At 44.6% G+C, this 144,179-nt stretch overlaps 1 protein-coding gene across 1 annotated transcript; it reads left to right on the plus strand.

Annotated features, from left to right (window-relative positions):
* The first annotated feature begins 67,609 nt into the window (after positions 1-67,609).
* NFE2L3 (NFE2 like bZIP transcription factor 3) lies at positions 67,610-104,765 on the plus strand. The gene is made up of 5 exons (XM_075586812.1): positions 67,610-68,498; positions 89,795-89,971; positions 91,081-91,161; positions 95,254-95,361; positions 100,628-104,765. Exons 1-5 carry the CDS (start codon positions 67,971-67,973, stop codon positions 101,864-101,866), a joined length of 2,133 nt encoding a protein of 710 aa, XP_075442927.1. The 5' UTR covers positions 67,610-67,970; the 3' UTR covers positions 101,867-104,765.
* The last annotated feature ends 39,414 nt before the right edge of the window (positions 104,766-144,179 follow it).

A 144,179-nucleotide genomic window follows, 5' to 3' on the forward strand; every position in this document is an offset into this window, starting at 1 on the left:
GCTACCCAGATGTCCATATCCTTCTCATACATACAATGCTGCTACCAGAAAGAAGAAATCCTGTACTGCGAAGAGTAGATCCACAAAGCTCTGTCAAATCCGGGCAATGAACATCATGTTACTTAAATAGCTAACCGACTAATACTTCCCTGACTTTAAAGCAGCAGTCCAAGCTGCCGTTTAAAAAAATATATATATATTCTATTCAATGTGTGCATCAATACAATCTACATAGTGACGTGATTAGCTAAGTTGCCGATCGATCCATTCTCCTGTGATCGATCAGCGAAGATTCGGCTCGGTGGTTCACTAAATGGCTGTTAGTGCGGCAGAAGAGGACCCAAGATGCAAAGTTCTGTAGGGAAGATCATGTGACCAGGCAGTCACTAGATACAATTGGTGCACTGCTAGAGAGAGGGCAGGGCTCAAAAAGGGTGTGTCAGAGCCTGTTTCAGAAGAGGGAGGGGATGTGACTTTATAAATGGTTGCTATAGGAACAAAAAATGTTTGTTACATTATAATACATTAAAAATGTCTTTAGAAATTGTTTTTTTAAATGCTACAAGTTTTTTCTCCTAGTACAGGACTGATTTATTTAAAAAAACACATAGGATATTGCTTGAACTGTAGCTTTAACAGAGATACACAAGACTAAATATATGCAATAACAACGGCCCTTGAGCCCCTCGTTTGCATAATGCTAATGAGATGTTAGCCAGCTAATGTCGGGAAAAGACACACCAGCGCCAGCTGGCAGTAGCGCTGGCTCACGTTAGCCATATGATCACTGCACCCCTGAGAAAGCTCAGTGAAACGCGTAGGGTGGGCCCTTGTCACGGGAGACTCCTGTGGCGGGTAGGATCTCGGTGGCCGGAACAGCAGGGAGCGAAGTAGGGGTCACAAGCAGAGATCAGAGGCAGGCGGCAGATAGCGAAGTCAGGTAACAAGCAGAGGTCGGCAACGAGGAGACTGGAACAGGACAGGCGAGCAGGGACAGGTCTGGGAGCAGGGACTGAGAACGGGAACAAACAGGGACAAGCCAGATTACCAGCAAGGGCCTTACTGCGAACCGACTCAAATACAGGTACAGGAACAGATCAGGATCAGAGGCATGTGCATAGGAGTCTGACTTGAAACAGAGGCAAGGGAGGAACAGGAAAGGGAGGTTTATATAGGCAGGCTGGGAGGTGGAGCACAGGTGCAGAGGTGTCAGGTATCAGAGTCTGGAATGTTCCTTAGTTTAGCAGCAGCAATCCCGGTGGACAAGTATAGGTACTGCAGGCTAGAACAAGACATTGAGAGTTGCAGCAGTCCCGGTGGCCAAGCATGGGTACAGCAGGCTAGAGAATATGACATTACTCCTCCCTCCCAAGAGCGTTCTCCGGACGATCCTCCAGGCTCTTCTCTGAGGCCTTGATGAAAAGTGGACTCAAGGTGACCCACCTCTGGTGGTTTGTCAGCGGGCAGAGGGTACTCCACAGGTACATTGGGTGCTGCAGGGAACCTCCGAATGGGTGCACTCAACCCAAAAGCAGGGGCAGAGACATCAGGAACGTGGGCATCAAGGACGGGTGCAGCCTTTCCACATGAGTCAATGGGGACACAGAGTTCGCTCTCCATGGTCTCCTCTTGCGACTGCTGTTTCATGGCATCACCGAATGAAAGACCAGCTATTTGAGTTTTCAGCTCTTGAAGCTGTCCTTCTGCACTTCTTTTCCCACTCAAAGCAGTTGTCAGTTCAGCTTCTTTGGAGTTGAGTCGCGACTCCATATCTCCCAGCTGACTTAGAACAAGGCTTAAATGTATTTCGTTTTCTTTATTTCTGACCTGTAGCTGCCGGTACTCCTCCCAGACCTTGTCCAGCTCCAGCTGCAGCCGGGCCTTCTCATGGGCTGTGTAATTCAACACTTTGCAGGCCTCAGCCATCTTGACCTGATAGCGCAGTGTCAGGCCAACCACTTGACGGACGGACACCTCCTCCCTCTCTTTTTTGGCAAGCTGTGTCTTGAGCTCAGCGATCAGCAGCGCTGTGAGATGCTGTGATGTGTGTTCAGCTGTCAGCTTTAGCTCTTCCTTTTTTAGGTATTGTTGCAATTTCCACTCCTCAGTGAGAGATCCCTGGTTAAGTGCATACTGCAATTCTCTTCTCAGGACTTTCATCTCTTCACTGAGATCATTTTGAACTCGCTTCCATGCATCCCTCATCACGTCTTGGAGCTCTGCAAATTCCTTTGCTATGATCTCAGCAGCTTTGTCTTTCTCTTGGGTGTACTGGCTGTTAGGGATGGAGCAGTGTCTCTGCTCCTTTAAGTCTTGCTTCAGTGTCTGGACCGCCTTGTGCTCCCTCTCATACAGGGTTACCTGGGCTCTAAGCTCCTCCTCCAGAGAGGCTCTGGTTATGCTCAGTGTGGCCTTCAGCTCCTCATGCTGCTCTTTGGGGACACACTGGGTACTCAGATACTCTTGCAGCATTTTTACCTTGTAGGCAGTCTGGAAACTTTCTTCCTGCAGAACTCGCTGCTTTTCCTCAGCATTCACCCATTTCTCTTTCGTGTCCTGCAGATGTGTATGCAGTTCTTGCAGCTGACTCTGTAGCATATTTTCTGCTTGTGTGCGCTGCTCCAGAGAGACACGTTCTTCTTGCAGCACTCTCTCTGCATCCTGCAGTGCTGTCTGCACGTCTATTTTTTCCCGGGCCAACTGTTTCTTCTCCTCTCCTAATTCATGGAGTTTCTTATCTCCTTCACTGACTTGGACATAGAGAATCTTGCACTCTTGGGTTACAGTTTCAAAACTGATATTTAACCCTTCTAAGATTTCTCTCAATGAACATAGTTCTGTATTGAAGTGGCAACTCTTCTACTTAGAGGCTTCCAGCTCTGTAGTAAGCCTGTGAACCTCTTTCTGAGATGCTTCCAGTGCTGCGTCAACTTGAACCATGAAAGGCTGGTACTGGGCAGAATCAGCGAAGGCCTTCTCCAGCTTCCTTGACAAGATCACGCTGTCATTCTCCAACTGATATTTTTCTTTTTCCCAGTCACCCTCTGCTTTTTCCAGTGCTAATTGCATCCTTGACTTTTCTTCAATCAATAGTCTCTTCTCCTCTTCTGATTCATGGAGTCTTTTATCTCCTTCACTGGCTTGGACAGAGAAGTTCTTACTCATTTGGTTTATAGTTTCAAACCTACTATTTAACTCTTCGGAGGCGTCTCATAGAACGTATCTCTGTTTTCAAGTAGCATCTCTCCTCCCGAACGACTTCCATCTCTTTTTTGAAGTAGCAAATCTCCTCCTGGGAGACTTTAAGCTCTGTATTAAGCCTGTCAATTTCCTTCATAGAGATTTCCAGGAATTCGTTACTTTTAGAAGCGAGGCGCTGATCCTCAGCAGCATCAGCATATGCCCTCTCCAGCTCACCTGACATGACATCCAGGTCACTCTCCAACTGGTGCTTTTCTTTTTCCTGGAGAACACACTTAGCAATTACTGAGGATAGACAGTGCAGCCTTGGCTTCTTGCGCTTTATCTAAATGTCCATGAAGACAATCAATCTCTTTTCGTGCAGATTGAAGTGTCTGAGTTAGGGCATCTTTTCCTGGATTAAATACATTGTTCTTTTCTTCCACTATTCTTGGGATAAGTCTGTGAGTTGCCTTAAACTGCAGCATATCTCTTTCATCAAATTCAGACTCTGGGGTTAAAGGTTCATCCTTAATTTCAACTTCCACAGTAATACCTCCCTTCTTTTTCCTCTTCTTCCTTGCTTTGAGAAGTTCTGAAGAATCAGTGGTACTGTGTTGACATTTACTGCGCAAGACTGTTTTTTGCGTGGGATCCATAATTTCAGACATGGGGAAACTACACTTCCCAAGAAACCAGTAAAGAGAAAAAAAGTCTTAAATAGAAATGTGAGTCTGAAAATCTGCAGTGGCCCACACACAATGCAGAGACAATTCTTGTCCAGGTAATGAAAGTCTGAAAATGGCAAAAACAGGTACTGCAGAGAGGGTTTATTTTTTTTATTTTTTTGTAAAAGGGAATTCTTCTCAGGGAGAAAGTGGCACAAAAAAAAACCCTGCAGAAACCTTTGCAGCAACAAAATCTTCAGGGTCCCAACTGGGATTTCAAAAAACAAAAAAAAGTACTTATCTTCCTCCAAGCGGATGGGTCTGCTGAAGCAGGAAGACAGAGAATCTGTTCCAGCGAGATCCAGAAGTGGCCTCTGTTTTCTGTCACGGGAGACTCCTGTGGCGGGTAGGATCTCGGTGGCCGGAACAGCAGGGAGCAAAGTAGGGGTCACAAGCAGAGATCAGAGGCAGGCGGCAGATAGCGAAGTCAGGTAACAAGCAGGGGTCCGAGGCAGGCGGCAGGTAGCGAAGTCAGGTAACAAGCAGAGGTCGGCAACGAGGAGACTGGAACAGGACAGGTGAGCAGGGACAGGTCTGGGAGCAGGGACTGAGAACGGGAACAAACAGGGACAAGCCAGATTACCAGCAAGGACCTTACTGCGAACAGACTCAAATACAGGTGCAGGAACAGATCAGGATCAGAGGCATGTGCATAGGAGTCTGACTTGAAACAGAGGCAAGGGAGGAACAGGAAAGGGAGGTTTATATAGGCAGGCTGGGAGGTGCAGTACAGGTGCAGAGGTGTCAGGTATCAGTGTCTGGAATGTTCCTTAGTTTAACAGCAGCAATCCCGGTGGACAAGTATAGGTACTGCAGGCTAGAACAAGACATTGAGAGTTGCAGCAGTCCCGGTGGCCAAGCATGGGTACAGCAGGCTAGAGAATATGACAGCCCTAAATCTATAAGTGCTGCCGTCCCCCGCATCCTCTGCACCTTGGAAGCCGCATTGGAGGTCTCCACTCAACAGACAGCTGACGTGTGCATCATAGACCGGGGAATCCGGAAGCGCAAGCTACTAGCAAAGAGACCGCATCCCCTGTATCCTGGAAGCTGGCCCGTCTCTCCTACCTGTCACATCAGTCTTAAGCAGTCTGGGTAGTGACAGGTTAATCTGTGGGCTTTTGACCCCCCTCCTGCTCCCTTTTGAGTGACAGCCTATCTGGTATAGGTACAGACCTTGAGCCTGCCCTTCTGGTTCCTCTGAAGGGAAGAGCCAAAGGTTAGTGAATTAGTCTGCTTCCACCCTCTCTAGAGAGTGGATGTGAGAGCTGCTCCTCCCAGGTTGGGAGTGAGAGAGACCAGCCAGCCTCATGGCTGGTTGGGCCTATACCATATGATGGCTCCAGACTCAAGAGCATGCATCATCCAGAAGCCTGGAATCTTCTGAGACCCTGTACTTGCTGTTATAACATCTATGCAGTGATGCAATAAAGTCCCTGTTCTATCATATACCTGTCTGGACTGAGTCAGTGAGGAGGTGTATGAGAGATACACAAAGCTAAATATATGCAATAACAATGGCCCTTGAGACCCTCATTTGCATAATGTTAATGAGGTGTTAACCAGTTAATGTCGGGAAAAGACACCCCAGCGCAAGCTGGCTGTAGCGCTGGCTCATGTTAGCCATATGCTAAGAAAGATGCCAGGTATATATTGCAGTGCAATATATACCTGGCATCTGCCTTCTCAATAAAAATAATAATAATTAACCCCTTGGAAGCCACAGTGGCCATGAGGACACCAATGTAACAATGGGGTTAATAGGGATATCCTAACTCTCCTACTACCCATTGTATGTCATAGTGGTACAATCGCTATTCACATACAAGGAGTAACTACCCCCTAATTCCCCCCTCCCCTCACCCCCCCCCCCTGGTGGCCTAACCTCCTTCCCTGGGTCACCTATACTGTACCCATAACGCACCCCCACTAACCCCACCACCTGAACAGCCCTAACCCCCCTCTACAGTTCTAGCCAGTAGCCCTACTAGCCCGGTTGTACCACTATGACATACAATGGGTAGTTAGGGTATTTCTATTAACGTCTTGGCTACCTTGGTGGCCATAATGCATAATGCATGCCTTCCTGGTCACGATGGCTTGCAAGGGGTTAATAGACAGGTATTGGCAACATTTTTTTGCTTAGTCCAGAGTATTCACTTTGTCTTCCTATATTGCAAAGGCAATATAGGAAGCCAAAGTGGCTCACTTCAATACCCTGGACAAGGCCAAAAAAAGTCTGCTACCCGGCGTTAGCAGGGCCGTCTTAACATATGGGCACGCTGGGCAGTTGCCCGGGGGCCCCACAGCATGGGGGGGGCCCACGCGCCCGGCCCATGCGTAATGTTGCCAGGTGTCTGTTTTTTCAATCGGAGGTAATACATTTTTGTGGTGCAGCGCAAGCGTGAGGGCAGGCAGGGCAGAGAGTAGTACTGAGACGGTGGCCAGGCAGGAGCACTCGTGTGTGTGTGTGTCTCTGTGTGCTGCCTGTCCCTGATTGGGGGAGCGGAGAGCCAATCAAAGGACAGCTGGGGCGGAACCCACACCCCGCAGCTCAGAGACGTCTGTGTCCTTCCTGGCAATAAGGTAAGGACACCTATTGGAGGATGGGGGGGCAGGGTGAGATGGTGACAGGGTGGGGGTGGGCAGGGTGAGATGGTGACAGGATGAGGGGGCAGGGTAAGATGGTAAAAGGATGGGTTGGCAGGGTGAGATGGTGACAGGATGGGGGGGCAGGGTGAGATGGTGACAGGATGAGGGGGGCAGGGTGAGATGGTGACAGGATGGGGGGGCAGGGTGAAATGGTGACAGGATGGGGGGGAAGGGTGAGATGGTGAGAGGATCGGGGGCAGGGTGAGATGGTGACAGGATGGGGGGGGCAGGGTGAGATGGTGGGGGGGGGCAGGATGAAATGATGGGGGGACCAGGGTGAGAGGATGATGGGGGGGTAGGGTGAGATGATGGAGGGGGGGATAAGATGGTGATGGGGGCCAGCCTGGGGAGATGAGATCATGATGATGGGAGATATCTTAAATGTATTGGGGAGGTGGGGTATATTTTAAATGTATTGGGGAGGTGGGGTATATTTTAAATGTATTGGGGAGGTGTGGGTATATTTTAAATGTATTGGGGAGGTGGGGGTATATTTTAAATGTATTGAGGAGGTGGGGGTATATTTTAAATGTATTGAGGAGGTGGGGGTATATTTTAAATGTATTGAGGAGGTGGGGGTATATTTTAAATGTATTGGGGAGGTGGGGGTATATTTTAAATGTATTGAGGAGGTGGGGGTATATTTTAAACGTATTGAAGAGGTGGGGGTATATTTTAAATGTATTGAGGAGGTGGGGGTATATTTTAAACGTATTGAGGAGGTGGGGTTATATTTTAAACGTATTGGGGAGGTGGGGGTATATTTTAAATGTATTGAGGAGGTGGGGGTATATTTTAAATGTATTGGGGAGGTGCGGGTATATTTTAAATGTATTGGGGAGGTGGGGGTATATTTTAAATGTATTGAGGAGGTGGGGGTATATTTTAAATGTATTGAGGAGGTGGGGGTATATTTTAAATGTATTGGGGAGGTGGGGGTATATTTTAAATGTATTGGGGAGGTGGGGGTATATTTTAAATGTATTGAGGAGGTGGGGGTATATTTTAAATGTATTGAGGAGGTGGGGGTATATTGTAAATGTATTGGGGAGGTGGGGGTATATTTTAAATGTATTGGGGAGGTGGGGGTATATTTTAAATGTATTGGGGAGGTGGGGGTATATTTTAAATGTATTGGGGAGGTGGGGGTATATTTTAAATGTATTGGGGAGGTGGGGTTATTTTTTTTAATGTATTTGGGGGAGTTGAGGGTATTTTTTAAATGTATTTGGGGAAGGTGAGGGTATTTTTAAATGTATTCGGGGGTCATGGGGGTGTTTTTTTAAATGTATTTGGGGGCGTGGGGGTATTTTTTATATGCATTTGGGGGCGTGTGGGTGTATTTTTTATATGCATTTGTGGGGCGTGGGTGTGTTTTTTATATTGTTTGGGGGGTGGGGGGGTCGTGGGTGTCCAGTATTTTTGGACAAGCCACCGGCAACCCAACCCATGCGTGCCCACCAATGCTAAAAAATCTCCATTCTAAGTCTAGCTCCGCTCGCTCTCCCCCACCCGGAAGTGGAACCCCGGCTCCGCTCGCTCTCCCCCACCCGGAAGTGGAACCCCGGCTCCGCTCGCTCTCCCCCCGCCCGGCACCCCGGCTCACGTCACAACCGCTCGCAGCCTAGCAGTGCAGCATTTCCGGTGCCTGCTGCTGCTAGTGAGCGCGTGGGAGGCAGGGCCCCGTGTGCTGCTCTGCCCGGGGGCCCCTAATGTTGTTAAGATGGCCCTGGGCGTTAGGTGCTAGAAGCCGGACATAACTATGACATAAAATAACATAGCATTAAGGCCTGCGTTCACGTTAAAGGACTGCTGTAGGTATGCGTTCAGGTGGTCCACACCTCTTTTGCATATCATTATTACTAACATCTGTTAAAGTTAACAGCAGGCCGTCTTAGCACTTAGACAGCACTTTAGACTACGGCCCCAGTGCCTGCGCTGCACTCGCGTCTGCCAGGCTGGCGGCGCGTGCAGCTCAGTTCCCCGGTCTGCAGTGAGCTGCAGGGGAAAAGACAGGGAGTGGGGTGGGGGGGGGAGGGTGTGACGCTAATAGTTTTTTTTTTTTTTAAATGTCAAAAATTGTACAATTATCAAATATTCAAAAATGTAAAAACATTAAAATTGAGAAAATAATGTAAATCGGGTAAATGTCCCCCAAAAATTCAAAGAAAATGTGAAAAATTAATTGTAAATAAAAAAACAGCGTGGCATGACAAAGCATGGTGAAAATGTCAACAAATAAAGTTGGTGCTGCGGCGCAATTTTTTTTTTACCCTGTTCAAAATATTCACAAATTGTCAAATTTAAAAAAAAAAAAAAAAAACTTTAAAATGTTAATACATTTGCTTATTGGATCTCTAATGTGGACTACTGGAATTCACCAGAGCTAGATTTATTATTGGACTTGAAAGATATTATTGCACCTATTGAATTTCATTGTATTTGTTGGCTGCGATAGTGCTTCTGTAGTTTATTGCTAGTCTGCCAGTGATTTAACTTTATGTAATCATTTTGACATATGCCTGGTTGCACCTTCTGCATGTAGGTTTATTATCTGGCTAGGCTAGAATTATAGCATATAATAATACTGCATTTTCAGGCCATTCACTTCAGATTGAGTGTAGAAGGCATGCTAAACCCATTGATTTCTGTGGGATTACTGTAATACTTTTAGAGTGGCTTCATAAATTAGTCCCAAACATTTACTGAGAGTATTTTGGGTAATACTTAGTTTTCTGCTGCATGGACCCGCAAATATTTGGAAGCTAGAATATGTAATAGATAATTAAATATTTATGGTCAAATATTCAACTGCTGTGCCTTCAGTGTTGAAAAGAATAGACGTTGTTTTTTCCCCGCCATTAACTTGGTAGAAAGCCAAAAAATGTTGGCAGTAAATGTAAGTAAATAATAACTGCAGAGAAAGTACAGCAGGTTTACTCTGTATTGAGGCTTGTATGAAATTCAGCCAGAATCAGTAGCCAGGTACAAACACACTACTTACTGCAATCACATATATTTCCATCAATGTATTTCTAGTTTAAGCACTGTCCCAGCTGTTTCTTATGCGAATATGTAAGTGTAGCGCACTTTCCCCCGCCCCCTGGGAGATATGACGGCTACCGTGTATGTGGTGCGTTACCTGGGCTCACAGGAGGCCTGGGTCTCCGCTGCTGGGAGCCTGGGGTTTGCCTGATCCGTCGGATGACAGCGCCTCCACCTGCACGGGATCCTACTATGTGGGATAACCCCGTCACAGGACCCCATCCAATAAAACACACACCGGTAAAAGTAAGTTTTACTGCACGCATACGAAGAACAATAGTAACAGTCCCACCAACTAGTCCACACACGGCCGTACTCTCCAACACAATGTCCACACCTGGTAACACAGTCCCCAAAGTAACTAGGGGCCCTTGGGCCTCCAACCACCCTGGTGTCCACAAGTAGCCACCCAATTTTGTGTGCTGTATGTTTTAAGGCTGAATAAATAAGCCTTGTCAAGAGACCCCGCGTGTTTCGTTGCATGTACGCTGCAACAATCCTGTGAGCCAGCAGGTATCCAGCACTACACACACTGTAATAGGCGGATTTCCCAGAGTGTAGGGGAAACACCGTTACATAATACAAAACAGTGTAAAGGGCGCTCCTAATTTAAAAGAAGTGATTAGTGATATATTATTATAAGTGTATAATATTGGTGAATAAAAGTGATAACAAAAATACTAATGTGATAAATAATGTGAAATAAGTGGTTTCAAATTAAAAAATATGCAGCTCAGAACCCCTTTTCACAACTTCCTCCCAAATTCTTCCATATGTAGAAATCTTCCGAAAGCTTGGTGAGTTCAGGTACTGAGAAAGGAGAAATAAAGATACAATAGGCAAATACTATATCTCCAATGATAATATGATGAGTAATCTGATGTAGGAATTACACTCACATGCTTTTATTATCAGACAAGTTTATATCCATTGCGGCAAGGAACAGGTTAAATATATTATCCTCCAACGGTTCAAGGTATCTCAGAATAAAAGAAAGAATACGATAGTGTAGATAATAAGAATAAAGGTTGATTTATAAATAAAACAGAGTATGCTCTTACACTCTCCAAGAATTAAAACAGCAGATAAGACAAAAATTCGGAGAAGAGAAGACGGGGAGAGACTGTCTCAGCGATCTCACCGCCATCCGGCAGGTGATTTCCAGGTATAGGAACCTCTGTCAGACCCGCATATCTTTCTCCCTCTCCACAGAACGTTTCCAAAGATTGCAACTCAACGCATTTCGCCTTCAGCTTTGTCAGGAGTTGTAATCTGTAATGTATTCTATGTACACACAATTCCAGCAATCTCTAACCCCAGAACCCACTATCTATATATATATAAAATGTATTTATGTTAAAAGGAGTGCTACTGACCGTGGCCAAATGTATATAACAAAAGACAAAAATTACCAATGCTACATCCAATGTGACAAAATACATAATTAAATACTTCAATGTTCGTATTCTCATGAATAAGGGTCATTTAGTTAAACCCTTTGGCCAAAGCGTTAAGCCTGCAGCCACTTCACGGCATGATCAGATGCAGGTCCTAACACTACATGTGCAAATTCTCAGTTACCTCTGTTGGAGGGAGAATGACCTCAGTGGGTCTGTCCTCCACAGGAACATTTTCAACTGGTAACAGTTGTTTGGAGGTGAGTGGACCCTTCTCCCAGGGTTTAAGCTCACCCCACTTTTTAAGCAGCAGGGGTTTTCATGTTCCTGTGCAGGACAGGTCTATTGAGACCATTTTCCCTCTAACAGAGGTAAATGAGAATGTTCACAGGTAGTGTTAGGACCTGCATTCTGGTCATGCCGTGACGTGGCAGCAGGCTTATAATGCTTTGGCCAAAGGGTTTAACTAAATGATTCTTACTCATGAGAATACTAACATTACTTGTATGTCACTCTGATTAGACATTTAATCTGCACGCATTTAATTGGAGAATATATGTTAATAGGATTTCCATCACAGAAACAGCCTATTAAGGGTATTTAAGGCAACATAGAATAGATACAAAAAAAGACAAAAATGCCCAATGCTACATCCAATGTGACAAAATACATAGCTAAATACTTCAATGTTAGTATTCTCGCAGCTCCCCTGCTCCCCAAGCAGTAGCTCGGCGGTCACTGTTTGCAATACTCTCCCTCCTCCTGTTGGTGTCGGGATCCAACTTCCATCCATCCGAACGGAGGAAGGAGCTGGAGGAGGGAGCTAGAGAGTCCCCGGACAGGCGCAGGACTGCTCCTCACCCCATGGTAAGATTGTTGTGGGGAGTTGGGGGGAGGTGTGTCTGTGTGTATGTTGGGGTGAGTGAGTGTTGAAGTGAGTGAGAGGGCGGAAGAGAGAAAGGGGTGGCTCTTATCTTCTCCAGGGTGGCATCTCCTCCTGCAGCATCACATTGTCATGGTGATCCGATGTCAAATGACGCTGTGACATCACATGGCAATGCGTTGCCATGACAATGCAACATCTCATGATGCTGCAATGCTGCAGGAGGAGGGCAACTATTGAGGTTATCGTCCACGCCAGTAAGTACCTACAATTCGCTCCTGGTTCATGCTCATTTTAGTACCTTTGGCGAGGTGACAGGCAACTGAGAGGCGAGTTTACTGTAAACCCATTTCACACACGTCCAAATGGGCATATAATGCTATTTTTGCCAGAAATTAAATTTAACATTGTTAGTTTGGTCATTTGTAAACTTGCCGTTACTCACATCCAGACCCTGAAATAGGGCTTTTACAGGGTCTGCATGGGTGTAGCACCACAGCTAGGCATGAGTTAACTAACATGGCATTATTTCCTTCTCCTCTCTTTCTCAGCTTCAGTTAAACACTAATTGCAGGGTCTGGATCAGAGTAACGTTAAAATTTTCTTAATGTCACGTTATTGGAAGATAACACAGCGTTATGCTACAATAACATGACTAATGAGATTAAGAACTTCCATTGTTTTTGCATACTATAGGTTTTGAAGATACCATGAAACTCAGGGAACAACGCGTCTATTCTTCTTTTAGGCAACGTCACATTATGAGCCCTGACTTAACAGAGCTTTGTGGATCTAGGCCAATGTGTGTGATTCTCACATCTCTCCTCATGATCCCCTAGGGGGGAACCCACTACAAGACATCCGTTGGAAAAGTATAGGTTTCCTGTTTTCTTCCGTTTGATTTTATCATACAGTGTGCATTTTGTAATCGCTTTGTAAAAATACTATAACTCTTTTCATTATATTAAATCTAAAATGTAATAAGTACTGCCTTTAAAATCTAATTGAACTTGTTTACCTTTGAAGGGTGCCCTCATTTTCAGACACATGTTACCTACCCCTTGCATGTTAAAAGGGAGTTTGTTTAATTTGTGCATTTTTCAGGGTGTATGACCTTAAATTAAATTTGGTGCTGGAAGCGTAACTCAGGTGTTGTGTGAACGATCTTTGCGGTGCTCATGCTCATTTTTAGTGCTTTGTGGGGAGTTAAGACACAACAGGCGAGTTTACTGTTAATCACACGCACACACACACATTTATGTGACAGACATTTTCAAGAAACATTTCACACGTCTTTTCTCCTCTTTGGATCAGTAATAATGAGCCACAGTCTTCACATTGGATGAGCCACAGTCTTCGCAGGGGATGAGCCACAGTCTTCACAGGGGATAAGCCACAGTCTAAACATTGGATGAGCCACAGTCTAAACATTGGATGAGCCACAGTCTTCACATTGGATGAGCCACAGTCTTCACATTGGATGAGCCACAGTCTTCACATTGGATGAGCCACAGTCTTCACAATGTAGGATTTTATATTTTACAAAGGCTATTGGAAGGTACACAACAGGTGGAACATTGAAAAAGTGGAGCATGATCTTGTCTTAGAGCTAATGCACTTTTTAATTACAAATATTGAGGCTTATTCAATAAAGTCTATAGGCTGCAAAACGAGGACCATATTAATACAAAAGAAAACAGCACCAGAGTTCTTGAAAGGCAAGGAATGTAATGGGAAGCAAAAAAATGGATAAACATAGACACTATTCTGTCAAAATATAAAATATGTTATATTTTGACAGTTGTACAGTATGTAGTAATTTTCAGATCTGTAAGCTCTCATGCATCTTTTCAGCATTAGAATTGTAACAAGCATACTGTATGTCCTGCAGCTAAACCGGCTAGCTCAATAAATGTTTGCATTGTGGGTGTCTACACTTTCTGTGCTTTGATTCAATATTTTCTAATTTGCTAGAGTAAATAATCCGGCCCATTGTAAATTTCTCTCGTATTTCCTTCTCTGTATATGTTTGGGAATTCCTGCTTTGATATGTCACAGAAATGGTTTTTTTTTTTTACAGTTTTGATTTGTAGTGTGTTATAAGGTAACTATTGACACACACATAATGACCGTGCCAGATTTTGTGTATAAACTTAGGTGATTCTCCATTCACAACACTGGGTGACAAAGACTTCTAAATAGGCCTACATTTGAAAAAAAATATATAGCAAAACAATATAGCAATATAGCTCCTCTCAGTGGTATTCCACTAGAGGTACAGACAGAGTGCACCTATCGTCATGAGAATTGCTGGTTATGTTTATTGACATTGTCAACACTTTGTTGGTTTCATTTAATTTCCAGACTTCTTGCCTCCGCAACAGTTGTTGATTAACCTTTATTATTGGTTATTTATCTGTAGGGGTTAGAAAATTAGTGCTCTTCAGAATTCTTCTCTTGTATATGGGAGGCAAAGTGAAATGCACTGGTTTGTTTATTTCAATGAACTACAGTAGTTTACCAATGTTGCTTACATGATGCTTTATAATGTATCAGTTCCTTTTCCTCTTCTTTCCTGAAAGAAGGAGTAATTGCTCTTAGTTAAATACCTACATTTTGGAGAATTTGTCCTCTGTTTAGACTGTAGTTTTACTAATTCTTATTATACTTAGGCATGTTCTTTGAAACAGACTCATAATTACATACTATAAACTTGGCTACAAAGGATTATGGGCCCAATTCCCACTTTAAATGGATAACATTAATAGCAATATTTCATCCTCCCTCACCTTACTACAAAGTTGCTGTGCAAATCAGAGCAGCAGAACTGTGCTGACATTATTTCACCACAAAGGTAGCTGCATGGATCCCTCTTCCATAGCAAGTCTACGGTCCTGATACTGGAGATTTAGAGGTCGACTTTCACCAACAAAAAAAAAGACGGGCACATGATACAGCGTCCAATCAGATTGGAGCTGTACCATCTGACCTGAAAATGTGACGTCACAGGCCCTATATAAGGCCTTGACATCTCATATTACCTCAAGAAGCCGATGTGAAAACATCGTGTTGTGGATTTACCATGGGGCGATGGATTGACAGATGAAGATAGAAGATCACAGAAAAGATAGAAATAATTACAGACGAAAAAAGAAGAAGGTGATACAAGATCAAAGAAAGAAGAATTTTGATACCTGTTCCGGATCTTCAAGGTGGATGGCGCTGGATTGACTTTGATGACGTCGCGGTACGAGAGCTTCCTGATACCCCTGGATTTGGAGTGCCAACGCTTCTAAACATAAGATAAATAGCTAATGTATGTTATTTTATTTTTACAGGTTTTTTTAATTGTATTTCTTTCTTTTAATGTTATTCATTGCCCATTTAATGCTAATGTATTAATCTGTGGCCCTTTAGAGTACAGATTCATACAGTGATAGCCAATGCATTTTTTGGCAAATATTCGTTTTCTATTGAGTGTTATTTTTTCTATTTGTTTATTTTTTGGATTACATTGTTTGTAATTTTGATGGCTTGTTTTTATTTATTTGTCCGATTGTTTAGCTTTTTTAATTATTTATTTTGTTGGCTCATGGTTTGAATTGATGTGTTGGCTACTGGTTTTATTAATTAATTGATTTGTTGGCTACTGGTTACAAGTAATTAATTGTTTTGTTGGTTAGTGCTTTTATTTTATTGGTTGGCTAGTGCTTGTATTTATTTCATTTGTTGGCTAGTGTTTTTATATATTGAATGGTGGTGTTTAGCTGCTTGTGTATATGTTTTATTAATGTGTATTTGTGGCCTTCATGCGTTTTTATTAGGGTGTACATTGACTGCTATAGTGGCCTATCATGCCCATATTATATGGGTATGATATACCACTATGCCAATCAATGGGTAGAGGGTGGGTAGCGGGGGAAGCGGGGTTCTGGGGTGGGTAGTGGGGGAAGGTGGGTTAACCCCTTAATTATTATAGCGGTTATTAACCGGTAAGGTGATTAAGGGATTAGGGGCCATTAGATTGTATTTTTTATTGTATTCTTTCTGGCAACGGAGGACAAGGCCCTGCAGTATGCTGACGAGGACACCCTTCATGATGGCAGGGTAAGTAGAAAGGTTTATTTACTTTATTTATACTGGCTGGCTAATGTTTTATTTAATAATGGGGCAAATGAGCTATTATCCATATCTGGATAATAGTTATTTTGCCCATTACTGTACTGTATGTGTTGGGGGGGGCTATAGCTCAAGAAGCAGGGTGTCCCTGAGGCAGAAATCAAAGAGGTTCAGCTCAGGAGACCCCCATCTCCCGCACACTATTAATAAAAAATTACATTAAAGCAGCTTCATTTCCATAGCAGATAGCCGCTACGGTAACAAATTTGTTTAATTTTGAAATTTGGGTTTTTAATTTAGTGTAGATGAGCAGGGGGTCTCCTTTACATGACGTCACCAAAAAAAAAAGGCACATGGTTTTCACTGGCCAATCAGAGCCGTGGGAACCATTTGCGAAAATGAGACGTCATAGGCCTAAAAAAGCCTATGCAGCCTCATTTTATGGCAAGAAACCGAGGAGGAAGGACCTCCTCCTCCAATAGGAGGACAAGGGTGTGCCTGTGGAAGATACAGATGAAGAAGAAGATACAGATGAAGACCCCAGAAGACCCCGAAAGTGACAAAAATGAATTACAATTTACAGAAGAAAAGAAAGAAGAAAAGGACTTTGGATTTTTTTTACCTGTGGTCCGTTGGTGTTCCGGATTGGTTCGAGAGCATGCGGTAACCAAGGGAATCTGAGGGTGAAGACATCTAAAGGTAAGGAAAAATATTGAATGTATGTTATTTTTATTTTACAGGTTTTTTAAATGTTATTTTTATTGTGATTGTATTTTTTTTAATAACCATTCATTGTCACTGTATGTATGTATATACATACATATATACAGGGACAAGCAATGGTTGTTTTGACAAATGATTGCTTTTGTGTATTTTACATGTATATTGGTAATTTGTTTTTTATTTATTATGCTCTTTATTTAGTGTTTGTATTTAGTATGCTGGCATTTTTGGTGGTGTTTTAAATTGTTTATTTCTGGCTTTTGATTGGTGTTTGCTTTTTAATGTTGGATTATTTTGTGACTTTTGTTTTAGAAAAATGCAGTTTATTTGGATATTCATTTTATTTATTCATAGTTTTGTTTTGATGTTTTAATTGTTTATTCTGGTTTATTTTGGATTAGATTAATTGATTGGTGTTACTTTTGTTGTGTTTACTTCTTAATTTGTTTTTATTTTGTGATTGTTTGGAATGCATAGGAGATTGTTTGTAATTGGTTTTTTTAAGTTGACCATTGACTGGCATAATGTTAAATCATGCTCATATTATATGGAAAAAACAAAAAGACAGGGCGCACAACGAACATAGTAAAGCACAATATAAAAGATCGTTTTACTAAAAAATTAAAGGTTCTGCGTACATCAATGAAATTAAAATCAAGCAGTGGGTTAGTGGGGTTACCACACGGAAGAATACGGAGGTTTCTGAGCCTCATAACGGGACTTTAACACGGGACTCTTCGCCGGTCCCCAACATCTGGTTACCCTGACCTAAAGTCTCACGGAAGCTACTGCCTTGGATGTCGTTTGCCGGTATCCTGTGCCTCACATTCATTCCAGTGGAAAGCTGTGACCCTATTCTTCCGTGTGGTAACCCCACTAACCCACTGCTTGATTTTAATTTCATTGATCTACGCAGAACCTTTAATTTTTTAGTAAAACTATCTTTTATATTGTGCTTCACTATGTGCGTTGTGCGCCCTGTCTTTTTGTTTTTTCTATAGCCCTATGGGTGTCGAGCCACCCCTCAAGAAAGGCTGCAGACGCCACATTAGTGTTTTCACCTACGAGGTCAATTTATTGTTTATTTAAACTTCTCACTTTGCACTGTTTCCATACACACTGTTTGATCATGTTTTAGCTGCACACTCTCACCCTTTTGTCCATTTCATATTATATGGACATGATGTACCCACTGTGAAATTCAATTGTTTTATATCCATTTGTTATGTATTTAGTTGGCTATGTGCTGTGTTTTATTTGGCAATGTTATGTGTTTTATTTGGGCCTGTTTTTTAATTCCTTCACCATATCTTGCTATAGTGGGAAATCATGCCCATATTATATGAGCATGATGTACCCACTGTACCAATGAATGGGTGAAGGTTGTGTATAGTGGGTCCGCAGTGGGTGGTTAGGCCTCCCGGGTGGGTAGCGGGACAGGGTGGGTTAACCCCTTAATTACTATAGCGGTTATTAACCACTACGGTGATTAAGGGGCTAGGGTACATTAGATTGTATTTATTATGTATTCTTGCTGACATCGGAGGACATGGCCCTGCAGTAAGCTGACGAGGACGCCCTTCACATTGCCAGGGGTAAGTAGAACTGTTTTTATTTACTTTATTTATGCTGCATGGCTAATGCTGTGTTTAATAATGGGCAAATAATCTTTTATCCATATCTGGATAATAGTTATTTTGCCCATTACTATACGGTATGTGTTTGGTGAGGGAGGGGGGGAGGTGTATTTATTGAAATGTAGGCCATGTTTTGTTCTTTTACATACAGGATTGGTACCACTGGCCAGCGGGGACCACCCGAGGACCCCCGGACACCCACGGGTACCACCCGAGGACCCCTGGCCGCCCATGGGGACCACTTGAGGACCCACGGACACATGCGGGGAGGAACCGGGGGCCCCCAGACCCCCATGGGAACCACTTGGGGGCCCCCAGACCCCAGTGGGGACAACCCGGGGACCCCTAGACATTCACCGGGACCACCTGGAGGCTCACAGAGCCTAGCAGGGACCATCCGAGGGCCCCCAGACACCCGTGGGTACCCCCCGGGGTGCACTGTGCAGCCTGCGGACACCCGCGGGGACCACCCGGGGACTCCCGCTGGCATGTGGTATTAATCCTGTGTGTAAAATTAAAAAGAATGGTTTTGTGTGTGGGCACAGGGGGTGGGTGGGTTATGTCTTGGTGTTTATTAGCTATTGTAATGTTAATTGGGGGCCTAAGAGGTGGGTAGTGGACCTCTTGTGAGTATTTTGTTTTATTGTGGATAGGGGTGGTGGGTGAAGGGGGTAGTAACCCCAAGGATGGGTGTTTAGGCCTACCGGGTGGGTAGTGGGAGGGGTTAACCCCTTCATTACCTTAGCGGTATTAACCGCTAAGGTAATGAAGGGGTTAACTCCACTAGCAAACCCTTTGCCACCCCCCCCACAAGGCCTTAATACCCACCGAGGGCTAAACACCACCTTCACCCACCCCCGCTACCCACAATATTCATGGCACTGATGGTTAACCCTTTCATTGCCGTAGCAGTTAGCCGCTAAGGTAAAGAAGTTGTTTGTAAATGCATTTTTCAACACACGACAGAGAAGCCCAATGCTACATCCAATATGACAAAAATACACAGTAAAATACTTATATATTCTCTTGAAAAGGGGTCATTTAGTTGAACCCTTTGGCCAAAGCTTGTAAGCTTGCGAGTCACGATAAGGCAGACCCTGTTCGCAAGTCCTGACACTACCAGATAAAATACTAATATACCTCTATTAGGATTAAAATTCTCATTTACCTCTATTAGGAGGGAGAAAGACCACATTGGATCTATATCCAGTAGAATGAAAGGACCTACTCACTTGGGAAGTGGGGAGGGACGGGCTTAAAACCTGGGAAGGAGGAACCCCCAACAGGTGAAACAGCTGAGAATAGGTTAACAGAACACAAAACCCCAGCAAGCTCTTTTTGGGAACCCCTGAGCCCCCACAAAATATATATGTATATAAGTGTCAAAAAGGAGAGCTATTGAGCGTGGCATATGTATACAACAAACGACAGAGAAGCCCAATGCTACATCCAATATGCCAAAAATACACAGTAAAATACTTATATATTCTCTTGAAAAAGGGTCATTTAGTTTAACCCTTTGGCCAAAGCATTATAAGCTTGCGAGCCACGACAAGGCAGACCCTGTTCGCAAGTCCTAACACTACCAGATAAAATACTAATGTATATCTCTATTAGGATTAAAATTCTCATTTACCTCTATTAGGAGGGAGAAAGACCACCATTGGCTCTATATCCTGTACAATTAAAGGACCTACTCACTTGGGAAGTGGGGAGGGGCTGGCTTAAAACCTGGGCCCCCACAAAATATATATGTATATAAGTGTCAAAAAGGAGAGCTTTTGAGTGTGGCATATGTATACAACAATCGACAGAGAAGCCCAATGCTACATCCAATATGACAAAAATACACAGTAAAATACTTATATATTCTCTTGAAAAAGGGTCATTTAGTTTAACCCTTTGGCCAAAGCATTGTAAGCTTGCGAGCATTTTTCATGCATCTGATTCATGCTGGGGGTCTCCGTTGCTAATATTACTGGGTATCAGCTCCGGAGACCCCCGACATCAATCTGATGCAGGAAAAATGCATCTTTTTTTCTAAGTCCCATCTCGCTGCTCATCACAGCTTCTCACCACCCTCCCACCAACTTTTCCTGGCGTTTGGATTTGGGGAGAAAATTGCTATTCTAGAGCCGCGATAGGCCTCGATAACCTACTCGCGGCTACTAGAATTGCACGAGTTTATGAACATTCCAAAAAGCGGCGATAAGTGGCTTATCGCCGCTCACTCTGCGATTCAGTCATTTATCGCCCACTTATCGATACTTACTGCATAGCAGTAGGCATTTTGGGCGATAAGTGCTTGATAAGGGGCTTATGAACACTTACTGCATAGGCCCCATAGTCTTCTCCACACTGCATGTTACGCAACGTGTCTATCAGTAACCACAAGCTGTCTATCAGCTAGCAGATAGTAGCTGGAACACATCTTGTGGCGCTAGAAGATGCAGCACTAAACAAAACTTCCCCTATTTGTTTTCAATATCCACTTGTGGATCATCCATTAACAGAGACCCAAAAGATAAAAATACAATTCTACTTGTAAGTATATGTAGCCGTGACCCCTGATTCACCCCTAAGAACGGGAGGTTGCGCTTGCAAAGAATAGTCGCAAAAGCCCGCGAAGGAGGAGAGTGCAATTGGCGGGAGAGAGAGCAGTCCCTTGACCCAGCAGCCCTGCAGGGAGGGTCAGGTGAGCGAGTCTAGCCTATGAGTGGAGGAGTTGCCAGAGATATAGGCAGTGGTTGCGCGCACGTGGAGTCAGAGCTGATTGGAGAGGAGAGGAGACGGAGAGACTGTGAGGGGAGGTTGACCCACCACAGCGCAGGCCAGGTGCCCCCGGCCCAGCTAGCCCTGAGTCCCCTTAGAGACAAGCTGAGCTAGGGATCGCCTTAGTCAGGTTCCTGTCCCCCTAGTACTGTTGGTTTTGACCGGTACTATTCTGTCGAGAGGAAGGTCTGGGATCAGACCCCTTTGAATTTGCCAGAGTCCAGGTGGGAGCACCCCGGACCCTAGAGAGAGAGAGAGAGAGATAGAGCGGTGTCGACGCCCAGAGACCCTTTGTGAAGATCGTGGCAGTTCCGAGCCCCGGAGGGTTCGGCAGGTATTTCATCAAGTGCACCAACTATATCTTTCATTCAACCGATACATAGTGGCTGCGCAGTCACCCATACACACACATAGGGCCTCCTGTGAGCGGGAGGACTAAGCAGTACGGATTGGACACGGGGTGGGATCACCCGGTGGCGGGTGTGGGGATTATTGTTGGCGTCCACCGAGGCGCAAGTTGTGGTGCGTCCGCCGTGGCGCCAGGAGATGGTGACGTGCGCCGTGGCGTGTTGTATACTGTGTACCCGTATACCGGAAAGTTATGGCCTTTAATGTACCGTAAGTTTAATCTGCCAGTAAACGAGATTGGTTTAGAACTTGATTGTGTACGTGTAATTCTTGCATATACGTCCTGCGAAGACTTACTCCCCCTTTGGCGGGATCTGTCGCAGGTGGAGGCGCTGCACCCATTAGAGATATCGCGCGCACCCCAGGCTCTCCGTGGCAGAGACTTAGGCCCTAGTGAGCCAGCAGGTAACACAGCACATAGTAGCAGCTTGCTAGTGATAGGAAGCAGGGCTACATATATTTATCTTACTACCACCGACACTGCAAAGCTCTTTCTGTACATGTTTACCATTCAGGGGTTTTAGGGCCCCTATGTCATATGCTGTGAAGGCATCTTGCCCTTGTTCAGAAAGATTTTAGTGCCATACAAATGTGGATATTTTAGAAATAATCTTTAACATTTTCTGTAAAAATGTTGCCACTTCAACCCGGATTGTAAAAAAATAAATGTTTATTCTAACACCCAGGCATGTTTGCTCTCTGGAGAATCCTAGCTCCCCTCCGCCCCCCAATTACTTCTTCATTTTTAGGTGATTCTGATCTCAAAGCACCACTTCTATGTACTTGACTACACATGATGTAAGCAGTGAACCCTTTCACCCTTATACCATTATAACGCCTGTTCGTGTCTGGTCTGACCCACCCAATCTCACATTGGCCCCTGTGGTCTATCCAGCCCCGTTACATGTCTGTGTATGGTGGTGCACCTGTAGGCAACAGGACTCCTGAGTCTCCCGCATGATGGTATTCGGGGATGTCAAACCAGACAGGTAGCTGAGGTAGTGTGTGCGAGTCCTACTTACATCCAGTGCAGCGCCTCCACCTCATCAGGATCTCTGCGTCCGCAGGAAGATGGCTCTGATGAGGAACTCCTCTGTGGTGCCTTCCTCTGTGGAGTAACTTCACACTCACACATGGGGGTTGTTGTGAACCAGGGCATCTTTATTGGCATGATGTAAGGCAAGCTGCCCCTCACAGCTAGCAGCTCAGCCGCTCATCTCTCTGCAGCACTCCATTAGGAAGGTCCCTTCTCCTCTAATAGAGTTGCTCTCTACCTCTCCTCTCAAAGAGATTCTCCAGCTTGTCTCTGTCTGCTCTGAGCTGCACTGACTCACAGCTAGCATGAGACCACTGCAACACTGTTGCAGACCTCCACATGCCTCTCCTGAACAGAGGCAGAACAACAACAGGAAATGACCTACTAACTTTAGGCAGTTCTGTGTCTTATATCACCCCTGTAGACGGACGTTCACAGAGGTACACAATTTGGAGATGTTTATAATGTGAAATTATAATAAGGCTTGATTGTGCCTTTTCCTTTTCATCAGGAAATCCATCCAAACACAGGAGGGGAACAAAGCTTCTATTCACTTGGAAGTATTTCTAGTGAAACACTATGCAATAATTCACATCTCCCTTAGTCAAGCATTTCTCGCAGCCCAAAACATATAGCATGAAATAAGCAGATATAAGCAGTCTCTTAAGAATAAAAGTCTTATCTGTTTCTTGGAGGGAAAATCTTCTCACATCCTGGTTCAGCATCAGGTGTAGTAGTTTTCCCTGTGTCTTGAAATCAGCTGTGCTGGGCAGAGCTCAAGACTGGTCAGCTCCAGAGATATGGGTTTCTTTTGGTCAGTCTCTCCTGGGACTCAAGAACCTCTGCTCTGTCTCTCCAAAGGTCAGCTCTCAGTCAGAGCTAAGGAGGAGTCACTTCCTGTCTGAACAGACTGGTTTTTGTAAACAATCTAATCAGGCAGGTGGTATTTAGTAATTAACTACCACACTGCTAGATTAAAGGCACATTACTGAACAGGGATAAGTCCCCTGTTACAACCCCCCAGAGGACAAACACGCTCTGTGTCACTAAGGGTGGACATAAAGCATGTTGTCACTTCCTTTGGGACATATGACCCCTCACCAGGGTTTGAGGGCAAACCTACATGATTGTTGCTGGCAATCCTGCATACTTACCAGGTTTACTGCCAGCATGAGAAAGAGATATGTACACCACTTTTATACAAGGCTACATTCTCCCCCTGGTGGAAACCCCAACGTCCTCGCTTGGTACCTAAATTTGCAGAACCTTCCTTCAGGTAGCACTGCAAAACATAACAACACATTATTACAGTACATATATTTTCATAACACAATAACAGATACATCCTAACGTAGATGTGTAACAACTAGGATTACTCCCTGCTGGAGTATTCATTACTGGTACTACCATACCCTCTTACGGTGGCCTGCGCACAGCATGGTGCACTGGGTTTAGAGCAGCAATGTTGTAACACTCTAGGTGACATACTGGACACCCACAATCAGCCCATAACTCTGGCCTGGATGCTAGTGGACTGAGAGGATCATGCCCATACATTTCCCTAAGGCCTCTCCTGGAGATGTAGACTATCCCCTCTTGACTACACCACTTCTCGTCTAACCCACCAGGATCCCAATTTTCTTCCCCTGATCCTTCCTCCTCATCAGTGCCATATCCCCTATCCTCATCAAGGGAACCAATTTCGAACTTAATGTCTTCCCCCCATGGATGATGAAAATAAAGTAACAACTTTTGACTATTCCTGACAACTCTTGTCGACACTGGAGGCACATAGGGGGTTCCCCGGGCAATAACATTACCCAAATCCCCAGATGAAACTACTGATGTCCCTGTGGACCTAGAAGCGGACACAAGGCTCTTAGGCTTACACCTTACACTAACAGTACTGTTGTTTTCATAAGTGCTGGATGACATTCTTGGCATAGCCATTTCCCTCCCCGATCCCTCATCAGAGGTAAAACAGTCACCCCAGTCCAGATTTTCCCCAGTCCATTCTTCAGAAGTGGCTCGGGACTCCCCAGACAACCCTTGGCTAGACTGGAACCCATAGGAAAAAGTGACAGGAGCAGGGGCTTTAACTATGGCCGGGGGTTGGGCATAGGGAAACACTGCCGGCATACGCGGGGCTACGACCCGCAACTTCTCGCTACCTTGCCCGGTACCATCGGACTGGCACTCCGGTTCACTCGCCTCCTTATTCCCAGGATTCCGCAGGGCCTGCCAGCTCTTCTCGGACCCAGGCGACCTGGTACAGCTGCTTGGCCGCGAGGACGCGGCCATCTTCCTTCCGGTTCCGCTGTGCCCACCGGAAATGATGTCATGGATCTCGCGGGACTCGCCGCCATCATGCGTTGGGTTCCCAACCGGAACCTCTTCTTCCAGAACGACATCCGCCACCGGAAGTGATGGTTCTGCTTCTCGCGTTGGCTTCCCAACCGGAACCTCTTCCTCCAAAACGACATCCGCCGCCGTTGCCACCACTGGCGCCTGTGGGGAGTTAGGAGGTTCCTCACCATTCCACTGGCTTGCGATGGGTTCCTCTTCACCTGGGACATGGTCAGGTAGGTACAAGTCCACTCGCACCACTGGACAGCTACCTTCTAAGGAGGACACCTCCGCCAGGAAGCGATGCTGAGTGGAGCCATTCGCCCTGGTGGCCAGATTTAAGGAGCTATCGTGCTCCGCGGTCACTTGGAGGCTCACATCCAACACCCCTGGGGCAGTCAACTCACCCTTGTTGTTAGCAGGTACTGATCCCAAGCCTGGGACCGATGGAACCTCTGTGGTAGGCCGGACTGGCCGTTGTAGGGCACACGGGCCCATATCAGGATCCGTAGCAGATGAGATAATTGTCTCTTTATCTCCAGCTTCACTTGTGTGGTCCGCCGGTAGGCGCATCACCACCGTCGTTGGGGTTGCATATTCCTCGTCCGAGGAGCCGAACTCCGACTCGGGGAGTGGCACTCCCGCAGGGGACCGACGGTGAGGTTCTAGGTTCTCACCGCGGTGGTAGGCCCCTTTTCCTCCATGCTCTTTCTTTATCAGGTTCTGTGAAGCAGAGTCGGCATTGACCGATCCAGGATTGCAGTCGATCGCCTCTTCCTCAGTAGGCTGCAGCAGCTTGGGAAGCAAGAACTGTGCCCCGCAGCAGGCACACAGAGGTCCCCAGGTCAATTCACCCAATGGGCAGTCACACTGGGTACGGACACAGTGAAGGCACACTTCCTCACCCACCTGTATCCTCCGGATCTTCATAGGTAGCTGGAATTGGTTAATGTCCATACCCTCATATGTGATCACGCCCTTTTGTAAGCACGGGCAAAAAAGAAAGGATATATTCACTTCTGGCGCTAGCCATGTCCTAAACAACTGAGGGTGTGTGTCGCTGCACTTCGCACTTTTCTTATGTTGAACCGAAGTGGCTGATGGCTGCTCCATGCGCCCTCTCCCCCTGGTGGACTCTAGAGGAGGGGCACTTCTTCTGCGAGTCTTCCACCGCTCTAGGTCATCCTGCCTTCCATGTCTCAAGATATAATGCATCAATTCCACGTATTTGGGCGGGGGGACAGGAACGGGGGCACCTCGCATCTTGATAGCTGTCATCCAACGGCAGAGAACCTTTCAGTACTTGCTGGTACCGATGTCGATCCCCTTCCGCCGCTGCCCCAATCTTTTTGGCCAGGAGTTGTCCTTGAACCCTGCCTACGAACTCGGTCAAATACTCCTCTTCATCTTGCCGAAGGGCTTTGAATTTGGCCATCCACTCATCCTCGTCCTCTTCACACGCAAAGGACTGAGTGTGCATTTTTACTAACTCCAACGCCGTCGCCATCTTGCTTTTCTCTGTGATAATTTCTGTTATCGCACATGGAGCTCCTCTCTGCGGGGCAGCTGCCACAACGATGCAATAAAATGCCTTGTGCACCACCTTGTGTACCTAATGTAGATCTGACTCGTGTTTGCACTACCTCAGGCTAGGCTCACTCTTTCTGTGTCTGCTGTATCTCCTTCCTCCCAGTCTGTGCTCCCTGCGTCACTGGTCTGGAATGGGCTAGAGTACTCTGGTTCGTCCATGCAATACTTTGGCGTCTACCTACTGTTGGCTAGTCTAGCGCAGACCCTCTCCAGGATTCCTGCTCTAAGTTACCAGTTTATCCCTTTAGGCGTCTTACCACTAGCACTATCTCAAAGGACTCGGACAGCTATAGCCCGGCTCCAGACCTAAGAATCCCAGGGCGTCTATGCGTTCCACGTCTTCCGCGGCCTCCCCTTGACTACCCCTGGCTCCTTCCTACGCAGCACAAAGTGGCAGCAGACACTCTTCCCGTTCCTGCTGTGCCTAGCAAAAGCCTGTCCTGTTGACAGGTATCTCAGCAGCATCTCCAACTGTAACGTCTGTTCGTGTCTGGTCTGACCCACCCAATCTCACATTGACCCCTGTGGTCTATCCAGCCCCGTTACATGTCTGTGTATGGTGGTGCACCTGTAGGCAACAGGACTCCTGAGTCTTCCGCATGATGGTATTTGGGGATGTCAAGCCAGACAGGTAGCTGAGGTAGTGTGTGCGAGTCCTACTTACATCCAGTGCAGCGCCTCCACCTCATCAGGATCTCTGCGTCCGCAGGAAGCTGGCTCTGATGAGGAACTCCTCTGTGGTGCCTTCCTCTGTGGAGTAACTTCACACTCACACATGGGGGTTGTTGTGAACCAGGGCATCTTTATTGGCATGATGTAAGGCAAGCTGCCCCTCACAGCTAGCAGCTCAGCCGCTCATCTCTCTGCAGCACTCCATTAGGAAGGTCCCTTCTCCTCTAATAGAGTTGCTCTCCACCTCTCCTCTCAAAGAGATTCTCCAGCTTGTCTCTGTCTGCTCTGAGCTGCACTGACTCACAGCTAGCATGAGACCACTGCAACACTGTTGCAGACCTCCACATGCCTCTCCTGAACAGAGGCAGAACAACAACAGGAAATGACCTACTAACTTTAGGCAGTGCTGTGTCTTATATCACCCCCCAGAGGACAAACACGCTCTGTGTCACTAAGGGTGGACATAAAGCATGTTGTCACTTCCTTTGGGACATATGACCCCTCACCAGGGTTTGAGGGCAAACATACATGATTGTTGCTGGCAATCCTGCATACTTACCAGGTTTACTGCCAGCATGAGAAAGAGATATGTACACCACTTTTACACATGGCTACACCATCTTGATATGTCTCCAAAGATTGTTATAGCTCTAATTTAACAAAGCCAGTAACATTTACTGCTACAGTATGTGTTGATATTATTAGGCCCTGGAGAATATCCATGTGCACAATATGGGCCTTGTCCACATGGTAGCACTGCAGGAATCAGGAATGTATTGTCGACTTTCGGTAATAGCAATTGTTTGAATTAGATTCTGTCTCCTTTGCGAATCTACAGCGCATCTGTCATGATGCCAAGGTTAGCTACCAAAACGTAAGTGTATGATAGCTAGTATTACAAGAAGATCCTGTTTTTAAATATCTATCAAGATATCTGTACATTGTGTTATGGCGGTTCGAGTTTTGAGGTCATACATTTTTAATTTCCTGTAACTTTGCCTTGTTTACAGCATGTTATAATCAATAATAATGTGTGTTTAATGTACACAGTGAAGTAAAAAGCAGAAAACACGATTAGTTCCGGCACTGTAGAGATTACAATATACAGTAGTTTTAGAACTTGATGCAGAGTAATTTGCTCAAGGTATCTAGAATCTTGTACTGTCTCACATAGGGTCTCCCACTTCAGATACCAGTGTCTTCCCTACTGTACCATTCTGTTTGTCAAGATTTTCTTCACCCATGGAATTAACAGTAGCATTTTATTCCAATACTTGAATTCTATAGGAAGGTGGTCCCAACTATAGATGGACTAATTTTTTCTTTGAAAAATTTTCTATCACTAAAAAGCCACTTGTCGGGTTAGTAATCTGAACCTGAAAACTGAATCAGATTCAGAATCAGAAAAACTGAATTATAATAGGGGGAGGAGGAGCCAAGGAGGAGTATATTTACATTTGAGTATGTTTATTACATTTAATGTAACCATGCATTGTTATCATACCTCTGTGCCCAGGACATACTTGAAAACGAGTGGTAACTGTCAATGTATTACTTAAGTAATAATCCCTGAAGAACAGACCAATAATGCCCTGGCTGGAAGGGTTGAAGGCCCGAGGCGAAGCCGAGGGACTTTAACCCAGCCAGGGCATTATTGGCCAGTAATGCCCTGTTCTGAGGGGATTATTACTATCATAGGCAAAATGTAGGCTTATTTTTAATTATTCATAAAAAGATACATTTTTGCAGTCATATTGATTTTTATCAGCATGATTATCTACATTCTTATGCTTTTACTGCAAGTTTATTAAAAGTAAATTGTACATGTACATATACACACACACACACACACACACACACACTCTGCAACCCCCCCTATATATACAAATACACACTCTGCAGCCCCCCCTACACACTGTGTACACTGTGTACAGTCCCCCCATCTCTACACCCACAAAACACACACAACACACAGCAGCCCCCCCTCTACACCCACAAAACACACTGCAGACACAAGCACTAACAAAACAGACTGCTGCCCCCTCTACATCCATAAAACACACACCAGCAGCCCCCCTCTACACCCACTGCAGCCCCCATGTAAACCCACACACTGCAGACACACACACACGCAAAACACTCTGCACCCCTCCTCCACCCACAAAACACACACTGCAGCCACCCCTCTGCACCTACAAAACGCACACTGCAGAGACACACAAATCAACAAAACAGACTCTGCCACCTCTACATCCACAAAACACACATCAGCAGCCCCCCCCCTTTACCCACTGCAGCCCACTATAAATCCACACTGCAGACACACACCAACAAAACACACTGCACCCCTCCTCCACCCACAAAACACACACTGAAGCCACACACACTGCAGCCCCCCTTTACAAGAACAAAACACACACAGCAGAAACACACCAACAAGACTCTACAGCCCCCTCTACACCCACAAAACACACCAACATAAGACACACACTAAGGCCTGGGACATAGTTGTTTGCCGAGTGCGGAGGCGCGCTGAGGCTCAGGGAAAGCGGTGCTTTCCTTGGCCTTACACAGCGCGCCGTCCGTGGGCGTGTCGGGGGCGGGTCTGGGGGCGGGCCAGTGACGCCCTCATTGGGCGAACCGCTCACGTAACCAGCCCTGCGCTCCGGCAAGCAGGAAAATCTGAAGGCTCGGTGAGACACTGTGACGATTTAGGGGATTCCTTCCCCTTCTTTTCCCTCTGTCCCATCTCCTGCCAATCCCTCTACCCTTCCCCACTCTCGTTCCGTCTACCTCTCTCCCACTACCTCAGCGCATGCCCCGCAGGTCTCGCGAGCCCGCGCGGTCCCCGAGCCCCTGCAGTGACGCTCCCCGCTCCCTGACTCCCCCTATGCCCACGGCCAGTACCTCACCTTCCCTGGCTGCTTTCTCTGATCCTCTGCCTTCCTCCAGCGGGGTGCCCGCGGCGCTCCGCGCGCCTGGTGACGCGGCCTGTGCGCGCCCTCCCTCAGCTCGCAGAGGGCGCGCGCACACGCTCCTCCTCTGGGCTTTGTCGCCCTTCTGCTCCCTCCTCTCAGTCCCTGCAGGCCATCTCCCTGTCACAGCCTGTGCGTGCGCACCCTCAACTTACAGAGGGCGCGCGCACACGCTCCTCTTATCTGGCCTGTCACATTCCTGACACCCATCCTTCGTCATCCGGATACCTCCCTCCCTTTTAATTTGGAGGTCGACGCCTCGGACGTAGGAGCTGGCGCAGTCCTTTCCCAGAGGACTTCTCCCCAAGAGAAACTTCATTCCTGTGGTTTTTTTTCACGGAAATTTTCATCTGCCGAAAGGAATGATGATGTCGGTAATCGTGAACTTTTGGCCATAAAACAGTGCGGAAGCCAGATTGTAGAGGGTCTAGGAGAGAATAGGTGTTGAGAAAATGGAGCAAGCGAGAGAATACAAGACGTTCAAGGAGTTTAGAGGCAAAAGGCAGGAGGGAGACAGGTCGATAGTTAGAAAGACAGGTAGGGTCAAGCTTGCTGTTTTTGAGTAATGGAATGGCTGTTGCATGTTTGAAGGAGGATGGAAAGGTTCCAGAGCAGAGGGAGGAGTTAAAAATGTGTGTGAGCGTAGGGATTATAGTAGGAGCAAGAGGTTTTAGGAGATGGGAGGGAATGGGGTCAAGAGGGCAAGTGGTAGATGGAGAAGAGGCGATCAACAGCGACACATCCTCCTCTGAGACAGTGGAAAGAGAGTCAAGGAAGGCAGGAGGAGAGTTAGGAAGAGGTGTAGGATGGGAAGAAGAAACAGAGGGGATGTTCTGACGTATGGATTCCACCTTTTCCTTAAAATAGTCAGCAAAGTCCTGAGCGGAGATGGAGGAAGGAGAGGCAGCTGAGGGTGGTTTGAGTAGAGTATCAAAGACAGAGAACAGTCGGCGTGGGTTAGACTTGTGCATGTTGATTAGTGCAGAAAAGTAGGCTTGTTTAGCTTGCGAGAGGGCAGAGTTGAAACAGGATAGCATAAATTTGTAGTGAAGGAAGTCTGAAAGAGTGTGAGACTTCCTCCAGAGGCGTTCAGAGGAACGAGTGGAGGAACGCAGCATGCGTGTGTGGGAATTTAGCCAGGGTCTAGGGTTAGAAGGGCGAGTGCGGCAGAGAGAAAGTGGGGCATGTAGATCAACAGAGGAGGACAAGACAGAGTTGTAGTTCCTGACCAGGTTGTCAGGGTCTGTAGCAGAGATGAGAGAGGAGAGGGAGGAGCGTAAAGTGGACTCAAAGTCAGGTAAGTGAATAGAGCGCAGGTTTCTGCAGAACCGGGGTGTAGATGGAGGTGGAGAAGGGGAGAAGCGAGATAGAGAAAATGAGATGAGATGATGGTCAGAGAGAGGAAAAGGGGAAATGGAGAAATCGGAGAGAGAGAAGTTCTTAGTGAAAACCAGGTCTAAGTAGTGGCCATCCTTGTGGGTGCTGGCTGCAGTCCACTGTTGAAGGCCAAAAGAAGAGGTTAGAGAAAGAAAGCGGGAAGCCCAAGGGAGAGAGGGGTCATCAATGTGGCAATTGAAGTCCCCAAGGAGAAGAACAGGGGAGTCTGAGGAGAGGAAGAAAGAGAGCCAGGATTCAAAGTGAGAGAGAAAGGCAGAAGGGGGATGAGTAGAGGTAGGTGGGCGATAGATGACCGCCACATGAACAGGGAGAGGAGAGAAAATCTGGACAGTGTGAGCCTCAAAGGAGGGAAAAGCAAGAGGGAGGAATAGGAAGGGTTCGGTAACGACAGAGAGAGGAGAGCAGGAGCCCCACGCCTCCACCCCTGCCATCAGTGCGCGGAGTGTGGGAGAAGGAAAGGTCACCGTAGGAGAGGGCAGCTTCCAGAGCAGAGTAAGACTGAGTGAGCCAGGTCTCAGTTATAGCAAAGAGAAGCAGGGACTGAGAGAGAAAGAAGTCATGCACAGAGAGGAACTTGTTAGAGAGGGAGCGAGCATTCCAAAGGGCACAGGAGAAAGGGAGAGAGGAGGGAGGGTGGCAGGGGATGGGTATGAGGTTGGAGGGGTTGACACCAGAAGGAGTAGAGGTTGCAGTTGGCAGGCGAGGACGAGCGCATGTAGGAATAAGACAGGGACCAGGATTGGGAGAGATATCCCCAGAAGCAAGGAGGAGAAGCATGGATAGAAAGAGAATGTGTGAGGATGATTTGTAACGGTGTTTTTTAGTGCAGGTGATATAGCTGTGTGGTGTCAGAGGACGCAGGTAAGAAAGGAGTTCATGTGAACAGAGAAGTGGTGAAGGAAGGAGAGATGGAGATATATGAATGGAGTTAGAGACATACTGAGGCTGGTAAAAAGAAGTGCATAATTTGAGAAGAAGTGAAGTCACAGCAAATATAAATGGTAAAGGCAGCATCACAGCAGTAATGATGCAGTCTAGTATTGATGATATCCTCCTTTCCAGCATAGTTCAAATGCAGGAATCAGGGCCAGATGGGGTGTCCACTTCTTCCTCACTTCTTTTGAACTTCCTTTTAAACTTCAGTTGTTCAGTAGTCATGCCACTTATAATGGGCCACTTGGATATGGGCTGCAGAATATCACAACATATCGCATTATGGGGACTATGCACTAAGCAGTAATAACTGCTTTTAAGAGCGATAAGTGGCTTTTTAAGACCGATACAGCCTGCCTCGCGATTCACTTCCTTTTAAACTTCAGTTGTTCAGTAGTCATGCCACTTATAATGGGCCACTTGGATATGGGCTGCAGGCAGACTAGCTGTTCTGACTGGGTTTATATAGGCCTAAAAAGTCACCTGACAGTCTGCTTAATTAGCACATCTGAGGCACATTCAAACAAATGGTTTTCTACACAGGGTGTTCCCTGCCTAGGTGGCAACACTTAATTTGATTAGGGGTAGATAGTGTTATAAGGGTTCATTTATGCGTTACAGTAAACAGTTTCCATCATATGCGTGTTGCTATTGTTCTTGCCCAGGGGAATCTTACACGATGGGGATCCTGGGTAAGTGGAGGCGCTGCCAATAAGATAATTGTTACCCCAGGCTTCTAGCTAGCGGAGGCTCAGATCTCCTGGAGCCACAGGTGTGTATATGCAGTACCCGTAGACACTCTAGAGCGTAAGAAAGAGGGCTACAGGGACATTACATATCTTATTATTTTTAGGTAACAACATCTGATTTCTATCCATTTTGCTTACTCTATCTAACTCATCTTCGAATATTTTGGGGGAATAACACCTTTCTATAAATCTCAATAATAACTTTTCTGCTTGTACTATAAAATCCTCTTCTTTACTACAATTTTTCTTTAGTCTAATAAACTGACTTCCCAGAATATTATTTATCCATGTCTGTAAGAGATGTGTGCAAAGGTACGCAATGGAGACTGGTTTTAAGGTGAAATTAAATAAGGCTTTATTGCGCCTGTTGCTTTAAACACAGCAAACATGTGAAAATCCACAAACAAAATCTGCTCCACGTTGGAGTATATTTACACTTGTAGTCCAGCGATTCACCAGCCCAAATCATAGAGACATTTATATATATATATATATAGACAGACATAGATAATCAGTCTTATAAGAAAAGTCTTATCTGTCTCGTAGTTGTAGGGGGAAGGCTTCTCTCTTTCCTGGGTTGCTGCCTTTTCCTCAGGCTTGATCAGCATTCAGGTGTAGAAGTCTTGTGAGCTCCAGACATCTGTGATCCCTCTGTCAGTCTCATCTGTGAGACTCAGGAACCTCTGCTCTGTCTGTTTCCTTGGTCAGCCCAGTTGTGGACTAAGGAATCCCTCTTCCTGTCTCAAAGGCAGGCTTTTCTAACCAACCTCAAATCAGCCAGGTGGTGTTGGTTAATTGACTACCAGCAGTTAACCACCACACTGCTGGATTAGAGGCACCTTTTTGAACAGGGACAAATCCCCTGTTACAATGTCCTTTTGCATTACTCCTTGAAATGGGTTTTACTTATCACTCTACCTTCTTCAGTAGCTCTCAGATCCAAGTCTAAGAAATGAATTTCTGCTGGATCTTGAATAGATGTAAATGATACATTTTTTACAATATTGTTTGCATATTTCAAAAAGCGATCCACAGAGTCTGCATCACCGTCCCATACACACTAAATGTCATCTATATAACGACGCCATATTATAATGTTGTTATTATATGGATTATTATTCCATATATGATGGAACTCCCATTCTCCCATGTACAGGTTTGCGAAACTGGGGGAAACCCGGGTGCCCATTGCAATTCCGCAAACCTGCAGGAAGAATTCGGTGAGGAATAGGAAATAGTTATGTTTCAGTATGAAATAGATTGAATTTAAAATGAACTCTTTATTTAATTGATGTAATTCGGGATCTCCTTTTAGAAAAAAATCCACATCTTCCAGTCCCTCTTTGTGTGGAATACTCGTACAGAGTGACTGCACATCACATTTCAGCATTCTATAGGAACTTTTCCACTCAAATCCTTGAAAAAGATTTAAACAGATGTTGAATCTTTCAGATAAGAAGGGAGTTTACCAACATACACTTGCAAAAAGGAATCGATATATTGGGAAAGATTGGCAGTTAATGATTGTATACCTGATATTATAGGTCTACCGGGAGGATTAATGACAGATTTATGTATTTTTGGAAGGTGATAGAATATAGGAATTCTGGGACAATCGAAATAGAGAAAAGCAAATTCATCCGTATCCAAGAACATATTCGTAACATAAAAAATGGATATCTAAAACATAATTTGTCTCGACATTATGCAGTACACCATAATAAAGACCCCTCCTCCATGACCTTCAAGGGCATTAAATTTGTCCCTCGCAATAGAAGGGGCGGGGACAGGATCAAAGAATTATCTGTACAAGAGACCTTTTGGATTCATAAAATTGACTCCCTGTATCCTAAGGGTCTCAATGAAGACATAGACATATGGGCTCTATATTGACATGGTCTGTGGTTTTTTCTGTGCTTTGTTCTAAATGCAGAGATTTATTCATTATATATTTATTATATATTCTCTATATATTTTTAGGTCTATGTTTTATTATGTTTTAACATATGTTCCTTTCTCTCTATTCCAGATTAATATATTTGCATTTTATATGTTCTATTTCTTGTGTATTTTAATATTACATTTTTTGTGCCGTAAGTTCGGCTTGTCAAATGCAAGTAGCCTGCACCTGTTTGAGTTCCCATTCACAAGCCATGATTGGAGGAGTGTAATTGATACTCTGACCAGTCCCTGCAGAGTAGGGGTTCTTAAATAAGTCCAGTACCTTAGAACATTATTCCCTGATAAAGAAGCATTTTGAGCTTTGAAACGCGTTGGAATGTGGTTTCCCATATACACATTTGTGTTATACATTTTTTGACCCTTGAGACTTTCGAATCTGCTGTTTGGTGGTTTCAATACACCATATGGTGACGCTGCTCTTTGACGCGATCTAGTAACGTAGCTGATCAGTCGACGGAGACGCACGGAGGTACTGTGTACTGTGCACGAGCGCCGAGAACTTCCCCACTAGGAACGGCTGATTACAAAACGCAGCAGTCATCGATCTAACTGGGACGTTACCTTTACCAATACCCTGTCTTAATACCTGGACTGCGAGTACGGACGTTTGGGCTACATCTCAACCATCTGAGGTGCCTGGATATGACCATGAGGAGTATGCTGACCAACTGAGGGTGTCCATCGACCAGTAGATGGTGCCGTGCCGAGTATCCAGTCCCGTTTGGTGTTTGGGTAACTTATCCCATGAATGTGAATTTTTTCTCTCATTGATATACGCAGATTACTTATCTACCACTGTGTTTTTTAATATATCTCATTTGATACACTATGAGCATCGTGCGCTGTTTTTTTGTGTTTTCTCTTCTTTGTGTGCTGGCTGGCTAAGTGAAGTACCCACTCAGCACACAAAGGAGTAATTCAAACACATTACATTATATATGTGTAGCCTTGTTACCCAGGCTATAGCCTTCCACTGGCCTCAAGATGTGTCCTGATAGGAACAGGCAGTGTTGGTGTTAAACTCCTGCACAGGACCTAGTCTGAAGTTGCAGCCTGGATGGGTACTATGTTGCCATATCAAGGGGCAGGCCTAAACTGGCAGTTGGAGTGTCATACCTGGGAAGGTTACTGACTGGGTCTCATGTGATGGAGGCGCTGCACCCTTGGAGGAAAAGCTTGCCCTGTTGCTACTCCCACACAACATCAGCGGAGACATCCGGCCTTCTGTAATACACAGGTGAGCTGACAGCATCAGAGAAACACCAATGTAGTGGCCAAATCTCCCGTGGGAGGGGGGAACAGGTGCTACATATGCATAGCGGAAAAAACTTCTACAAGAGACCACAGTATCACACAAGTCAGCCATTTTGGCCACAATAAGATGGTCTCTTTAAGCCAGAAACTTGGCATCCATTTTGACAGGTAAAGCAGGGGCGATGCGACGAGAGCGTTCACAGAACGGAGTGGCGTCACTCAGTCTAATGGCATGTTGAGCGCTGCGACTGCACCCCACATCCATCTCACTCGTGAAGAACACAGTCCGTCGTTTATTCAACTTGGTTGTCAGCCGCTCTTTCCACTCAGTTGGCAATGTCGACTCGCCGAAGTTGAAGTCCAGATCGACTAACCGCTCACCCACTGCAGCAGCGTTCACCTGGGGCATTGTTTCCACAGGGCTAACCGATATATGCAACCCAGACTTTGTCCTGCATCAAGGTCCATCGGGAATGGGGAGATGTTCTGCACATATACGTAGGTTCGTAGAGGGATTTTAGTCGTCCACTCTCTCACTTTGGGTAGTACCCTATACCCTCACTGAACCTCTTTCTCCGGAGTACTCTCCAGAGAGAAAAGCTGATCGTTCTCATCTCACTCGGGATAACAGCACCAGACTACCATGCGTTGCACTCCCCCTGGTAAAATGGTCGTCAGTCCGCGTTGACGATTGTAGAGATCCCCGTGACGCACTAAGGCATATACCCGGTTGCACTCCTCTCGTAGGACGGGATCTAGGAGCGAATTGGCCAGCGGCAACTCGTTGGTCTCTTTCAGGTGTGCTCTGATTACAGCTTGTACTATATCAGTATTTGTTCCCAAGATGATCGGATACTTGCGCTGGTCTTGGGGCTCCGGGCATACCATTGCCGCTACATGCATGGGGTGTTTCTTGCTGGTGTTCAGTTGGAGTATTTCCAGTTGGACCCTTACAATCCCATCGATTGCGTAGTCTTGATTACTTAACCCCCTTACCTTCATATGTTCGGCCGACCTCAGGGGGCAGTGTCTAAGGTGCTGGTCATAGAACTTGCGGTAACTTGCGCACACAATATACAGTTAGGTCCGGAAATAATTGGACACTGATACAAGTTTTGTTATTTCGTCTGTGTACCAAAATAAATTCAAGTTACAGTTAAATAATGAATATGGGCTTAAGTGCATTCTATCAGCTTTAATTTGAGGGTATTCACATCCAAATTGGAGAAAGGGTTTAGGAATTACATCTCTTTAATATGTAGCCCCCTCTTTTTCAAGGGACCAAAAGTAATTGGACAGTTGACTCAAAAGCTGTTTCATGGACAGGTGTGGGCTATTCCTTCGTTATTTCATCATTAATTAAGCAGATAAAAGGTCTGGAGTTGATTCCAGGTGTGGCATTCGCATTTGGAAGCTGTTGCTGTGAACCCACAACATGTGGTCAAAGGAGCTCTCAATGCAAGTGAAACAGGGCATCCTTAGGCGGCAAAAAAAAATAAAATCCACCAGAGAGATAGCAGGAACATTAGGAGTGGCCAAATCAATAGTTTGGTACATTATAAGAAAAAAAATATCGCACTGAGCTCTACAACACAAAAAGGCCTGTACGTCCACGGAAGACAACAGTGGTGGATGATCGTAGGATCCTTTCCATGGTAAAGAAAAACCCCTTCACAACATCCAGCCAAGTGAAGAACACTCTCCAGGAGGTAGGCATATCATTATCGAAGTCTACCATAAAGAGAAGACTTCACGAGAGCAAATACAGAGGGTTCACCGCAAGGTGCAAACCATTCATAAGCCTCAAGAATAGAAAGGCCAGATTAGACTTTGCCAAACAATATCTAAAAAAGCCAGCCCAGTTCTGGAACAGCATTCTTGGGACAGATTAAACTAAGATCAACCTGTACCAGAATGATGGGAAGAAAAAAGTATGGAGAAGGCTTGGAACAGCTCATGATCCGAAGCATACCACATCATCTGAAAAACACGGTGGAGGCAGTGTGATGGCATGGGCATGCATGGCTTACAATGGCACTGGGTCCCTAGTGTTTATTGATGATGACAGAAGCAGACGGATGAATTCTGAAGTGCATAGGGATATATTGTCTGCTCAGATTCAACCAATTTCAGCGAAGTTGATTGGACGGTGCTTCACTTTACAGATGGACAATGACCCAAAACATACTGCAAAAGCAACCCAGGAGTTTTTTAAGGCAAAGAAGTGGAATATTCTGCAATGGCCGAGTCAATCACCTGATCTCAACCCGATCGAGCATGCATTTCACTTGGTGAAGACAAAACTTAAGGCAGAAAGACCCACGAACAAAGAACAACTGAAGACAGCTGCAGTAAAGGCCTGGCAAAGCATCACAAAGGTTGGTGTCCCAGCATTTGGTGATGTCCATGCGTTCCAGACTTCAAGCAGTCATTGCCTGCAAAGGATTCTCGACAAAGTATTAAAAATGAACATTTTATTTATGATTGTGTTAAGTTATCCAATTACATTTCAGCCCCTGAAATAAGGGGACTGTGTATGAAAATGGTTGCAATTCCTAAACGTTTCATACAATATTTTTGTTCAACCCCTAGAATTAAAGCTGAAAGTCTGCACTTCTATTGCATCTCGGTTGTTTCATTTCAAATCCATTGTGGTGGATACAGAGCCAAAATTATGAAAATTGTGTCAGTGTCCAATCATTTCCGGACCTAACTGTATGTTGCAACCGTTTACTATAACTACTAATAACTTTGGTATCCTGTACCACACAGTATAATGCATATAACCATATACATACAGTGCACCGGGTGCACACATCAAATTAGGTAGTCCCTCCTCCAAAGTACCTGGGTGCTGGGCACCAATTCCCTGATGTCCCTTATGTCCAAAACCACCCAATGTGTGTTGGAGATAGCGCTATCCCTTGACGTGTTGGTGCACTCTTTATAGATACCTGCCCGGGCTCCAGCCACGGGTGCCGCTATACAACTGGGTTTGGATCCGCCTGATCCGACGTGATGTCCTCCTACGCGTGGGGTGAATTCCGGCGTGGATAATATCACCGCAGCTCCGCACCGTCTGTAACTTGGCAGGGATCCGTCTGCAGCTGGCAGGCCGCAGTCACTGCTTGGCGTGGCCTCCGTGAAGATAGTCTATATATATGAGTCTCTGTGAAGATAGACTTTATATATAGAGGGGTCTGAGCCCAGGCCCAGGAATCAAGCTGCGCACCACTGAGTGATTCCTTACTCAACCCAAACAGCTAAAGGGGCAGGACCACTAACCTAGGGCCTGTCCCTGAAGCAACCACAAACTGGGGCAATGGTAACAATTATCTGGGGCCTAGGGGGTTAACTGGCCAAGTGCAAGGAGCTACTGCTCCCCTGCACCCTACCTTACCCAGCTCCCTGCTCCAACTGCCGTTCTCAGAGCCCGCGAAATGTATCAATCCCTCTGTGCAGGGAGATACTACTGCCTTATTGGCTCCCTGCCATCACGTGGGTCGTTCCTGTAGTCCCTTCCAAGAGCCTGTCCCTGGTAGGCTAGGGTTCGCGCGCTATCACTGCGCATGCGCAATGTCTCTGGCTGGCCGCCGCATGTATTATGGCACTGCACATGCGCGAACTTGTGCAAGATGGCGGCGCACTGCTCGGGAGCTGCCGGGGACCTCCGGAGCACCGGAGTGCTCCCTGTTCGGCACCCACCCTCCAGAAGTGTCGCGGGTCTGTCGAGTGACCCCCGGCAGCGGAGGTAACAAGGGGGAGATCGCGGGACAGAGGGGACCTGGCTACATCATCAACAGCACCAGGGACACCCTACAGGTAATAAACAGTCAGAGTGCAGGGTCACAGCTTGGGTTAGGTGTTCAGCCCCAATAAGTGACCTTAATTGGTGCTCTAGGTGGCAAAACTATCACGCCAGCCAGCTTAATGGTTTCAGGAAAATGATAAAAAGAAAGGCACCGAGTGTACTGTCGGGCCTGTAGTTAAGTCCCCAGAAGGGATTGAGCAAGCTGGAGGTGCCGACTTTGTGGTTGGGTTGGGCTGGCACTGCCCAAGACAGGTAAAAAAAATCTGGGTATCAACTGTGTGGTTGAGCCTAGGCAGCCACAAGGGGGGACTGAGAGTGAAGCATTCCTGAGCAGGATGGGGGATGCTAGCCAGAATAGGGCTGTTAAGGTTCTCCCCCATACAGCTTGCAGGACACACGTGTTCATCTGCACACATGGACTAGCGGCTGACTGACAGTTTCGTTACATCATGTTGTTAAACTACAATAAAGCTGTGACCTAGTTTTACTTCCACTAAAAACTGTGTTTACTCCATTCTTCAGATGGGGTTAAAATCGAAGGGTAGGCACGTTGAGCCTTAAATTTAACATCCAGTGAGATAACTTGATCGCTACATGTATGCATACCAGAAAGAGAGCGGATTGCAATTAAATCCACTCCACATACCTCATGAAACTAAACAGAGAGGCAGCAAGGATAATTACTCATTTGTTTTACTTTGCTCAAATGTAAAACAGCACTATCCTTCTATATTTCGTAATAGTAATAATAAGAAAAACATTAAAGTTGCCCATTGCTTGTATAAAATCAGCACTTGGTATACGAAATGAAAATGGTATTGTAAATAATGAAAACTGATTTTTTTTTTTAGAATTGTAAGCATGGTATCTTGATACGAGAAAAAGGAAAGCGCTGGAAGCGCTACTGCTTAAAAACAAAATGTGTGATGACCACTAGTGACTAAATATAATCAATAAGTGTACAGAGTACTTATACATATGTAATACACTTTCTCCCCCCCCCCCCACCACCTCTCTGGGAGATGTACTACTGGTTACTGCTGTTTGTGGTGCGGTCATACCTGTGAGGGTCCAGGAGAGCTGAGTGATCCGCGATGGTGTGGGGAACAGGACAGGCTTTTGATGATCTTTATGTTCCACTCATGGAGTCAGCGCCTCCAGCTCCAGGATTTCCAGAGTCAGTCCCCCACTAGTGCAAATTCCATCCATACCCCTACCCAATAGACTGAGAGCTCAGGCAGGGGTATATAAAAAGGGATGATTTATTGGTAGCAGCCACTGCTAGCAGTACAGCGAATGTATGAGGATTGATCTGGGTCCCCAGACCATTGGATGATGCTTTGGCTCTCTGGTAGACTTGAGGCCTATAATCTCTCTTGCTCAGTCAGTCCATAAGGGACTGACTGCATGTCTCACTCCCAGCCGGGAGGAGCAGCACACACCTAATTTAGCACTTTCTCTCTGATGCACCAGAAGGGGAGAGCACAAGGTCTGCACCCTGATTGGTTATACACAGACCATTCTGGCACCACCTCTTCTGTCACACAGAAAGTCAGCATGAGGGGGGGGTCAATGCCCCAAGGATAGCCTGCCACGGCCTGTAGCTATCAGGACTTACATGACAGGAGGCAGAGAGGCAGTCTGGACCAGCCATGGCTACACTCTCCCCTGGGTGGAAAATTACATGTCCTAACTGGAACGAATTTGATGCACCATCCATCACTCTGGAGCCTGCAAGGCAATCAGATTACACATATTATGGTACAACATAACCTGCTTTAAACGATTATGGCAAAAAAAAAAAAAAAAACTCTATGTAGGTGTAACAGGGGACTTATCCCTGTTCATAAAACTTGCCTCTAATCCAGCAGTGTGCTGGTTAATTGACCAGCACCTGGCTGATTGGAGGTTTGTGAGAGAAAAAGCTCCTCCTGTGACAGGAAGGAGAGATTCCTTAGTCCACAACTGGGCTGACCAAGGAAACAGACAGAGCAGAGGTTCCTGAGTCTCACAGATGAGACAGACAGAGGGATCACAGATGTCTGGAGCTCACAAGACTTCTACACCTGAATGCTGATATAGCCTGAGGAAAAGGCAGCAACCCAGGAAAGAGAGAAGCCTTCCCCCTACAACTACGAGACAGATAAGACTTTTCTTATAAGACTGATTATCTATGTCTATCTATATATATACAAATGTTAGAATGATTTGGGCTGGTGAATCGCTGGACTACAAGTGTAAATATACTCCAACGTGGAGCAGATTTTGTTTGTGGATTTTCATATGTTTGCTGTGTTTAAAGCAACAGGCGCAATAAAGCCTTATTTTAATTTCACCTTAAAACAGTCTCCATTGCGTACATATGCACATGTCCTCTTATAGTAGGAAGCCAAGTTGGAACATAACAGAGCATTACATCAATTTTGAGGAGGTGGAAAAAGACATTCTAATTAACAATTAAAAGTTGGAATATTTTCAACAAGGAAGATACGCTATTTTATCACTGGAACAAAAAATGAGTAATAATGTGATGAATTTTCTCCCAATCAGATTTCGTAATCAACCTTTTTCAACAACATCAAAAGTAGGAACAGGAGCAGCTCAGTGGTAAGAACACTATATTTTCCAACAGTGCTCCCAAATCCTAGTGGCAGATCTCTCTGTCACTATTATCAGGTTAATTTACCATCCTCTGCCTTGGGCACAGGAAATCAGTTTCTAAGATCGTCAGTGCAGGGTTTTGTGCACTGAAGGACTTAAACATATACTCAGGAAGAAGAATGCAGTAGAAGTGACTAGAACAGTCTCATAAATGGGAGCACTGCAGTAGTCAAAAACATACAGATCTATTTATTTAGATACATCATATATACAAATACAATAACAACCAAATCACCACAAAGAGGCCAAAAGATACTACGAAACAGAAAAATACACAGTTAAAATAATGTAAAAAACATATAGAAAGTGATGGGCACGAGTTTTATTGTTACGCTCCATAGTGCAATAGATTTAATACAATTAAACAGAAAGATGACAATTGTTCACTCACAAGATGTCACATGTAAATGCGCAGTCTCAGCAAACTAAGTGTTGTTAACGTGATCTAGATAGTAGAAAAGGAGGTGATCTAGATAAGGGATGTAGAAATCTCCAGTCCCAAGCATAGAATACATTCAGGAAGGTCCACTTGAGTGACTACCGTAACGCTGATGCAGCAGTCAGATCCACAGCTGATGAGGGGGGAGTTGACAACAAAGCCCCACTCCCCACCTCCTGTGAAGGATCCACTCTGCCCCTGCTCGTCTGGGATGTAAATAGACTAGTGCAGTCTGAGCTCGCACAGTCAAAGCTGTGCATAGAAGTCACAGTGTGACCAAGAGAAACCGTCTTCTGCGTTGTAGCGTTATGATGTAGCCCTACACATTTCGCCACACCTAGAACGTGACTTCATCAGGAATAACCATGTTCCCTCTGTTGAAGTCACGTTCTTGTTACAAAATGCGTAGGAGTACGTCATCACACTTCTACGCGGAGGACTTTTTCTGAAGGATTGCAGGTGTGCTAATATTTATGCACAAGAAACATTGAACTGACAACCAGAAAGTGGAAATGGTCTGCTTTTAAAGCAACAATACTGCTTTCCCCCTTTTTCTTATTATTGTTTTATGCAAAACATGTGACAATGTATAATTCTACATTCTTACCTAAGATGGCAATCGGTTGGTGTTCCTGTTATTAGTCTGTAAAAATCCTGATTGTGTGCCTAACAAAATGGCCGGCTTTCAGATGTAATCAATCTTTCTGTCAGCGTAACTCAGATGCTACAATGTATTCTTATATTTCTATGGTAACATTATTTATTGTTACAGATTGCAGCTCAAACTGCTGGGAATATTGGCAGCAAATTATCACAAACAGGAAAGTGTTGCAAAGATCTTGCACTGCTTGAGAAGTGTGCTAAAACCTGGTATAGAAATCAAAGGATGCTTTAAAAACGGATTAAAATGGCATTAAGAGTTGAATAATAATAATAATAATAAGTCATTTTCATCTAATACTACAGAACTGATTTATGTTAAAAAAAAACAAACAAAAGCAAAAGTATGCTGTGACAGGGTAATTTCTCAGCATCTAGGTTAGTTCAATGCAAGAGCTACTTCCCTCAAAGGCAGTGTTGTGGATTCTAATCCTGTTGTGTCTGACACTGGTACCCCCTTCACAATGAGGGTATTTCAACTGATTGGTTTTAAGGATATATTTTAAGATGTGTGAGACTCATTTAAATATACTTAGTATTAACATTAGCATATCTCCCATGGTACCTCAGGTATATTAATTTCTCAGCACAGGAATCTCTCCCTAATTTATTTTGAGAGATATTTGATGGGACATACTGGAGATACCTCTTAGGTTAGGAAGTTTGTTTTTCTTTGTACTCGCTTTATTTTAAGTTGAGTTCTTTCTTTATTTGATTTGGTAGGCCTATTTTAAAAAAACGAGTGCTGAGGTGCAGCTATTTGCTGGGGAGAGAGGAATTAACAAGGGAGGGGGGAAAAAAGACCTGCAGGTTTCCTCACTTAGCAGTTAATTCGTTCTTAAAGGTCTTAAAGGGGCAGCTCCTCTCTGCACCTCTCTCCCCAGGCATTACCTCTTTCCCTGATAAAAAGGCTTATATTATCATGAGAGAAGGGATGGTAGAGCATGGGTGGCTGAACCCAGGCCCATGAGCCTCAGACCCACTTACTCCAGGAGCACCCACCATGATCACAGCCCTCAACCTAGTACATCTAGTGCCCTAGCCACACCATCCCCAGCCCCTGCTGATAGCTTAACTCCTGCAGTCCCAGCTACATCATGGGTGCAGGTGGTAGCTGCAAGCACTGGCCCCAGCAACAGCAATGCTGGGGTCCCACCTAGCCTAAGCAGGAAACATGGGGTGAGGTGCCCTATAGCAGCTAGCAAGAGCATTAAGACTTATGTGAGGGCTGTGGCTGAAGTAGTTGGCAGTGGTGGTATCCAGCTGTCTGCCACTCATATCCTGGTGCAGGGGGACATTCCTGTAGGGGGGGCCTACACCCCCATTGAACCCCTGGAAGGGTTGGGCACAATACTTTCAAATGTGCCCCCTTCCTCCCGGACTGTCTCATGTGCCCGCACTTTCAAGCCCTGGGAGACATCAAGTCTATCATAACAAAAATACAGTTGAGTTGCAGGGATCGGGCGCTGAGGCACATACTTTCATTTACAGTAGGTGGCAGGAACAAGTGCTGCAACCAGGGACTACAGAGTTTGTAGAGGGGTTCTTTGCGGTTCCCTACAAGGGCATCGTATACAGTGTGTATTATGGCACGGAGGAGGTTAGATGCTATCTGTCTCAGGCCCCCCTGAGGCCATAGGAGAGGTTGCTGCCCCTGCTCTAGCAGTGATTTCTGAACTCCCCCCCCCAAAAAAAAAAAAAAAGGACTAAGGACGAGGACGGTGAACATTACTATGTTCACCCTCTAAAGACTCCTAAGCAGATCAAGGCGTCTGTTCAGCACAGGGTGATCTTGTCCAGCCCACTGGTTAAGATCAGCCAGACTGGGACGGACCCCACACCAGATCCCCAAGGGGCTGAGGACATAAGGTCAGGGGATCTGGAAGTAGTGTGAGAGGAAAGGAAGGTACACCAGGTTTCTGGGGTAGAGGGCCAGAGTGCTATACAGCATGTGGCCCTGCCCCTGGATGTTGATGTGCTCTCCACTATCCCTCTCAACTGGAAAATAGTCCCCAGGGACTTGTGTTTTGGTACATCTACCGCACTGGACACAGCTCTCCTCTGGGACTCAAGGGTCATTCAAGATCCCCCTCCGGCTGTGTCACAGTAGGAGGTGGATGAAATAGGGCTGACCCCCGTGATTACTCTGTGAGTAGGATGAAGGGTGTGAGTATGAGGGATGGAGCGGGGAAGCGACTATGAGAGGGGGTGTTGTGGCAAGAGCCCCAAATTAAATCAGGGAGGCATCTGTAGTGGGCCCTCTCTGTGGGGTGCTAACAGAACTCCTTAAGAACTGTTGGATGTATGCCAACGGGGCATGTGTTAGGACATGCAAATCAACACACCAAAGAATATTTGTGGAATATGCTTTGAGCTATTATAAAAGTATACCCTTTATTGGTATTAAATGTGTGCAATGCTGTTCCAGGTAATTTTGAAAGCATGCATGCCTATGGATTAAGACATTTGTGCGACAGCAGCAAGTTTGTGAAACGTTTAAAGGAAATTCACCCCCCCAAACTGGATATTCTTACAGGAGGGACATTATAATAGATTTGGCTTGAAAAAGGGCTGAGTTTGGACTGAAACATTGCAACATTTGCCCAAAAATATTTTTCTCTCCTATTTGGGTGAATAGGCGCTCTGAGGTGATTTAGGTGCATTTTGTGCCACATTGGGATTTTTTTCTTTTCAGAAGATCCTGTTAAACCTTTTTGTTTGTTCACCACTGCAATTGCTGCCCATTACCTTAGGGACGGCAACTAATTAGTGTAAGGGGTTAACAGCCTTAATGAGTTAACCGTGTGGGATCAGTCTGGTATTGCCCATTCCCCTCATGTGATGGAAGATGTTTGGTGACCAGTGATGTCACCATAGGGAGATGGAAGGGTATATTATAGCTCCACCCAATGTTTTAGAAGCCTGTTCCTTGGAGTTTCAGTTAGAGGGCCTCACCGTGAGTCATGTATGTTTAGGTGTATAGTTATGTGTATTAAGGCTGTCCTGTCACCGCTCACAGCTGCCACCAGTCTAAGTTCCTTCAAAATTAAAGCTGTCTCACATTTTAATCTGGTCTGTATCTGTTACATACGCCTATAACATATATGATCTCTTACTGTGCATGCAATGTCTTGTATATAATGTATAAACTTGCTCACTTAATGTAACTATGTATTTTTAACCATGTATCTGTCATCATAACTCTGTGCCCAGGACATACTTGAAAACGAGAGGTAACTCTCAAAGTATTACTTCCTGGTAAAACATTTTATAAATAAATAAGATAAATAAATACATGTAATGGTTTAAGTTAAGGAACGTGCCCTATTTAGTTAGTTCCCATAGTAATGGCACAAGATTGTTCTCATGCAGGAAGAGGAGTAAGCATGTGCTCAGTAGCAGTTCACAGAGTAGTTATGGAGCATATTCGGATTGACCCCACCTGAAGGTCCTTAGTAAACTCCTGATCCGATAAGTATGGATGAAGAATGCCATACACAGTAACGGGATAATAATCCCAGACAGTAGTGTGTGCCTCCCAACATGGGTCCAGCTGAGATAGGGCATTATAGACGCTATGCAGGAGATTGCCAATCTAACCATTACTAAGTGAAAAAAGCATAAGTACCAACCCAACATAGGAGTGGGAGCTACCAGGAGAAGAAGCAGAGTAACCATATTGTTTGCCACCAATTAATGTCTGAAGTGAAGTCTGTCTTTTGTATGGTGAGTATTAATGGATGTGACTAAAGCTCTTGTTTATATTATAAAAGTTCCTGGCGCCCATCATTATTCTAACTGCATATCCACGCCCAGCCTGCGCTGACCCAGCACCCTGAGCAGGTATGAGAGACTGAGTAATGCCGTGTATCTAGTCCATCTGATGTAAACTCCTTTAGAGCCGGGCAATGAGGGTTGCATGTGTATCACTGTATGACTTAAATTACACTACAAGCATTAAGGACAAATAAAATACTTCTCCACTGCCAAATACGTGGCCAGAACCTGTATATCTTCACGCAGCATGTAATTCCTGAATCCAAAAGTGAAATGCAAGTTTGATACAATTTTAACTAAAATGATAGGATTTATGGCCAGGAGTCACTAAGCTCCAGTGTGGGGTATCACACCCCCATCCTGCGTTACCTGACATTGATTTGAATGGCAGTTAAAGCCGGATCAGGCTGCAATAATAATAATAATAGCATGTTCTTGTATAGTGCTGCAAGTAATACATAGCGCTTTACAGAGACATTTTGCACAGGGCCGTCTTAACATATGGGCACGCTTGGCAGTTGCCCTGGGACCCCACAGCATAGGGGGGCCCCACGCGCCCGGCCCATGCGTAGTGTTGCTAGGTGTCCAGTTTTTAAATCGTAGGTAATACATTTTTGTGGTGGCGGAGGGCAGCGCAAGCGAGAGGCCAGGCAGTGCAGAGAGTAGTACTGAGACGGTGGCCGGGCAGGAGCACTCGTGTGTATGTCTCTGTGTGCAGCCTGTCTCTGATTGGAGGGGCTGAGAGCCAATCAGAGGACAGCTGGGGCGGAGCCCACACCCCGGCAGCCCAGAGAAGTCTGTGTCCTTCCTCGCAATAAGGTAAGGACACAGATTGGAGGGGCAGGGTGAGATGGTGACAGGATAAGGTAAGGACACAGATGGGGGGCCAGGGTGAGATAAGATGGTGATTGGGGCCAGCCTGGGGAGATGAGATCATTTTGATGGGGATATTTTAAATGTATTTGAGGTCGTGGGAGTATTTTTTATATGTGTTCGGGGGGGACGGGGACGTGGGTGTCCAGTATTTTTGGACAAGCCACCTGGCAACCCTACCCATGTGTGCCCACCAATGCTAAAAATCTCCATTCTAAGTCTAGCTAGGAGGGCTCACTCTCCCCCCGCCGCGGTACCTGGCACCCCGGCTCGCTCTCCCCCTGCCCGGCACCCACTCGCGTCACAACCGCTTGCAGCCTAGCAGTGCAGCACTTCCGGTCACAAGGAGCCAATACCGGGAATTGAACCAGACTCCCCTGCAACGATCTCAGTGCCAGTTAGTGGCATTACTCACTGAGCCACTCCTTCTCCCACATCTATAACCCACATCTTAGCCTTTTGAATCTACACTTACAGTATGTATCAAGCTCTATTTCGGGTTCTCTGTTTGGCATCAAGTCTAAATTAGAAAAGCATAATGAATGTGCTAAAAAAATAAATGTGTTGAAAATAAGAGGTGTAGTTCTTTCACGATTGTACTCTGCTCCTGGAGATTGGTATGATCTCCCACCATAGTGTGGATTTTAGTGTGCTAAATCCACTTTTTACTCCGTGAGCAAGCTCATTTTTTTAGCTCATGACACAAAAATAATATTGGAGTGGGATTACTTACAAATTAAATAAGCACGATTAATTCTGACTAATTAATTAGAACCTTCATGTATTAGGAAGCTGATTATATTCTCATTTGAAGAGAACAGGTCTGCACTTCCCACAAAATTATGTCATTTACCTGGAATCTGTTTCCTAACCCCAGGTTTGCTAAAGATACTAAAATATATTTGTGATCATACTTGGCCTCTCACTTCTATCATGATACACTTGATTCACGTGAAAATGTTAGATGACCTCCCTCTCCTAATGGTATTGTTGAGGGGGAGAGGTGTAAGTGATGGAGGAGAGTTTAAAGAGGGGAATGGTGAAAAGGTGAGGGAGTAAGGCTAGGTCCCCAATACATGCAGTGCGCGCTATGGCAATGAAAATTGTCTTTAGAACTGGTGACAGAGCGCTGGCCACCCCCACCCCATCCAATGAGGGCGAAACAGCCGGATTACCGCATGGCCGCACCTCACCACGCCCCCGTTGCAATCTCCTGCAGCTCAGCAACAGACTGGAGATTGCGGTTGACACAGCTGTACGTGCCGCCAGCCTGCCAAGCGCACGTGCCGCAGCCAACACTGTGGCCGTCGCCTAAGGCTGAAAAGGGGGAGGTCAATGAGTATCTAGAAGAAATTGAAGGTTATGGCACTTTTATTTACAGCTACTGAATTACCTTGTCTAAAGAACCATGTGCAGCAAATACAAATACCACTTAGCATTCAGCAAAGAATAACTCATGTGTGCTCACTACAGCAGTGAAACCACAGAAAAATGGTATGAGAGGAAGGGAAAGGCTAGTGAAAAAATGGTAGTAATAATAATAACAGATTGATATTAATAAACCAAGCTAATAGTGGGAAGGATCAATTGAGTGTGTGGCAATGATGAAACAATAAAACAATAATATGATCAAACAATGAAAAAACAATAAGGGACTAATGTATGACAGTAAATGTATAAATATGAATGGATGGATAAAATCAATAAAAGAATCAATAATAATGAAAGTCTAATGAGAATGTGATGCAAAGGATAGGTCTTGTAAATGGCAGTAGTGGTAATGGTAGAATGCTTCCAATGCAGCCAGGGATCCTGGGTAATGACATGCAAATGAGCACTCACAGTGAATAGCTTTTTGCTTCTTGTCCATTTTAACATAACTAGAGAAGATATCCGTTTCCTCTGCTGTTGTGAAGTTATATGCTTATGAGCTAATTAGCCCGCATGTCTATTAATGTCATCTATAAATATATGTATCTCTTTAGCAAATAACTTTGCTCTCCTCTTTATAAAGTCAGGCACCATCATAGTGCATTGGACTATTTTTTAAGGCCTTTTCAAGTCCTACTTAATTTAGCCAATATGGCATAACCTATAAAAGTTGCCAGCTATCCTGATGACATGTGGGCCATTTGGAAGCTAAATACAGTTGGAAAATACTGAGATGTGTGTGTTTTGTGACAAAGATAAATAACATGATGTCATATAAAGCCCCAAGAAACAAACTGTATACAAGTTTTCAAGATCTTACAAGCATGTTGTTGATGTATTTCCCTTCAAGCAAAGACACTTGATGAAGAGCTGTGTGAAAAAATCATTGACTACGCCATATATAATGTTCATATTTATTTCCATAGAATTCATGTGTAACCTCCCTCCTAAAGGGTTAGTAACATGGCTGTTGTATGCTGAGCCGCACCCTGGGTTGCTATGGGGATCCAGGGGTCACGTAGAGGTATTAAAAGAGGAGGAATTATTTTAGAATCTTAGGTTCCAGGAGGACAAGAGGAGAGGAGCCTCAGGGAGAGTAGCTCAGTAATGTTTCTAAAGTAAAAGTATAGACCAGGCCCCCCTGTTTATTATGTTGTAGATAGGGACAGTACCTGTTAAGTTTGGATCCCTTAAAGAGGGAATGGAATACTGAATAAGTAATGAAAAGGAATATGGCACACCATAGGGGGCCTCAGGAAAGAGGGCTCCAGGGTGCCGGAGGCTAAACTCTAACTGTGGATCAGCGCTAATATTCCTCATCAGTCTGTATGGAAGTGGCAGTTCCCAAACAAGAAAAGGAATTGGGTCAAGTAAGAAAAGACCCACCAGGATTCCTGTAGGGGCCCAGAGTAATCGTATTAATACCAAGGATGGTTGTGAAGCAACAAGTGGGACCGGGGACCACACTTCCTCAGAGCAACTAAACCAAAGCATCTGGCACCCATTATTCTATAACCTTGCTAGCTCATCGCCCAGCCACCTGAATTCAGCCCCTGAGTCAAGGTAACCCATGCTGTGTAGCCATACATAGCACACCAATGTAATCTCCCATAAAGCCGGACAGGGAGGGTAACGTATGCATCACTTGCAATGAAAAAAGAAGTTCAACATGAAATGTGTACAATTAAAGAAGACAAAATATAGTGTTCTCATCCATTCCACTGCCAATCAATACAGATACAGTCATGCAATCTTTTTTGTTTGATACTGATCATACTGCTGGAACTCAAGCATGAGAGTTCTACGTATAAATTAGGAGTGGCGACCTAGGTGTGGAAGTGGGTTACAGTGATGCAGTAAAACAGGATGAGCCTTAACGTGTCAATTAATAAAGAGGGTGTGAAAGAATATACTGCACGGGAGAGGACAGTTGTAAACATACTTGCTCAGCTTGTTGCTACCATTTGCTACCATTTGAAATACTTTCAGGTTTCTCCCTTGAAATTATATCAATGAGGTTATTCACTAACGTCTCCCAGTTGCAAAACTGGAGCAAAAACAGCGCAAAAAAAATCTGTGTTTTACAATAATGAAACTATTGTATAATAATTGGAGTTTTTCCTTAGATAAATCTGGTGCAATTCCTTTGCTGAATTTGGCAGCTGGAACACTTTATTAAATAATCTCAAAAATGTACTTTTAATAAATCTATTTTGTTTTGAAGACTCCTGCACTGCACTGCAACCTGCAGAACCAAAACTATTTACCTTTATTTAAGCAAATGTGATATCAAGATAAAAATAGGCACAAGCATAGAGGTTGGAAACTGGTATGACTTGGTATCTTTGGACAATGATGTTAGGCACAACATTTATACAGAGGTTTAGGTGTTACAAAGAAACAGGCCTTTGAGGTACAAGAGGTGAAATTTCACAGAGTGGTAACATATTGTAGACATTTGCTCACTAAATCCGATGAAATTATGAATTAAATAAAGGGACGCAAGACTTATCGATATAAAGAAAAGCCTTCATGAAGCACAAGAAAAACTAGAAAGGTATAAAGATAATTTAGAATGCCAACGAATTATTAGAGATATTTGTGATAGAATTAAAATATATGAAAAGGAAGTAATCTTAACTAAACAAAAGAAATTCCAAAGGGGTAATAATGATTAGGCATATATGTACAATTAGCAAAAGCTAATCGATGAAACAAAAGAAATCCAACCCTCATTAGTGTACAGGTAGTCCTCGCTAGCCAACGTTTCACTTTACAACGAATGGCATATCCAACGCTTTACAATGCAACCCTATGGGCCATTTTTCGACACCGGAATGCGTTTTCCCGACGCTTGAATGAGTTATCCAACGCTCACCGCCACTGATTTACATGGGACTCACTTTACAACGGTTTCACTATACAACACTACTTCCAGAACGGATTCCGTTGGATAACCGAGGAATGCCTGTACTTCATACATTGCAGTATGTCAGAACACAAAGGGAAAGAACGAGATGATAGGAGTTTTAGGCTAGCTACTAAGAAACAAAAGGAGTGGATCCCTCAATGGGGTAATCATGTTAAGACAGTCTCCTAAATTATTTAATACATACAGACCAGCTAAAGAGAAACATGCCCAAGGTTCAATCAAGAAAAAGAAGATAGAAACTTTGTTCAGGAGGAAGATATTCCAAAACCACTAACACAAAATAACCCCAGGGTTTTTTAGAGAACCATCTCAGCACCTCAATGGGTGAAGGGGGTGGTGTCATGTTTTAAGCAGCCCAATAGAGAACCCACAAAAAACGAATCGATAAAGGCTAGCAAGGGTAGAAGAGGGAGAAGAGGAATGGGAAAACACGAAATGGAAATACAGAACAAGGTCGCAATTAATGTGTTTAATCTATCAAAATATGGACTCCATTTTGTTCAAGTGAAACTGTTTTCAAAAGGGATTATCTTTTGCCCCCACAAATGGACAAATAGATAACTTTTAACTATTTATTTAAACAAGGTCATTAGAAAACTGATCTTAAAAAGGCATTGTACAAGGAAAGAAAATAAAGAGAATGGGGAGGACTCTTCATTCAAATGGGATCACAAATAAAAATGCTACTGGCGGGATCTAATTGATCTATTGGAAGATAACTCGGGTAACAATAACTGTGACTCTGAGGCAACATCCCAGACAGTCACAACGAGCATAGATAATGAACATGCAGTATCTTCAAATATAAAAATAGTTATGTCCATAACCCATCCACCTTTGTTCCCCAACTATGCCAAGGGTACACATATAGATACACTCATTCACATTGTAAACCAGGAGTTACAATCACTCTGTAAGAAAAATCTTCACATGAGACAAAACCTTTCCCATCAGGAACAATCCTCCCTAAAAACACTAGTAAATAACAATGGCATTGTGATAAGACAGGCAGATAATGGTGCTGGGATTGTGATCCACGAAAGAATGGAGTATGTGAAAGAACCTAGGCGCATTCTGGGGGACAACACCACGAATGAAAATAAGATGGAAATCTAGCCATTCAATTTACCTTGTAAGGCCAATCCTTTTACCAGCAGCACACTTCACAAAGGGAGGAGCGCAGGTAATATGTACAGTATTTGTTTTCCAATGTACTAAGGAACTGAGGGAGGTTTTATAAGGTGACAAAAAAACAAATTCATACTGAATCAGAGTTTGATTTTCTACTCATTGAGCATCTGGTATTGGCCAGATCCTTAGTATCCTTAGTACATTGGAAAACAAATACTGTACATATTACCTGCGCTCCTCCCTTTGTGAAGTGTGCAGCTGCTAGTAAAAGGATTGTCCTTACATTTATGGAAAACAAAAGAACAATTCCTGCGCTCTTACCAAATTGGGTTTAAATATACTAGTGACATGTTTACATTTAGAACCTAAGTCTGTGTAACAAAGGAGTCACGTGGTTGCATCTTTTGATTAAAACATGATTCAAGCCTGCCAGCCTTGTTAAGGTAAACTCTGTTTAGCAGGTACTTACACAGAATATGTGCAATCTCTTATTGTCCTTAGTAAATTGAATGGATAGATTTCCATCTTATTTTCATGTGGTGTGGTCGCCCAGAATGCGCCTAGCTTCTTTCACATACTCCTTCCTATCATGGAAAGGGATATTTATTACATTAGCTCTCCAAACATTTGTCTGAGTTCCACAACCATAACCCAACAGGTTTGAAGATAAAGGGGATTGAAGTAGCAACTTTAAATACCTGCGGGGGAACAGATTTATTAAATGATGTCGCAAAGAAACTTATTAGATACCCAAGTTAAACACTCATGGATTAAATGTGAATATTGATTTGGCAGTCTTCATTAAAAAATAAAGAATTTATTTAATTTGGCTTCCAATACTGTTTTATTTTCATACTTTTTCATCCACTTTAATTTTAACATGTATACATTTTTTAATCAATTACATTCAATTTTTCAAACAATAATATACATTTTGTGATTTTTTTGTATTATTATTATTTAAATGTATTCTTATTTTTAATATTATTTAACATTTTCATATATATATATATACAGCTCAACCCCGTTATAACGTGATCCGTTACAACGCGAATCCGCTTATAACGCGATGCAAGCATGGCTCCCATTTTTTGTATTTATGAATACTTTACAACACGATTATTGGTATTTTAAATACTTTATTGTACAATGCATACAATTGTACATTATTTCTAACGCGATCCGTTTATAGTGCGATGTGATTCTTTGGACCCCAAGCACAGCGTTATAAGGGGGTTGAGCTGTATATATATATATAGCAACTGCAAATATTACAGTATGTTCATTTGCATGTCTTAGACAGGTCTGCAACCCTGTCTCTCCTCATTATCGCCCAGCACACAGCGTTTCCACTGCAGCAAGGGATTCTGGGAAATAACATGCAAATGAGCACACAGTGCCACCTTTTGTCTCAAGCTCGTATTACACAAGCAAATCCTCAAGCCAATGCATACTGTTTTAAACACAGCTGGTATGAATCCCTTGCTGCAGTGGAAACGCTGTGTGCTGGGCGATAATGGGGAGAGACAGGGTTGCAGACCTGTCTAAGACATGTAAACGAACATACAGTAATATTTACAGTTGCTTTATGCTTTACTGTGGAGGGTTTTTGTCACTTTTTTTACCCACCATAACCTTAATAATTGTGGTGAATACCTAGTCTAGTCTCAAACCACCTTAGCCATTATAACCAACCTCACACTGATGATACCCATCAAGGTTGAAACATGTCTGTGGGTGGGTTTACTGGCTTTGCATCTCATCCCAGCCTCTGTCTAAAAGCTGTGTTTAAAACAGTATGCATTGGCTTGAGGATTTGCTTGTGTAATACGAGCTTGAGACAAAAGGTGGCACTGTGTGCTCATTTGCATGTCATTTCCCAGAATCCCTTGCTGCAGTGGAAACGGTGTGTGCTGGGTGATAATGGGGAGAGACAGGGTTGCAGACCTGTCTAAGACATGCAAACAGTAATATTTACAGTTGTTTTATGCTTTACTGTGGAGGGTTTTTGCCACTTTTTTTTACCCACCATAACCTTAATAATTGTCTGTCTCTCTCTCTCTCTCTCTCTCTCTCTCTCTCTCTCTCTCTCTCTCTCTCTCTCTCTCTCTCTCTCTCTCTCTCTCTCTCTCTCTCTCTCTCTCTCTCTCTCTCTCTCTCTCTCTCTCTCTCTCTCTCTTCTCTCTCTCTCTCTCTCTCTCTCTCTCTCTCTCTCTCTCTCTCTCTCTCTCTCTTTTTTTTTTTTTTTTTTTTTTTTTTTCAAATTGTCTCTGTCCTGATATCCTCCCCTGCTGTGTATTTAGGTAAAAACATATTTCAAATTGTCTCTGTCCTGATATCCTCCCCTGCTGTCTTAATTTAATTCAGCTTTCACACTTGTGCAAGACAATCACCCATTTTAGAAAAACCATTTGCTTTAACGTCCCTCACATGTGCTAATTAAGTTTGTTGTGCCAGCCAGGTGACTTTGTGAAAGTATATAAGTAAACTCATAGCAGCCTTAGCTGCCTGCTGACATGCTCATAAGCAGATATGCTTTTAAGTAGATATGTTTGAAGTAGTTATGCAGTTTAAAAAGGAAGTTCAAAAAGAAGTGGAAAAGTGGACAACAACTACTGCTTCTGATTCCTGCATTTAATCTACGCTGGAAAGGAGGATATCACCCATCCCAGACTGCACATCTCAACACTTAACTATTGCTGTGATGCAGCCTTTATTTTTTATATTTGCTGTAACCTCACTTATTTTCAAATTATGCACTTCCTTCCACCAGTCTCCTTATGTCTCTAACTCTATTCATATATCTTCATCTCTCCTTTCTTCCCCACATCTCAGTTCACATGAACTCCTTTCTTACCTGCATTCTCTGTCACCACACAGCTATACACCCTGCACTAAAACACACCCCTACAAATCATCCTCACACATTCTCTTTCTATCCATGCTTCTCCTCCTTGCTTCTGGGGATATCTCTCCCAATCCTGGTCCCTGCCTTATTTCTACTTGCTCTCATCCTCGCCTCCCACATGCAACTTCTACTCCCTCTGGTGTCAACCCCTCCAACCTCATACCCATCCCATGCCACCCTCCCTCCTCTCTCCCTTTCTCCTGTGCCCTTTGGAATGCTCGCTCCCTCTCTAACAAGTTCCTCTCTGTGCATGACTTCTTTCTCTCTCACTCCCTGCTTCTCTTTGCTATAACTGAGACCTGGCTCACTCAGTCTGACTCTGCTCTGGAAGCTGCCCTCTCCCACGGTGGCCTTTCCTTCTCCCACACTCCGTGGCCTGATGGCAGTGGTGGAGGCGTGGGGCTCCTGCTCTCTTCTCTCTGTCGTTACCGAACCCTTCCTATTCCCCCCTCTTGCTTTTCCCTCCTTTGAGGTTCACACAGTCCAGATCTTCTCTCCTCTCCCTGTCCATGTGGCGGTCATCTATCGCCCACCTACCTCTACTCATCCCCCTTCTGCCTTTCTCTCTCACTTTGAATCCTGGCTCTCTTTCTTCCTCTCCTCAGACTCCCCTGTTCTTCTCCTTGGGGACTTCAATTGCCATATTGATGACCCCCTCTCTCCCTTGGGCTTCCCGCTTTCTTTCTCTAACCTCTTCTTTTGGCCTTCAACAGTGGACTACAGCCAGCACCCACAAGGATGGCCACTACTTTTCACTAAAAACTTCTCTCTCTCCGATTTCTCCATTTCCCCTTTTCCTCTCTCTGACCACCACCTCATCTCATTCTCCCTATCTCGCTTCTCCCCTTCTCCACCTCCATCTACCCCCCGGTTCTGCAGAAACCTGCGCTCTATTCACTTACCTGACTTTGAGTCCACTTTACGCTCCTCCCTCTCCTCTCTCAGCTCTGCTACAGACCCTGACAACCTGGTCAGGAACTACAACTCTGCCTTGTCCTCCTCTCTTGATCTACATGCCCCGCTTTCTCTCTACCGCACTCGCCCTTCTAACCCTAGACCCTGGCTAAATTCCCACACGCGCATGCTGCGTTCCTCCACTCGTTCCTCTGAACGCCTCTGGAGGAAATCTCATAGGATCGCAGACTTCCTTCACTACAAATTTATGCTATCCTGTTTCAACTCTGCCCTCTCGCAAGCTAAACAAGCCTACTTTTCTTCACTAATCAACATGCACAAGTCTAACCCACGCCGACTGTTCTCTGTCTTTGATACTCTACTCAAACCACCGTCAGCTGCCTCTCCTTCCTCCATCTCCGCTCAGGACTTTGCTGACTATTTTAAGGAAAAGGTGGAATCCATACGTCAGAACATCCCCGCTGTCTCTTCCTCCCATCCTACACCTCTTCCTAACTCTCCTCCTGCCTTCCTTTACTCTTTTTCCACTGTCTCAGAGGAGGACGTGTCGCTGTTGATCGCCTCTTCTCCCTCTACCACTTGCCCTCTTGACCCTATTCCCTCCCATCTCCTAAAACCTCTTGCTCCTACTATAATCCCTACGCTCACACACATTTTTAACTCCTCCCTCTGCTCTGGAACCTTTCCATCCTCCTTCAAACATGCAACAGTCATACCATTACTCAAAAACAGCAAGCTTGACCCTAACTGTCTTTCTAACTATCGACCTGCCTTCCTCCTGCCTCTAAACTCCTTGAACGTCTTGTATTCTCTCGCTTGCTCCATTTTCTCAACACCTATTCTCTCCTAGACCCTCTACAATCTGGCTTCCGCACTGCTCACTCCACGGAAACAGCCCTCACTAAAATAACTGACGACCTCCATGCTGCCAAAGACAGAGGTCATTACACTCTGCTCATATTACTCGACCTCTCTGCAGCATTTGACACCGTGGACCCTCCTCTTCTCCTTCACATTCTCCATACTCTTGGTATTCGGAACAAAGCTCTATCCTGGATCTCATCCTACCTCTCCCATCGTACTTTCAGTGTCTCTTCTGCTAACACCTCCTCCTCCTCTATTGATCTCTCTGTAGGGGTACCCCATGGCTCTGTCCTGGGACCTCTTCTCTTTTCTCTGTACACACTCTCTCTAGGTGACCTAATAACATCTTTTGGGTTAATTATCACCTCTATGCTGACGACACACAAATATACTTTTCAACACCCGACCTTACATCTGCTGTACAAACCAAAGTTTCTGAATGTCTCTCTGCTATATCATCCTGGATGGCCCTCCGCCGCCTTAAACTCAACATGGCTAAAACAGAGCTCCTCATACTTCCTCCCAAACCTGGCCCTACTACCTCCTTCCACATTACTGTTGGAACTACGATCATTCAACCAGTAGCCCAAGCACACTGCCTAGGGGTCACACTCGACTCCTCTCTCACATTCGCCCCTCACATTCAAAACATTTCTAAAACCTGTCGCTTTTTCCTCCGCAATATAACAAAGAGACGCCCTTTCCTCTGTTGCTCGACTGCTAAAACTCTGACTCAGGCCCTCATTCTCTCCCGTCTTGATTACTGTAACCTCCTGCTGTCTGGCCTTCCTGCCTCTCACCTGTCTCCCCTACAATCTATCCTAAACACTGCTGCCAGAGTCACTCTACTATTTCCTAGATCTGTCTCAGCATCTCCCCTCATGAAATCCCTCTCCTGGCTTCCGATCAAATCCCGCATCTCACACTCCATTCTTCTCCTCACTTTTAAAGCTTTACACTCTTCTGCCCCTCCTTACATCTCAGCCCTAATTTCTAGTTGTGCACCATCCAGACTCTTGCGTTCTTCTCAAGGATGTCTTCTTTCTACCCCCTTTGTATCTAAAGCCCTCTCCCGCCTTAAACCTTTTTCATTGACTGCCCCACACCTCTGGAATGCCCTTCCCCTCAGTACCCGACTAGCACCCTCTCTATCCACCTTTAAGACCCAACTTAAGACACACTTGCTTAAAGAAGCATATGAATAGCACTGTGGATATTCTGAACACATGATACATAAAGCTTGGCCCCCTGCAGACGCACTTACCAGAACTCCCTCCTACTGTCTCTGTACGTTCTCCCTACCTACCAATTAGACTGTAAGCTCCTCGGGGCAGGGACTCTTCTTCCTTAATGTTATTTTGATGTCTGAAGCACTTAATCCCATGATCTGTTATTTATATTATCTGTTATTTATTTGATTACCATGTGTATTACCACTGTGAAGCGCTATGTACATTAATGGCGCTATATAAATAAAGACATACAATACAATACAACTAAGCGGACTGTTTTATTTATGTGTTGAATTAGAGGGCAATATGCTAGATTGGTATTTTCTGTGTGCTCTTCTGACCTTCTTTTATAAGAATAGATGCTATAAAGAGGAACACATGTTAGTAATCCTTAAGTGTAACCTGCACATTGAGACTACGACTCATTTTTCAGTCCTATTTTCGGGGGAAATGGCTGCGATGCTTTGAGATTGCCCAATAATGTTAAAGTAAAATTATGTATTGTCCCATAGTCAGTTTACTGAGCAAAACAGTAATCCCTAAACGATTTTAGTACTGCTGATGTGCCTAGTTCAGTGCATAGTTTGCATGGCAAATTGCATACCCTCCTGATGTTATGCCCAAAACTTCTTTTTAAATTTCCCCATAACTACACACACAAGATTTCAACACTCAGTGGTCTTACTACCGTACATCATGTAATTGCCAGCGGCAGATTTGAATATCCGCCGCCCCATGGCACTGTGTCTTGCCGCCTCCTTGGTGCCGCCCTCCATCACCTTTGGAATCCCAGCGTCAAATGACGCCGCGGACGTCATCAACGTGACAGCGCATGGCGGCATGTTGCCACGGTAACACGACGTCAAGATGTCATTTGACATTGCGGCGTCATGTTGCCATGGCAACGAGACACCGTGTGACGTCATGTTGGGGCGCCCGCGGCGTCATTTGATGCTGAGATTCCAAAGAAGATGGAAGGCGACACCAAGGAGGCAGCAGGACACATGTAAGTGCATTCCCATTAGGTCCGAGAGCGCGGCAAATGCATATGGGGCAAAATTTTGGCCGCCCGCAAAATTTTGCCACCCTAGGCCCAGGCTTAACGGGCCTAATGAGAAATCCGCTACTGGTAATTGCACCGTTATTTCCATGGGCAACCACTGGTTAAAATGTGTGAAGTGCAATGTGAATAAACTTGCAGAAGTAAAATAATACTAAAAGTATCCCAAGCATCAGTATGTTTTGCAGTTTTCACAACTCTAATTGTTTTTACATCATCATTAACATGGACCAATGATAGCGAATCTGTGACACACAGCAGCATCTAAGTAGGCACGCCGGCTGTCTGCTCTCCTCACTACCCTCCTCTAACTCTATCACGGAACGAACAACAGACCACTGGTACCCATAACAGCAGGTCACCTGTACACTGAGTCAATCTAGATTCCGCCTGCCGGGAAAACGCCTCAATCCTACTGACCGCAAGGGATTTCCACTCGGGCTTTGGTACTCTTATACCCTGGTGGTTTCTGGGGACAATCGGACCTATGCTAAATCAGAGGGTTCCAGGGCTTTCACATAGAAATTATGTTGCAAAAAAACCCTCTTGTATGTTTGTTATGTGTTCCGCAAATCTAAGTTTTAATTTTCTGGTAGTGCGACCAATCTATTGCTTTATGCACGTGCATTGAATTAGATAAACTGCGTTGACTGAATCGGAGCTTATGAAATTGTTAATGGTATATTCTATTTTTGTTCGAGTTGGGATTGTGGGAGGACCAAAACATCTGGTCCAAGTCCAATCATGAGTTCGGCGCAAGCCTGGCTCTCTGGAACCAGGGAATCCCAAGAGCTGAATATAGTGCGGCTCAGTTCCGCGGATGGGCCCCCACCCCTCCCCCTGGTTTCCATGCTGGCCTGGAGAGGTGAAAATGACGGGATTGCTGCTGTAATAGGTCATACTCATCGCACCGGAACTGTGTTTGAATGCAGAACACAATCCTATTGAGCAAAGGAGATCTCTGAGCAACAGTTTTAGGAGGTTGATACTGTAGTATCTTTATGTTAGAATACCATTTGTTTTTTTGGAGGTGGTGCACTCCTATTTAAAAAAAATTATAATAATGTTATCAACAATAGCAGGTCCACGTCCCCTAAGGGATTCCCCAAAAAGATCACCACTATAAAGTCTATAAGCAATTTCCAATGTGGGGAATCAGACTCCCCGCAGGAAGGAAGAGTCTGCACTTTGTCTTAGCAAAATGAGAAAAATGTTTTTATATTTATATTCCATGAAGTAGGTGTTTGTACACAGAGACGTCGGGTGGTTGGTGACTGTAATCATATGAACTTTTTATAAATTATTGCATTTCTTTTGGTGTGCTCAGCTTCCCTTCTGTTCTTTATATTCATGGCAAAATACCTTTCCAAGTACAAAAATATACTTAAATGTAACAATTATCAAAAAGAAATGTTTTCCTTTTTTTTAGTTAATTGTTAGGCTATTATATTTAAGTATATATTTGTACATTGATATGCATTTTCCCATGAAAAAAAATCATATATATATATATATATGTAGTGAATAAATGAGAACAAGGCACTCCGTCAGGTAGATATTGGTGGGTGCAAATCCTATATAAATCAAATAAGCTATACGATACCGTTTGAGCGAATATCAGAGGCAGCACTCCAGAAAGTAGTCAAAAAATTTGTATTTAGTGTGACATATAAACCAACGTTTCGGTCCACACGGGACCTTTCTCAAGGTGATGAACATTGTAACATCGCCGGAAGAAGAGATCAGTGTATCTCGAAAGCTCGCACAAATAAAAGCATTTCGTTAGCCACAGAACGGTATCATCTATTTATTTTTTGATTATTGAAGCTCGGCTAACACGGTACTGATACCACTACATATATATATATATATATATATATATATATATATATATATATATACAGACATACCCCGCATTAACATACGCAATGGGACCGGAGCATGTATGTAAAGTGAAAATGTACTTAAAGTGAAGCACTACCTTTTTCCCACTTATTGATGCATATACTGTACTGCAATCATCATATACGTGCATAACTGATGTAAATAACACGTGTAACAGGCTCTATAGTCTCCCCGCTTGCGCACAGCTTCGGTACAGGCAGGGAGCCGGTATTGCTGTTCAGGACGTGCTGACAGGCGCATGCGTGAGCTGTCGTTTGCCTATTGAGAGATATGTACTTACTCGCGAGTGTACTTAAAGTGAGTGTCCTTAAACCGGGGTATGCCTGTATATATATATATAGATATATATATATAGATATATATATATAAATAAATATATATATATATATATATATTCTGCATTTGCTAAAACAGTGTGTGGACTCGTCCTTCTTCTGGGCAGTTTATTTCTCCTTTTTGGAAATTGCTTACATTTATGTTATAATTGTAGAAAATGGTGCGTTAAAAAAAAAGGTTTTGAAATATAAAACTGCAGGTTTGTAAATAAAATGCATTGAATTCCTAGGCCAGACTTGTCAATCTCACTAATTTTTAACATATGTAGTACTTTAAGACTTTAGTTGAGTCTCAGTTATGGAGTTCATGACTTTAGCAAATAATATTACTGTACATTTCTTGTCAACAACCAGTGAACCAAGTGTGTTGATACAAAAGTTCAAAGGCTTTTGTATAAAAATATTGTTTAAAGATTTAGGGGTTTATGTATTGAACAAGCAACATGACGTCCTCAAAAGCAACATGGCTGCCGTCACATGGTACTTGTGCCAATCAGATCATGGGAACTATATCCCCAATCTGATTGGTTGTTGTAGACCATGTGACTCCCTTTGGATGACGTCACATCCTTTCTCCCAAAAATTCTGTCACATGGTTGTGGAAAGCGTAAATAAAAAACACAGTGTGAGGTTATTTTGAAACAGAATAACACGTGAATTTATTCAAGTCAAGTGCACAACGGAGACAGCTTCAAAACAAAAGCCCTCTAAATAATAACACGATATGCCATATATTTATACCCTAAATCCTAAAGCTCCACCCCTTTATGGGGGGGCTTGCACGTCACTAAACATTACCTCATTTTGTAATACATAACAATATTAAAGTTGATGTCATTTTGTAATACATAACACTATTGTATAACTACCTGTCAGCTAGAAACCATTCTGGGGTTAAATGGGATGTGCCTATTCTGTCGCCTAGCAATATGTTATGAGAATAAGTCTACTGCAAGAATCTAAGCTTATCTCATGGGTTCTCATAACTTTTAGCCTGTTTACACTTTCAATTTGAAGCTGATTGGATGAGGAAGAGTCAATAAGAGCGAAAACTTTCCTTTCTCTGCTTCACACATTTGTTTATACAGAAATGAAACACAGAAATTAGACTCACAAAGACAAGACAAGATGGCGGATTGAAATATTCACACAAAATGGCTTCATCCTAAATGCTGTTATGTTGTTATGCCAGACCCCCTAATGTCTCAACTTTGTCATGGTCTACTACAACCAATGCGATTGGGGATATAGTTCCCACGATCTGATTGGCTCAAGTACCATGTGACGGAAGCCATGTTGCTTTTGATGACGTCATGTTAAAGGGAAAGGAAGCACAGCCATTCTGATTGGCTGGCTTCATTTCCTTTACATAACGTCACCAAAAAAAAAAAAAAAGAAAGGCACATGGTTTTCATTGGCCAATCAGAGCCATGGGAACCATTTGCCTCATTTTACGGCAAGAAGCCGAGGAGGAAGGACCTCCTCCACCAAGAGGACCTCAAGGGCGTGCCTACAGAAGATGTAAGAAGATACAGATGAAGAAAAAGAAGCCCCCCGAAGACCCCGAAATCGGATTACAAATTACAGATGAAGAAAAAGAAAGAAGAAAAAGACTTTGGATTTTTTTTACCTGTGGCCTGTTCCTGTTCGTGGATTGAGAAGACGGTCTGGAAACCACAGAATGCGGCAATGCAGAGCACAGCGGAACAACAGAACTCCACAGGACAGCAGCGGTGAAATAAAAAAGATTCTTTATTGACACGTCATGGTGCAGACAGGTATGGACCATGACGTGTCAATAAAGAATCTTTTTTATTTCACCGCTGCTGTCCTAAGGAGGCCTGTTGTTCCGCTGTGCTCTGCATTGCCGCATTCTGTGGTTACCAGACCGTCTACTCAACCCAGCAGAAGCACGCACATCAGAAGAAAACGGGCATGGTTCACGTGAGTCTTTACATTGCAGCAATTACTGGGAGGTACACTACAGGTGTTCATAGGCGGTTATAGACTTTGTCCTTATTGGGAGTGATGTGGTGGGGCTTATATATACCTCCGCTTACAGCACTCACCAGGACTATATATATGTCTTTATTTTACGCCCACCTGCATACCCCAGCACTCATTTGTGTATAATACCTACCGTTTATTATTCTTCTTCAATCAAGATTATTTATACCTTTACCATCCTTGGTCATTAGCAGCACTATTATAGAACTTTGTTCTTCTACCCTGTTCGTGGATTGGTTCGAGAGCTTGTGGTGTCCCCGGGAATCGGAGGGTGAAGACATCTAAAAGTAAGTAAAAAAAATTGAATGTATGTTATTTTTCTTTTACAGGTTTTTTATTTTTATTTTTATTGTGATTGAATTTTTTTCCGATGCCCTTTCATTGCCACTGTATGTATGTATGTCTCCATGGATATACATACATACAGGAGACAATCAATGGTTGTTTTTGCAAATGCTTGTTTTTATGTATTTTAAATGTATTTTGCTTGTTTGTTTAGAAATGTTTGGGCAATTATATTTTTATTTAGTGATGTAATTTTTAGTGGTGTTTTAAATAGTTTATTTCAGGGGAGGTTTGCTTTTTAATAGTGGTTTCTTTTTGGTAGTTAGATTTTGTCGGATAGTCTTAACTTCGAGCTTTCATTTATTTCATAATGGTTTTGTTTTGGTGTTTTAATTGTGAATTGTGGTCTTTATTTTGGATTGTATTAATTGATTGGTGGTAATTTAGTTCTGTTTACTTCTTGATTTGTTTTTAATTTCTGATTGTTTGGATGGCATTGAATCTTGTTTGTGATTGTTTATTTTAGTTTGACCATTGACTGACATATTGTTAAATGATGACCATATTATATTGGCATCATGTACCCACTGTGCCATTTATTTGTTTAATTGTCATTTGTTATCTATTTAATTGGCTATGTGCTGTATTTTATTTTGCTTATGTGATGTGTTTTATTTTGATATGTGGTGTGTTTAATTTTGATATGCGCTGTATTTTATTTTGATATGTGCTGTGTTTGATTTTGCTATGTGATGTGTTTTATTATGATATGTGCTGTATTTTATTTTGTATATTGGTAAATCACACCCATATTATATGGGCATGATGTACCCACTGTACCAATGAATGGGTGAAGGGTGGGGGTGGTTGCCTGGGGAGGTAGTGGCAGAGGGTGGGTTAACCCCTTAATTACTATAGTGGTTACTAACCGCTAAGGTGATTAAGGGGTTAGGGGACATTAGATTGTTTTTTTTATTGTTCTATATTGTTTGTAGCAACGGAGGACATAGACAGTGATGAGGATGAGGACAGCCTTCATCGTGGCAGCTTGGCAGGGGTGAGTGCAAGATTTATTTACTTTTTTATGCTGCTTAATGTTGAATTTTAAATGGGCAAAGGCATTAAATGGGCATTTAAATGGGCAAATGGGCATTAGCCATATCTGGATAATAGTAATTTTGCCCATTACTGTACTGTATGTGTTAGGTTGTATTTATTTTAAAGTATTGTTTATTTTTTGGGGGCACACGATTGTTATGGCAGGCCAGCAGGGACTCCCGCGGGGATCACCCGAGACACACGCCGGCCTGTTGTATTAATGGTGTGCCTGAAAAAAGGCAAACAACGATTTTTTTACTGTGTTCACTTCTTTTGCGGCAGCCTTTAGCTGGCGCGTTATTCTGGCGTGCTTTTAAAGTACGATTGACTTATCTATGCTTAGTGAATCCCGCTGACTGGCAAAAAACGGCACGTTTGCCGTTTTTCACAGGGCTGAAAAAATGCCTTTTAAGGCCGATAAAGCGCTGTTATCACTGCTTAGTGAATCGCGCAGCAGGCTGTATCGGTCTTAAAAAGCCACTTATCGCTCTTAAAAGCAGTTATCACTGCTTAGTGCATAGTCCCCATAATGCGATATGTTGTGATATTCTGCTGGGATATTTTGTGCCATTCTTCGCCAGCAATGCCATTGAATCCTATAAATTGTGTTTGAATATGAATTTACATTGGGCTATATTGTGATATATTCTGCGACATTCTTCACCAGCAGTACCACTGTATATTATCCTATGGGGGTCTGTGTGAGATAAGAAGAGTTACATTTGGGCTACTACTGTTGTGTTATATAATACCTAGCCTTGCTTACTGATCTCCCTCCCTCATGCCCTCCTCTTCAGTAGTCTCAGCTCCTCCTCTCTCTCTCTCTTGCCGCCCAGCCTCCCGCCCTGCTGTGGGAAGCTATGCCCGGCATTGTGTGTGTGTGTGTGTGTGTTGTGTATGTGCATTGATGTCTTTGTGTCTCACACTGCAGAGGAGTGGAGCAGCCGGCGTGCTCTTTTGTCTCCTTCCCAGTTCAGGGCAACACCACCGCCGGCTGCTCCCTAGCACTGCCCCTCTCTCTCTCTCTCTGCAGACACACACTCACAGACAGTAATTAGTGTCCCCCCGGCTGCTATGCTCGCAGCCCGCACTGATCCCCAGGCCCCCTTGTTGTAGACCCCCGGATGGGCACTTCCAGCCGGAGCTGAGAAGTTTCCTCCCCCCTCCCTTGGCCCGGCAGGGAGACCATGAAGGATCTGAAGAAGTATTTGACAGAAGGTCTGCTGCAGTTCACCATCCTCTTGAGCTTGGCCGGGGTGAGGGTGGACATCGACTCCTACCTGCCCCCCATCCGGGAGATCATCCTAGGGAGCAGCTCGGCTTACTCCCAAATCCCCTTCCACCGCCTGAGGGACACCTGGCACGGGTCCATCAGCCTGCACCCCAAGAGCCCGGAGCTGGACTCCTCCTCGTTCTTCGCGGCCAGGAGGTTGCTGGAGGAGGTGAGGGCGCTGGGGGGCACACGCGTCCCCAGGACTGAGGTGAGCGCCTGGCTGGTGCATGCAGTGCCTGGGGATGCTGAGGCTGGATCAGGCAGTGCTGCACAGGCGCTGCTCAGTGAGGACAGCAGCGCAGATCCCACCACCAGCAGCAGCAGCAGCAGCAGTGAAGGCCCCAGCCAGCCACCTGCAAGGAGCAGCAACCTGCATGCAACCCCATCCCAGCCACACATTGGGGCGGGGGCCACCCCAAACCCAGCTGATTATACCAAAGAGGTAAATGAGTCCCATCAATGCAGACGTGTTTGCTCCATCCACCTCCTTTTTCATTTAGGTCTCCTGGAGAGCGATAAATAAGGTACAGTATTGTTAGGGGGAGTAACAATTACTTCAAAGGGGGATGCAGGATGAATGAATCTGTTCAATTTATAGTAACACATGAATGGGCCTCTGATGGATAGTGATGTTATCAATACCCATATACACCTTTTATATTTATCTATACAGTTATAGGTTTGTAACACATGTTAAGGATGTATGGGGTGGGAAGGTTTTCTTTCACATGTAGAATTCAACATCTGTCAAATGGTAGTGCTCAAAATCTGTTCTGCACAGTGGGTAGATGGGCCTGCTCTCCACGTGTCTTGTTTGCATTACACACATTTTATTTATTTAACGAAAATATGTCATCTACCTCATTTTTGTTGCCACAATGTTTATCAAATGATCATATATGTTGTACCACACCCTGTCCATTTTAGTTTTACACTTCTGATTCCTATCTGTTGAAATAGACATCAGACACAGCCCTACTGAAAGAACTGGTCTGGAAAAGATCCTCCCTTGGAAAGCAAGTGCAGTGTACATAAAGACATGTTATTATCATTGTAACTTAATGGGATTGCCTGCATACATTGTGGGAGTATCTATTACAGAGTACATTTTTATATGGAGTTTTTTTGTGTCACCTAGAAATGAACTGGTGAACAATAGTATGCTGTTTTGGCATGCCTACCCCTCAGAGCGCATGCTGTGAATTTACATATGATGGGTGTATAATCTCTGTGAACTTGAAAGTTCAGTTTTCTCATCTGTTGCAACATAACCACAGATGTGAACCATCAGAGCAGTGGTTTCCAACCTTTATTTTTTGATTAAGGAACCGTATAATTATATTGTGAAGTTCTGCGGAACCCCAACCCTCTCAAATAGCGCGCCTGAGATCAGATGCATTGTAAGGAACCCCAACCCTCTCTAATAGCGCGTCTGAGATCAGATATATTGTAAGGAACACCAACTCTCTCTAATAGCGTGTCTGAAATCAGATGCATTGTAAGGAACCCCAACCCTCTCTAATAGTGCGCCTGAGATCAGATGCATTGTAAGGTACCCCAACCCTCTCTAATAGCGTGTCTGAGATCAGATCAATTGTAAGGAACCCCAACCTTCTCTAATAGCGCGCCTGAGATCAGATGCATTGTAAGGAACCCTAACCCTCTCTAATAGCGCGTCTGAGATCAGATGCATTGTAAGGAACTCCAACTCTCTCTAATAGCGCGTCTGAAATCAGATGCATTGTAAGGAACCCCAACCCTCTCTAATAGCGCATCTGTGATCAGATGCATTGTAAGGAACCCCAACCCTCTCTAATAGCGTGTCTGAGATCAGATCAATTGTAAGGAACCCCAACCTTCTCTAATAGCGCGTCTGAGATCAGATGCATTGTAAAGAACCCTAACCCTCTCTAATAGCGCGTCTGAGATCAGATGCATTGTAAGGAACTCCAACTCTCTCTAATAGCGCGTCTGAAATCAGATGCATTGTAAGGAACCCCAACCCTCTCTAATAGTGCATCTGAGATCAGATGCATTGTAAATTCTCTTGTATTTGGTACAATTTTCAAATTACCTGGAAATTTCAGAGAACACTGCTTCAGAGGAACAAATATGAAATAATTATTGTGAGAATCATACAAAAGCAGTAGTACTCTTAATTTCAACAGGATAGAGTGATTTAATCTTCATAGGTCATATTTTCCTTGTTTTGGGTAAGTTTGCTTAGACAGTATTGAGGATACTCAGCAAAATGACTAACAGGCTTCAGATCTTGTAGTCAAATGGGGTTTTTAAAAAGTAGTTGACATTTTGCAGTGCCAGTAACAGTTTCTAAACACTGACGGTTGTCAACTATCATAGTAACTTTGGAGATTCCTACACTGTTATTCAATAAGGTGCGATGTGTGGCCATGTACTGTTCACAATTCAATGATGTACATGCACTTATACAGAAGGCAATGCATTGTAAACTGTTGGTTATCTCACTCCTCACTAAGGCCCAGATTCACTAAAGTGTGCTAAGCTTTAGCATGCCTTAACTCCCATTTACCAATGGAGTACTAAAGCTTAGCAACCTTTAGTGAATCTGGGCCTATATTACACAGGTGCACTACAATCTAATTCGTAGTAGAAGTAGAGTGTTGACCCCTTGCATTGTGCCTGGGTAAGTGGAATAAGTTCTTATATTGGTATTTGGGCCAGGGTGAGGTCAAAATATTTTCTAACCTGCATTTTTCAAGGGATGTTCCCAGAACCCACATGTTAGTTGGGGGCCCTAATAGATGCTATGTAAGGAGCAGTTCTACTCTGCAATTTAGGTAAAGTTCCTCCGACATTTTGCACATAGGTACTACTGTAGTCCCTCTACTTGTGCTTGATAGAGCAATTCTTATGGAAGTCTCTTAACCTACAGCTGGGGTGTGCAAATTGGGGGTGCAAAATTTGCTGGGGGGGGGGTGGCGCGGTGCTTACAGAGGCATTTAAATTATATGCCGGGGAGCACGCGCAAAGCCTCTGTAACTTCCCTTACCTGGTCTCCGCCGGCTTCCAGCAATGCGTCGCCATGGTAACACGGCGGCAAATGATGCCATATGGTCACATGCCATCACGTTGCCATGGCAACACGGCGTCAGAAGACATCGGGCACCAGGAAAGGGGGAGGTGCGCGAGCAGCGGGAGAGAGCAGTTAGGGGGGCGCAGAATGAATAGTTTGCGCACCCCTGACCTACAGTATGCATCTTACCACACAGAAAAAACTTTCTGTTTAATAGGTACAGCTGGAACCCAAAAACATGTAGTGTACCTGATATATAGGTTCAGTTAGTACCATGGCACGGTTTAAGCTACAGATATTTAATAATAAGAAACGATTTTCTAATAAATACATCGATTTCAGACTTATTTTGATTTTGGGGGAGAGAAGAGAAGTTTGAACAAATTTTGTGTCGTTCTTTCACATGTTATGACAACAGCAGTAACTGACCCATAATGGTGCTTCTTTACTTGATTTAGTTTTGCAGTAAAAATAACTTCACTGAATAAGTTGGGCAACGTCATTTACTCTTTCCATATAACCTGTACATATGTGGTGAAAGCGCTGTCCCTTACTTTGGAAGACTAAGGCCAGGTCCCCAGTGGCCGCTGCGCCACGCGCTCCGGCGTGCGCGCCACACAGCACAGCCCGCAATCGGGCAGGCCCCAGTGGCTGTGTGTGTGGGCGCACAAAGCGCTGTGACGCATACGCTGGCAGGGAAGTCTTCCTGTGCCGCGACCTGATCACGTGGTCGGCGCACACCAATGGAAGGGCAGATATGCCCCGTCATGGCCCCGCCCCGCGCTCCCCTAGAGCTCCCTACAGATTGCCGATCGCGGCTTTAAACTGTGCGCACGCCGCCATGACGCCAGGCGCGCGTGCAGCAGTGAGGACTGGAGCCGTAGTCTAAAGCAGCAATCCCCAACTTTGTAGTGTTTTGCCTTCTGTCGGACTTGGAATCAGGTAAGTTTCTGGAGGTAGAAAGTTCGGTGGAATCTGGGGCTCAAAAATATTCCAGCAACACGAGACTATAGTGGTCTCCTTTAAACTTTGAGATAACTTCTTATGAAATATGTGGATAGGATCAGGCCCATAGATATGTATATGGAGTATACTTGCGGGGGTAACCAGTAATGTGTAATAAGATAACGCCTACCTCGTCTCACTCACATCAGAGTGGGCAGCATCCAGGAAAACAAAGGGCGTAGAATATTCTTATGTATCCTTGGTACACTTGGTAAACACTCCCCTAGACATCCATATGTCTTCTCCAATAAGGTAAGTGACTATAGCTACACAAAGTCAGATGTACCTTATGACTTATTGAATTCTGGAGCTGATCGTTGTCCTTCGGCGTGCCGCCTGCGGAAGTAAAATAGAGCAAAAACGAAGAAGCTGCGACGCACCAGCAAAAAGAAGAAGCTCCAGAGACCGACCCCCTGGTCCCCAAGAAATGTGTGTTTTCATTTGCTGGTAGAATGACTGCAAAAATGAAGAAAGCCGCTGGGGTCATCCAATAGGACGGTCTGCTGAGGTCAGGACTTCGTATTGGTCTGTGGGAGTGAAGCTGGGCTGGTAGCCTGATGTATGTATGTATGTATATATATCTTCATATAGCGCCATCCATGTGCATAGCGCTTTACAGCAGTAATACACGTGATATAATAGGGATAAGCGCTTCATACATAAAAGTAACATTAGGAAAAGGAGTCCCTGGCCGAAGAGCTTACAATCTAAGTGTTGTCTTCAGGAAAGTGACAAGGACAATATTTAGGCCTACTAGTATATACCAAAACTTCGGGAAACAGCTGCCGATTTTAAGTGATTACCTTTTTTTGATTTAGATTCACAAGCACCTCTCACGTTGCAGCTTAGAGCCAAGGGGACTTTCACAATATCATTTGCTTTCATTATTACTTATACTGTAGCAGAGTTTCATATTGAAAGTTCCATGTGTACTTTGAGCCTCACTGTGTGGACTTGTATCCACGGGCAAAACGAAACCATCCACATGTTTTTAATGTATTTAAATCAGGTAATACATTTTTTCTTGTATATGGAGGCGTCGTTATATCCTTATGAATAACATCAGGTGTATATTATCAACTCTGCTGTGTCCCAAGCACTCCACAGGGCACGAGGAGCAGAGGACAGAGGTTTATTAAAATTATTCATATTCATTCCACTGGTATTCTTCAGTAGCGTTAGCTAAGAGACAGAGAGTGCTGGTACTACTTTTGGTTTGTATGATAAATATACTTTCACTCCCCTTGTCTCCACAATGAGCATACTGTATTGTATATTGATATGTATACATGTGCTCATTTGCATCTGATTTCCCAGAATCCCTGGCTGCAGTAGACGCATTGTATGCTAAAAGAAAGGGCCGCCGACAGATTTCCCAGGGCCCCACCCTACGCCCCAAATACATACAACCCCTAAATACATATAAACCCCCCCACACCCCTCAAATACATACTAGAAATACCCCCACCCCCAAATACATACAAAACATACTTACCTTGGGGATGGTCCCAGGCCTGTGGTACCCTGGGCTGACTGCCTCCCCCTCACTCTCTCTTTCATCTCTTTTGACGCCGGTGTGCGCCAGGCCTCTCTCGTGTCGGTGCATGCCGGAAGTTGGGCCCAGTTTCCGGCGTGCGCTGAGGTCAGAACGGCCCGGCGCGCACCGGCGTCAGAGAGAGAGAGAGAGTGTGTGTGTGTGTGTGTGTGTGTGTGTGTCTGTATATACGCAGTTACAGGTACTTTGAATGAATAAAAGGATTTCTTTAACACCCAACGCTTCAGTCCTATTCCAGGATCTTCCTCAACCTTTCTCCTGGAATAAGACTGAAACGGGTGTTTAATTAAATCTCTTTATTCATTCTAAGTACCTGTGAGTGTCCATTTCAACTTTATTTTGATATCTTTAAGTTAATGAATTGGTACACGAGTCCTAATCAACTTCCATACACACATTTTAATCTTTCTATGAGGAATACGATTTAAAACAACCCCTAAACATGCCAGAGGGCAGCAGTAACTTAACTAATAACCAGCATTAATTATTCATTCTATGGTGTTTGAGGGGGGTTGGGGGGGAGAAAAGAAGGCCAACAGTCACATTACTATATATCTAATAATTTAGGGTCTGCATGTATTATATTCCTCTGTTCACCGAGACGTATATCATTTGACATGCCAGTATTAGTTGCTGAGCATGTCCATTTTCAAAAGAACCTTTTGACCAGTGGAATGTGACGTGCTGCATCAGATGCTGGGCATATACCCATCATGTGTGGTGGGGAAAGCCCACTACAAATCAACAGCCATGGGCCTGAGCATAGAGGAGTGACACTTCTGTCTTCTGTTTTATCCCCCCTGGGGTAAATGCTGGTTTGAGGAAACTTTTAGAAGAAGAGGTATAACCTAAAGGCAGTCCCTGCCTCCTGGGTTACATTTGCTGTTGCCTTCCTATGTCTCTCTGAATCGTTGACATAATACAGTCATTGGAGCAGGGAAGTTCATGCCACATTATTTACATATATGTCTGCAGCCCTTTATTGACTGTACTCAGCAGTGATGTGTCTGTTTATATATATTTCCATTGTTTAAAAGAACCTGTCAGACCACAGAAAACTATAATTCTGCATATTTAATAAAAGAAAAAAGAAACACTTTAGGTCATCCTCGCCCCGCTAAGCTCTCTCTTGCTCTATCATTAAACAGGAATAGCTACTAATAATGCTTCATGAAAATAAATCACATTTTGATTTATACTTTTCTACTATTGTGAAGGAGACCTTTGATCACAAAGGCTGATTTCCTGTCGCTTCCCTGGAAGGAAATGGCAGCCATGTTTTGCTTCTTGTAAAACAAAACATGAAACCTTTTTAGCTCTAACACAGTCACATTTTCTAAAGATAGAGTCTGTTTCGTAGCTTTAAAATGAAACTACTGTATGTAATGTGTTAAGCCTGGGTGCCGCAAAACTCAGTGATTTAAAGCAATCTAAGTTGCTGTTGTTTTTGTTTTTTCCCATTAATATGTGCATCAATACAATCCACACAATTATAAGTAATTAGCAAAGTTGCAGAGTGATATGTTCTCCTGTGATTGCTCGGGAGTTCACTAAATGGCTGTCAGTGCAGCAGAAGAGGAGCAAAGATGCAAAGTTCTGTGGGGAAGATCACGTGACCAGGCAGTCACTAGATACAATTGGTGCACTGCTAGAGAGCGGGAAGGGCTTAAAAAGGGGTGTGCCAGAGCCTGTTTCAGAAGAGGAAGGGAATGTGACTTTGTAAATGGTTGCTATAGAAACAAAAAATGCTTGTTACATTATAATACATTAAAATGTCATTCTGAATTATTATTATTATTTTTTTAATGCTACAAGTATTTTCTCATAGTACAGAACAGATTTATATATAAAAAATGTAATTAAAAAAAATGAAGGATATTGCTTGGTCTGCAGCTTTAAAGCCCAAAGGAACAATGATATCTATAGAGCAATAAAGAAAATGGCAGGAAAAAGCATTTATATTCACCGCTTGTAGTCCGAACCTATTCCCAAAAAAATGTATAATCACTCAGAGTTTCTAAATTCCTACGCAAATAGGTCCTGTTCATACTGCTTTATGATTTTGTAAATACATATAATCAGCCTACAATGCATGTACCATTCTTGTTCATCAATCCAAGTTTGAAACAGGAGACTACGGCTTTTTTGCAAAACGAATTGATTCAGCCAATATTCCGGATAAATAAAAATCCGGATTAAATTAGTTTAGCACAAATCCGTAACGTCCTGTTTCAAACTTGGTTTGCTGAGTCTGGAGTACTGTCTGGGATTCCCTGGACCAGGAGCACCGGTGATATCAATTTTGTCTTTTTTTATGGTGTGCTGCATGCATCTGCCATTCTTGTTCATGTCACATCTGTTAAGTCTTTTAAAAGTCCAATGAAAACCTCAGATTGTATTTTTTTTTTATATATAAAGCAGCAATCCTCTCCCGATATACATTTACAGCGAATTATATATTCCGAAGCATCTTTATACCCCCAAAATGATCCCTTTCAATTGTATCTTTCTTGTTGATTTGTATGGCAATCCACAGTGGTAATTGGATATCATTCCTGGGACCCTGATTTTGAGGGTTCGATAACTTTGGGCTCAAACAGAAAAGGGCTCATTGGTGTAAGAAGAGGAGTTTCATATAAAAATAAATATATAGACTGTAAGCCCTTCGGGCGGGGACTCCTCTTCCTAATGTTACTTTTATGTCTGAGTTGCGTATTCCCATAATTATAATAGCATGTTCTTGTATAGCGCTGCTAGTTTTTACATAGCGCTTTACAGAGACGTTTTGCAGACACAGGTCCCTGCCACGTGGAGCTTACAATCTATGTTTTTTTGGTGCCTGAGACACCGGGAGATAAAGTGACTTGCCCAAGGTCACAAGGAGCTGACACAGGTTCCCTGCTTCAAACTCTGTGCCAGTCAGTGTCTTTACTCACTGAGCCGCTCATTCTATTATATGTTATATTATTATGTCACATGTATTACTGCTGTGAAGCGCTATGTACATGGATGGCGCTATATAAATTAAGCTATACATACATTTTTGGGTAACCGTGCCAATTGCTTCTTTAAAGCAGCAATACAACTTTCCATTCCCCCTCCTGTAAAGCATGTGACCATGTATCATTCTACATTCGTACCGAAGCTGGCAAACGTTTGGTGCTCCCGTTATAAATCTGTCACAATCCTGATTGTGTGTCTAACATAATGGCTGCTTCAGTCAGTGTAACTCAGCAGCTACAATGTATCCTTGTATTACTAAGGTAACATTATCTATTGTTACAGTTTGCAGCTCAAACTGCTGGGAACATTTGCAACAAATTATCCCAAACAGAAAAGTGTTACAAAGATGTTGCACGGCTTGGGAGGTGGGCTAAAACCTGCTATTGAAATCGCATTAAAAATGGCACTGAGAGTTGAATACATTTTTTTTTAATCAGTCGCTATTATCTAATACTGTAGAACTGATTTATTTAAAAAAAACTAATTTCCCATGTTTTGCTGCTTTAAGTTCAGTGTTTTTTGTTTTTTTTTTGTGTATCCTTTTCAGAGTATCTTTTTAAAATAGCTACTGACTTTCAGTATAGAGACTTTAAAATGAAATAAAATGTTTTTAATGTAGCGAGCGTTGGGTTTCTGAACCAGTGCAATGTTTTGGCAGCAGGGAAATACAATCGCCAATTACTTTGATTTATGTCTATTTAAAGAGTGTGGTCTGCTGGCAGCAAATGGAGGCGTTTCATTCAGTCTTTTGCCATCTTAAGTTCGTAAGTGGTATATAGGCACTTTTCTCCTCTCAGGGCATACATTAAGCTGTAATAAGCTAGCTTTACCCTCACCACCGACCGTGATTGACTTGAGTTGTGCAATGGTCAATGTGTTTACTCCATGAAAGGCGCACTGAAAAGTGCGGTTCCTCCTAGGATCAAAGTGAACTAATGGCATAGGCTTTGCAGGGACCAAGGTGGCACGCTGCCAGTGGGGTCCCCTTGTAAAAAAAAAACACAAAAGAGGGACTTACCAAGACGAGCAGCCCTCTTCTGGCAGGAGGTGGCCCACTGTGGAGAAGGTAACAGGACACACACATCTCCCAGACACCCCGACACCTACCTCTGCCGGTCCAGGGGATCCACGCTCCCTTCTTTTCATCCTCCTGTCGGTGCTGGGCTCCAACTTTTGACCGGAGGGGGGAGCTGGCGGGGGTGGGGGGTGGGGGTGGCACAGACACCCTTCTCCAGCTCCCCACTCCGGTTGGATGAAAGTTGGAACCTGGCGCCGACAGATGGGAGCGTGGGCCCCGAGGCGGCCGCCTTGCTCAGCTTACCCTAAGGATGGCCCTGTTAAGTGTGTAGGAGTGTGTATAAGTATGTGTGGTTTTAATAAAAACACATGCTTATACACACTCCTACACACACATACTGTACATAGGCAAAGACACACAGGCATATACAAACACGGAAATATTCTAGTAGCTGTGAGTTTGTCCTTGTAAAAGTGCACGGTCATAAGTAGCAGATTAAAACTAGCCAGAAATCGGTATTCTGTATTACAAATCGCCTCGTTTAAACCGCGTCTATAAAAAGTGACAAACTGCACGGTTTAACAGCCAAGACGCCCGGACTGCACTTGCTTTTGAAGTGGAATCACCATGACGATGGGTGCTAACTCCATCCAGAGGCTGAAATAGGGCTTTCGCCAGGATACGGGTTTTGCTCTCTCCGTAAACCCCACATTCCAGGCCCTAGGTGGAACTCATAATACCAATCTCGCCACTTTGAAGGAGGCAAGACAAAAAAATGTACGTTTTTGAAGAATTTGAAGCGGTTTTGCATTTTGCACAGACGTTCTAGAATTGAGCTCGTTATCCAGAAATACGCGTTTTGAACCTCTTTGGTCATAGCGCCCGAGTCGGAATGGACGCTCGGTTTGGACATGCGAGAAGGGTTTATACAATAGCAAAACCTGCAAATCCGTCCCTTTCCGCACGGATAAGCGTAATTCGCAGCTGCTAAAATATCCCCCATACACACGCACACGTACATACAGGCACACATGTCGACAGACGCGCACATACAATACAGCAAGACACAGACTCTTCTTTCCCATTCGCCCCTCCCTCCCCCTCTATTCTTCTGCCCGGGGTCCTGCCTGCCCGCAGAGATCCATGCTCTGATCTTTCATCATTAGACAGGAGCCGTCAGTGACATCTCGGCATTGCCAAGTACTGCGGTGCTGAAAGGGAGAGCGGGAGATGCCGGGAAGACACTGCCAGGTCGTGTTTGATGATTACAAATCAGGGCTGGGTCAGGTATGTAGTAAACTACTGCCGGGGTCCCTCGAGCCCTAGGCACGTACCTAGTCTTCCCTGACTTCTCCCAGCTCGCATCCCACAATACCTGGTGTAGCTTTTATGCAAGGCATTGTGGAGCGTGCCTTCGTGAAGCAGATCAGTGATTGACCGCTCTGCCACCAACATGGTTCTTCTGCACCCAAAGTCTTTCCAGCGCTCGTCTCCCCTCCATATTTCACTCATCCTGGATGAGTGGGATTAGGAATTTATGGAGCCCTGTCCACAGTAACCAACAAATTTAGAGGTTTTTGGAGCGATTGTACAAACTTTACTTCATAATATCTTGTGCTGTAAGCCTGTAAAGTGTGGTGTATACGGGCAAATTGTTACAGAATTGTGGTCGTTTTGTTTAAAATAATGTACAGGCATCATGAGCCAAAGAGATAACAGAGTAACAATAATTACCACATAAGATTAAAATGACACAGACTGAAAGAAAATACATACCTGTACACATTGCTTTCTACAGGACATTACTCTTTTATATACCTGGGGTTTTTGTAGCTGTGATATTTTGTTAAATAATCCCATTTAAACATGAAATCTGTTGAGATGAAGAATAGGGGGTGCATAGCTTGAGCAATGTTGTGATTCTTCATCTCAGTACTAACAGAGTCCGCAGATTGTGGACAACAGGTTCAGAAGAAATCTGGGTTAATTATACCTGAATAACAGAGAGTATATTCCCAGATGTAAAAAACAAACAAACATGTTTTCAATTGGATTTTGACATTTTGACATGTGCTGTTTCATGCACCTGTTTTGTAGTCTGGTCATTATAACAATGGCTGCCCATGTGTTAGAGTTCAGCATCTCTCTCCCGTACAGCTGAGCGATGAATGATCACTGAAATTGTTGCATTGAAATACAGTGGCCAAAAATGTATAAAACTTAAGAGCAAGACAAAAAATATAGGAACCAGAAGTTTGGTGAGCGGCAGGTGGGTGCTGGGGGGGTTAATAGAGGGGAGTGGTGAGTAGGGAGGTGGGTGCATTCAAGGGATTTGTTAAGCAGGGCGGTGTTTGGGGGAAGGGGGTTGTTAATCAAGGGGAGATTTTTTTTGGGTGGGGATTTGTTATGCAGGGGATTTTTGGGGGAGTTTGTTGATTAAGGGGGGAGGATGTTTAGATTGTTTGTTGAGCATGGGGAGGGAGTTTCTCAGGGACAACACAAAGAGAGACACACACAGTGACAGAGACACAAGGGGTTAAGGGTAGCCCAAGGGTGGGGAAGGGGTTAAGAGACGCAGTCCCAGGGTGGGGAAGGGGTTAATATGAGGCAGTCCCAGGGAGAGTTGGGATTTGAGGTGCAGGGGTCATGATATTCTTGTCCTTGACACTAGAGAAGATCTGTATACCTGTTGCAGCTGCTGCACATGGTCTCTCATGAAGCTGCCAGACCTTCCCCTCCTAACTCTCTTCCTGTCACTCTTGAGGCCTCCAATATAGTACAGGCAAGCGCGTGCGATGGAGCGCATGACGTCACGCGCGCCTGTACTACAAGCGATCCATGGCCTGCGCGACGGGGAGGTGTGGCGAAGGCGTGGCCCATGACGTCACGTGAGCAGTTCGACCTCATTGGCTGAACCGCGCACGTGACCCGCCCCGTCGCTCTCGTGCACGCGCGCTCTATGGCCGTCCTCCTTGAGGTACGGCCTTTTGATTGCTCGCACCGTCGCAGCATGGCTGGAAGATAAGGAGGAGGGGAGCATGTCTGACACAGCTCCGTGAGAGACACACACACCCTTTTCTACCACATTGCAGCCGGCATATTCAGCAAAGCTCTAGGCGCCAGAGGTTACACCTGGGGGTTTTCCATGCCTGTATTATACAATTACTTTTTTCCATGTTAGAATATTGTTGTTTCCTTCCCCAAGCGCAGTCAGCAGATAGAGTACTCCTCAGTTCCCTCTCAGTGGCAACACAGTGAATTTAGGAAGTACATACCGATCAACAACATCTCTTTGGCACCTTGGCCTGTTACCCTTGCACCTGAAGTATCCAAAATCAGGTTGCAAACTCGTTGTGTTTGTATGAAAGTAACACATTTTACAAGGAGTAAGAATAATGTATTGTTAATTACAGACAGTCTTTCAGTTTCCTTTGATGTATTGCAATTAAAGGTGTAAACCCAGGTTCTTAAGTTATATACTGTGCACATACATAGACATATGTCCCGGCAATGGCTATGTAGTAAGCTTCCATTCTGAAAATCTGTTTTATTACAAAACTATCATTAATATCTGCAAGTAGTAGCACATTCACTGCTGATTTGGTGTTTACTAAAACTTGTCTGCTTACACACTGCCATAGAAGAGGCCAGTGCAGAATGAAATGTATTGTAAAAAGTGACCGTACAATCTGACTTTTTACTAACATGTGACATCTGTACACTTGCACCTTTATTTGTAGTAGTAGTAGTAGTAGTACACCTTAAAGTAACGTAAATGCAGGAAATTACCAATTTTCCCCTTCGTTATGGGGAAAGGGGGTTTACCCCACCCTGCTAGAAACGAATTGCAAGATCCACAAAATGAAGAGACGGAGAGTACATGATATGTAGGGTTGCCAGGTGCCCAGTATTGAACCGGACTGTCCTGTATTTTTACACTCTGTCCAGTAAAAAAATGAGGTAATACTGGATATATGTGTATTGCCTGTCTGGACATAGTGACCTGACCGGCTTTTGGGGGGAGGGCGCGGGATTTCGCTTAGCAGGGAAAGAGCAGGGCTGCTTCTAGGGGGTAGGACGGCTTCCTCCATCCTGATTGGCTGCTGCTGGGTAATGCAGCCAATCAGGAAGAGGTGTCAGGAGCCTGAGGGTGGGGCCAAGGAGACGAGAAAATTGTGTGTGTCAAGCTCGTCGCACCTTTCACCATTGTGTCTAGTTTGGAGAAGCCACCTGGCAACCCTATGAATAGTGAAAAGTGCAGGGAACCCTCTAGGGATGTTTGTGGTATGCAAGGGTTCCTAGGAACCCCTGTTAAAAAACACTGCACTGTGGAGCCTCATTTTACCTAACCCATATTAAACTCATTTAAAAAAACCTTCATACGTAAGTGTACATTTTATCACATTGTCTCAGCTGCAAAACTGAAGAAATACAATAACCAGATTTATCAAAGAAAAGAAAACCCATTGAAAGCAATTAGTTTTTTCCCTTGGATAAATGCAGCCGTATAACTTTCATAATTAGACCCAATTGGTTTTACCTAGGGCCACCTTTACTCAGCTCTACAATGTATGTATGTATGTTTATCTTTATTTATATAGCACCAAAAGTGTACTCAGCGCTTCACAAAGAATACAGTACAGGGAATTATAATACAATAAGCGCAGCAAAATCAGACAATAGGAAAGGAAATCCCTGCCCCGCAGAGCTTAGAATCCAAGTGGTATGATGGGAGACTTACAGAGACAGCAGGTGGGGGAATAAGTGCTGTAGATGACAGTGCTTGGCCACAATAGGTAGTATAAGTGACTGTGAGTGTGGGACAATAGGCATGAGTGCAGGCTATAGGGATGCTTGATTTGTGAGGCGAGTTTTAAGGTTAGTCAGTATTAAATCAGATAGGTTAACACCATTATCAGGGGAAGAGTTGGCAGGGAGGTGTGGGTGAGAGCAGGTGTGTTTATGTCTGGGTTCAGGATTAGGAGAGATAGAAGGTGTGAATTTTTGCCGGCTGCGCATGCGCAATCGGCACTGGTCAACCGCGCATGCGCAAGTGACGATTGTGAATGCGCACGAGCAGCCGGCAAAATTTTGCTCAGGGGCCCCCGCATGCCTAACTACACCACTGCACACACTGAGCATTTATTGTAAGAAATCTTCAACGTCAACTATTAGACTTTGATACCATACACATTTTCTAACTTAAAATCTTTCTATGTTACTCAGTATCAGCTTTGTTTTATGATATGGTAACAGTTTATTGGTTGTGGCATACACAAATCTAATCTAAGAAGGTGCGCTGGAGGCAAATCAGTGCAGGGTCACAACAGATAGAACCTTATGTCGTCTATGTATCACCTTGTTTAAATGTACTCTACTGTTTTAGGCTCCATGGTGCATAATGAGCTTGTGGCCCCGGTTTCTTAATCTGGAGCAGGCAGCGGGTTTAAGCCCACTCAGACCTTACGCCGGTTGAAGGGAGACCAAGTAACTCGCAATTTGACACTCCCTAAATCACATGCCGATGCACATGGAGCAAAGTCCTTTGTACATTGAAGCTAGGAGACGCAAAACAATAATGATGTTTTTGGCACCAATTTTCCTCCAATATTGCCTTAGTAAATAGACCCCAGTTTGTAGTATAGGGCAACAGAACACATTTATGAAATGCATTGGTACCCGAACGGAACCAAATATATTCCCCTTTCCTGAGGAAGGTCCCCTTAGTGACTAAAACGTTGACAAATGTGCATTATTTATTTTTTTAATACATTTTATTTTTTACCTTTATGTTTTGTTTAAATGTATGTATGGTTTTTATCTACTGTATGTAGTCATGGTATAGCCCAGGTGTCCACAAACTGGGGTGCGCGTGATTTCCCAGGGGCGGGCGCAGCGGTTACAGAGGTCCCGCGCTCTCCCTCAAGGCATTTAAATGTAATTTTCTCCTACCTTGTCTTCAGCGACGCGCCGCCATGGTAACACGGTGTCAAAGGACAGAGCAGTCAAGCGGGGGGGGGGGGGGGGGTAGAGCATGAGAGCATGCAGGGGAAATACTTTGCGTACCGCTGTTAGAGCCCATTGCAGAGCAGTGTTCTTGAAAGCTAAGCATGTTGCGGAGCAACAAAATGTTGGCCCCTTTTGCAGCGAAGGGTTGAACTTGTTCTAACTTTTTGCCCATTAACTGGCTATTAGAATTGTTTGTAAATGTTTAAAAACATTTTTAACAAAAAAAAGTTTTGTTTGAAAATGTTTCATGAATAATTTGTGACTGCACAACATTTCGGGGACATCCCTTCATCAGGTCAAAAAATACAAACTTATATGTTTTTTAACCTGACGAAGGGATCTCCCAGAAACATTGTGCATGGTGCCAGGGGGGGGAAAGAGCGCGGCCTCTCACTTTCTCCGGGCCTCTTCTCCTGCTCCTCTCCTGATCTCCGCTACGTTGTGTTGTCGTGAGGTTGCATTGTCATGGCAACGTGCGGCCATGGGATGTCGCAGCATCACATGGTCATGGCCACGTTGCTATGGCGATGCGTCGTCACAAGCAGAAGATTCCCGAGATGAGGAGGAGAAGTTTACAACTCTGGATAGTAGGTAAAAGGCACTTACAGAGGCCCAGCACTGTTCCCCGGCAATCAGTTTGTTGTGAAGAAGAGAAAGGTGCCTTTGTAAGCGCGGGGCTCGGTGCAACTGCACCAATGGCACTGCCATCAAGCCGGCCCTGATTTATGTCCACACTATTAAAAAGAGTTGAAATTGTCTGTTTGGCCATTGATATAATTTTTTCATGCCACAGGACTCTGACTTTTATTAAAGTTAAATGAGCGTTTTCTGCTGGGATTCCTGCTTCCCTGCTTGAGCACTAACTACAGCCACCATTTTAAATGGAATTGCAGTGCGCCCACCATCTTAGGATCTTTTGTATGCACAAAATACCATATCCCACATAAGCACCTAGTGTATGTAACCCTCCCTGCCCGGCTTCCTAGGGAGGTTACATTGGTGGGACAATAATGTAATGATATGGTATATTTTCTGCCGTCAAATTCAGAAAATTAACGTTAAGGTTAATGCGAGGACTTAACATTACGTTATTTAAGTCATAGCTACTGTACACTTGGCGTTACTCCCATCCAGACCCTGAAATTGGGCTTTTGCAGCATCTGGGTGGCTGGAATGCCACACGTAGGATTTAAATAACAGCTTTATTCCCTGGTGTTATGTCCATCTCCTCTCGCCCCACTCCAGCAAAAGACCTGTTTTCGGGTCTGGATGGGATCTGAGTTGCAAGACGTACTTAATGCCATGTTCTGTTCTAAAGATAAGAATCTTTTAAGGTTCTTATAGAGGGTAGGGCGTACATATGTGTTTTTAGCAGCAGGCCGGAGAAAATCATCGTCCTATTTTTTGCACTCAGTTTTGAACATCATTTAATCCTGTATTTTTATCTTTGGAAGCTTTATTATTTTGCACCAGCATTTATATCATCAGAAGCAGCATTTATTCTGAGACATAACTACAAGTTGTTGAGTGAACTCTTCTTCAGGCTAGGCATGTAAATGAAAGGTAACTAAATATCCTCTCTCTTAACAAGTGCACTTTCTTCTTTGTTATGTGAAGTCTACTCTTTTCCGCCCTACAAACTCTTTACATCCATTCCCCTCCCCTAATAAGAAAAGAAGCAAAGCATTCTGGATAATGAAAGAGGGCCAGCTGTCTCCTTGACAAGGGAGCAGCTGCCACCAAATGCTTAGCTGAACAATAGGCTTAAGATGCGAGTTAACATCTGCTGTGCGTTAATCAAGCCAGGCTCATGTTTAGCAAAATGTTTACCCCCCTTAACACTGTGAGATTAAATTACCTGTGCTACTGATGCACACAGCTTTATGTGATTGTGACTGCTACTTTAGTAGTGTATAATTATGCACATATTCTGATTTACAGCATTAGTCTTTCTAAAACTACAGCATACTTTCCAGTTAAACATGAAATCGAGGTCCCCTTAATACAGCAGGCATTTCTACCTCTTACAATGCACCCTGCATTTGCTTATACACCCATCCAATTTGTATATGTGCTGAATTCAGGTATTTTTTTCCTATTGCTGCAAAATATACATTGGCTTCAAAATAGATTACAAGCTATTTCAAAAACAGGTATGCTTGATGTGGCCTGTATAAAAGGATAATGCCCCTTCCTTCTATGCTCTAGTGGCGTAGAGAGATCTTCTTGTGTAAATTAGAAGTTTGGAATGAATCTGTATATTGCATATTTCTTGGGACAAAATCTTTACAATAAGGGTAGACATGGGTTTGACCTGGAGTCGAGATCCCTGGCCAAACTCGTAAACTCTCTTGGTAATGGGAATGATAGCAAGAGGTGACAACCCCCCACGCAGGCCACGCCCCCAGCCCCTGTGTTACTTACAGTGCAGTGCTTGGCTTCTATTTGGACTGTCTCCAGCTGGCTGCCTTTCAGACATCGGTCTGATCGTAAATTGTGCACAAGGGGGGTCCCCATGCACCATGCCATGCAACCTCCTCCTCTCCAGTTCCTTCTCCCCTCCCCCCCCCCCCCCCCCCCGACCCCACCACCCTTTCCAAATATCTCAGCATCGGGATTGAAGAAGGAAGGGGTGCAAACATCCCAATATTATTATTATTATTCTCGTTTATTTGTGAAGCGCCGACATTCTGCACAATATGCTGTATTCCACATGAATGTCCTACTTCTTAAGTATTTTTAAATCCATTTACTTCTTGTGTAAATGTGTATGAATAATGGTATATTTCATTGATCAGCATGGTTTTGTCTTTACTTTCTAGCCCTGTCAAGATGTTGCATCCAAATCATGATATGTGTCACAGGAATAGGTGGTGGTTTACTCAGCCGTTTAATTGCAAGGGGAATTCAATCCCTCACAGATATGCAAAAGAACCCTTTTTACACACTTCCTGTTCTTTTGCTTCCAAGGTCTTAAGTATTTTCGTTTTAAAAGCACTGCCATACCATCCAGTTTAATAATGTATTGCAGCCCTTTCTGCTGCCACAACCAGGGTACTTAGTAAGGGTTTATGGTTAGAACTAGAGCCATGGAAGCCCACCACAGCTGTGGCCATATGTATTCCAAATGTCTGAAGGAACAGACGTGTCTCCTGCAGCTTTGATAAACAGTAAAACTTTCATGCAGCTAGAGTGCATATAGACAATCACATGTGCAAAGCATTACAAGTTAGAAATATAGGAATATGAAGACTATGGGGCTCACTCACTAAACTGTGATGAGTGGCTGAATGCACGTTCAATGCCCTTATAGCTCGATATTGCCTGTTTTGCTATTCACTAAACCTCTAACAGTGCAGTATCGCACTATAACGTTTTTTTAATGAGCTTTAACACTTTGACCAAAAAACATCGTACGAAAAGCCAAAAAAAGTCCAAAATCACATTTATTTATTTTTGCCAGAAACTGCTATTCACTAAGCAGTGATAAGCTTATCAAACTGTAAAGTTTTGCAATATTTTGCTGCAGCTAAAGGCTGGTGCTAAAGACATTGCAAGATGCATAAAAGCATTTTATTTTATTTTTACTGCACAGGATTGATACCGGAGGCCGGTGGTGACCCCCGGAGACCCCCAGAGAACCACAATGATCCAGTGGGGTTCTTGGGAGTCACTGAGGGTCTCTGGGGGTCCCCATCGGCCTCCGGTATCAATCCCGTGCAGTAAAAATAAAATAAAATGCTTTTATGCATCTTGCAATGTCTTTAGCACCAGCCTTTAGCTGGCGGCAAAATATTGCAACATTTTACAGTTTGATAAGCTTATCACTGCTTAGTGAATAGCAGTTTCTGGCAAAATAAAGTGATTTGGGACTTTTTTTGGCTTTTTTTTTAACTCGGGGCAGGGACTCCTCTTCCTTAATGTTACTTTTATGTCTAAAGCACTTATTCCCATGATCTGTTATTTATATTATATGTTATTTATTTGATTACCACATGTATTACTACTGTGAAGCGCTATGTACATTAATGGTGCTATATAAATAAAGACATACAATACAATACAATACAATACAATACAATACAATCACAGTTTAGTGAATGAGCCCCTATATGTATGTGTGTATACTTTCATTGGAAACTGATAACCAATATTATACTCCTGGATGCTGTATAAGAGGTACATTATTTAATTGACATTTGCCTGCAGATGATCCACTCCTGTATGTTTGAGATCCAGAGACGTCTACGATGAAAAGTATGGAAAAAATTGTGACTATCAATACTTCTTCTCTGCTTCCAAAATCAATTTTTCCAAGTCTCAGATACTTTGGTAAAATAATTAAAAAAAAAAAACGAGGTCCCACCTCACAATCTTCCCTTTAAAACTTCAACCAATCAGTTGACATATTTGGGCATTACATTCCCACGGAATCTAAGCAAATTATATATTGTACATTTGAAACCCATAATTGACAAAATGAATCAAGAATTAGACAAATGGATGTCTCTGCCTCTTTCTCCGTCTTTTTAGGATTGCATTAATAAACATGGTTTGAGCTCCATGTTACAGCCCCTTCCCATTTTGCTGCATAAAAACAGATCTCTCATGAATCCATAAAAGATTTGCAAACTCTGGGCAAGGAAAACACAAGTAATAAGTCACCAGAAACGACAAACCCGGTAGGGAGGCGGCGGCGGGTTTACATTTTCCAAAGTTTTCTTTTCAATATATCAGCGATCGGATCTCGGAAATTCCAATCTTTTGCGATCCCAACCTTGAAACCCAATGTATTGATCCACAAGCTTTCAGCTTTCTGTTACATCGGCGTTTGTCCCGAATCCCCGCAGAGGTGAAAGGAAAATGTTCTATTATATGGTACCATTACCAGTGTGGTGTCAGACAACTTCGTATGTGAAAACCTCAAGCATTAACCTCAATCTATTTACTAATCCGCGGTAATCACTGCTTCCCCCGCGGATGGATGGAGGAGGCCTTTTGTATCTAGTCACAGAGGAGGATAAAATATATTAAAATTGCATGAAGCCTTCATTTCTCCTTACTGTCTTTTGACAAACTAAGAGAAAATGTGATTTACGAATTAGACATTGCATACATTCCCTCCTTAAAGACAATGATAGTATATGAACTAGTAATACTTTAAATGTAAAATACTCCAACATAATGAAATTGTTGTCCAAACTTTTCACTAAGCCCCTCTTGATGTCTAGACCAGGGGCGCTCAACTCCAGTCCTCAAGCCCCCCCAACAGGTCAGGTTTTCAGGATATCCCAGCTTCAGTCCCTGCTTCAGCACAGGTGGCTCAATCAGTTATCAACTGGGCCTCTGATCGAGACACTTGTGCTGAAGCTGGGATATCCTGGAAGCCTGTCCTGTTGAGGGGGGGGGGGACTTGAGGACTGGAGTTGAACACCCCTGGTCTAGAGGTCTGGACCCCGTGGCTTGCTGGCTATATGAGAGACTCCCCTGATATGGATATTCTTTTCAAAGGAAATACAGCTCAACTCCCTTATAACGCTGTGCTTGGGGTCCAAAGAATCACATCGCGTTATAAGCGGATCGCGTTAGAAATAATGTGCAATTGTATGCATTATACAATAAAGTATTTAAGACACCAATAATCGTGTTGTAAAGTATTCATAAATGCGAAAATTGGGAGCCACACTTGCAACGCGTTATTAGCGGATTCGCGTTGTTACAGATCGCGTTATAACGGGGTTGAGCTGTAATTCAGTTAAAATGACCACAATTTCCTGCATTTTTTTTTTACAAACACATCCTAGAATAAGACCCCAGGTCAGGGAGTCACCAAAGTGTAATGCGGGATATCACACCGATCTGACAGTAACTGCAAGTTAAAGAAAGTCAATGGCAGTTACCTATGTGTCTTATGCTCTGTTGACAGTATTCTTTTCCCCCTACAAATAATGTTTGCTTTCAAGACTTGTCCTAAAGTTTTATTACTCTTTTCTTTTGTATTACGTTAATAAAAAAAAATCTTTCGAAAAATGTTTATTTACATTTTGTTTTGTTTTTAAATGTTATTCTAAATATGTATTTAATATCATTCAGAAACAGGAAGAAAAGCTGGGATCAAGTCACAGCCCTTACGATTACAGTTACCTTCACAACGAAAATGAAAAAAACGTTTTGGACGAAGAGTTAAATAAGCAAAATAACGTGGATGAAAATGTAACAAGGGGGGATACCGGTATCGATGTAAATGTCAGCAACAACCTGAGGACAGAGGTAAGAGATAAAATACCGGATCACAAAAAAGATGACTCGTTTTAATCAGAAATGTAATGTCAGTAGTGTAAAAAAAAACCGGGAGACACAGGGTAGCACAAAGGTCATTGCAACATCTTTACTGTGTGTCTGTCTGTTGGCTTCCTTTTTTATCACGTCTCCTTGCACTTCGCTGGCGAGTCTTGCTGTCCTTTGTCAAGAGATACATTTTTAGGCCTAGTTAGAAAGCAGACCAGAGTGTATCCCACTTCTCTGTAGTAATATGATGTTTACTTTGGGAGATAGCAATATACTGTATTAAAGGAGCAAGGCAAGCACTCTTTTTTTTTTATTTTTTAATTCTAACATTTATTTTTATTTGTTTACACAAGATTGAAGCAGGAGGTCTCTGGAGCTGGACCCCATTCATTTCCTCTGTGGTAGGTGCTGGTAGCTGCTTTGGCTGAGCTACCTGGGGTTTAAAGTTCAAAGCTCCCATCGTCACGCGGGCGAATAGGAAGCTGGACCTGATGACGTCATGGCTTCCTATTGGCCCGCAGGGCGTGGGAGCTTTAAAAAAGCGACCATTACTTAATCCCCGCAGTGCCGGCTAGCTGAGCCGGAGCTGCTAAAAGCAGCTCCTATGGAGGTATGTATCTCTGGGAGCAGGGGTTCCCCGCAGATTAAATGAAAGGGGCTCAGCTCTGGACATCCCCTGCTTCAAACCTGTGTTAAAAAAAAAGGGTTTGGATTGCCGCTTTTAAACATAATCTTGACTAAGAAGGTGAAACATATATATGTGTGTTGTGCATACACAGACATACACTGCCCCTGTATACAATTCTATTTCTAACCCATTTTCTCATCTAGAGAAGGAGGGAGGGGGGGGGGGACTTAATGCAATTTCAAGAAAATTGTCAGGGAGAGAACCTAATTGAGTCCATTTTATTTCGTTTCTTTGTGGTCAGAATTGAGATATGTTCCTTAGCCGTCCTTCCCTGCTGGCAACAATCTAAATGGAATTATGTTTTTTTAAATATATATTAATTGATAAAGTGTTAACCCTTTCAGTGATGGAGGGCAACAGTACATCAATCTTTATATATATATTTACTTTCTTCATTCCGCAGATCAACAGGAACAGAACAGAGCCTTCCCTCTTTTTTGAGGAATTTATTCAGCTGCTAGCACAAACAGAAAATGCACTTGAGGTAACTGCTTTTGATTTTATATGGGGGGGTTGAGATGGCTTGCACTATTTTTCAACTGGCAGAATATGGTCTTGCGTACCTGGTACGTTATGGGCAAATGTTCGTAATCTAGGGGGTGATCGGGGTGATCCCAGAGCAGCCAGTTTGTTAGAAGCCAAAATGGCGCCCCCTCCATAGGCCTACCAGTGATTGGCACAGCAACAATGATGCAGTGAAATTGAATAGTGCCTATGTTAAAGGCTTAGGCCGCGTCCATAATCCGCACGACAGCGCAGAAAAAATGCAGGGGATCTATGGGGCCGGCCATAGTGCGCGCGAGGAAGCGCGACGGAGCAGCAGATTGTTTTCAGCTGACAAAAGATTTTGATTTGGCCGCACGAGGGCCGGGTCACGTGCGCGGTTCAGCCAATGAGGGCGAACCGCTCACATGACATCGCGGCCTCGCCCCCGCCATGCACGCCATACAAATGACAAAGGCCACGGATCGCTCAAGCTACAGGCGCATGCGACGCCAGGCACTCGGTCGTGCTCGCCTACTATGTCCGAGGCCTGATTCGTAACCGAATCATATCCGTTCCAAATCTGCAGCTATCACGGCTGTTACAAACATCGTGATTAGGAAATCACTAGTAGCTGTTTTTCCACTGATACTTCTCCAGACAAGAAAGCTGTTCAAGGATTTCACAATGAGACATTTGAAATGAAAAGTAATATAAGTAGTGCAAAGAAAATCATTAGGCAGGCATAGTAGATAGGACTCGAACCTTTAAAGCAGGCCTGCCCAACTCGTAAAGTGAGAAGGGCCGAACTGCTCCAAGGAAAAACAATTTGGGCCGCACGGGTTAAATCATCATCATCATCATCATCTCTCCTCCACCACCTCTCATCATCATCCTCATATCTCCCCCAGAACCCCTCACTATCAACTTTTACAATACTCCCCATCTATCTCTCATACCCCCATCTCTCCCCCTCACCCACACAATACCCCCCTCCACATCAAACACACAATACCCCCTCCACATCCCCCCAGCCCATTCCATGTCAGCAGCCCCCTCCCCCCCAAGTCAGCATCCCATGTCAGCATCCCCCCCATGTCTCTCTTCCCTCAATGTGACACTCTCCTCCCCTCCCCTAAATGACACTCTCTCCCCCTCCCCTCAATATGACACTCTCCCCCTCCCCTCAATATGACACACTCTCCTCCTCCCCTCAATATGACACTCTTTCCCCCTCCCCTCAATATGACACTCTCCCCCCCCCCTGCAACTCACATCACTCTCTCCCCCCCCTGCACCTCACATCACCCCCCCCTGCACCTCACATGTCAGCAGCCCCCCTCACATGCCCCCAGCCCCCCCTCACATGCCAGCAGCCCACCCCCTCACATGCCAGCAGCCCACCCCCCCTCACATGTCAGCAGCCCACCCCCCCTCACATGTCAGCAGCCCACCCCCCCCCTCACATGTCAGCAGACCACCCCTCCCTCACATGTCAGCAGCCCTCTCTCTCTCTCTCTCTCTCTCTCTCTCTCTCTCTCTCTCTCTCTCTCTCTCTCTCTCTCTCTCTCTCTCTCTCTCTCTCTCTCTCTCTCTCTCTCTCTCTCTCTCTCTCTCTCTCTCTCTCTCTCTCTCTCTCTCTCTCTCTCCTCCCCCCTCTCTCCTCCCCCCTCCCCCCTCCCCCCTCCCCGGTCCTAAGCCCCAGCATGCTCTGACTTCCAACCCCCCCCGGCATCCTGCTATTGAAAAAAAAAATACTCACGGCTGCCGCATCCTCCTCATGCTGCTGCTGCCCCCGCGCACCACAAAACCCGGGGAGGATAAATCGCCGCCATTTAAAAAAAAAAAAAAAAAAATTTATTTTATTAACTGGCGCCCGGTCGGAGTCATCGCGGGCCGCACAGAGAGGCCAGGCGGGCCGTATGTTGTGCAGGCCTGCTTTAAAGGTTCAATCCCACTACGCCAGCCAGAAAACAACCTTTTGTAAAGAATGTAACAGTCTCATTGGCTGCCCAAAATAAAGCCAACCATGCTAATAGCTAGCTATCTTTAGCTGGTTTTATTTTGTGGGCAGACTGGTGAGTAGCCAAGTTGGTCATATTTGTCATGTAGTAAGATAACAAAGGATGGGGGAGCAGCTAGTATGTTATTGATATGTTTCAAACTTTGGAACCGCACAGTTTTGCAATCAGATATAATACTGCCTACTCATTTACTTTTTGAGAAATTCATTCAATTGAAAGTTGAATTTCTTAGGAGCCTCTGTGCCTGTGTACAAACTAACTTTAAAAAAGTATTTTTAAATACATATAATTCCCAGATTTGGTTTAAAAAAATCAATCACCCATAGGTAACCCCTTAAAGCTGCAGACCAAGCAATATCCTACATGTGTGTGTGGGTTTTTTTGTTTTTAATAATAAATCAGTTTTGTACTATAAGAAAATACTTGTAGCATTTTTTTTTTATATAAACAACTCAGAATATTTTTTTTATTTATTATAATGTAACAAGCATTTTGGTGTCTCTATAGCAACCATTTACATAGTCACATCCCCTTCCTCTTCTGAAACAGGCTCTGGCACACCCCTTTTTGAGCCCTGACCTCTCTCTAGCAGTGCACCAATTGTATCTAGTGACTGCCTGGTCACATTATCTTCCCCACAGAACTTTGCATCTTTGGTCCTCTTCTGCTGCACTGACAGCCATTTAATGAACCTCCAAGCCGAATCTTCGCCGATCGATCACAGGAGATAATGGATTGATCAGCAACTTAACTAATTACTTATTGTGTGGATAGTATTGATGCACATATTAAAGGGGGTGGGGGGGGGGAACGTCCGCTTGGACTGCTGCTTTCAACGTGTCTGTATATTTATCTTTATTGATATAGCACCTACAGCTGTACTTAGCACTTTACAAGAGAGACAATACAGTACTGGGAATTATATTACAATAAGTGCAACAAATAGGATCAGACCATAGGAAAGGAAATCCCTGCCCCGAAGAGCTTACAATCTAAGTGGTATGATGGGAATCTTACAGAGACTGCAGGTGCGGGAATAAGTGCAGTAGTTGTCAGTCATTGGTAGGAGTGACTGTGGGTGGGTGACAGTAGCCATTAGTCTAGGCTAATAAAATGCTTCATTTAAGAAGTGAGTTTTAAGGTGAGCCTTGAAGGTGGGGAGAGAAGGTGCTTGGCTTAAACAGAGTATGAGGTAGTTCCACAGGTAAGGGGCAGTGAGGGAAAAAGGTTTAAGGCGAGAGAGCAGTAGAGGTGAAACAGGTGGAATGGAAACAGTTGTGGGTAGAATGCAGGAGACGAGCATGGGCATAGCGAGAGATCAGAGCTGATATGTAGGGAGGAGCAGGTGAGTGGAGAGCCTTGTAGGTAATGAGGAGAACTTTGTAGATGATCCGAAACTTGATGGGAAGCCAGGAGAGGGATTTAAGGAGGAGAGGAGCAGAGACAGCTTTGGGGGAAATTAAAATTATTCTAGCAGCAGAATTTTGGATAGATTGTAAAGGAGAAAGCTGTGAGGGAGGAAGGCTTGTTAGTAGTATATTACAATAATCCAGACGGGTGAGAATAAGGGCATGCATTAGAGTTTTAGCAGTAGCGTGACAGTGGAAAGAGCAGATCTTAGCAATATTACGGAGGAAGGTACGGAGGTACACCAACAGACAGATCAACAGAAGATGAAGACATGTTAGCAACAGAGACCGAAAATGTGCGATGGGAGAGGTATGGTGAGAACCAGGATAGAGCTTTGTTGCAGATACCAAGGGAGTTTAGAATAGGAAGGAGAAGAGGGTGATTGACAGTATCAAATCCAGCAGTGAGATCAAGCAGGATTAGTAGGGGAAAATGGCCATGGCATTTGGCTTCAGGTAGATCATTGGCTTCTTTAGTGAGCACAGTCTCTGCAGAGTGAGCTGTACGAAACCCAGATTGGAAATGGTCCGGGAGAACACAAGACATTTTGAGGCAAGAGGGATACAGTACATGTCACTGGTGTTCATGTTGGTCCTAAGTGGGATTGCACCTTTAAGTGATGTCTTTAAATGTCAACATTGTCTGCCTTCTTTTTAAAGGGCACAAGTGAAAATGCTCTTCATACTGCCCAGCCGACATCCAGAATCCTACAGGGAAACTCTGCAGGAGAACTGTGGCAGGATTTTCTCTCTCTGCCTGATTTAAACGTAAGCCATTTTATTTGTTCTTTACGTGACATTCTGCAGTTCTTTGCACCAATGTTGGTTTTCACAAAGCTTTATATTTCACCCCGTCACGTTTACCTCCATAGCATCCAGCTGTAGCTATTTAGCAGGTACTGTACCTGTTTTTATGTCCTGTACCTAATTAAAGCAGTTGGGAGATGGATCATTTATCTGCTAATGATCACATATTTTGTTGATGATATGATTTCTGCATATAGTACATTGTGTGTGTTGGTGTGCCTTCTTATGTAACCACATATTGGCGAACCAAATAAAGTGTACCTCTTTTTATATGCCAAATGTTAGAGAGCCTGTTATCCTTAGTTAATGTATGCGACAGGAAGAGATAACAGGTATATGTTTTCTACTGAAAATTATCAAGCCCCACAGTATAGAGAAACAAAATTGTAGCTGTGATGGTCCTTGTTTTATGTGAGAAAAAGGAAAAAATAGGTCATATGATGCCTATTATTGGACCAACAATGGTGTATAGTGTACAAGCTTCCGGACCACACAAGGTTCTGCTTCCGGTATAGCAGTTTACGGCAAGTCCGAGATTATATACAGTTTGTAGTGTAATGTTTTACAGTGGGAGTTGGGTGAGCATATGTAATTGATGCACACATGTTAGTAGTTGTGTGAAAAGTGTCAGAGGAGGAATAAGTAATGACTCCTCTTGTAATGCAATGAAACTACATACAAACTAGAGCCGGGATGTTGCCGGAATAAAGAAGATTGAAACATCCACACATATGCATACATAGATAAAAGCATGTGTGTATGTATATATATGTATATATATATATATATATATATGTGTGTGTGTGTATATGTATATATATATATATATATATATATATATAGCCCCTCTTTCCCCCCCCCCCCCCTAATCGCAGATCAGGTCCCCTACGGTGTTCTGGGGTCTGGCTAGATGTCTGTGTGGTGCATACCTGCTGGCAACAGGAGGGCCTGAGTCTCCCGCGATGACATGGGGGATAACAGGAACAGGTTACTGGGGTGGATGCCTTCGTTCTGGTTCAATGGTGCAGCACCTTAATCTATAGTAAGCCTCAGGAATGCGGGTTGGAATCCTTACCACAGAGATTCCCCACAGGGATGAGAGATTCCAGTCTCACACAAGGTTATCTTTAACAGCAGCAGTCTCTTTATTCTCTTGGGCAGCAGCCGACAGGTATAGTTGATGCACAGTCCACTAACTGTTCTCCCTTGTGATGTTCCCTGCCACCACTCTGGACCACAGACATCCAGAGTGGGGCTAGCTCTTCCCTCACCCCCTACGCAGGATGAGAGGTATTTAGTCCACCTCACTAACTATAGCTAGATCAGCTCTACTCATGAGCTGATCACTCCTCTCCTCACTAACTCACTATAACTACTATCAGACTGACAGAACACACTAAATAGGAAATGCACTGCTCTTTTATGATCTCAGCAGGCACCGCCCCTGTGTCTCTTGCTTTGACACAGGGTCAGGTGACCTACCTCCACCATTCAGGGCAAGTGCTTGAAGTGGGGGAAACCCATGATAACTCCTGGCAACCTGCCCTTACCAGGGATTATACCAGGAGCTGGATAGAACTATAGCCCCATTTCTTACCAGGTCCACAGGAAAGCAAATATGCAAATATAACTGTATGCTCATCTGCATGTCTTAGGCAGGTCTGCAACCCCGCCTTTCCCCATTATCACCCAGCATACAGCACTTCCACTGCAGCAAGGGATTCTGGGAAATGACATACAAATGAGCACACAGTGTCACTTTTTGCCTCAATAACCATTTTTAACATGGTTCCCTATAGGCTTAAGCTTGCTGCATGGTCACAGCTTTGAGCACAGCCAGGGTTAAGGTGCATACCCAGAAAACCACCCACAGACAGCTGTTTCGACCTTGATGGGTCTCATCAGTGTGGGGTTGATTTTAACTGGGAATGCAAGAGAGGCTATGGGATAGGCTATACCATAATACTGAGTTAAGTTATGGTGAGTAAAAAAAGTGACAAAAACCCGCCACAGGAAAGCAAATATGCAAATATAACTGTATGCTCATCTGCATGTCTTAGGCAGGTCTGCAACCCCGCCTTTCCCCATTATCACCCAGCATACAGTACTTCCACTGCAGCAAGGGATTCTGAGAAATGACATGCAAATGAGCACAGTGTCACTTTTTGCCTCAATAACCATTTTTAACATGGTTCCCTATAGGCTTAAGCTTGCTGCATGGTCACAGCTTTGAGCACAGCCAGGGTTAAGGTGCATACCCAGAAAACCACCCACAGACAGCTTTTTTTTTTTTTTCCTCACGAGAGGGTACACCCTCTCGCTCATCGGATCCCAGTCCACTTCAGTGGATAGGGAGCTTGCCCTTGGACTGTCCAACCGAAGTCAGACCCGCCCTCAGTGCCCAGTTTCCCTGGAGGTTTCAGCCCGAAAGCCTAGGTCTCCAGGGACATTGATGCCTTCCTCCGTTAGGATTCGGGACATCCGTCTCTTCCTCCCTCTGGCCCGAGGCCCGCAAGGGAGTTCACATCATATCCCCTCTTTCGAGGGTTGTGCGGGTGCACCCCAGCCCCGAAGGGCTGGTTGTTCGAATGCCATCCCCCCTTAGCCCGAAGGCTCAGGGGTTCTGTGGTCCGGGGCCTGGACACCACCTCTCAACGAGCTAGAGGGCCAAATGCTTGCCACAGACCTTTCCTACTGGAGCCCCATGTAGGATAGTACTGCATTTGGTCATAGGTGTGCCGGTCGAGAGGAGCACTCATATCGCCTTGATCTTAGCCAAAAGGCCGAGAAGCAAAACAGACAGCTGTTCGACCTTGATGGGTCTCATCAGTGTGGGGTTGATTTTAACTGGGAATGCAAGAGAGGCTATGGGATAGGCTATACCATAATACTGAGTTAAGTTATGGTGAGTAAAAAAAGTGACAAAAACCCTCCACAGGAAAGCAAATATGCAAATATAACTGTATGCTCATCTGCATGTCTTAGGCAGGTCTGCAACCCCGCCTTTCCCCATTATCACCCAGCATACAGCACTTCCACTGCAGCAAGGGATTCTGGGAAATGACATGCAAATGAGCACACAGTGTCACTTTTTTGCCTCAATAACCACACCACAATAACCACACCAACACTGTGTGCTCATTTGCATGTCATTTCCCAGAATCCCTTGCTGCAGTGGAAGTGCTGTATGCTGGGTGATAATGGGGAAAGGCGGGGTTGCAGACGTGCCTAAGACATGCAGATGAGCATACAGTTATATTTGCATATATATATAACAAAACAAAGATCCCTGTAAGAAGCACACAGGTATATGAGAAAAGTAACAAAGTTTATTATTATCCATAAAAACAGGGGAGAAAATAAAATGGAGAGGGACATATACCTACAATCTGGAGGGAAAGGAACTATAAGGCAAAGGTTTGGCTGTAACAGTGTCTGAAAATCAGAACACAAAATCAAGAACCCAAGGGGGTCTAATGATAAGGGTGTGCATGCACAGTGGGCAGACAAGATGGTAATTGAGCTCAATAAATGCCAAGATACACAACACATGTAACACAACAAAAACATGCAAGCAAAGAGCAATAATATGAAAGAGGCTGGAAGCCAAATCCGGATGAAAATATCATGAGCGGCTATAAGAGTGATAACTCTAACTAAAGCCTACAATTGATAAGCATGAAAATTACAGTCCAAAAGTTGTGCAAGTTCCAAATACATCACCAATGAGCAGAAGTGAAAGTATATCCTGCGGGTGGTCCCTTATACTAGATGAAAGGAATATGAGTCCCCCTGCCAAGCTCCCACTCCTGTGTTTATATATACATATATATAATATATATATATATATATATATACAGTGGTCGACAAATCACCAAAAAATGTACTCGCCACACAAAAAAATCTACTCGCCACCTAGTACCAAACGTGTGCTGCTTGGGCCAATAGGAGCTCGCCACGATGTTAAATCCACTCGCCCGGGGCGAGCAAATGTATAGGTTTGTCGAACACTGTATATATATATATAGATCACCCTCCTACCCACGCCTTTGCTCAACTGATCACCCCTATCCATCGTGCCCATCCCTTTGCTACATATATATACATATAGACCCTGCATTAAAACTAATTCTCATTCGAGACATAGTTTAAAGTAGCTTCATCACAAAGCCTGCTAGTTGGTCTGACTTATTCATTCTGAGTGGTACCCGACCCCGCTGATCTGCAAACTATACTTGTAACTAACGCTGTATTATTGTTACATGCAATTTCAAGTGTACAGTCACACTCATGATCTTCCAATCTTCCAAAATTCATGACATCTTACCAATCTACATGAGGAGAGTGCCCAGGACATGAACTGTTGCCGGGAACATGTATCCCATGCCAGAATAAAAATACCATTATGCGTCTTACTTGCTGTATAATTTCTACACTACTACTTTAAATGAGAAATGATTGGAATGCGAGCACAGCGTATTTTCAAATCTATGATAGCCTATAATGAGTTGTATTCTCTATCCAGGTACTTATAGGTTTATGCAGAGTTCAAAAACCCTGGCAATTCTTTGAAATTCATACTTTGACTTCATATTATAAATATTTCAAATAAACTCAATAAATTACAAGTTCCAGCTCCCTCAGACTTGTACACTATTATTGGTCAACTAGGTTTAGTGGTAAAACCAAACTGTTATCCCTGTGTTAATAGCTCTCATCTAATGACCATTCAACTGAACTGCTGATAAGACATAGTCATATACATGTATATCACACGTTAATGACTAACCCACTTTTCAATGCCAGAAAACAGGTGGTATCCAGGATCGTGACCATGTGATCACTTGGGGTAGCAATAACATGGTCACACCCGTTCCCCCCCCCCCCCCTCTCACCACCCACCGCTCGTCCCTCCCCAGTGAATTGATCAGACGTGGAGGGGGGTCCACTTCCATTACAATCTCATTTGCACTCTGTGTAGTAAGTATTTATAGCAGGGCGTGCCAGCCCTCGTGGCATATAGGCGTTATTAGGTCAGTCTGGGTTAATGTTTGGCATATTATAGTATGGTATTAGCACTTTTGGTTTCATGAGGTCTATGAATGTATATCAATGTATCCACGGTTCAATAAAGCAAATACTGTATTATTGAATAGGAAGCAGTTGTTATATCAACATTGGAGAGGAGAGCTTGATGTTAATGTCCAATTCTTTGTATCTTTACTAGATTGCACTGGAAGATATGCAACCTGTTTCCAACAGCGACAGCGGCATCAATCCCTCTAGCCAGTACAGTGTGGATTTTACAGAGGCGATTAGCCAAGATGTAAGTCTACATGAAGCCATGTTAACATCAAACAATGTTTCCAGGAGAAATGAGGATTTGACCCAAAGACAAGAAAGCTTGCTACAGTTAAATTCAAGCATCAGCCCTGAAGGACCGCTAAGTGTGACCAACCTGACAGCCTTATTTCCATCCATTGACAACAGCACTAGAAACTTAACTAACCATCTTCTTTCTGGACTTGATGAAAACGTGTTTGATGAGATCAATCTAATGTCCTTAGCTCTGGAAGAAGGGTTTGATCCTCTGGAAGTGTCACAGTTATTTGAAGAGCCAGATTCAGACTCTGGACTTTCTTTGAATTCAAGCCATAGCCCAACATCTGTGAGCATTTCTGACTCTTCGTCCATTTCTTTTGGGGAGGACGAAGGAGCAGCAGGCTACAGCAGTGATTCTGAGTCTATATCAACTGACGGTCTAGAAGGAGCTGTTGGGGGCAGTTGGCCAGAACACAATAAATTCTGCCATATTGACTATCAGGAGGACTCAAACTATTATGAGGAGGAGGTCACCGTACATAATGTACATCATAATCACACCTACAATCAATTGCCAGATCACTTGGAACCCAGTCCTGAACATCATTACAGTTGGCCTGCAAAATCTAGCAGATTAAGAAGCCCTTGCGCCAGTAGTATGGATAAAAACCTTAGTCGGGATGAACGTCGTGCAAAGTCCCTAAGGATTCCTTTTTCAGTGGATGAAATTGTTAGCATGCCTGTAGAGATGTTCAATAACATGTTATCCAAGCAGTACCTGACAGAGACCCAGGTTTCCGTCATACGGGACATCAGACGCAGAGGCAAAAACAAAGTAGCGGCTCAGAACTGTCGCAAGCGTAAACTTGACGTCATTCTGAACCTAGAAGATGATGTCTGCCAGCTGAAATCACACAAGGAAAGGCTGCTCAAAGAGCGGGCTCAGTGCAGCAAATCTGTGAGCCACATGAAGCAGAAACTTAATGACTTGTACCGAGATGTTTTCAGCAGACTGAGGGATGAACAGGGCAGGCCAGTTAATCAAAGCCAGTATGCTCTGCACTGCAATAGCGATGGTAGCATCATGGTTGTTCCAAGGAGACTGTTCAAATCAGAACAAAAAAAAGAAAAAAAAGAAAAATGAATCGTTATGAACACTGAGCTCGTTAAAAAGTCATCACTAAAGAAGAAAAAGATGAACTCTTTTTGGAGGTGTGGGTGGCAGTAGGAGCTTAACATATTGTAATTTGTTGGAGGTTATAAACACTGGAGGTCATGAATTATGAGCATGAAAATCAAGAGTAGCTGTAAAAACTCTGGCGTTTGGTCAGATGACAGCTGTATGCGAATTCTTTTATCGTTCCTGTACATAAAACATATGAAACGGTTGCTTTTTCCTTCTAAATACGGCACTAAACATAGCAAGTTGTACTGACCGCCTTTGGTATGGCCACAAATGAATATCTGCACGGTCGTACAATAATATCAAGGCTCATCGGGTTCCTATTTCATGCAGCTTAATTACCCTCTAACAAGTATTAGTATGGTATTTTATAATAAGGCCTAGATAAATTGCTTTGCTGACTTTCATGTAAGATAATGGCAGGGAAGCATTCGCAAATCAAATTGCAGGCCAATTTTCTGGTAAAATTGGAATTTCAAGGCATAGTTATTAGCAAAATGGACATCTGACAAACACGAGGAAGGCATGGCCGCCTGAAAGGGACGAAATACAAAGTGACCTTAGATTTAGTCTGTCGGCACTGGAGCACATCCTGAAATGTAAAATCATAGCTTTACGTTTTGTTTTTCTTTTAGCAAAAATATGTTGTGGTGTTATGTTTTTTTTAATTTATATATGTGGTCTTTTTAAGGGTATAAATTATGCTTTTGTACTTGTTTGTTCTACCCTGTTTTTCTGAAGAGGTCCTGGTGGCTGATCGTGCTTTATCTTTCATTCATATATTTAAGACTATCATTTTAAGCAAACTGGGGTTGCTGATTTTATATATTATTTTTTTTTAAATGTCAATCCTCCAGTGTACATCTCGGTTGGTAGCAGAGTTGTGTTTTTGTTTTGTTTTTTTGGCCAGCAATATACTTGGCACAGAGACTTTCATTTACCGTAATATCAACATCAACTTGCATTTCTATTACAGGTAAAGAATATATCTGCTTTCCACAAATTCAGTTTCATTGTTTTCTAGAATGTATGCTTAGGTATACTTTCCATTTCAGATCTTCTGGTTATTTTAAGGCCTTTGGGGTGTTGCTATATAAAGAAGCATATCAGCGCAGTATTTTTAGTATGTATTAAAGATGGCACATATTCATTACCTGCCCATTTAAATTTGAGATGGGCATATTAACTAGACACATATTAAAATAGGTAAGAGGGCACTCTAAATAACTGAAAGAATATTCCTGGGTATGCTATACTGTATGTTGCACGGGAACAGTCAAACCTAGATAATAGAATAAGCACTCCTTGGGTACAGTATAGTCACACAAAAAATGGCTAAATTAATTGAGATCAATGCTTCACTCCTCATTTGTGATCTTTATGAAGATATCAACCAGTCAATCAATTGACATGGGACCAATAATTCATCTCTTTGGGCATCACGTTAGGCCGTGGGTACAGCATAGTGCTAATCAGTTTACTGCTCATGTTTCATGAAATCTGGGTTGTATACACACCCCACCAGTATTACTAAGACTAATCACGCGTTCTACATCTCAAATGCGGTCTGGTGTCCTTGACACTTTACCTTGTTTAATCAATTGAAATATATTGAAATGGCCAGTTATTAATAAGTTCATTAGGAGCTCAAAAGGTATTGAATTGAGTAGCTTTAAGCTCACGGTGCAGTATTTTTTTCTCTCGATATTTACTGCCTGCTTTAAACAGTATGGGTTATTTCCCTATATAACGCATAAGTTCTACAATGCTGACAAGTGCAATATACTAGCACTGATCACATAACACCTTTTAAGGCACTGATTGTATCACACCGTATGAACTATAAATATATATAGTCATAAATGTAATTAAAAAGAATATTGGACTAAATTAAAATTGTGCTTTCTTTGTGGTAAAGTAAACATTGATTTAGTCCATTTTTGCTAAAATATTTTGAATTTTTTAGGATTGATTTACAATGTTTTGCCTCAAAATGGTTAAATAATGTATTGCAATATCATATATAATGCTTTGCTGGGCTAGCCCTTTAAGGCATGCTCGTAGTTTAAAGAATTAATCAATGCATGTCTTTAAGGTGTGAGGAACTTCTCAGTTACACATGTTTTATTTAAACTTTATTCACAAGTAACCCACTCACTGCAATAAGAGCTAGCCTGGAATCACGTTGAGACCCAAACCATGCCTATCCAACAGAGGCTGAAAATTAACATTTATGCTCCTTCCTGCAGCCTCATAAAACACCAAGACATTGCAGTACATTTAATTGTATGTATGATGTACGCAAACATTCCTTAATAACCACAACTATCGTTGTCACCACACATTTTAATTGTCCCTAATCAGCTGCGGTTCCATCAACACAGCTAATGATATTTAACTTAAAACTATTCAAATTTTGAAAGCGGTAATAACCCACCAAAAGAATGAAATGCAGAAGTTGTGATAGGGTCTTTTTTTTTTTTTTTTTTAAAGTGTATACTGAAGCTGAAATGTTGCCTCTGATTTTCATCCATTTGAGGGTTATTCGGGATTAAGGAAACTATTGCATGGAAACTCCTATTCACGTTGATGGGCGTTTCTGTGCGATGATGCCCCCATCCACACTATCACAGTTTAATGAGTCTCTGGCTCAATCAGAGTTATTTACTAAACCGTGACAGATGTTAGCAGTTATTAATAGATATTCTGTTGATATTAACCATTAATAACAGCTATTGAAAATTAGTGAATAAGCCCTATACTCAATATTTTAGGGACAGGGTGGCTTACTGCTAAGTTTTCAGTATAATAAAAAGTAATGTTCAGAACAAGTGACCAATAAAGGTTCTGTTTATTTGGACTTTTGAGCTTGTTTTTGTGCAACACAGACTCTCAACGAAGACATTTTAACATAAGATATTCCTCTACCAACTAATCTTACATAATTGTTTGACTACAACGAGATTTAGAACATTTGAAGCCATGCTCTCAAACATAAAGGAAAATAAAACAATGTAGAAAAAAAGATAAGAGAAAGAAAGGATAAAGATATATATATCTATATATATATATATATATATATATATATATATCATACATACATACATACATATGTAACCCATATTCCCCCCCCCTCCCCCCAATCGCAGATAGGGTGCAGGTGAGGGGATCTATGTGTATTACCCATTGCAGTGCTTTACCTATTAGGCTCACAGGAGGCCTGAGCCTCCGCCACGGAGAGCCTGGGGCACGTGTAATGATATGGATAACCTCGTACTTGGTGCAGCGCCTCCACCTGCGATGGCTCCCACCAGAGGGAGAGTGGTTCCTCGCAGGACAATTGTATATCACTCCACACACACACAGCATGTAAAACAACCGAATGACTTTACTTGGAGCATATGCAATATAGATCAACAGGTGTCCCTGCCTAGAGGAGACACTATCTACTGCGTCTCACAGGACGCTTTTCCACCTCCACCGGGTGATCCCACCCCATGTCCAGTAACCCCACACAATATGTCCCCCACCCTCAAGTGAGATATGTATGTGTGACTGCGCAGCCACTATGTCCTGTATGAATAGGTGGTATAGTTGGTTCACTTGATGGTTACCTGCCGAGCACTCCAGTGCCCGGGCCTGCCAAGGAACTTCACAAAGGATCCTGATGACCGCTGAATACAGGAACTACCGTCCGGGGAGATCCCACCCGGATGGCTGCTGCAGCAACAGCGAAGGTCTGAGCCCAAACCTCTGGATGGACGCGCAGCGTCCGCTGGGTGCCTAACTGTCTCTGGATAGTAAGGGGCAGGGTCCCTAACCTGGGGCCTGTCCCTGACACAACTCACACTACTGGGTGGCTCAGGGCTACCTGGGCCTCGGGGGCTGCTGGCCTAGTGCAGGGAGTCACTGACTCCTGCACCCTACCTCCTTCCACTAGCTTCTCCTGGCGCCGACTGCCTCTCTCCCCAAAACCCCGCCAAATGTATCCATTCTCCCTGCAGGGCAATCCTCCAGCCCTATTGGCCACTCTGGGGCACCTGGTACCTTCCACCCTTAGCCTCCTGGGAATTGTAGTCCCGTGGAGGCTATTCCTATATTGGGGCTGCATGTGCGATTCCCCTGCGCATGCGCGACGCCCTAATGGCCGCCGCAACTCCCTAGCTTCATCCGCGCATGCGCGATCACGCCGCATGCGCGCGCAACCCCAATGGTGGCCCCCGCTAGCCGGGTGCGCCGCAGAGCCTCCTAAGGCTCGGAACGCTCCCTGCTCCGGCCCCCACCTTTGGAAGCAGCCGGTGGGTCCGTCGCTGGCTCCGGCGGCACCCGCGACCGCGCTGCCACAAAGGAGGGGGGTCTCTAGGAGCCGCAGGGGACCGGGGCTACACATACAAGAAAAGAAAGAGATACGTTTTCTGATGAGCCAAAAGGTAAAGTTGTGTTTGTCCGGACACACGGGAGATGCACGAAACTGTAATAAATGTGATTACGTTTTGAATTTTTATGAATCCAGAAAAATGTATTTTATGGAATGTGTAAACTAATAGGGAGAATGTGCTCAACAGCTCTTGGCCATTAAATAAGACATCACTATGCATACGCATGTAATTTAACCACACATTCAACCAATTAAGGTGGGTAAAAAAGTGACAAAAACCCTCCACTGTATTAGCATACAGCAAATAAAAATATAATTTGTGAGCACATTCACGTCTCAGACAGATCTGCAACCCTGCTTTTTGCCATTATCTCCTAGCATACAATGCTTCCACTGCAGCTATGGATTCTGGGAAATGACATGCAAATGAGCACACAGTGTCACCTTCTGCTTCAAATCCATTTTAACATGGACCCCCCACACCCTCTAAGTTAATGCCTGCCGCATTACACATCTTGGGTTAAAGAAGTACATCCCCAGTAAACCTTTTGAGTCTTATTAGTCTAAGGCTGTTTATACTGGCTTTGCCATATGAAGCTGGAATAGGTTTCAACCACACATTAAATAAGTTATGGTGGGAATTCCTGGCTGCAGCCGAAGCACTGTATGCTAGGAGATAATGGTGCAACGCTGTGTTGCAGACCTCTCTGAGGCGTGAATGTGCTCACAAGTGCTATTTTTATTTCATTTCCAATCATAATCAAGTAAAAACATTACTTTATTTGTATTACTCAAGTGTTCCATACAAACTCTACTAAATTGAAATTCTTGAAATGATGTGTAAAAATCTGCATCTACTTTCCCCATCAAGCATCCTCTCCATTTCTATATCTTGCTCTGCCATGTCTATATCTTCTTTTCCATATTCATGTTTCATCCTTCACATTTGTACTGTATCTGTCTCTCAGCCATATATTAGCTAGTACTGCTAGATAAAAAGGCTCTTGAATGGTAACCATTTACCCCAATTTTTTTTCGAGATATTTAAAATAAAATTACGAGGGAAACTTTCAAAAACGTTTTCAGAAAAGCTAAGGAAATGTATGCACTTTAAAAAATATATATCTTTATAAATACTGTTTCAGTAGCTCTCTAGATGAAATGGTCGTTTAATTGATGTATATCAGAAGCATTACTTCCAACTAGAGAAAAAGCAGCAGCGATCCCGACTCCCAACAAACAAGAGCAGACATCCGTGGGGGATGTAGTTAGCGTGCAGTCCCTCGTAATAACCAAGATCAGTAACATAATTAAGGAGTTAAATGTGAGTTGCATATATATATATATATATATATATATATATATATATATATATATATATATATATATATAGCAAATGGAAATTCAAATTGTTCAAAAAAAAGGTTGGACATCTTTTTAGATGGGAAAGGTATACAGGGATATACCAAATAAGTAAACGTGGGAAGGATGTTGATCCAGGGATTAATCCGATTGCCAATTCTTTGAGTCAGGAAGGAATTTATTTTTTCCCTTATGAGATATCATTGGATGATATGACTCTGGGGTTTTTTGTTTGCCTTCCTCTGGATCAATAAGTAAGTATAGGTATAGGATAAAGCAGGGCTGCACAACATACGGCCCGCCTGGCCTCTCTGTGCAGCCCGCAATGACTCCGGCCGGGCGACAAATGAATTAATTTAAAAAAAAAAAAAAAAAAAGTTTAAAAAAATGGCGCCGATTCATTGCGGTCCCGGCGCGCATGCGCTAGGCCCGCTCCCCCCCGCCCCCCCCTTCCCTGCTCCCAACGTGGGGCGGAAGGGGAAGCAACTCTCAGCTCCTCTGCGGGCCCGCTCCCCCCCCCCTGCTCCCAACGTGGGGCGGAAGGGGAAGCAACACGCAGCTCCTCTGCGGGCCCGCTCCCCCCCCCTGCCCCCCCCCCCCTACTCCCAACGTGGGGCGGAGGGGGAAGTAATAATTAAATAATTCAGCTCCTCCAGCGGCCTGCTTCTCACCGCTTCCCTCCGCGGCCAGCTTCTCGCGTCCCCCACGAGCTCACCTCCTGTGCCCTCCTCCCCCCCTCCCCCCCAGCCCGCGCCCCCAAGCCCACCTCCCGTCCCGGGCAGCTGCCGCAGGGATATCGGGGGCAGGAGGAGCAAGCGTCCGGCGGCAACCTGCACCCACCCGGTCAAGGTAAGTCACTGTCACTGTTAGTCACTGTCTCCCACCCACCCAGTCACTGTCACCCACCCAGTCACTGTCACCCACTCAGTCACTGTCACCCACTCAGTCACTGTCACCCACCCACCCAGTCACTGTCTCCCACCCACCCAGTCACTTGTCACCCTGTCACCCACCCAGTCACTGTCTCCCACCCACCCAGTCACTGTCTCCCACCCACCCAGTCACTGTCTCCCACCCACCCAGTCACTGTCACCCACCCAGTCACTGTCACCCACCCACCCAGTCACTGTCTCCCACCCACCCAGTCACTTGTCACCCTGTCACCCACCCAGTCACTGTCTCCCACCCACCCAGTCACTGTCTCCCACCCACCCAGTCACTGTCTCCCACCCACCCAGTCACTGTCACCCACTCAGTCACTGTCACCCACCCACCCAGTCACTGTCTCCCACCCACCCAGTCACTTGTCACCCTGTCACCCACCCAGTCACTTGTCACCCTGTCACCCACCCAGTCACTGTCTCCCACCCACCCAGTCACTGTCTCCCACCCACCCAGTCACTGTCTCCCACCCACCCAGTCACTGTCACCCACTCAGTCACTGTCACCCACCCACCCAGTCACTGTCTCCCACCCACCCAGTCACTTGTCACCCTGTCACCCACCCAGTCACTTGTCACCCTGTCACCCACCCAGTCACTGTCTCCCACCCACCCAGTCACTGTCTCCCACCCACCCAGTCACTGTCTCCCACCCACCCAGTCACTGTCACCCACCCAGTCACTGTCTCCCACCCACCCAGTCACCCTGTCACCCAGTCACTGTCACCCTGTCACCCACCCAGTCACTGTCACCCACCCACCCAGTCACTGTCACCCACCCAGTCACTGTCACCCACCCAGTCACTGTCACCCACCCACCCAGTCACTGTCACCCACCCACCCAGTCACTGTGTCCCACCCAGTCACTGTGTCCCACCCAGTCACTGTCACCCACCCAGTCACTGTCACCCACCCACCCAGTCACTGTCACCCAACCACCCAGTCACTGTGTCCCACCCAGTCACTGTGTCCCACTCAGTCACTGTGTCCCACCCAGTCACTGTCACCCACCCACCCACTGTCACCCACCCACCCACTGTCACCCACCCACCCAGTCACTGTTACCCACCCAGTCACTGTCACCCACCCAGTCACTGTCACCCACCCACCCAGTCACTGTCAAAGTCAATGTGTCCCATCCACCCAGTCACTGTGTCCCACCCAGTCACTGTGTCCCACCCAGTCACTGTGTCCCACCCACCCAGTCACTGTCTCCCACCCACCCAGTCACTGTCTCCCACCCAGTCACTGTCACCCACCCAGTCATGTCACTGTCACCCACCCAGTCACTGTCACCCACCCAGTCACTGTCAAGTCACTGTGTCCCACCCACCCAGTCACTGTGTCCCACCCAGTCACTGTGTCCCACCCAGTCACTGTCACCCAGTCACTGTCACCCACCCAAGGGGGGAGAGTGATGTGAGGTGCAAGGGGGGAGAGTGATGTGAGGTGCAAGGGGGGAGAGTGATGTGAGGTGCAAGGGGGGAGAGTGATGTGAGGTGCAAGAGGGGAGAGGGATGTGAGGTGCAAGAGGGGAGAGGGATGTGAGGTGCAAGGGGGAGAGGGATGTGAGGTGCAAGGGGGGAGAGGGATGTGAGGTGCAAGGGGGGAGAGGGATGTGAGGTGCAAGGGGGGAGAGGGATGTGAGGTGCAAGGGGGGAGAGGGATGTGAGGTGCAAGGGGGAGAGTGATGTGAGGTGCAAGGGGGGGAGAGGGATGTGAGGTGCAAGGGGGAGAGGGATGTGAGGTGCAAGGGGGGAGAGGGATGTGAGGTGCAAGGGGGAGAGGGATGTGAGCTGCAGGGGGGGAGAGGGATGTGAGCTGCAGGGGGGAGAGGGATGTGAGCTGCAGGATGGGTGGGATGTGAGCTGCAGGGGGGGTGGGATGTGTGTGGTGTGCAGGGGGGTATTGTGTGTTTGATGTGGAGGGGGGTATTGTGTGTGGGTGAGGGGGAGAGATGGGGGTATGAGAGATAGACGGAGAGTATCGCAAAGGTTGATAGTGTTGGGTTCTGGGGGAGATATGAGGATGATGATGATAGGTGCTGGAGGAGAGATGATGATGATGATGATGATGATTTTACCCGTGCGGCCCAATTTTTTTTTCCTTGGAGCAGTTCGGCCCTTCGCACTTTACGAGTTGTGCAGGCCTGGGATAAAGTATCTGTTGTCTAAATTTAGCATAGGTTGAACTTGATGGACATACGTCTTTTTTTCAACCTCATCTACTATGTAACTATGAAATATTACTGTATCTGTGCTTCCACTGCAGCAAGGGATTCTGGGAAGTGATATGCAAATGAGCACACAGTGCCACTTTTTGCTTCAAAACCATATACCATGGTCCCCTAAAGCTTATGCTTGCTGCATTTCACAGCTTTTCAGCACAGCCTGGGTTAAGATGCATAGCCAGTAACAGTAAACCCACCCACAGACAGCCATTTTGACCTTAGTGGGTATCCTCATTGTGGGGTTGGTTATACTGGTTTGCAAAATGAAGCTTAGGATAGGTTTCACCGCACTTAGTTAAGTTATGGTGGGTAAAAAAAAGTGACAACGGTTTTTTTTCAACCACCATAACATATATATATATATATATATATATATATATATATATATATATATATATATATATATATATATATATATATATATATATATATATATATATATTACAGTGGTTGACAAATCACCAAAAAATCTACTCTCCACCTAGTACCAAACGTGTGCTGCTTGGGCCAATATTTACTCGCCCGGGGGTTAAATCCACTCGCCCGGGGCGAGCAAATGTATAGGTTTGTCGAACACTGTATATATATATATATATATATATATATATATATATATATATATATATATATGACACACACACAAAAAGGCAGTTGCTCACACTATATAAATAAGTGGTTAAGCCAGACCCAAAAATTAACACAGAGAATCCTGAGAAAAAAACAATTTCTAAACAGGATAGCCTGTGACTAAATAACTAGGGAAACACTGGTGGTGCTGGGGGAAAGAGAAATAAATATAACACACAAAAAGACTGAGACAATCCCCAAAATAGCACTCTAAATATACCACAGAATAACTAATCTAATATAAAGAAAAAAGACTTGGATTCTAAGTCAAAATAGAAAAAGGAAATGATTTTAATAACGAGCAATAAGACACACTAACATTAAAAACATAAACACACTGTAGGCAGCATAACAAAAATAAAAAAGCTGTGACTAGAAAAATAATGCATTTAATATCGCTGAAAGTAAAACCAAGAGTTTAAATGTATCAAATAATATACCCTCTCAAAAATATGAGGTGATACAAATGAGCTAAAGGATTACAACACCCCCTAAGGATCCTAGCTACAAATAATATAACTAAACCCAAAAGAAAAAATAATTACGTATATACAATGAATAAACTTATATACACAATAGTGAACATAAGAAAAAATAATATATCTTAAACCAAGGGGGAGACACAGGGGAAAATAAGATGAAAAGTACTCAAACCCTGTGCAGCAATAATCAAAAATAATAAAAATATCAAAAAACATAAGTGCAAAACATTCCTGTGGATTCTGACAAAAAGGCAAAACACATGGCTATATAGGATGAAAAATAAAGCCAGTACTGGATGCTCAATCAAACCAGCATTTGCCTACATCCCACAAAGGGGAAAGGACTCAGAGAAGCAGAGAAAGTGATACTCAGCTGTCCATAATAGTGTATGAGTCAGTCCAAGGGAGAGTAATTCCAACATAGATTGCAGTCTCTCATATCGTCCACAGGAGTTGCATCATGAAGCAAAGGTCACGCTGTAGAAATCATGCATACTGCCGTCAGTGAACACTCTACGCGTTTCAGCCAAGGGGGCCTTCTTCCCGGAGTAAAAGAATCCACAGGAATGTTTTGCACTCATGTTTTTTGATATTTTTATTATTTTTGATTATTGCTGCACAGGGTTTGAGTACTTTTCATCTTATTTTCCCCTGTGTCTCCCCCTTGGTTTAAGATACATTATTTTTTCTTATGTTCACTATTGTGTATATAAGTTTATTCATTGTATATACTTAATTATTTTTTCTTTTGGGTTTAGTTATATTATTTGTAGCTAGGATCCTTAGGGGGTGTTGTAATCCTTTAGCTCATTTGTATCACCTCATATTTTTGAGAGGGTATATTATTTGATACATTTAAGCTCTTGATTTTACTTTCAGCGATATTAAATGCATTATTTTTCTAGTCACAGCTTTTTTATTTTTGTTATGCTGCCTACAGTGTGTTTATGTTTTTAATGTTAGTGTGTCTTATTGCTCGTTATTTAAATCTTTCCTTTTTCTATTTTGACTTAGAATCCAAGTCTTTTTTCTTTATATTAGATTAGTTATTCTGTGGTATATTTAGAGTGCTATTTTGGGGATTGTCTCAGTCTTTTTGTGTGTTATATATATATATATAACACAAAAAGAAGCGCAAGCTCCATAGCATAAATCTGGTATATGCAAGGGATTTAATAAAAGGAGAGCAGCCCAATCGAAAGGACAAGCACTTACAAGAGGGTAGAAGATATAGAGTAAATACTCAAAGCTAGAATGGTCATCACATGGGAGCGGGAGAACTGGGAGCAGGTATCAGGTACAAGAGGACCATATCACTATGATTGTCTGCTTCTGCCAGCTGAAAGGTGTCTTTGCTGGCTGTAGCAGTCCCATGACCTCACGGTGTGCAGCCTGGAGTAAATCAGCTGGATGTTCAGCTCACAAGATGTGAAAAAGTAAGAGCACAACCAGAGGTATCCAAAAAAGTAGATAATTAGAAGAAAAGTGCGTTTTCCATACAATTATTGTTTATTGGTCATAATAGAAAAAAATAGCAAGGCATTGCCCTACCAACGCGTTTCACGCTACACAGCGCTTTCTCAAGGTATACATATATTATCATCACCAATATATAGGTAAAAAATAAAGTAATTTACCAATCCTAAAACATAACTGGGATCCACCCCTCGGCGTGCCAATTAGCATCTGGTGTGTTGCGATGACGTGATCGCGATTCCATGAGAACAAGCCCCGCCCCATACATCTAATCCAGAGCAACAGCAGGCAAAAGCCTGAGTGGTTCGCGCTTGCGCGATACTTAACTGCTGGCATGCCTGCTGTTGAAACAATGGAGAATGCCCATAGGGGGGGCGAGTAGTTCAGGAACGCGCTTATTCACGCCCACATCTGACTCGATAAGTGCCATAATGATGCGCGCGTGCTCCTGTGCCAACAAGCAAAACCCCGTCCAGGTGTTGTGTGTAGACAAACGATGAATGAGTATCAGGGGAGTACGCACTCGCACAATGATTACCCCTATTACTCGCATCTTTATGCAAAGTAAACACAGCCCAGGGCAGGGGAACAAGATGAAAAGCTGAGGCACACGCGCACTAGAACGAGACCCATCATTTGCATGTATGTGGTGGCCCATTAAGGAAAATATATTACAATAAAAATAAAAAAAAACTCCAACTTCTATTTTTGGTCTATAGTCTTATGTTTGTGTGCACCTATCATAGATATATATATATATATATATATATATATATATATATATATATATATATATATATATATATACTGTATATATATATATATATATATATACTGTATATATATATATATATATATATATATATATCAGAGAAAATGTTTTAGGGAAACAGTAGTTAGTTAGTCTGTAAACATGCTGCCATTTGTGAGTGTGTAAGCTACTTCCTTAAGTGACGTTACGTTGTTTATAGAAGAACCGTGAGCCAGGAAATATATCAGAAAATAGATTTATATTTGGGGGTATCACCAACTTACTACACCCTGGCCAAAGTTAGCATATAATCATAAAGTAAATAATCAGGCACAAGAGAGGAGAGAAAATGCCTGGTGAAGGTGCTTTTTTTTTTAACCAAGATGTTGGTTCCTGTGATTAAATAAAGACTCTTTTTGCATTTTCCATATTATACTGTGCCTGAATATCTTACACTATGTTAAGTTGTTTGAACAGGACCTCCCCTTTCACAGTACCCTGCTGCCTTCATCAGCTTATTTCTATGACATTCTTGTTTTCAGATACCAGTTTCAAAACAATGCTTATCATTTCCAAAGAAATGGGACTGCCCTTTTAAGGGAGCTGTCACGATGACATCAACTTTTATCAACACATTTATATTTCTGGGTACTTGATTGAACAGAACAAGTTGCAAAACAAATTGTGATTTATTTCCTTAATAGACAAACACACGACATCTGCAGAATACACTTAAAACCACACTCACTGGGATCATGAAACAAAATAAATTGTCCTTGGAACGAAAGAAATGGTCCTTTGCTTGCCAGTGCAAGAAATGCAGCCTTGGTTTTAAAAGTCCTGTGGTTGTTAACCCCTTCACTCCTGGACTGGTTGCTGCGGTACTGGAACAAAGTCTTGCATCTTTACATCATGGATTAACATTCAGGAATTGTATTGTATTGTATTGTATGTCTTTATTTATATAGCGCCATTAATGTACATAGCGCTTCACAGCAGTAATACATGTGGTAATCCAATAAATAACAGATAATATAAATAACAGATCATGGGAATAAGTGCTTTAGACATTAAGGAAGAGGAGTCCCTGCTCCGAGGAGCTTACAGTCTAATTGGTAGGTAGGGAGAACGTACAGAGACAGTAGGAGGGAGTTCTGGTAAGTGCATCTGCAGGGGGCCAAGCTTTATGTGCCATGTGTTCAGAATAGCCACAGTCCTATTCATATGCTTCTTTAAGCAAGTGTGTCTTAAGGTGGGTCTTAAAGGTGGATAGAGAGGGTGCTAGTCGGGTACTGAGGGGAAGGGCATTCCAGAGGTGAGGGGCAGTCAATGAAAAAGGTTTAAGGCGGGAGAGGGCTTTAGATACAAAGGGGGTAGAAAGAAGACATCCTTGAGAAGAACGCAAGAGTCTGGATGGTGCATAACGAGAAATTAGGGCTGAGATGTAAGGAGGAGCAGAAGAGTGTAAAGCTTTAAAAGTGAGGAGAAGAATGGAGTGTGAGATGCGGGATTTGATCGGAAGCCAGGAGAGGGATTTCATGAGGGGAGATGCTGAGACAGATCTAGGAAAGAGTAGAGTGATTCTGGCAGCAGCGTTAAGGATAGATTGTAGGGGAGACAGGTGAGAGGCAGGAAGGCCGGACAGCAGGAGGTTACAGTAATCAAGACGGGAGAGAATGAGGGCCTGAGTCAGAGTTTTAGCAGTCGAGCAACAGAGGAAAGGGCGTATCTTTGTTATATTGCGGAGGAAAAAGCGACAGGTTTTAGAAATGTTTTGAATGTGAGGGGCAAATGTGAGAGAGGAGTCGAGTGTGACCCCTAGGCAGCGTGCTTGGGCTACTGGGTGAATGATCGTAGTTCCAACAGTAATGTGGAAGGAGGTAGTAGGGCCAGGTTTGGGAGGAAGTATGACGAGCTCTGTTTTAGCCATGTTGAGTTTAAGGCGGCGGAGGGCCATCCAGGATGATATAGCAGAGAAACATTCAGAAACTTTGGTTTGTACAGTAGGTGTAAGGTCGGGTGTTGAGAAATATATTTGTGTGTCGTCAGCATAGAGGTGATAATTAAACCCAAAAGATGTTATTAGGTCACCTAGAGAGAGTGTATACAGAGAAAAGAGAAGAGGTCCCAGGACAGAGCCCTGGGGTACCCCCACAGAGAGATCAATAGAGGAGGAGGAGGTATTAGCAGAAGAGACACTGAAAGTACGATGGGAGAGGTAGGATGAGATCCAGGATAGAGCTTTGTTCCGAATGCCAAGAGTATGGAGAATGTGAAGGAGAAGAGGGTGGTCCACGGTGTCAAATGCTGCAGAGAGGTCGAGTAATATGAGCAGAGTGTAATGACCTCTGTCTTTGGCAGCATGGAGGTCGTCAGTTATTTTAGTGAGGGCTGTTTCCGTGGAGTGAGCAGTACGGAAGCCAGATTGTAGAGGGTCTAGGAGAGAATAGGTGTTGAGAAAATGGAGCAAGCGAGCGAATACAAGACGTTCAAGGAGTTTAGAGGCAAAAGGCAGGAGGGAGACAGGCCGATAGTTAGAAAGACAGGTAGGGTCAAGCTTGCTGTTTTTGAGTAATGGTATGACTGTTGCATGTTTGAAGGAGGATGGAAAGGTTCCAGAGCAGAGGGAGGAGTTAAAAATGTGCGTGAGCGTAGGGATTATAGTAGGAGCAAGAGGTTTTAGGAGATGGGAGGGAATGGGGTCAAGAGGGCAAGTGGTAGAGGGAGAAGAGGCGATCAACAGCGACACATCCTCCTCTGAGACAGTGGAAAAAGAGTCAAGGAAGGCAGGAGGAGAGTTAGGAAGAGGTGTAGGATGGGAGGAAGAAACAGAGGGGATGTTCTGACGTATGGATTCCACCTTTTCCTTAAAATAGTCAGCAAAGTCCTGAGCGGAGATGGAGGAAGGAGAGGCAGCGGAGGGTGGTTTGAGTAGAGTATCAAAGACAGAGAACAGTCGGCGTGGGTTAGACTTGTGCATGTTGATTAGTGAAGAAAAGTAGGCTTGTTTAGCTTGCGAGAGGGCAGAGTTGAAACAGGATAGCATAAATTTGTAGTGAAGGAAGTCTGCGAGAGTATGAGATTTCCTCCAGAGGCGTTCAGAGGAACGAGTGGAGGAACGCAGCATGCGCGTGGGAATTTAACCAGGGTCTAGGGTTAAAAGGGCGAGTGCGGCAGAGAGAAAGCGGGGCATGTAGATCAAGAGAGGAGGACAAGGCAGAGTTGTAGTTCCTGACCAGTTTGTCAGGGTCTGTAGCAGATCTGAGAGAGGAGAGGGAGGAGTGTAACGTGGACTCAAAGTCAGGTAAGTGAATAGAGCGCAGGTTTCTGCAGAACCGGGGTGTAGATGGAGGTGGAGAAGTTGAGAAGCGAGATAGAGAGAATGAGATGAGGTGATGGTCAGAGAGAGGAAAAGGGGAAATGGAGAAATCAGAGAGAGAGAAATTTTTGGTGAAAACCAGGTCTAAGTAGTGGCCATCCTTGTGGGTGCTGGCTGCAGTCCACTGTTGAAGGCCAAAAGAAGAGGTTAGAGAAAGAAAGCGGGAAGCCCAAGGGAGAGAGGGGTCATCAATGTGGCAATTGAAGTCCCCAAGGAGAAGAACAGGGGAGTCTGAGGAGAGGAAGAAAGAGAGCCAGGATTCAAAGTGAGAGAGAAAGGCAGAAGGGGGATGAGTAGAGGTAGGTGGGCGATAGATGACCGCCACATGAACAGGGAGAGGAGAGAAAATCTGGACAGTGTGAGCCTCAAAGGAGGGAAAAGCAAGAGAGGGAGGAATAGGAAGGGTTCTGTAACGGCAGAGAGAGGAGAGCAGGAGCCCCACACCTCCACCCCTGCCATCAAGGCGCGGAGTGTGGGAGAAGGAAAGGCCACCATAAGAGAGGGCAGCTTCCAGAGCAGAGTCAGACTGAGTGAGCCAGGTCTCAGTTATAGCAAAGAGAAGCAGGCAGTGAGAGAGAAAGAAGTCATGCACAGAGAGGAACTTGTTAGAGAGGGAGCGAGCATTCCAAAGGGCACAGGAGAAAGGGAGAGAGGAGGGAGGGTGGCAGGGGATGGGTATGAGGTTGGAGGGGTTAACACCAGAAGGAGTAGAAGTTGTATGTGGGAGGCGAGGACGAGAGCAAGTAGAAATAAGGCAGGGACCAGGATTGGGAGAGATATCCCCAGAAGCAAGGAGGAGAAGCATGGATAGAAAGAGGATGTGTGAGGATGATTTGTAGGGGTGTGTTTTAGTGCAGGAGGTATAGCTGTGTGGTGACAGAGGACGCAGGTAAGAAAGGAGTTCATGTGAACTGAGAAGTGGGGAAGAAAGGAGAGATGGAGATATATGAATAGAGTTAGAGACATAAGGAGACTGGTGGAAGGAAGTGCATAATTTGAGAATAAGTGCGGTTGCAGCAAATATAAAAAATAAAGGCGGCATCACAGCAATAGTTAAGTGTTGAGATGTGCAGTCTTAGATAGATGATATCCTCTTTCCAACGTAGATCAAAAGCAGGAATCAGAAGCAGTAGGTGATGTCCACTTTCCACTTCTTTTTGAACTTCCTTTTTAAACTTCATAAATACTTGAAACATATATACTTAAAAGCATATCTGCTTAAAAGCATGGCTGCTATCACATTGGGAAATACCTGGGAAGCCACAGTTATAGACTGGCCAAAGCTATCTTTAACATGTGGATCCAATACCCTCGTGGGAACAAAAAAAACCACGAATAGCCAAGTGACCCACAGTTCATAAGACCGGTCAAAAGGGCTGTCCGGTGGGCAAGGCGCATGGGTCAGGTTGACGCCCATGCCACTTAGCATACCTGGGCTACACCCATTTCTTGGGGCCACTGTGTCTGGTCTCTGACTTAGAGGTGTCACTAGCCTGACATCTGCTGTACATCAGTATGCCAGTATTGTATACATTATGGGCCTCTGGGTATTGTCATAATTGACACTCTTTTAGACAGGGGGACTCTAAATCTGTGGGAGCCTTTTGAGGCTCCATCATAAAAATAATTACAACCCTTTCAGGCTTGGTCATAAAAATAGCGAAGCTCATTCATCCATATCACAGCTGGATGTCCAAGTAATTCCTGCTTAGACTTACAATAAAATACCTCCTGCCTTACATTTAAGATCTTCTATCATGTGTTGGTTAGAGGGTATGGCAAGCAATGCATCTCGTCTTTTACCCTCGCAGACAGGGAATGGCCTGCACATGGGGAATAAAAATGGCGGGGACAGGGCAACAACAGTAATGCATGGCAAATCAGGTATTAACCCTTTCCTCCCTGTCACACCTCCCCTACTCAAGATGCAGGGACTGCCCTGACCACCCCGTCCGGTGGCTGGGCTGACCTGCCAGCTCTTGAAGTTAGTAAGTCCTGAGGGCTGTCCTGGTGGGAACGGCCATCAGCATTACCATGCTCACTTCCCTTCTTGTGCTGGATGGTGAAGTTCCACTCCTGTAAGGCAAGACTCCAGCGCAAAAGTTTAGCATTTTCCCCAGACACCCTCTGTAACCAACTCAAAGGATTGTGGTCAGTTATTACTGTGAAATGTCTGCCATACAAATAAGGCTGTAATTTCTTTAGAGCCCACACTATGGCCAGACACTCCTTCTCAATGGTGGCATATGCCACCTCTCTGGGCAGCAGTTTGCGGCTTAGATATACTACTGGGTGCTCATCGCCCTTCTCCCCCACTTGGCTGAGTACAGCTCCAATGCCAAAGTCTGAGGCATCAGTCTGCACCAGGAACTTTTTTGCATATTCTGAAGCAGCAAGTATAGGAGCGCTGGCTAGTGCAGTCTTTAATGCCTGAAACGAGACCTCACAGGCAGGAGACCAGACTACCAGCACAGACTGTCGCTTCTGGGTCAAGTCAGTCAGGGGTTTGGCAATGGCGCTATACTGAGGGACAAACTTTCTGTAGTAGCCTGCAGTGCCTAGGAAAGCCATGACTTGCTTCTTGGTTTTGGGAATGGGCCACTGCACTATAGCTTCCACCTTAGCTGGTTCTGGCTTAAGATGCCCGCCACCCACTCTGTGCCCTAGGTACAATACCTCTGCCATCCCTACTAAGCAGTTGGTGGGTTTCAACGTGAGTCCCGCTTCCCTAATCCTGGCTAGCACCGCAGCTACATGCACTAAGTGTGAGTCCCACGAATTACTAAAGACAGCAATGTCCTCCAGGTATGCCCTTGCAAACCCTTGCATACGCTCCAGCAAGTGATTGACCAGGCGTTGAAAGGTAGCTGGTGCATTTTTCATCCCGAATGGCATCACTAGAAATTCATAGAGGCCACTTGGGGTAATAAATGCAGACTTCTCTCTAGCCTCCTGGGTCAAAGGGATCTGCCAGTACCCTTTACTGAGATCCATAGTCGTCAGATACCTTGCCCCCACGAGTTCATCTAACAACTCATCCATGCGGGGCATGGGGTAGGCATCTGACACCGTGCCCGCATTGAGCTGCCGGTAGTCCACACAGAACCGGGTGGTTCCGTCCTTCTTAGGCACCAGGACTACCGGACAAGCCCAAGGGCTCTGGGATGGTACAATTACCCCTGGGGACAGCATCTCTTCTACCTCCCTCTCTATACTGCCCTTCACCTCTGCTGACACTCTATAAGCGTGCTTATGCAGAGGTCTCAGATCCCCTGTCAGCACTGGGTGTTCTGCAATGTGTGTCTTCCCTGGCTTGTCTGAAAACAGGGCCCTATACTTCTCTAGCATAGCCCTGGCATCTGCTCTCTGCCTGACACTCAGCTGAGCCCCTGTCTCAACCTGCTCTATGGTACCTCCCTGCCTAGTCTCCCCCAGGAGATCAGGCAGAGCATTGCTCGCCGGATCCCCCATCGGTGGGCTGCAAATGGCCAGCACCGACGCCACACTCGGTGCTATGTACTCCTTCAGCATGTTGATGTGATAAGTCTTATTTCTCCCTGTCTCAGCATCTACCTGTACAACATAGTTGCACTCGTTCATCTTTCGCAGTACCGGATATGGTCCCGACCAGGCAGCCATTAATTTGTTCTCCCGAATGGGCTTGAGAACAAGTACCTGCTGTCCTGGGATGAACTCTCTGCTACGGGCATTCTGATCATAACAAGTCTTCTGCTTGGTCTGAGCAGCCCTAAGGTTGTCCTGTGCCAACCCCATGAGCATCTCTAACCGTTCTCTGAGATCTATTACATACTGAAGCACAGAAGCATCAGTAGTGGTAGTCTCCCCTTCCCATCCCTCATGGAATAGGTCCAGAGGTCCACGTACCTTGCGACCATATAGCAGCTCAAAGGGAGAGAAGCCTGTGGCTTCTTTCTGCACCTCTCGGTACGCAAACAGCAAATGCTGCAGGTGAATCTCCCAGTCTTTTCTTTCTGCCTCTATAAATGTTCGCAGTATCTGCTTCAGGGTAACATTGAACCTCTCACATAGTCCATTGGTTTGGGGGTGGTAAGGGGTAGTGCGCTGGTGCTTCACCCTGCACGCCTCCCATTGACACTGGAGCCATTCACTCATAAACTGCGACCCCTGATCGGTTAGGATCTCACTAGGGAAACCTACCCTAGAAAAAATGGCTAACAGAGCTTTAGCTACTGCCCTAGCATCAATACTGGCAAGCGCTACCGCCTCAGGGTACCGGGTGGCAAAATCCACCACCGTGAGAATGTAGCGCTTTCCTGACCAACTGGGAACCATGAGATGTCTCACAAGGTCCATAGCTACCTGCTGAAAGGGTTCCCCTATTACCGGTAACGGGTTCAGGGGTGCCTTCACACGGTCACCCGCCTTACCTACTCGCTGGCAGGCATCACAGGATCGGCAGAACTCTGCCACCTCACTGGATGCCCCCGGCCAGTATTAACGCTGCAACAGCCGGGCTCGCGTCCTAGCGACTCCTGATGCCTTGCTAGTGGAATGGAGTGGGCTACCTGCAACAACTGCTGCCTATATTCCCGGGGTAATACCAGCTGTCTCTTCCCCGTCCATACCTCATCTAACCCGGTGGTCCCTTGCTCTCTGTATAGGAGCCCGCGGTGCCACAAGAAGTAATCAGACCCCTTGCTTGGCTTAGACTCGGACGCCCGCAGTCTCATGCCCTCCAAGCTAGGATCAGATCGCACTGCATCCCTAAACTGGGCACCTAACTCTGGCCACCCCCCGGTCACATCTGAGTCAGGGGGACAGGGAACAGGTACAGGGAACAGTAAGTCAGTGTCAGAAAGCGACTGAGTCTGGCTTACCTGTCTGGTCTCTGCAGACTACTGGAACTGTAGGTCCCAAATGCAGGGGGACAGGGGCTAGTTCTGCTGCGATCCTTGCTGACTGGCTCCTGGTGATCGCTGCAACAGGTGCCAGCTCAGTGGTAAAAACACAGGTAACGTGTCCTAGGTTGTTACCCAGCAAGACCTCAGCATCTAACCCAGGCAAAACCCCCACCTCCCTCATGCCACGTCCGGCAGCCCAGTCCAAAAAGACCCAGGCAACCTGGAGTGACCGCGGTCCTCCGTCTGGCATGGTCACTTGCATCCCGGTGCCCAGGAGCAAATCCTCTGGCCGCACCATATCAGGGCGAACCAGAGTCACGGTGGCACCGGAGTCTAGCAAGCCGTCCGCCTGCCGGTCTCCGATAGTGACCTTCCGCAGATGCTTCTGCCGGACATCGTTGGACTGCATCCCGACTGGAGCAACCTGATGTCCCCCGCTCTCATCTGCTGGTCCTGAGGTGGCAAGTGCAGTCTCTCCGCTGGGCATCCCTCTGTGGGCTGGTTCCACGGCTGTACTTGGCTCCTCTGTGTGTGCCAGTCGCACACGGGCGACCAGCCTCGCAGCTGGTGAGCGTTGCCCCTGATGGGGTCCCTTGGACCGGTCCCGGTCCGGACAGTCTGGCCTGAGATGCCCGACCTTGTTGCAAGTGTAACACCGCCTCTCATGCTTGAACTCTGCAGTCTTGGGTGCGCTGTTTGCTGCCGCAGGCTGGTGTGTCCACGGAGGGGTAGTCTTAGCACCCTGGGCCGCACGGCCCGCTCCTTTGGGTGCTACAGGGTCCTTCATTGCAACTCGGCTGGCCACATACTCATCTGCCATTCTCGCTGCATCCTCATAGGTCTGAGGTTTATGGTCATAGACCCATCCTTTCACATCTGTGGGAAGCTGCTGCAGCAGTTGCTCTTGAAAGAATAAGTCCAGCAGGGTATGGAATGTTGTAACCCCATTCCCCTCCACCCACTGAGTCCCGTGCAAAGCCATCCTACTGGCATAGGTGCTGTATGACTCTCCGGGGAGTACTACCCCCGCCCGGAACTTGCCCCTGTAAGATTCTGGGCTCAGGGCATACTGGGTTAGCAGCTTGCTTTTCACATGACCATAGTCATCGGCATCCACGCGTGGAATACCCATCACAGTCTGTTTGCCTTTGCCAGATAACAGTGGTCGCAGTCTGACCTCCCAGTCCCTTCTTGGAATTCGGAACCGGGAACACTGCGTCTCGAAGTCATTCAGGAACGCATCGAGGTCATCTGTGCCATCCACGAACTTGCTGAAGCTGTGATGATCCGCCCGGGAAAGACCTTGTTCCCCGTTTTCAAGGTAGGAGTTGTGGGTTCTTCCGAGCACTGCTGTCAGGAGCTGTACCCGCTCCGCAGTGCTAACACCCATTCCCCATGTAGCCAGAAGTGCAGTGAGCCCAAGGACGGCACGCTCGGCAGCCGCAGCTGCTACCTCGTCCGCAACCCCTGGCGCCAAGCCACCCACGACGGGGGAGTCACTAGCACTATCCTCATGTCCTTGCAGCCCCGGAGTTGGAGGGACCTCCTGTACTCCGGGCTGAATAGCGTTAGCCAACACAGCAGCTACAGGGACTTGCCCCTCTGGTAGGACCCTGCGGTCCTCATGATGCTCCAAATCCTCCTCCAGTTGTGCCTTCGACCGCCCATCTGTTGGTAAGCCATACCCCGCACATCTCTCCACGACTTTCTCTCTGGTCCATGACCTGAACCTTCCTGAGCGATCGCTCATGGTGCCTTCGGAGTATGGGTGAAGGGAACAGTGAAGTCTCTCGTGCTCTTTAGAAGTGTGTGTCAGTTGCTACTTGTCTGAGGAGCTCGCAAGCTACAAGGTCCTCACTATATTACAGAGCCCGCAGGAAACTGCAATATAGGTTCAATCAGTATCCCGCCAGCTGCCACCAGTTTTTTAAAAGCTTGTCACGATGACATCAACTTTTATCAACACATTTATATTTCTGGGTACTTGATTGAACAGAAAAGTTGCAAAATAAATTGTGATTTATTTCCTTAATAGACAAACACACGACATCTGCAGAATACACTTAAAACCACACTGACTGGGATCATGAAACGAAATAAATTGTCCTTGGAACGAAAGAAATGGTCCTTTGCTTGCCAGTGCAAGAAATGCAGCATTGGTTTTAAAAGTCCTGTGGTTGTTAACCCCTTCACTCCTGGACTGGTTGCTGCTGTACTGGAACAAAGTCTTGCATCTTTACATCATGGATTAACATTCAGGAATCACACTGGGAAATACCTGGGAAGCCACAGTTATAGACTGCCCAAAACTATCTTTAACATGTGGATCCAATCCCCACAGGGGAACAAAAAAAACCACGAATAGCCAAGTGACCCACAGTTCATAAGACCGGTCAAAAGGGCTGTCCGGTGGGCAGGGCGCATGGGTCAGGTTGACGCCCATGCCACTTAGCATACCTGGGCTACACCCATTTCTTGGGGCCACTGTGTCTGGTCTCTGACTTAGAGGTGTCACTAGCCTGACATCTGCTGTGCATCAGTATGCCAGTATTGTATACATTATGGGCCTCTGGGTATTGTCATAATTGACACTCTTTTAGACAGGGGGACTCTAAATCTGTGGGAGCCTTTTGAGGCTCCATCATAAAAATAATTACAACCCTTTCAGGCTTGGTCATAAAAATACCGAAGCTCATTCACCCATATCACAGCTGGATGTCCAAGTAATTCCTGCTTAGACTTACAAAAAAATACCTCCTGCCTTACATTTAAGATCTTCTATCATGTGTTGGTTAGAGGGTATGGCAAGCAATGCATCTTGTCTTTTACCCTCGCAGACAGGGAATGGCCTGCACATGGGGAATAAAAATGGCGGGGACAGGGCAACAATAGTAATGCTGGCAAATCAGGTATTAACCCTTTCCTCCCCGTCACAGGAGCTGTGGCCTTCTTGAGTATCGCTGTACTAGTACTGGCTAGGGTTAAACATTTCACCTTACACTTCAAGCCGAGGTTATGTAGAAAAGGGAATGTGGGGATTTCCAGTTCTCTGGTGCCAATACACTCTTCAAAGACTGGAGGTAGCGGCTTCTGTCGTTCTCGCTCTATTACTTAGTGGCTATGCAATTATTTAACCCAAGTTGTGCTGAACAGCTGTGTAATACGGAAGGCATAGGCTTATAGGGCATGTTAAAAGGGTCATGACGTAAAAGGTGACACTGTGCTCATTTGCACGTCATTTCCCAGAATCCCTGGCTGCGGTGGAAGCATTGTATGCTCAGAGATAATGGTGAAAAGCAGGATTGCAGACCAGTCATTAGACATGTGAATGTGCTCACAAGTTATATTTTTATTTGTTCTCTATTACAACATAAACCACTACATAGGAAAGCTACATAGTGGAACACCTGGTGGGCTATTCAGGTATACTTACTTTATAACAAATGGATGCATAACTGCAGAAATTTGGAGAGTAGCATGCTACTAAACTGCTTCCAGACAGATGTACTCCTACAAAGGGTAGGGGCAAATAACTGCAACTGGAGCAGCAATGTCCCCTAAAAACAAAAATGAAGTCATAGCATAAACTGTTCTGACTCAAGCTCACTGTGGCAAGTGAGAAAAGGCAGGCAGTTTAACTCACTCCCTGTAGATGCACACAGTCCTTTCTTTTGCATATTTATTGTGAAAACAACAATAACAAAAAGGGGGGAACAGGGCAGTTGGAGAAAGTAAGGGAGAGGTAAATTGCAATGGCTTTACCAAGTGATAGACAAGCTGTGACTATCCACAAATGGCTGCTGCATCTAAAAGAAGCATGCTCGCCTGGACTAACAGGAAATACAATCAGACTGTGCCAGCTAGCAGGGGAGGCAGGCACAGCTCAACTAACTAAGAAATGCCGGGTGGTTGCCAGGGCAACAGACTAGAAGCTATGGGAAGGCTACATTTGTAGCAATCTTGCACTGAGGAGTGCTGACAGCCTCAGAACAGACAAAATATGCAATCTGGTTCCAGGACATAAACTGATAGTTCAATTTGTGCTGATATTTTTAACTTCGATTTTATATATATTTTAATTTCTTTTTTTATTGCATTTCAACCATTTTAATTTAAAAGCAGGGACATCATTAAAACCTGAGCTCTTGAGGGGTCTTGAGGACTGGAGTTAATGAGTGTAAATGGCAGCTGCCATTTAACCAACCCACGGAGGCAACTTTTAAACAACTGATATCTCCAGCATTTAACAACATCGTTTAAAAATGGCTGGCTGCAACGATGAAAAGAAAGGAGACATTTACTTTTATAATGAGCAGAGTACATTGCTCCTTTTTTTAAAGGGCAATCCACGTCATTTATTAATAATTTAATTCCAACTCCCTAATCCCTTTCCTAATTATGTATGTGAATTGTTTTCTCTATAATCTCTTGCTAGTTTTCCCGTGATCTCTCAATTATTTCCTTTGTTCTGTTTCCCCACAATTTAATTTATGTATATTGCTTTTTTCCTATAATCTCATTATTTATTGTGTTCTTTTTGTTTTCCTATTAATTTGCATTATATTTTCTTCCAACTGTAGGAAACAGTTGAGAAATTTACACAGAAGTTTGATAGAGGATGAAGTGATTGAAGTGGGAAAAGACAATAATTAGTAATAGTACTGACAGTTCGGTTTAAGTAAATAAGGCAGGACATGGGGAGAACTATGAGTGAAAATAAAGAATTGACAGAATTTAGCAATAGATGGATTTAGGCTTTTTATACCTGCCTGCAGCTGTGTTAGCATAATATGACCCGAAATGGTTCCTGGAGTGTCTCTGTTACACTTATGTAACCTCTCCTTTTTCGTTCTCAGACTTATAAGTAGTGCTGAGGTGGGGGCATGAGTCCCTAATGATACAATGTGCCACACGTGGCCTACGGTCAGAGTGGCAAAATAAGGACACAATGAATGGGTGGTACAACGGCTTTATGTATGCCCCAGATTAAACTCAATACCCAGTTATCCTCAGCAGAGGATCCCTACACGCAACATACACGGGCATAAAACATTACAGTCAACAGTAACACTGCGCAGATGTAAATCAGTGTCAGTGGTGAGTGAGCCACCCAATCCTGGGTATATTGGCTTTGTGATGGTGCCAGAACACCGTGGGAGTTCGTTGTATACTACCATGTTGAAGGCCTGTACGTCAATAAGGGTGCTTTGGTACCGCTGTGCTTTGTAGCTGTTGAGGGTCCCCTCCGACGGTAGTCAAACTCCCGTTCACGTCCTGATTTGGATCCATTAGTCCTCTCACCACGAGCACTCGTGATCACTCGGCAACTCTTGATTGAGCCTAACAACACTCAGGCTTGTGCAGATCTGATACTCTTATCATGACTGCCCCCTCCTTAAAGTCACCTCTGCCTTTTAGTCCCATCTCTTCCACAGCCTTTATCATTGGCTGCTATCCTGTCCATCAACAGTCACATGTCCGCAGCACATTAAGGAAAAACCTGCAAAGGGGCAGTATGAGAGCGTTGATTGCATCACGCAGGAGGTTACTTCCTCCCCTACTAAAACGTTTGATGCCCCCATCAACCAGGTTAAAGTCATTTTCACACATGACAGATCTAACTAACACATACCATCCTCTCTAGGTATATAGAATAATATGTACAGTGGAACCAACACACAACTTTTACAGATTGCAGTACTATTACACCACATGGTTCCACAGCTCCCAGGGTCACCTATGTCCATTGTCATTTGTACTACCCATTTAGCCACACTAACCATGGGAATTTCTGTCGACACCCCTGGAGAATCGTAGTTCAGTCTCATGGGGGGGTCTGGTCTTCTTTTTTGGATGGGGCGAGAACACCTGGGGTGGTACTGTTACTCCCCCTTGCCTCTCAGGGGATCAATAGGGTGCTGTTGGATCATGTTCTGTGGACCCTACACTTGAGGGAGGGCTCACAACTGTCTAGTCCTAATGCTCTTCAACTTCACTATCCTGCTTTATGGGACCCAATGGGGTGAATTCCTCTGCTTCTGGATCTAACTCAGCGATGATATCTCTTTCTCTATCCTGAGACCTTGCTGGTTGCATTGGGGAAAACTTTTGGGGAGGATTCCGCTCTTCATGCTGCATAAATCCAACAGGTGCCCTACATTTCTTTCTCCTCTGTATCCTTCACCCTTGTCAGATTTATCATCGCTGACCTGCACGCATGGGCCTGGTGAGCTACACCCATGACACGGTCTTCGGTTTAACCGTTCACTTCTAGGTTGAATAGCTATTCCTGGAATATCTTCCTTTTCAGGGCATGGCACGAACTGGCAAGAGATGATTCCTATGCAGGATCTTCTCTGACCCACTTCACTTTTAGGCTTTACGCGATATATTGGTTGTCCCTTTACTTTTTCTACTATCATATATGGCTTGGGTTTCCAGCGATTCGCTATTTTTTGTTTACAGAGTATGCCCAGATTCTGGATCAGTACTCTGTCATGCACTTGTAACTCTTGTCCGTGTACTCTTTTGTCATAACAGTCTTCATTCTTGTAAGGATTCTGCTCGATCCGTGCCGGGTTTTCACTGCGGTCCAGGTTTTCTGTCTCTCCTGCCCTTTCTGCTCTTTGTGGCCATTTTGGGTACTGGCAGCCTGCTTTATAAGGCTGCATTTACCATAGGGAGTCGCCGAGCAAAGTTCTGTGTGTTTGCAGCTCCTGTCGGTCTTTGCAGTTACGCCTTACCCTCTTGCCTATTTTGAATTCTTGTTGCTGACCCCGGTCCGTGACCCCGATGTCGCTGCCTTCCGCCTGCCCTGACCTCCGCTTGCCTCCTCGATTTTGCAACTTTGCCACCAGCCCTGACCACTGCTTCCATACTGACTATTGATACTCTTACAGGACTCTGTCCCTGAGTTGTGGTCGGTTTATTTGTATCCCTACCTCAGTCCTGATTTGAGACGAACACCGTCACAATTCTCCCGATTGCAGGTATTGGTAGCATTAGTGGCCAGTTTGCACCCCTCTTGCAGCTGTCCCTTGAGCTTCTGTACGTACTGCATGTAAGTGGTCGGAGATGTATCATCGGCCGCCACTCAAAAACAAAGGTCATTTTGATCGGGCTTCCCATCCAAACATCAAATATTATATGCATGTACTAGGTGATGCACATGCTGACTAAATTGTTCCTTCCCTTGGGTATTCAGGGTGACCATCGTGTTCAATAGGGTCATATTGAACCTCTCTTGTTGAGGCTCTCCCTAGAGGTAGTAGGACGTTGTTCAAGACTTTTTTATTCCACAGAGGCGTCTTTAGTTCCTTGATGAGTCAGCTTTCAAAATGCCGCTCTTGATCGGAATGTATCCTAGTGGACAATCCATAATGGACAAAGTACTTGTCCCACAACACTTTGGCGACTGTAGTAGCTCGCTGATCTTTTGTTGGGAATATTTGAATATACCGGGTGAAGTGGTATGTGACTACTAGGATATTACTAGTGTTCTTTCTGTCCGGCTCTAATGACAGGAAATCCATGCAGACTAAATCCAGTGGTCCCCTGCTGGTGATATTTGTCAATGGTACAGCCTTAGTAAACAGAGTCTTTCTATCTTCCACAGTTCTTGCAGTATTCTTTGACATCCTGGACCATTCGGGGCCAATAAAATCGGTCTTTCATTAATCACGTGGCCATGATCGTCTTGGAGAGAATGGAGTACCACCTGTCTATATTTGTAAAGAAGCACTAGTTGCTTTGTTACCATGTGTTGTGACTTCTTTGCGGCTCTGAACATGAACCCGCTCTTGATCATCAGTTTAGCCCACTGATATAAGAGGAGTCGACTTCAAGGATGCATTCCGGTGCCGGTCCTCGACATTTTCTGGTCCCTCAAGGCTGACCACACGTCCTTCAAACCAGGGTCTGTCCTTTGAGCTTGTGCTAGATCCTGCCGGTTTAACCAGGGTAACCCCGCAATAGTGTTACGTTATATTTGGGTACATCGCTTGTGCTGTCTAGAAAACAGACCCGCCAGGCAGAGGTGGGGAATATAGACCAAAAGCTACAGACAAGGATTCCGACAGGAACAATGCAGGGTCTGAGTGGGAGTGAGACACTTATAGAGGGCAAAGACAGGTGTGAGCTGTTGCAGCCTAAACGGAGGCTGACTTCCTCTTTAAGAAATGAGGACAGGAATTGCCAGGAAGCAATATGGCCATGGTTGTGCCAGTGTGGGTGTGAGGTAACTTTCTGTTGACAGCCATCTTGCTAGAGGCAAAGAGAAAACATCCTCAATTGTCAGCCATGTTGATTGATGAAATAAAACCTAAGATGTCAGCGTTTCAGGGATGCGCCGGCGTTACGTCAGTGCTGCCCGCAGACCAGACCCGTCCCCTGAGCTGAAGGGGGAAGTGGTAATACACGCACCCGCAGCAAAGGGAGCGTGTCCGGAGTGTGGTATAAAGTGTTGCCAGGCCAGGTGTAGTAAGGTAGACAATACTTGCCGGTACCGGTTGTAGAGATAGAGTGAAGAATGCCTTGCCGAGGTCAGGGAGTGGAGAGCGGAGATAGGTCGTAGTCCAAGCCGTGTTCAAGGGGTTACCAGAGTGAGCATTGTCCAAGGAGTGCTGAGATCGAGAGCCAGAGGGGGTAGTCGTACAAGCCGCGTCAGAACCTGTGAAAACACTGAGAGAAGTACTTCCATACAGAGACTATGTCGAGCAAAGACTGAGAGCAGAGAGGAGCTAGATAAAGCAGGAAGGTCCAATTAGGAACGGAGGCGGGACAGGAAGAGCTACAGGGAGACACTGCAGATTGGTGCAGGCATAACAGGCCAGGTGAGTCTTGTTGGGAACCTGAGTATGCTCGTGTGGTGTGCGGGGGCGGAGCCTGAGGTCCGGGGGTCGGGAAGAAGAGTGTGCAGAATGAGCGCTCTCCGTAACGCGTGAACGCGCGTGGACTGAGCCAGTGGATGGTGCAGGTGTGCGCGCGGAAGGGTGTGGGCGCGCCCGGCGCTGAGCAGAGGAATCGCTGAGGAGAGTGATCCCGCAACGGCGGCAGGGGCGGGGAGCCGCAGAGGTCGGTAAGGCAGGATTGTTTTGTGTGTCCAGGGACTCCCTGAGGGGAGAGAGTGCTCTGTGTGGGGAGCGCGGAGGACACCAATTCCTGACAGTACCCCCCTCTTCAGGAACGGCCTCAGGACGGTCCATGAACGATTTCTCTGGAAACTTTTTCCTGAAGGACTTAAGAAGGGCCGGGGCATGGATGTCCTTTAAAGGTACCCAGTATCTCTCTTCATGGTCAAAGCCCTTCCACTGCACCAAGAACTGGAGCTGGCCCCTGGATAGGCGAGAATCCAAAAGAGAGTGAACTTCGTATTCCTCGTTATTTTGGACAGTAATGGGGTCCGGTTTACGAGTCTGATCCGGATAGAAGTGACTGGAGATGAATGGTTTTAAGAGGGACACATGAAAGACATTGGGAATCTTCATACTGGGTGGTAGTTGGAGCCGGTATGCCACGGGATTGATTTGTTCACAAATAGGGAAGGGACCCAGGAACTTAGGTGCCAGTTTAGGAGATGGTACCTTGAGGTGGATAATCTTAGAGCAGAGCCATACCAAATCCCCTAGTTTGTAACTGGGCGCCGAACGACGACGACGATCGGCCTGTAGTTTCGATCTGCGGGAGGAGTCGAGAAGGGTAGACTGAATCCTGGACCATGCGGTTTGGAGGGAAGAAATGCGTTCATCTACGGCTGGTACTCCAGAAGGGATGTTGGGGATGGGAAGACAGGGAGGGTGGAACCCATAATTTATAAAGAAGGGCGACTCCCGGGTGGCCTCGTTTTTGGCAGAATTGACGGCATGCAATGCCCAAGAAAGGAGTTGAGCCCAATCATCCTGGAAATCGGATATGAAACATCTCAGGTACTTCTCCAGCGATTGATTGATTCTCTCCATTTGTCCATTGGACTGAGGATGATAGGCGGAAGAGAAAGAAGAAGAGATGCCCAATCTCTTCGTGAAAGCTCTCCAAAATTTGGATACGAACTGAGAACCTCTGTCAGAAACAATGGACGAAGGGATCCCATGAATCCGGAAAATCTGCTCCGTAAAGATATCAGCAAGGGCGGGGGAGGTGGGTAATCCTTTAAGTGGAATAAAAAGGGACATCTTCGAGAACCTGTCCACGACCACCAAGATAGTGTTCATTCCTCTTGACCTGGGCAACTCCACGATGAAGTCCATCGAAATGTGGGACCAGGGGCGATCGGGAACTGGAAGAGGTAACAGAAAACCCTGAGGCTTTTGACGGAGAATCTTGCTTTGAGCGCACGTGGGGCAGGCGCGGGTAAACTCCAGAATATCTTGAGACATCCTTGGCCACCAGAAATTCCGACGAATGAGATCAGTAGTCTTCTTAAAACCTGGATGACCTGCAGATTTAGAAGAGTGACCCCAAGACAGGACCTCTGGAACAAATTTGGAAGGTACGAAGAGTTTGTTGTCGGGAACGACCAAGTCCTTGGGAATGCGTCTCTGGGAGTGCAAAATCTTGTCAAGATTCTTGAAAGAAGACGTGGCGAGAATCCTCTCTTGTGGAAGGATAGTCTCCAAAGGTTCCTCTGGTCTCTCTTCAGAAGAATGTATTCGGGAGAGTGCGTCTGCCTTTACGTTCTTGGTCCCGGGGATATAGGAAAGGTGAAAATCGAATCGAGAAAAAAAAAGAGCCCAACGAGACTGTCGTGGACCAAGGCGTCGAGCGTTTTCTATGTAAAGAAGGTTCTTGTGGTCTGTGAGAATAGTAAACGGCTCTTTCGACCCCTCCAGCAGGTGTCTCCACTCTTGAAGAGCTATCTTCACGGCCAGAAGTTCCCTGTTACCCACGTCATAGTTCCTCTCGGCGGATGAGAATTTCTTGGAAAAATATGCACAGGGATATAACTTATCTTGAGGCTTGGGTCTCTGAGAAAGAACGTCTCCAGCGCCGCAATCAGAAGCGTCGAACTCCAGGACGAAGGGAAGTTCAATGTTGGGATGACGGAGAATAGGTGCGGATATAAAAGCTTCCTTGAGTGTCTCGAAGGCGGAGATGGCCTCGGATGACCAAGCAGAAGGATCAGCTCCTTTTTTGGTGAGCGCAGTGAGGGGTGCCACAATGGTAGAAAAACTCCGTATAAACTTACGATAGTAATTAGCGAACCCTAAAAAACGTTGTATGGCTTTGAGAGAATTGGGTCTTGGCCATTCAGTGACTGCTTGAAGTTTACCGGAGTCCATCATAAACCCCTCATCGGAAATGATGTTCCCCAGGAACGGAGTAGAGGTCTGATGAAAGGTGCACTTCTCCAGTTTGGCGTACAAATGGTGTTCACGGAGACGGGAAAGGACGTAGGAGGTGTGGCGTATATGGTCCTGGAGATCTTTGGCAAAAATCAGGATATCATCCAAGTATACTATAACAAAAATATTGAGTACTTTACGAAAGACGTCGTTGATGAAATCCTGGAAGACAGTGGGAGCATTACATAAGCTGAAAGGCATTACAAGATACTCGTAGTGTCCACTACGCGTTGAAGGCCGTTTTCCATTCATCTCCCTTCCTGATGCGCACCAGGTTATAGGCACCACGTAGATCCAACTTGGAAAAAATCTTGGCCCCCTGTAATTTATCAAACAGTTCGGTAATAAGGGGAAGGGGGTAACGATTTTTGATAGTTATGTGGTTCAAACCCCTGTAATCAATGCAAGGCCTCAACGACCCGTCCTTTTTCTTGACGAAGAAAAACCCAGCCCCTGCTGGGGCATTGGAGTGACGAATAAAGCCTTTCTTGAGATTCTCCTGGATATATTCATCCATAGCGTGAGATTCTGGTAACGACAAGGGGTAGGTCTTGGACTTGGGTAGGGAGTAACCTGGAACCAGATCGATCGGACAATCGTAAGTCCTGTGTGGTGGCAAAAGGTCTGACTGTACCTTATTGAAAACGTCCCGGAATTGGTGGTAAACAGAAGGTAGAATAACTTCGGGAACAGAGGTATTGGCCAGCAGTTGATGAGTCTCGCCTGACCTTGGCCTCCAGGAGATGGGAGCAGAGGAAATCCAGTCAATGAGAGGATTGTTAAACTGTAGCCAAGGAAGACCAAGGGTGATGGGTATCCCAGGAGCGTGAATGGCATCGAGAACTAAGATCTCCTTGTGCAGATGTGAGGACAGAAGCAAGGGGGCCGTCTCTAAGGAGATGTGGGCCAGGGTAAGAGGAGGTCCATCGATACCGATGAGTGCGATGGGAACCTTCTTCCTCACGAGCGGTATGCGGTTTAACCTGGCGAATTCAAGGTCCACGAAGTTTCCTCCAGCTCCTGAGTCAATGAAAGCGGCGGTAGAAGTCTGGAACTTATTGCCTGAAAGGGAGACTGGAAATGTAAGTTTCTTAGGGAGTTCACCTTTATGAAGGGGACGTGGAGACATTACACCCAGAGAGAGCCCCTCTGTACTCACTAGGTGTTCCCATTTCCCGGACGCAGTGGACACTCCGGAACCAGATGCTCCATGGATCCACAGTAGAAACACAATCCCCCGGCGTGGCAGAACTGCCGTATCAGTGTGCGGATGCGTTGTACCACCAATTGCATTGGCTCTGGCAACTCCAGTGCAGGACGAAGAGGTGTGGTAGCACTTGGGGGAGCAGGAGTGCTGCTGGGAGTACTGGAGAACAGAACCTGAAAGTTATGGAAGCGAGTGCGCTGACGCTCTGAGCGGCGTACCTGGATACGTTGATCCACTCGGACGGCCAAATCAATGAGGACCTCCAATATATCCGGCCTGGATTGGCGAGAGAGTTCATCCTTGATGGGATCTGCCAGGCCTTGCCAGAATACGGAGACGAGAGCCTCTTGTCCCCAATTAGTCTCGGCTGCTAGAGTCCGGAATTCCACAGCATACTGTGTCACCATTCGCCGTCCCTGAGTGATCTGGAGAAGAGAAACAGATGCCATCTCCCGACGAGCGGGGGAATCGAATACTTGTTGGAACTCTGCTTTAAATGCCGGCTAATCTTGGGTAAGATCAGAACGTCGATCCCAAACCGGGGAAGCCCAAGCTAGGGCGCTGCCAGTGAGGAGGTTATAAATATAGGCTACCTTCTTGCGACCAGTATTGTAGAGATGGGGGGCCATTTCATAGTTACATAGTTACATAGTAGATGAGGTTGAAAAAAGACGTACGTCCATCAAGTTCAACCTATGCTAAATTTAGACAACAGATACTTTATCCTATATCTATACTTACTTATTGATCCAGAGGAAGGTAAACAAAAAACTCCATTAAGGGGAAAAATTAATTCCTTCCTGACTCCAAGAATTGGCAATCGGATTAATCCCTGGATCAACATCCTTCCCATGTATACTTATTTGGTATATCCCTGTATACCTTTCCCATCTAAAAAGATGTCCAACCTTTTATTGAACAAATCTATTGTATCTGCCATCATAGTCTCCATGGGTAATGAATTCCACATTTTAACTGCCCTTACTGTAAAGAACCCTTTCCTTTGTTGCTGGTGAAATTTCGTTTCCTCCAACCTTAAGGGATGGCCCCTAGTCCTTTGTACTGCCCGTGGGATGAATAGTTCTTTTGAAAGCTCCTTGTATTGTCCCTGAATATATTTGTATATAGTTATCATATCCCCTCTTAGACGCCTCTTTTCTAATGTAAATAAATCTAATTTAGCTAGCCTCTCCTCATAAGTTAGAATGTCCATCCCCTTTATTAATTTGGTGCCTCTTCTCTGCACTCTCTCTAGTTCCATAATGTCTTTTCTTAGGATTGGTGCCCAAAATTGTACTCCTTATTCAAGGTGTGGTCTTACTAATGCTTTGTAAAGGGGCATAATTATGTTTACTTCCCTTCCATCCATTGCCCGTTTGATGCAAGATAAGATCTTGTTTGCCTTTGCAGCTACTGCATGACATTGGGCACTATTGCTAAGCCTGCTGTCTACAAGCACTCCTAAATCCTTCGCCATCAAGGATTCCCCCAATATATCTCCATTTAATTTGTAAAATGCCTTTTTATTCTTGCATCCCAAATGCATAACCTTACATTTATCTGTATTAAACCTCATTTGCCATTTACCTGCCCACGTTTCCAGTCTCTCCAAGTCCTTCTGAAGAGAAATTACATCCTGCTCTGATTCTATTACCTTACACAATTTAGTATCATCAGCAAAGATGGAGATTTTGCTCTCGATCCCAACCTCAAGGTCATTAATAAACAAGTTAAAAAGCAGGGGTCCCAGTACCGATCCCTGAAGTACTCCACTCACGACTTTAGCCCAACCTGAAAAAGTTCCATTTATGACAACCCTCTATTGTCTGTCCTTTAACCAGTTTTCAATCCAGGTGCATATATTATTACTGAGTCCAATTTTCTTTATTTTGTACACCAACCTCTTGTGTGAAACCGTATCAAAAGCCTTTGCAAAATCTAAGTAGACCACATCAACTGCATTACCCTGGTCTAAATTCCTACTTACCTCCTCAAAGAAACAAATAAGGTTAGTTTGGCAAGATCTATCCTTCATAAATCCATGCTGACTATTACTAATCATTTTGTTTTCCATTAGGTATTCCTGAATATTATCCCGTATTAAACCTTCAAGTAGTTTCCCTACTATTGAAGTCAGGCTTGCAGGTCTGTAATTCCCCAGGTGTGATCTAGCTCCCTGTGACAGAGTGAAGTCAACTCCTATCAGTTACGCCTGGGAGACATATGTCTGAGAGCTTCATCCAGCACTCATAAGGGTTAACTCAGGTGGAAGTTAGGAAATCAGAACTCTTTAGCTGACACCTGAGAGCCAGCAAGGTAGATAAAGGATCATGTGACTGGCAGTAGCTGCCAGAGAGAGAGAGAGAAGCACACTGCTGCGTGAGCCCTTAGCCAGAGGGATTTCACCAAAGACTACTTCAACTAAAGTAAGGATTATTCATTTGTTTACTGACTGCTTAAAGTACCCTTATGGTTTGGTTCTGGTTTAGCCAGCCAGCCTGCTAGATTGGTCTGCTTTGTTATTAGTCAGTTTTTCTCCCAAAGTGGAGCAGGATTTATTTTGTTAAAGGGACAGTGTACCCGCATGTTATGTTACTGTGGAGAAATAAAGCCACTGAACGTTTTTATTTATCCTGAAACTATACGTGTGGACTGTTCCCTGACCTCGGCTACAGGCCGTCCTGCCACACTCCCTTTTTAAATATAGGAACCACATCTGCTTTACGCCAATCTTGTGGTACTGAGCCTGTGGAAATGGAGTCCTTGAATATTAAATATAATGGTTTTGCTATTACTGAGCTTAACTCCTTGAGAACTCTTGGATGTATGCCATCGGGGCCAGGTGCCTTATTTACTTAAATTTTTTCAAGTCGCTTATGAACTTCTTCCTCAGTTAACCAATTGGTCATTAATATGGAGTTTGTGGCTTCCTCCTGTGGCGCTACTATTGAACTTGATTCTTCCCTGGTAAACACAGAGGCAAAGAATTTGTTTAATACCTCTGCTTTTTCCTTATCTCCAATAATCTGCCTACCCATCTCACACTGAAAGGGTCCTATATTTTCTTTTCTCATTTTTTTTGTTATTAAGGTACTTAAAGAACTTTTTAGGGTTGACCTTACTTTCTATTGCAATCCTTTTTTCATTATCAATTTTTGCTATTTTAATTGCCCTTTTGCAATTTTTGTTACATTCCTTATAATTCTGATACGATGTCTCTGTCCCTTCTGACTTAAAGAATCTAAACGCCTTCCTCTTCTTGTCCATTTCCTCCCCTACCTGTTTATTTAGCCACATTGGTTTTGACTTAGTTCTTTTATTCTTATTACCAAAGGGTATACACTGATAAGTGTGCTTTTCTAACAATGTTTTAAAGACTGCCCATTTATCTTCTACATTTTTCCCTGCAAAAACATCATCCCATTGTATTACTACTAGATTAGACCTCAGTTTATTAAAATCTGCCTTTCTAAAGTTTAAAGTCTTTGTTGAACCCAAGTAATCTGTTTTTTGATAATTTATTTCAAATGAGACCCAAATGTTCCAGGACTTGAATATTTGTTATTACTTCTACATTGTTTGATATGACCAAATCCAGAACTGCCCCTCTCCTGGTTGGGTTGGTAATTTGGGTCATATAATTATCTTTAAGCACCCCCAAAAACCTGTTTCCTTTTGTTGTAACGCTAATCTCATTGCCCCAGTCTTTGTCTGGATAATTAAAATCAACCATTATGCAAACATGACCCAGTTTTGATGCCTTCTCCATTTGCAAATGTATTTTAGCTTCCTCAACCTCACAGATATTTGGTGGTTTATAGCATATTCCCACAAACATTTTCTTTATACTTTTACCTCCACTGCTAATTTCTATCCACAAGGTCTCTACATTTTCATCATTCCCTTCATAGACATCATCCCTTATAATAGGTTTTAGATCTGGTTTAACATATAGACATACTCCACCTCCCCTTCTATTTGTTCGATCCTTCCGAAAAAGAAAATACCCCTTTAAATGAACTGTCCAGTCATGAGTTTCATCCCACCATGTTTCAGTAATGCCTATGATATCATACTGCTCCCTTGTAGCTATTAATTCAAGCTCCCCCATTTTATCTGTCAGGCTTCTTGCATTAGCAAGCATGCATTTAAGTTTTTTTTCAGCCTGTACTATTATCTTATCTGCTCCTTCCTTTCTGCTCCCACTTGGTTTAGTCTTTAGAAGTTTAGTATTATCTCTATTTACTATGGGTATCTCACTGCTTGTCAAACTTGCACTTGCCCCCATTCTACCTCCATACCACCTTGTATCCTCATCTATTCCATTTAGTTCATTATCTGTTTCATTCCCCTCCCCCCTCCATCCTAGTTTAAAATCTCCTCTAACCTTTTTAGCATTCTCCCCCCTAGCACAGAAGATCCCTCTTCATTGAGGTGCAATCCGTCCCTAGAATATAGATAGCACCTCTCAGAAAAGGAGTCCCAGTGCTCTAAAAACCCAAAACCCTCCTTCCTACACCACTTTCTTAGCCATGCATTAATCTCCCTGATCTCTGACTGTCACCCTGCGGTAGCGCATGGCACTGGTAGTATTTCAGAAAATACTACCTTGGAGGTCCTTGCCTTAAGCTTTTGGCCTAGATCCCTGTAATCATTTTTTTAGGACCCTCCATCTATTTCAAACTGTACCTCACACTGGTTTAGGAAACCCCTACATTCTTGCGGTTCACCTGCAAAAGGCTTGGGGGGAGGAATCCTTACATTGGAGCTGCTAACTGCGCTTGCGGAGTGGGGGCTTACATCTGGCAAGGTCGCGGTCGGTACTCGGTCTGAGAGTACTGCGACCTGGCGTGTAAGTGCCACAATTTGATCCGCCATGGCCTGGTTTTGCTGAAGCAGATTGGAGAGAAACTGTTGAAGTTCGGTCTGGTCTGCGTCTTGTGGGCTCGACATAATGTTACGCCGGTGCTGCCCGCAGACCAGACCCGTCCCCTGAGCTGAAGGGGGAAGTGGTAATACACGCACCCGCAGCAAAGGGAGCGTGTCAGGAGTGTGGTATAAAGTGTTGCCAGGCCAGGTGTAGTAAGGTAGACAATACTTGCTGGTACCGGTTGTAGAGATAGAGTGAAGAATGCCGTGCCGAGGTCAGGGAGTGGAGAGCGGAGATAGGTCGTAGTCCAAGCCGTGTTCAAGGGGTTACCAGAGTGAGCGTTGTCCAAGGAGTGCTGAGATCGAGAGCCAGAGGAGGTAGTCGTACAAGCCGCGTCAGAACCTGTGAAAACACTGAGAGAATCCAGAAGTACTTCCATACAGAGACTATGTCGAGCAAAGACTGAGAGCAGAGAGGAGCTAGATAAAGCAGGAAGGTCCAATTAGGAACGGAGGCGGGACAGGAAGAGCTACTGGGAGACACTGCAGATTGGTGCAGGCATAACAGGCCAGGTGAGTCTTGTTGGTAACCTGAGTATGCTCGTGTGGTGTGCGGGGGCGGAGCCTGAGGTCCGGGGGACAGGAAGAAGAGTGTGCAGAATGAGCGCGCTCCGTAACGCGTGTACGCGCGTGGACCGAGCCAGTGGATGGTGCACGTGTGCGCGCGGGATGGTGTGGGCGCTCCCGGCGCTGAGCAGAGGAATCACTGAGGGGAGTGATCCCGCGACGGTGGCAGGGGCGGGGAGCCGCAGAGGTCGGTAAGGCAGGATTGTTTTGTGTGTCCAGGGACTCCCTGAGGGGAGAGAGTGCTCTGTGTGGGGAGCGCGGAGGACACCGATTCCTGACAGCCGGTACCTAATGGGTGCGGCTGCAATGGTAGATCCTGACAAATAGGTAACTCTTCAGGGTGACAGTAAAGGAAAGACTTAATTGTGTGTGTCGATGATCAGAACCAGTGAAATAGGTCGATAAGCACCATGGTTATTCAGGGGAAGGAAAAAAACATTGTGAGGATTTATCATGTGGTCGTGGTGAAATCTCCAAATTTGACATTTTTTACGCTAATCAAAGGTGGTTTGATAGATTTAAAAGGTGTCAGTCTGCATAACATGAAGATGAGTGGTGAAGCTACTTTTAAGTTTCCTGAAGTACTGAAAAAATTATTGAAGGGGGGTTGGGGGTTAAGGGTGGAGGGCACACACCTCAACGCCAATGAGACTGGACTTTTTATGAAGCATATGTTTGACAGGACTTATTTCTATTGGAAGAGAAGACTGCACCAGGGTTTAAGGCAGCCAAAGATCTCTTGACTCTTCTTCTGTGAGGCAATACTGCAGGCAATTTTAAATCGAAGCCCTTACTGGTGTACCATTCTGAAAATCCCAGGTCTGTGAAGGGCTACTACAAGCCTAATCTACCTGCAATTTGGTGATCGACCGTAGGACGCTGAGGTCGCACCTGAACCAATCAGTATCCTGTGTCGAATGCAGAAGCAAAGGAATCGGGGCAACAGGAGACTCGCGCGATCCAGGATGACACACTCTAACATAGGCCGTAGATTTTATTTTATATATGTAAGTACAGAGAGCTGTACAGTATTTTTATGTGAATACATCGCTTTTTATACAAATTTTCTCTGTGCATGATATTTGAACACGAGGGGAAGACACTGTATCCCAAGAAGGGGGGCCCCATCTTCGGTTCCTACTTAAGGATAGATGTCCCCCTGATATACACACACGTTCTGAAGGTGGCAGCGAACAGGAGAGGAGAGGTCTTTTCTCCCAAAGATAACTTTATAGGCCTTTATTCACTTCTGGCCATGTGAGTAGTAGCACTGATCTACTCTGAATTTAAGAACATTAAAAACCATTCTGCTATTACAATATTGCACTATTTGCATATTTTATCTTTTACATGATTCTGCGCTCCCTATACCAGGGGTCACCAAACTCTTAGTCCAAAAGAGCCAAATATCAGTAGCACAACGATTTAGAATTTTTTAAAGAGCCACAAATATATTTTTACAAGTACGGTTGATTAAAGAAGACAGTGAATTGATAACACATTATAAGTATTTATTTATTAAGTGGAGAAGGTTTCCTGAATACAACTCAAGTAAATATTCAAAAAAATATATTTCTTGGCATTGTTAACATTGTAAATGTATATAATTTTACAGAAAATAAATTACAACTTGGTTGAGGTGCGGATTCAAAATTAATGTACATATAAAAAATACTCCCACCTCCCAATACATATAAAATATACTCCCACCTCCCCAATACATATAAAATATACCCCCAAGCCCCCCCCCCATCAGATCAGGCTGGCCCCCATCAGCATCTTACACCCTCCCCCCACCCCCCATCACATCAGACTGCCCCCCATCATTATTCCCCCATCACATCAGGCTGACCCCCCCCATCACATCAGGCTGCCCCCCCCCCATCATATCCCCCCCATCACATCAGGCTGGCCCCCATCATTATTACCCCCATCATCATCATCTTATCCCTCCCCCCCCCATCATCTCATCTCGACTTGGCCCCTATCATCTTATTTCCCCTCCTCCCCCTCCAGGCCACAAATGCTGTCCTTACCTTATTAGGCAGGATTCAGACTTCTGTCTCTGCCGGGGTGTATGGGCTCCCTCCCGCTCTCCATTGGATCTGCCCGGCCACCGTCCAGTCTCAAAGCGCCATTGCCGTGCTCGCGGCCACCGCCGCCGCCACCTACGCGCTTGCCTCCGCATCATCCGCCACCCACGCGCTTGCTTCCGAATCATCTGCCTGCTGCCGCCGCAAATTCTTAGGAGAGCCGCACGGAGGTGCCCCAAGAGCCGCAAGTGGCTTGCAAGCCGCGGTTTGACGACCCCTGCCCTATACTCTTCAATCAACATTTCCTAAGGATCAAGGGAGGATCCCCATTGGTCAAGCAGCATATCACTTATACACTATTTTCACTTATATTTTGCACTAATATTTTTCATATATGTATTCACCATTCACCAAATAATTTTGCTTATATATCAAAAGAGAGCGCCTCTGCTTCTTTTTCTATAATTTGGTGATCAAACAGGAAAGCTTGGACGACTATGAAAGTTGTTCAAGAATGGTTACTATTTTTTTTTTGCCCTGCTGTTAAGGTACTGTGTCAGACATAATCACGCCAACAAGGCATTACTCCTCCTAGATAATGCCCCATGCCACCCAGTAAATTTAGGTGATCTGTGTGATAAAGCGAGGGTGGAATTCCTCCCTAAAAACACGACTGCCTTGATCCATCCTATGGATAAAGGAGTGATTGCCAGAGCTTTTTGCCAACTGATAAGGAACTGATGGACAGGATAGCCTACAATTAGGGCATTCTGGCCAAACGAAATCATGAACGCTGCGGACAACATCGCTGAGTCGTGGGAGGAACTAAAAGCATCAACTTTGAATGGTGTGTGGAAGATATGGCCTGTGTGTGTTCACAATTTTAATGTTTTTTTTCTGAAGCAGTAACCATTCCAAATTCAACAAAACATTGTGACCCTTGTAAATGACGTAGGCTTTGAAGACGTAGAAGCTGATGTGTTTGAGTTGCTAGTACCATGGAGAAGACCTGTCAAATGAGGCACCTGGAGCAAGAGCGAGCTGGAGGAGGGGAGTGGAGAAGCTTCACTTTTATCGAGGGATTCCTGTATGTTTTTTTTTTCTTTTTCTCATTGTTCTTTTTATTGATTTTCTAACATTGCTGGCAAACATGACAGATTTCAACACATACAATTTTCCATGTTTAAATTATTCTTAAAAGAAAAAAATATATAAGTAAAAAGGTATAAATCAGATACTCAATCTTAACTCAAAAATACACTATTTTAAAATTAAATAATTAAGTTACAGAATGTACAAAACATAACTTTAATCAGATACATATTAGAGATGTTAGGTTCTGATATACTGTTCTCCTGTCTTGATACCCGTTTAATCTGGTTCTTTTCTCCCTCTGTTTACCTTATCTATGCCCTTGTGCAATTTTCCGCAAGAGACTCAAGGATTTGTGTGAAAGCCTGATATATTTGGTCTTTTTCACTCTGTCGTAGGGACTCGCTAAAGGGTTCCCATTTTGTAAAAAAAATCTCAGTTTTTTGTTCCTTATTCCATTTTATCTAAGGTTATTAGTGGAGTGAGATATGTTTTAACCGTTTCCAAGTTTTGGAGGGTCATACTTCACCTATTGCACCATTATAGACTTTCTAGCTGCCATGATTATAATTTCAGCAATCCTTGGGATTCCTGAGTC

The sequence above is a fragment of the Ascaphus truei genome, chromosome 2, assembly GCF_040206685.1.
Source record: "Ascaphus truei isolate aAscTru1 chromosome 2, aAscTru1.hap1, whole genome shotgun sequence".
NCBI classification, from domain to species: domain Eukaryota; kingdom Metazoa; phylum Chordata; class Amphibia; order Anura; family Ascaphidae; genus Ascaphus; species Ascaphus truei.

Excerpts from the sequence above, each read along its gene's own strand:
- NFE2L3 (XM_075586812.1), top strand. The coding sequence starts at position 67,971 with ATGAAGGATCTGAAGAAGTATTTGACAGAAGGTCTGCTGCAGTTCACC. Across the intron at positions 68,499-89,794 it reads CAGCTGATTATACCAAAGAG|AAACAGGAAGAAAAGCTGGG; the intron begins GTAAATGAGTCC and ends AATATCATTCAG. Across the intron at positions 91,162-95,253 it reads AAACAGAAAATGCACTTGAG|GGCACAAGTGAAAATGCTCT; the intron begins GTAACTGCTTTT and ends TTCTTTTTAAAG.